This window comes from Delphinus delphis, chromosome 17, assembly GCF_949987515.2.
Source record: "Delphinus delphis chromosome 17, mDelDel1.2, whole genome shotgun sequence".
In the NCBI taxonomy this organism is placed as follows: Eukaryota; Metazoa; Chordata; class Mammalia; order Artiodactyla; family Delphinidae; genus Delphinus; species Delphinus delphis.
In genome coordinates, this window is record NC_082699.1 from 15,419,648 (window position 1) to 15,563,826 (window position 144,179).

A 144,179-nucleotide genomic window follows, 5' to 3' on the forward strand; every position below is an offset into this window, starting at 1 on the left:
TGGCCCAGCACCCACACAAGGCAGATACTTAGTGGACGCCATTGTTTTTGATAAAGCTCAGTTGCCTAGACTCATTCAAGAGCCAAGTTTCATAACCTTCCCTCATCACCCCTCTTTCAACAGATCCACTTGCAGCTTAAAGTGTGCCATGGTACCTTAGAAAGACAGCGATCCCACAGCTTTGTGTATGCGATTCCCCCAGTTCAGAATGCTCTTCTCATCCCTGTGTCCTAATTCGTTGTGGTTTTAATTTGCATTTCCCTCATGATTAGAGATGGTGAACATCTTTTCATGTGCTTATTGGCCATTTGCATATCTTCTTGGGACAAATGTCTTATCAAGTCCTTTGCCCATTTTTGAACTGGGTTGTTTGTTTTTTGTTGTTGAGTTCACAGTCATTTTGTAATATGGAATGGTTTCAGGAACACAACAGGTCTCCAGAGTTTAGAATGGTATGAAAATCCTAGGGGCCTTTGGAGAAGTGGCAGGAAGAGGTAAGGATGTTAAAGTTTTTAAAGAATTTTTAAAAAGTCTTTAGAAAAGAGAAAAGAAAGTATACTTTCAGGATTCTGAGCTCATTTTTGTATTGTCATTTGGCAACCTTATGGGTTAAATAAGCATTGGTGGGCTACCTTAGAACCTAACTACTATTTTTTTTTTAAAGACAACTCATTATATATTTTTATTTTATTTTAAATTTATCTATTTTATTTATTTACTTTTGGCTGTGTTGGGTCTTCATTGCTGCGCGCGGGCTTTCTCTAGTTGCAGCGAGCGGGGGCTACTCTTCGCTGCAGTGTGTGGGCTTCTCATTGCGGTGGCTTCTCTCGCTGTGGAGCGTGGGCTCTAGGTGTGCGGGCTTCAGTAGTTGCAGCACGCGGGCTCAGTAGTTGTGGTTCATGGGCTCTAGAGCACGGGCTCAGTAGTTGTGGCACATGGGCTTAGTTGCTCCGTGGCATGTGTGATCTTCCCGGACCAGGGATCGAACCCGTGTCCCCTGCATTGGCAGGCGGATTCTCAACCACTGTGCCACCAGGGAAGTCCCCCTAACTACTATTTACTTTAAATAGATATGCTTGTTGCTTATCTATTTTTTAAAAAATTATTTATTTTTGGCTGCACTGGGTCTTCATTGCTGTGCGCGGGTTTTCTCTAGTTGTGGCGAGCGGGGACTGCTCTTCGTTGTGGTGCGTGGTTTTCTCATCGTGGTGGCTTCTCTTGTTGCAGAGCACGGGCTCTAGGCACGTGGGCTTCAGTAGTTGTGGTGCACGGGCTCAGCAGTTGTGGCTCATGGGCTCTAAGAGTGCAGGCTCAGTAGTCATGGTGCACGGGCTTAGTTGCTCCGTGGCATGTAGGATCTTCCTGGACCAGAGCTCGAACTCATGTCCCCTGCACTGGCAGGTGGACTCAACCACTGCGCCACCAGGGAAGTCCCCTAACCACTATTTATAAACACTTCTTATAAAAAATTCTGTCTTATAATATTCTAATTTTAAAAACTTTGGTATATAATTCATATATATGTTGATGACTATATATGAAAACCTAAATTTGGAAAGTAAGTTGGTTGTACTAATGGATTACAGAAATAATTATTTATATACAATGACTTTAATTGGGAATTTAATATTTTTCTATTACCAGAAGTTGATTTACATGAATCATTTGTAGGATGCCACTATGAGAAAGTATACGTGATACAGAGGTATAGAACTGATATATAAACATGATATAATTGATAGAAACATGAAAACAAGCCTGTAATCTACAGATATAGACAAAGGTTGCAGAAAAGGAAGGATTACACTGAAATCTGCGCTGTTAATTGAAGCAGCTAGAAAAAAACAGTATTACTGACCACTGGTAATAGATAAATAACCTCTAAGAATAATATCCAGTTTAAATGACATAAATTATTTTAAATGACATAAATTATTTTAAAAGAAACTTATTTTATGTATTGAAAATGGATAAACTATTGGATTTTGAATTTTTGGTAAAATGTTATAAGACCTAGGTGAGACAAATAGCTAATATTATAGGTGTAAAATGTAATTTACATACTTTAGAATAAGTATGATGTTAAAGTATATTTAGGATTATTTTCAATGTTCCACATGCTATATTCTCTGTAAATAATTAATAGTTAACAAAACATACCATTCTCTAAAAACAAAACAACAAAATCTTTCTTTAAGCTGAAACTAAAGATGAGCTTTCCATTTCTCCTCAGGATCCATGATGCTAACTGTGGAAGGAAATTACAGAGTAAACATTTAACAAAAGATGAGCAAATCACTAGATTTTAAGTTAGCTTGTAACTAGAAAAACCATTAATTCCTAAAATAATTTTGTTGCTCAATATAAAGCTGGGGTTTTTCTTGGGGGGGTACATATAAAGATGTTGCTGAAGCTTCTACACAAAGTCCAACTTTGCACCTCTTGCTTTTTTTTTTTTTTTTTTTTTTTTGCAGTACACGGGCCTCTCACTGTTGTGGCCTCTCCCGTTGCGGAGCACAGACCGGGGCACGAACCCGTGTCCCCTGCATCGGCAGGCGGACTCTCAACCACTGCGCCACCAGGGAAGCCCACCTCTTGCTTTCTAAGGATCAAACTTCTAAGATTATTAACTTGACAAATTAACTTAACACTAGGGAACAATTATAGAATTACTGCTTTAATATCTTTGAGTTTGCTACCTTTACTGCTGCTAGACCTTTGGATGTTCCCACATCTTCTAATCGATACATGTAAAATCCTTCATGGTCGTGTGGTCTGGGAGAGGAGAAGCTCTCTTCCTGCTACATGCCCGTGGCTGTCATTCTGGTGGGTGAGGACTGAAACCCCCATGCGAGATTCTCATTCCTGTGGAAGCTTTTGTTCTAACTTGTGATCCCCTGGCCTTTTGCTGCTGACCTTTCCTAGTGACTGTCTCTCCAACTTACAGTGACATTCAAGGGAGAACTCTGGTGGGTGGTGTTTTTCCTCAAAGGAAACTAGTTCATTTGTTAACAAATATTTTAAGTGCTGGTAATAAAAGAACTAAAATTTGGAAGAATACTTACATATCTTTCCTTCCTTTTCTAATTTTTTCAAATGAAGTAAGAGGTTATGTTCGGCCATTTTATGTAAATGCTCAGGAGTATCCTAAAAGAAAAATGAGAGTGAAAGTAAAGCATTTCTTTTTTAAAAAAGAACAGAGTTAATCTTTTTGAAACTTTGAAAGAAAAAAGGCAAAATAATACAGTCTTAATTCAAATACAGTTTTATAGAGTAATAATCAACACTGTTTCATCTTATGTATGTCTTGCTTTGAGTCACTTTATTATTAGAAATATACTTATAGGCAAACAGACTGTAAGCGCCATAAAGACAGTACAGTAGCAGCATCTGTTCACTACTGAATACCCAGTGCTTAGCAAAATGGCACATAGTGGGAACTCAGTATTTTATAAATGAATGAATAAATAAACATAAAAATTATTCTAGGTAGTTTTGATGATTCTACAGACAGTTGGCCCTATGGTCTATTTATTAGGTTACATGATAATGTCTTTGCACATTTTTATTAAAAGTATGTATGTTTCCACCTTAAAACTTACAATTTTTCGTTTATTTTTGCCAAGCTAGTAATACTGACAACTATTATCTGAATGGTAAACAAAATAAATATTCCTTTTATTCTTTTTTCTAAATATATATTTTTAATTTTATTGGAGTATACCTGATATACAATATTAATGTTAAGTACAATATGGTGCTTCACAATTCTTAAAGGTTATATTCCATTTAGTTATTATAAAATATTGGCTTTATTCCCTGTGCTGTACAATATGTTTATCTTTGTAGCTTATTTTATACATAACAGTTTATACTCCCCTACCCTTTTATTGCCCCTCCCCCTTCCCTCTCCCCACCGGTAACCACTAATTTGTTCTCTATAGCTGTGAGTCTGTTTCTTTTTTTGTTATATTCACTAGTTTGTTGTATTTTTTAGGTTCCACATTACAAGTGGTAACATACAGTATCTGTGTCCTTATATTCTTTTTTTTTTTTTTTTTGCGATACGCGGGCCTCACTGTTGTGGCCTCTCCCATTGCGGAGCACAGGCTCCGGACGTGCAGGCTCAGCGGCCATGGCTCATGGGCCCAGCCGCTCCGCGGCATGTGGGATCTTCCTGGACCGGGGCACGAACCCGTGTCGCCTGCATTGGCAGGCGGACTCTCAACCACTGTGCCACCAGGGAAGCCCCCTTATATTCTTTAAGTAAGAATTTTCCTGAAGTCAAGCTTCTTGACTAAATTTACTATGTCCATTTCTCAGCTCCCTGAAAATGTTTTGCAAAAATCATTGAATTATATTTTAATCAAAATTCAAAGAATTCTTTTCAGTCCTCATTTTACCTGAAATCAACTGGCTAGTCTCTCCGTTTGGAAGAACTCCTCTCTTTTCCCTTGGTTATTCTACCTCTTATGATTTCATCTTCATCCTGGATATTCTTCCCCGATTTCTCTTCAATACTGATGTTCATGATGAATTGTATCATTGACTCTCTTCTCTTTTTACTTGATCAACTTGTCACCACAACATCATGTGTTAATGATTCCCAAGCAGAAACCTCCAACCCCAAACTCCCTGACGCTCCAGTACCATATATTATATCCACCAGTGTGATTTTCTAGGTCTAATTATGTGACTCCCTGCCTAAGATCCTTGGGTGGTCATTCCCAGCTTATTGGCTGGAGCCCAAATTTTTTTAGCATGGCAACCAAGGGCTTCCCCTGACCTGCCATGCCTGCCTTTCTTGCCTCATTTCCTGGGACCCCCTCCCTGCCCATCTACAATATACATTCTGGGCTCCGGTCAGATGCATTTTCTTTGTGGGTTTTCAAACACACACGATGCTTTTGTGACTCCCAGTGTTTGAACACATCTTTCCTTCTGTCTAGAATGACTTCTCTTCTCCTGTACTCTGACCTCACTCCTTCTTCAAGATCCGATTCAATAATTAAGTTTCTGAAGCTTTTCTGGACAAGCCTCATCACCCTGCATCTTCACCAGGCAGAAATGACTCATCTTTCCTTTATGCCCTGACGTACTGTGTATGGGCCTTGCAGGGAGCTTGGTGTGATAGAAAAACAAAAGATTTGAGTATCTGACTTCTGACATTTGAGCGTGTGACATCTGCTAGTTTTGTGCCCTTGGAAAACTTACTTAACTCACACTTTTTGAGTTTGTTTTTAATCTGTTAAGTTGGAATAACAGTATCTTTATGCAGTGAAAATTCAAGGTACTTGAAATTAAGTACTTCAAATTACAACGGTAAATGTGAAGCATTTAGTACAGTGTCTAACACATAGTAATGTGCTCAGAAATGGGAGCTATTATGATACAGCCAGAACTACAAGAATCTGTTTAACATGTCTGTCTTTGCTAAACCATGAGTCCTTTGAGGGCAGGGATCTGTAGTCATCTTTGTGCCTCTGCACCTAGTCCAGTGTGTGGTACATGAAGGCATTCAGTAAACATCTGTGGAATGGATAAATGTCTCTGCAATACCTAATGCTGTTCTATATGTGACAGGTGCTTCACACATGTGTACAGTGAACACATCTCTGAATGCAGAACAAGCATTTCTGAGGCCTGCATAGTCACTGGATGACCCATCTGTGAGGGTTATCAGAGAGTTCTGCTGTCTGTACTTGGGTTAGAAAAAACTACCCATGTTTCAATGTATAGTCTAGAGTGGCTAAACTTTAGTATTGTGAGGAAATGAACTCTTTTGCAGAATTTAAACGTTTACATTGCCCTTTGGCTCCTGGCACTTATTATTGTCAGCCCTTTTAATCATTCATTCCTCCCTTTTAAAACAAAGCACACTGAGATACCTGGTTTTTGATAAATTAGGCCCATGGGACATTATGGTCCTTACTAATTGAAACTGGCCCAGGTTCCTTTTCAAGCTCATCTTTAGTTATACTCTCAGGTATCTTATGGCCATACAGGTTATGGTAGTGGGAGTTTTAAAACCCAGATAATCTTATTCCATTCTTAACCCCAAAGCAGGTATCTAATAAACATTTGCTGAAAAACTGAATTATACTGATGGATTGCCACACAGTGCTGTCATGCAGTGATGTGCTCAGAGGCCACTGAGTGAGGGGCCCTTTCTCTCTACACTAAGTGACTCTACTCATGCTCTTCTTCATGGCCTTCCTCCTTTTAATCTATTGTTAGCATTGCTACTACTTCTCACTGCTATTATCCCAGTAGCTGTCTCTAGCAGATCGCCCCTTACTTGCTGCCGGTCAGGACACCAGATCATCAAGATGGCTAGAATAATACACAAATCATAACAAAGATTAACCGCCAGGCTGTTGGCAATGGTCTCCCCTACAGAGTGGAGTATAAAAGGCTTAATAATGGCTCAGGATGGTTATTTTTGCTCTGCGGGCCAGTGTTTGTCCAACTTCTGTGTTCTAGAAAGTTGAGATTGATGGTCTCAAATCCATACGAGTGACATTACTTAAAAAATTAACAGACTCATTCTGCTCTGGGACGTGATGAATTTACTACATCTATAGTCTACTGAATGGATTATTCTATTAAAATTGTGGCTTTGAACAAATAAGATAAATGAAAATTACCTTGTAAATAACTTTTACAAGATCCATTGCTGTGAAGGACTTTTCAAAGTTCTCATGAAATAATGTAAGAATTTGCTGTTCTCGGATATTTCTGTGAGAAATGTATTGTAGAATTTTAGCTTCGGCATTATGGATTACTGGGCCATGTCCTGCATCAGAATAATTACAAAAATGATTTCAACCAGATAAAAAATTTTAAGTACAACTGAAGTTAATTTACTCTATTTAAAAATATTTCATATAGTATATTGAAAAGGCATACTAAATACACGACAAATAAGAATTATCTGGAAAACTATACAGGTAATAAGAGATTTAAAAATTACATATAATGCCAAAAAACATTAGAGAATTATATCAAAATCTACATAAGATATTATTGTGTTCATTAAAAGTTAGAAAATAAAAATTTAACAATAAAAATAGTGACCACAACAGTATCAATAGGTAACATTTACAGAGTGTTCATTATTTGCCAGACATTACTCTAAATGCTTAATATACATTAGCCTTACAAGAATCCCATGAAGTAGGTACTGATACTTTAATTATTCTCTTTGTACAGCAGAAACTGAGGCATAGGGAGGGTCAATAATCTGCCTACAGTTACACAGCTAAGAAGGGGTGGAGCTGGGATTCTGATTCAGGAGCTTCTAACCACTCTGTGCTCTTAACCACTATGCTTATCAAAGATTGAAAAGGGGAATGTAAAAGGTAGCTTCATGTAAGTGACCAAGAGCTATTAAAAATTCACAAGAACCACAGGAGAACTGTAAGAATCTTATGTATAGGCTAGCAATTCAGAAATGTTGATAACCCGGATAAAGTTATATTGGAATTTACTCACTCTTTAAGACAGTGAAAATGAATATATTACACAAATCTGCAAGAGGGCTGAGAACAAAATACCAGAAGCAGACAAACCCGTTAGGTAAAGAGCATGGGCTTTAGGATACCGACTATCATTTACTAGCTGTGTGGCTGGGATAGTCTATGAATCTCCGAGTTTATTTCTTCAGCTACCTGCTTCTCTGGGTTTTTGTGAGGACAGCTCTGTGAAGGTCCCTGCACAGTACCTGGCGGGTAGGGTAGCAGGCTTTAATATATGGTAGCTATGGCTACAGACCGTCATTGACATATGAGGTCCTGCTGTGCCAATAAGCCAGTTCACTGGATTTACTAAAGCCAACACTCCAAGAACCTGCACCGGGCAGGCTCTCATTAGCTTTGCTCCAATGTGGGTGCATCAAATGTCTACTGTCTTCTCTTTCAAAGTAGCTGTCATCCTCCACTCCTTTTATGTCACAATATTAATCCAAATGCCCAGCCTCACTGTATGTTTCCTAACCCCTCAGCAGTGGGAACTCATGAGAGAATATGAAGGTACTGAAGACACTGTATTTACAGATCTTTCCATGGCCCTTTGGTTAGGAACAAGTTGGAAGGACTTAAAAAATTAAGTAATCGAGTCTCTTTTTCCTTCTGGGGGCCTTTGTTGGGTACTGTATCTTTCTTAGCTTTCAGGATGGAGGAGAGATTCGTATTGTAAAGCAGGGCAGTGATAGCTAATATACTAACAACAGGTTTCTTTTTCTGGAGAAAGGAAATAAATACACAATTTTACAGTTGATATAGAAGCTATTGATATTTCCATATAGTGAGTTAAAAAACTAAAGCTCAGACATCAAATGTTACCCAGGGTTGGTTACATGGCTAAAATGTAGTCCACAACAGAAATCAAGTTAACAAAACTGAAGATAGCTTACGGAATGAAAAAAATTTTCTTGTTCCAGTAAGTTTATTTCATTTGTTTAACAGTTCTATTAACAGCTGTGCAGATGTTAAAAAATAACCCTCATATATTTAAAAAAAGTTATTAAAACAACTCTCGGTCTTTTAAATTGTATTGCTAGACAAGACTTAGGGGTGTAATTTAGAAAGAAGCAATTTAAATGTATCTCTTCAAGGCTGAAACCACAAAGAACACGCACAGACAAACCAAAATGAATCTTCCTCATCATTTGACACAAATGGTTTGCTAGATTAATAATATTACCCACCTGGATATATAACTTTAGCTTTGATTTTTAATAACTCTTTTAGGGAGCGCATATAATCATAGAGGTCTTCAAATACGGTTGTTCCTTCCCCTAGGATGCAATCTCCAGAAAAGAGAGCATTTTCCTCTTCTAAAAGTAGGGTCATATGATCATCAGTGTGGCCAGGTGTGTATATAACTCTGGTGGAAAGAAGAAAGAGGAAATAGTAACAGTTATGAACTCTTAGGCTTAGAAGAAATTTTGAGAAGTAAATTATTTTCTGTCTTTATCTCTGGACAAGACACGAATAAATGATGTCAGTAAGTTTCTTAAATAGCTCCTTTTTCTCTTGTGGCCCACTGCAAATTATCATCAGAAAATTCTCTCCTTTAGCTAAATCAAATTTCTCACTCTGAAGTGCAAATTTAATACTTTTGCCCAGGGATCAAACCTGGGCCCCCTACACTGGGAGCACAGAGTCTTACCCACTGGACCACCATTCATCTGTCAATAGACACTGAGGTTGTTTCCATGTCTTGGCTATTATAAATAGTACTGTGATGAACACGGGGTACAGATATCCCTTCAACATAATGATTTCGTTTCCTTTGGATATGTACCCTAAAGTGGAGTTGCTGGATCATATGCTTTTAAGGATATATATTTTTGGATTCTTTGCATATTTATATCTTAAAAACAAAACTGTCATGTTGCTTTAATACCTGATTTTTGAATTTTTTGTTTACTATACTGTATTTTCCTACATCATTAAATCTTTTTCTAAAACATGATTTTTAATGCTTACATAGTATTTCACTATATGCGTGAATCACAATTCATTTAGTTTCCTATTGTGGGCAGTTTTCCTCCAACAGTAACACTGAATGAGCATCCTTAAAAATGGTGCTTTTGTTATTTTTTGATTTGGTCTCAGAGTTTTTTTTTTTAACAGAATAGTTTTCCTATTTACATTGCCCTTCTCTCCTCCTTCCCCCATAATGAATATGTCTTACTCACTTCAGTCATTAACTTTCAAGATTTCTGGTTTTTCGACTTCCTTGCTGTCACTTTAGGTTATATGGACTGCATTTTCTTTCGTCTTTTTTTTTTTCCTAGTGATTTGTAAGCTACATACACTTAAGTAGATGTAAGAAAACTGGGCAAATTAACTTCTCTTAATGTCAGTTTTTCATTGAAATGTGAATAGCATGTGTCTTAAAGGACTGCTGGGAGATTCAAGATGAGCATTTAAGTGCTTAGCATAGTATACGGCACAAAGTTACATGCTTAATAAATGGTAAATATTTTAGTAGTGGTAATCTAAAAGTTTAAAAGAAACATTATATTTTCTTTCTTGTTAAAAATTTTAAGAACAAAGCAGGGGCTTCCCTGGGAGCACAGTGGTTAAGAATCCACCTGCCAATGCACGGGACATGGGTTTGAGCCCTGGTCCGGGAAGATCCCACATGCCGCGGAGCAACTAAGCCCGTGCACCACAACTACTGAGCCTGTACTCTAGAGCCCGCGAGCCACAACAACTGAAGCCTGTGCGCCTAGAGCCCGTGCTCCACAACAAGAGAAGCCACCGCAATGAGAAGCCCGCGCACCGCGACGAAGAGTAGCCACGGCTCGCCACAACTAGAGAAAGCCTGTGCACAGCAATGAAGACCCAATGCAGCCAAAAATAAATAAATGAAATAAATTTATATATAAAAAAAGAACAAAGCAGTTTTCATTGATTTCACCCTATATAAGATAAAAAAATTAACATACTTTTATTTCCTTTGTCCTCTTCTCCGACTTTGTTTTTGTTGATAAATAAAACTATGATAATACTTTTAATGCATGACAAATATTTTTATTTCAATAATTCCTATTTATATTTACATGAAGTTTTTCTTTTGCTTTTTTTCCTTCGCCCACGCCGTGCAGCATGTGGGATCTTAGTCCCCCAAGCAGGGATCGAACCTGTGCCGCTGCAGTGGAAGCCCAGAGTCTTAACTACTGGACCGCCAGGGAATTTCCTACATGAAGGTTTATGACTATACCAATAATAAGCCAGATAAAGAACTAAGTCTAGGGGGCTTCCCTGGTGGCACAGTGGTTAAGAATCTGCCTGCCAATGCAGGGGACACGGGTTCAAGCCTTGGTCTGGGAAGATCCCACATGCCACGGAGCAACTAAGCCCATGTGCCACAACTACTGAGCCCGCGTGCCACAACTACTGAAGCCCTCATGCCTAGAGCCCGTACTCTGAAACAAGAGAAGCCACCGCAATGACAAGTCGACGCACCGCAACGAAGAGTAGCCCCTGCTCTCCGCAACTAGAGAAAGCCGGCGCGCAGCAACGAGGACCCAACACAGCCAACAAACAAACAAACAAACAAAACAAAACTAAGTCTAAGTAATTTGTTCTCCAGAGCTCTTGATTTCTCAGCCACATACAGACAACCCTCTGTACTGGTCACTTTTTTCTGTTATTACTCCTATACTTTGAATTTTACTTCTATTATGGCAGTTTTCACATTGTTTTCTTGTTTGTTTACCATTCTACCTCATAAGGCTATGAACTCCTAAAAGGCAGGACTCCTGTCGTATTCTCATCTTTATATTCCCAGTGCTTAGTACTTAGTGGTAGCTAATATTAATATATTGCTTTCCACGTGCCAAGCATTGACTTCAGGGATTTACAGGCATTACACACTTAATCCTTCTCCTAGTATGGGGTGGGTAGCATTAATCTCTCCATTTCACATTCTTTTTACATTCTAGATAATTGAATCACAGGAGATAGCAATAAATGTCTGATGGAATAAGGTTTAAATTATATTTTATTTAGCTTGAGAGGTTAATTATCCTTCTCTTTGCCTATTCTAAATAGTATTGGATTTTTATGTGCTTGGAATACTTTAAATAAATTTTCTCAATGATGGGTTTTTTGGGGGGAAGACAGGGCAAATATAATTGCATGTTTGGATTTACTATTTAGGAATTGAAAGTGTGTTTCTGGTTAAAGACTGGATTGCACACCTGCATCTTTTGTTTCCTCCTAAAACATCAATAAAATTACCATAAAGGGATATTTGAAAAATGGCATAAATCCACAGGGGTGAGGAGAATGGACCATATCAATAAAATTTTAGAAGCTAGAAAGAAGACAGGTGAGTGAGAAGTGACTTATCAGACATGAAAATACTGAAGTCTACACTGGCAGTGGTGAAAGCTGAGACCCAACCAGATTTACACTGCAGAATTCTCCAGTCTCAGGACGTGGGGCACCAGGAAAGCAGAAGCAGAGGGTGAAGTGAGGAGCGGAGGCCAAACAAGGATTTGCTGAGAGTGTATGTAACAAACATTGAGATCTTCAGATTCTCTTCCCGTTTTGAGCGGTTTGACAAGCACCCCAACCCCGCTAAGGGAAAAAACGGGAGATTTAATTTTTGAAGAGGGTAAAACACAGGCACAGATAGAGGTAGTGACATAATCCTGAAAACAGGAAGACTGTTGTGAATATATGCATTTCCCCAAGCCTTCTTTCCACACTCAGCTCCTGTAATGCTGGCAGCCAGGCCTTTATCCAACATGAAGCTTAGAAGAGTCTCTTCTGGGAATTTTACCAGCTCAGGAAGAAAGACTCTAAGATTCCAATGTTGGAGGTTCCCCAACTAAACAATTCATCCAGATGACCCTGCAGTGAGGCTCACAACCTACAGGGCTCCCAATAGCTCTGAGGTCTCCCTTAGAAGACATCAGTAAATACCACATCACTATGCATCTGAAGAAAGCCTTTCACACTGAGGAGAGAAAATAAAAACAAACTAGTTTGTAGGCCACACATTATGAAGAAGGAAATTTCCAAACCCTCCCACAAACCTCCCCTCGATAGCCCCAAGAAAAACTGCCCCACAAAAAACTGCAATGTCCTCAGAGAGATAAGAAGTTGCAACTATGGAACAAGAAAGGATAGTATGAAAGGAGCCTTTAGGGGCAAAAAGAGCTCCTGAAAGTTAAAAATGTGAGAAGAGGAATGAAAAAAATAGGATTAAGAGATAAAGCTGATAAAAACCTCCCAGAAAGTACAGCAAACAGGCAAAAAGATAGAAAATAGGAGAAAAAAAAGTTAAAGGACGAGTCTAAGAGTTCTAACAGAATAATAGGGGTTTCAGTAAATGAAACAGAACAAAACTGGTGAGAGAAGATATCAACGAGCAACTGTATTTTTCTGCCCAACAAAGCCATACCATCAAAGGTAATTCTGTGTGCCTCTCTTCCTCAAGACCTTGAAAAGCCTACCTAATGATCCAAATGTATTTTCAAGTTTGGTTTTTATTTAAAAAAATTTTTTTTGGCTGTGCCATGTGGCATGTGGGATCCTAGTTCCCCGACCAGGGATTGAACCTGCGTCCCCTGCACTGGCAGTGAAGAGTGTTAACCACTGGACCGCCAGGGAAGTCCCTCAAATTTGGTTTTTAGATTCTGGAAGTCATAATGATAAGTAAACCTTTAACGAAGTAAGTTAGATTACATAAATTTTTAAAGCCTACTCTTGTATTAAAAAGAGAATCCATAAAAAGTACACAAAGAAGCTTAAATTATATGCATTAAGCTTAACTCACAGGACCATATTACTAGTAAGTGACAATAAAGCGTCACTAAAAAGATGTGTAATTATCATTAGCAACTAAAGGCTCAGTACTTTCACGGGCTAACTCTAACAAACATTTAAAAGTCAGATAATTTCACTACAATCTATCCCAGAGCATAGAAAAAGAAGGAAAATTTATGACTCCCAAACCTGATAAAGGCTGCACAAAAAAACTACCACCCAATCTCACTAATGAATATTGTTATAAAAATATTAACTAAAATATTAACAAATAGAATTCAAAAGCAAATTTAAAAATAACATCATGACCAAATAAAGTTTATTCAAAAAAATGCAAGGGTGTTTCACTATTATAAGATCCCTGAAAATAATAATAAAGCTATGGAGAAAGCTGGTAAGATCATCTTCCTAGACATTGCAAAGACATATGACAAAATTCAACTCTGAAATAACAGCATGTAAGAAAACTGAGGGCTTCCCTGGTGGTGCAGTGGTTAAGACTCCGCCTGCCAACGCAGGGGACACGGGTTTGAGCCCTGGTCCGGGAATATCCCACATGCCGCAGATCAACTAAGCCCGTGCGCTACAACTAGTGAGCCCACGTGCCACAACTACTGAAGCCCAAGCGCCTAGAGTCTGTGCTCCGCAGTAAGAGAAGCCACCGCGATGAGGAGCCCACATACCACAACGAAGAGTAGCCCCCGCTCGCCGCAACTAGAGAAAAGCCTGTGCGCAGCAATGAAGACCCAACACAGCCAGAAATAAAATTTAAAAAAATCTATTAAAAAAATTGAAATGACTATAACTTAGAAGAGTTTCTCCTTTGCCAAAAAAATCAAATCCTTTAATATTAAATATTGACATGTAAAGTCTTTAAAAATCTGCTAAAAATGTAACAGATATAAGGTACAAAAACATGAGACACTAGTGTAATGGGAGCAATTATTTTTGAAAGGCATTAAGAACTGACATTAAGAACTATTATGCTTTTGTGGTTTCTAAGTGTATGCTTTATATATTGCAAACAATTACGATTTTATAGTTGCTCCAAGGGCAAATATTAAAGAGATGTTAGAAATCATCTCTTGTCTGATTTAACCTGCTGCAACCTGTTAATGAAAGTATTTGATGTTATACAAAAATGATTCCAGGAAGTATATTTCCAGCAACTATAAAAATATGTGAAGACAATCTACAGAATGGGAAAAATTTTTGCAAACCATGTCTCTGATAAGGAGTTAAGATCCAAAATATATAAAGAACTCATACAACTCAATAGCAAAAAAAAACCCCAATTTAAAAAATGACCAAAGACCTGAACATTTTTCCGACGAAGATACATGAAAGACCAACAGGGACATGAAAAGATGCTCAAGATTACTAGCCACCAGGCAAATGCAAATTACTGGGTTGGGCAAAAAGTTCGTTAGTTTTTTCCATAAGATAGCACTTGTTGTCTTTAGCTTCATTCAAAACAGTTTTGTTAGATTGTATTGTGATAGCTGTCATATCAGCGTGCATTAAGAATAAACTTATCAAAATTGAATTTTTGTGTAGCCATTTTATTATTGAAGATGGAAGAAAAAAAGCAACATTTTCGGCATATTACGCTTTACCATTTCAAGAAAGGTAAAAATGCAACTGAAATGCAAATAAAGATTTGTGCAGTGTATGGAGAAGGTGCCGTGACTGATCGAATGTGTCAAAAGTGGCTTGCGAAGTTTCGTGCTGGAGATTTCTCACTGGACGATGCTCCACAGTCGGGTAGACCAGTTGAAGTTGATAGCGATCAAATAGAGACATTAATTGAGAACAATGAACATTATACCAAGCGGAAGATAGCCGACATCCTCAAAATATCCAAATCAATCACTGAAAATCATTTGCACCAGCTTGGTTATGTTCATTGCTTTGATGTTTGGGTTCCACATACATGAAGCGAAAAAAATTTCTTGACCGTATTTCTGCACATGATTCTCTACTGAAACGTAACGAAAACGTTCTGTTTTTAAAACAAATTGTGACGGGCAATGAAAAGCGGATACTGTACAATAATGTGGAATGGAAGAGATTGTGGGGCAAGTGAAATTAACCACCACGAATCACACCAAAGGCAGGTCTTCATCCAAAGAAGGTGATGTTGTGTATGTGGTGGGATTGGAAAGGAGTCCTCTGTTATGAGCTCCTTCTGGAAAACCAAACGATTAATTCCAACAAGTACTGCTCCCAATTAGACCAACTGAAAGCAGCACTCGATAAAAAGCATCCGGAATTAGTCAAGAGAAAATGCATAATCTTCCTTCAGGATAACGCAAGACTGCATGTTTCTTTGATGACCAGGCAAAAACTGTTACAGATTGGCTGGGAAGTTCTGATTCATCTGCTGTATTCACCAGACATTGCACCTTCAGATTTCCATTTATTTCAGTCTTTATAAAATTGTCTTAATGGAAAAAATTTCAATTCCCTGGAAGACTATAAACGGTACCTGGTACAATTCTTTGCTCAAAAAAATAAAAAGTTTTGGGAAGATGGAATTATGAAGTTGCCTGAAAAGTGGCAGAAGGTAGTGGAACAAAATGGTGAATACGTTGTTCAATAAAGTTCTTGGTGAGGGGAGAAGGAACTGGAGGAAAGTACTCAAAAGGTACAAATTTCCAATTATAATGTAAGTACCAGGCATATAATGTACAACATGATGACTATAATTAACACAGCTGTATGATACGTAAAAAAGTTAAGAGGATAAATCCTGAGTTCTCATCACAAGGAGAAAATTTTTCTTTTCTTCTTCTTTCTTTTTATTGTATCTATATGATATGACAGATATTAGCTGAATCATATTACACGTAAATCAAACCATCATGGAAAAAAATATGTAGGTGTGGGTGTGTATCCTATCTTATAGCCAATCCTACGAACAATCATACATAGAATGCATTTATGGGCAGAACCCAATCTTTTTTTTTTTTTTATATATAATCTACAAAAACTCATTTGGAGAACCATTCTTTTTCAGGGTCTGCAAATTGCCTTATCTGTCAATGTGCCTGCAACGCCTCCTTTATTATTCCCCTCCCACTCTCCACGCCAGAGCTCAGTTATGGCTTTCTTTGATATTTTCCAGGCTGAAGGCAATTAAGATTTCTTAAATCAGGGGATCAGAAATTCCAATTCTTCAGTCACCTGCGTGGCTAATGCTTTAACTTGCATAAAAACTGTGTTAAAATTCTCTTCACATAGGCAGGAGGGGAAAAGGAAATGACATCAGAGGAGCTTTAGGAAAGATCCGAGGAACTGCAGCGGTGGCCTTCCCATGCATCAGGTAGAGCACTGATCTAGTTCTGCCACTTCTGTGACAGACAGACTTTGTAACGATGGCTGTCTTAGAAAATGTAGAGCAGTCAACAAAAGCTGTTGGAATGATTTTTCTCTGAGAAATTAAACTTAGTTCACTAGAAAATTCCTGAAAGTTACATCCAGAATCAAATCCTTACTGAAAAACCTTGCTAACTTTCTACTATTTACTAAAGGGTTCTTGGTGGATATTATCTCTCTGTTGTATTTTTTTTTTTTCAAAACTGGCAAGCAGAAAAGATCAACTAGTCATCAAATACTTGGAGACTTAGTAAATTTTAACCTTCTTCTTATAGAACTTTTGCTTCACAATGAGTCTTGTTAATATTTAAAATAATTGGGTTTTACTGACTTGATAAAAATGGAAATTGGAAGCCACGGTCATCAGTAAATTAAATATTTTATTCAGATTTTAGTGTAATTAGAATTCATATTTTGGGGCTTCCCTGGTGGTGCAGTGGTTGAGAGTCCGCCTGCCGATGCAGGGGACGCGGGTTCGTGCCCCGGTCGGGGGGGAACCCACATGCCGTGGAGCGGCTGGGCCCGTGAGCCATGGCCGCTGAGCCTGCGCGTCCAGAGCCTGTGCTCCGCAACGGGAGAGGCCACAACAGTGAGAGGCCCGGGTACCGCCAAAAAAAAAAAAAAAAAAAAAAAAAGAATTCATATTCTGGGAAAATATTTACAAAGTCTTAAAAAACTGAGTTTACTTTTTTGATTCTCTGTATTAGTTTTCCTCCCAAATCTTAAAGTAGATAGGTCCTCATACTTTATCTTAATCAGAAGGCAGTGAAACAAAACTTAAATAGAATTCAGATAATATGGAGCTCCTTGGCATCAATTCGCTCCATGAATCTGAGACAGTATTCCACTGAGAGGGGGTGGTGACGGGAAGCAAGATGTGGGAGGCTTTGGGGCACTGATACTGTTTCCTACATTTTTTTTAGGTTAAAAAAATCTTTTTTTTCTTTAATTGAGGTAACATTGATTTATAACATTACATACGTTTCGTGTGTACAACATTATATTTGTACTTCAATATACCCTACAATATGCTCCCCACCACCAATTTATTTTCCATCGTCACGGTACGGTTGATCGCCTTTACCCATTTCACGCCCCCACCTCCCCTCTGGTAGCCACTACTCTCTGTTCTCTGCATCTACACCATATTGTTGTTTCTTGACCTGCGTGCTGCTCATAGGGTTTGTTCAGTTTGTAACAACTCACCGTTGCACACGGATGATAGGTACGCTTTTCTGTTTGAATACTCTAATAAAAAGCTTAAAGTATGTGGTCTGTTCATGGCAGATGGGTGGCAGTAACTTCCAAGCACTGAATATTCTTAATCTGCAATTAGGTATAGATCTAATATCCATAATTCTGTGATAACCGATAAACCAGTACTGTGATACCCACGCCTTTGAGACAGAAGACTCAAGGAACCACCTACTGTCTCGACCCCTTTCATTTTCACTAGGTCTGGTGTGTGATGGCGAAATTCTGTATTGTCCGAGAATACCAAATACTTTTTGAAGTAGCAGCTATATGATGTTTGTTTTCCTTTGGTACCATGAGCAAATTATACGAGATACTATCATATTTTCAACAAGAGCATTTAAAGAACATTCCCAGAAATTAGTTGGTTTATAAATTAAATTCTGTCAATCACTGCATACTGAAGAAAAGGGAACACTGGTTTGAAAGGTGGCATGGATACCCATGACTTCATTTTCTCTTTCTCATTCTTCTGTTCATTTACTCGCCTCTTTGGAGCTAGTAAATTTACTATGTGTAGGAGAAGTACCCATTACCTCCTAAGTGCCAGGGACTGAGGATCTAAAGATGAATCTGGGACCTGCCTGTGTCAGAGTGGCTAGCTTGTCATCAAACCTATTCCCCCTTTTTCCTGGGCACGAAGTTAAGCTCTATTTCCCTGTCTCTGCACTGTCAGGAGTGGCGCCGCATGACTGAATTTATAGCCAATGCAAGAGATGGCCGGGTCTGTGAAAACCTTCCAGGTAAGATCCCTTTCATGCTCTTTCTCCACCCGCTGGGTTGATGGAGGTGAGCACGGCGACCTCAGAAGCCAAGGAGTGAGGTTAATGGAATCACAAGACGCACGGAGCCTGAAACCTCACTTACAGGAGGGTCACTCACTAGTCAGCACCCCGTTTTGGACTTTATGTGACTGAGAAGTAAACTTCTTTCATGTTTGAGCCATTATGCATTTCTGGGTTGGTTGACCATAGCGACTAGAATTAACTAATATTGTGAAGCTAAGGAGTTGATTACCTTTTCAGGTACTTACATACAAAAAAAACTTACAATACAATTTAATACAAAATAATAAAGGTTATAGGAAAGTTAGTGGAGGGAATAGTGAATTATGCCTGGAAAGGGTTCTTGAAGTAACATGTGGATTAGGTCTGAAGCATGAACAGATAAGAGTCTGTCAGGGAGACAAGTTGCGGGGAAGGGGCAATGCCTAGTACACGAAGGCACGAGCAAAGGCACGGCCGCACAGAGCGTCCTTGCTAACTATGCCTGTGAGGGGAGTGATGGGAGCGAAGACCAGAGAAGTCTGGGGCCAGACTGTGACACGGTCAGGAGAACAAACATTACCTTGTGTGCAGTGAGGGCTGTTTCAGGTTTCAACTGAGACGGAGAATGAAGGTCAGATTGGAAAGGGGGGAGCCTGCAGACAGGAAGACTGAGCAAGAAGAAGTGGTCATGGACATGGAGAAAGAGAGGCGCCATTGCCAAATATTTCTGAGGTTAAGAACTAACCTGATTAGATGGGGAGGGCCGCGGGGAGGGATGCAGGGGAGTACGCGGGTGAAGAGGAGTCAGCTTCTATCTTAGAAGGAAAAAAAAATCTTAAGTACTGAGAGAGTAGATGTTCTGAAGTCAAAACACAAGTACAGATTGTGGGGGAGAGAGAACGAGAATTAGTTCAGCTTCAAAGTTGACGAGTTTGAAACACCCTTTTGAATCCCTCAGATAGGTCACGGGGGATTATGGGTCTGGCCGGCAACGTGTTTACTTTAGGGATGGGTCACCTTTTGGGAGTGAGAGCACAAGAGAACCCTGAATTTAACTGATGGGTAGAAATCCCTAAATCACCCTAGCAGGAAATGCTAATCTATTTTTTTTAATTTAAATTTTATTTATTAAAAGAAGGTAATCAACTAATTCAAACAAATAATTTTAAAAAGGCAGATGGAGTGAAAACTTCTCTTTTCCCGTTTCTCAAGCAACCCAATTTCTCTTCCCAGAGAAACCAACGTTAGCAGATCTTCTGGATCTGCTGAGGTATTTTCACTCAGATAAGCAAATATGTCTGGTCTTTTTACAACACATATACACAGACCCCTCCCCCCAGCCCCGCCTTCCCCGTCTCAAGGACGTTCACGTACCTTAGTGTGGCGCCTTCAGTCTTAATCACATCTCCATCTTTCACATAAACATACTGCTGCTCTCCATCTCCTACAGTTTCTTTTCTCTCGGGATTCCGTGGGAGTTTTTTAACGCAGTATGTACTGTCTAGTCACAAAACACGTAAAATATATTAAGTCACACTTTAAATGATAATTTAGCCATTTAAGAGATCAACTTCCATACGGCGAACACTTGAGATTGGCTGCAAAAAATCTTAACGGTAAGAGGCAACAGAAAATGGGATGAATTGTAGCAGCATATCTCTGGGATGGTAACTATTTCCTCCACCTTAACAAAAGAGTTTTTTATTCTCTCATGTCCTTCCAGGTCTACATAAAAGCCTTTTTTTTTTGTAGTCACTCCTCTTTTTTTTTTTTTCCCCCCCGGTACGCGGGCCTCTCACTGCCATGGCCTCTCCCGTTGCAGAGCAACAGGCTCCGGACGCGCAGGCCCAGCAGCCATGGCTCATGGGCCCAGCCGCTCTGCAGCATGTGGGATCCTCCCGGACCGGGGCACGAACCCGTGTCCCCTGCATAGGCAGGCAGACTCCCAACCACTGCGCCACCAGGGAAGCCCGTCACTCCTCTTTTATATAAAAATTTGGAAGTAGCACTTCACAGTCTCAGCTAGGTTTGAGATCAAGATGGGTGTTGAATACTGTATAGCACTGGGAACTTTACTCAATACTCTGTAATAATCTATATAGGAAAAGAATCTGAAAAAGAACAGATACACGTATATCTATAAGTGAATTACTTTGCTGTACACCTGAAACTAATACAACATTGTAAATCAACTAGACTCCAGTAAAAAATACAGATTAAAAAAAAAAAAGATGGGTGTTGAAGAGGCAGTAATACCAAAACTGGGAACTTTTCCCTATCTAGGTGCCTAACACAGAATAAAAGAGATTATGGCATCACGGCAGTACTTAATAATAAAAGGATAATAGTATAAAGTTCTTTCTGTGAAAGCTGAAAGGAAGTCCCAAACCCGGGGCTAAGATATGAAACCATTAAAATAAATGTAACCCATAGTACCCTCACTGACACAAAGAAAATCAATGACTTAACCAACCAATAGCTGAGTGGCAGTCATCTAACCAGTATACCATGTACAGTGAATACAAGGACCATGACACCAAAATGCTTAAAAACTGTCATAGTTGGGGGAAATAAAACACAAACAGGCAATAATTAGAGAACTATACTCAGTCCCACTTAAGGGATACTAAATGGACAATTCAGCTAATAAAAGCAGCAGGTGTTTAGAGAAAGGAGAAACAATTAGAAAGATGGCAAAGGGTTCAGAGAAAGACCTGTAGGTAAGGGAAACAGCGTTAGGAAAGGCACAGAAAGGAGGATGAGCGTGGCATGTGTGCCAAACAACGCTACCAACTTGCCTAAAGCAAAACCCTGGCTGGAAAGAGTGGGACAGTAAGGTGAGCTCAGATCATGGAGGGCCTTAAAGTGCCTTTCAGAGAACAGGGGGATTTAAACGTTACAGTATGTGGCTACCATACACTCTTTAGGAAGAAACTGAAATAGTGTTAATAGGTGGATTAGTATGGCAGCTGTAGGTGGGGAGACTGGAGAGGGAGAGATCAGAAAGACCAGGACGGGGTGACTGCAATTACCCTGCTGGAAGGTAATGAGCATTAGGGCTACAGTGGTGTCAATGGAAATGCGGAGGGAGAAAAACACATGCAAAGGAAAACTGACAAGGCATAGAAATCTGGCTAGTAGGAAGGATAAGGGATAGAAATATCGCAAAAATAATAAAAATAAAACAACAGCAACTAGACCTTCCCTCTCCAGCGCCAAATTCCATCGCTTTGTATCTTGAGAGGCTGAAGCAAAAAGTAATATGCTATTCTGGGAGCTGACGTTACACAGTAAGGCTGTCTTCCATTTAGAGCGAGACAGCAAGGTGTTTTTGTTTGTTTTTATTTGTGATCTGCATACTTTTGTTTTTCAGTAAGGAAGTGGAGATACTACATCTCTAGTTGTGAGGCAGATGATCCTTCCAAAAAACTCACAACTACCTCAAAATTACAAAACAAATGTCACACTATAAAATAACTCCGTGCCAGTTTTTAAAATTAGGGGCCAATTTGAAAACACATATCTTATTCACAATAGCAATCTACACAGGCAAGATGGAGAAGGGCATGCTGAAATCAATCATATGATAGTAATTATTATTTCAAATAAAAGCTTATTGAGATGTAATTCGCATACTATAAAATTCACCCTTTCGAAATGTACAATTCACTGTTTTTTTTTTTTTTTAGCGTATTCAAAGAATTGTACAACCATAACCACTATAAAATTTTAGAACATTCCGAAACCCTTTACCCAATGGTACTCACTCCCTATTCCCTCCTTCACCCAGCCCTTGGCAACCACTTATCTACTTTCTGTCTCTGTCAGGTAATTATTTTAACAGGAGGAAACCCTCAGTCATTTGCTAAGGTTTATGGATTATAATATCATTGCCAATGCTAATTATTTAAGCTGATACATGTGATATTGCTCATGTATAATACTTTCTAACATTCTAATTGAATAGCAAGAAGCAAACATTTGACTCCTAGGACTCGGATGTTAAATACATGGCAAAGGCCCAACTTCAGCTGCAAAATAATAATAATTAGATAACAAAATATATTTTACAAGATTTACCCCAAACCAAGCAAAACAAAAAACTTGAGCACCCTGGGGCTATACAGTTCTCATGTCTGGTAAAATTCTGGCTCCCTGTAAGCCACTAGGAGTTCCCAAATCACACACTGATCATATTTTAAATTTTTGCAGGCAGATTACTTCAGAGTTACCGTAACTTCCCATAGAAATCTTATAAATGGCATTCATAATTTTGGTGTGGCCTGTAAAAACACAGGAAGTGGGCTTCCCTCGTGGCACAGTGGTCGAGGGTCCGCCTGCCGATGCAGGGGACGCAGGTTCGAGCCCCAGTCCGGGAAGATCCCACATGCCACGGAGCAGCTGGGCCCGTGAGCCATGGCCGCTGATCCTGCGTGTCCGGAGCCTGTGCTCCGCAACGGGAGAGGCCACGACAGTGAGAGGCCCGTGTACCGCAAAAAACAAAACAAAACAAAACACAGGAAGTTAGCATTGTAAAGTACTTGAAAAATTCTGCCATACTAATAGTTAAACAAAATTATAAAAAATTTAAACTATTAAAATATGGAATAAAAAGAAATTATAAAGCAAAATGGAACAAGAATGCTAGTGATTAAGGATTTAGAGAATGAAGAAATACATGGAACTTTTGGGGAGAGATCCTGAAAGGTACACCCAAACAATTTCAGTGCTGAGGAACTCAAGGTCTGCATGTAGCTGGTCTAGCTTCAATAAAGTTCAGAACGAAACACAACAAGCCACTTCTCAAACAAGTATTAAAGTTTTCATGGCTATAAAGCAGTGTCAAATTTCTTTTTGATTTTCTTTAAATCAACATAATAGGTAATCTATCACATAAATATTCATTATTTGTAGGGAACCCCAAACTATTTTAATTTTTAATTTAAAGAAAGTGGGTCAGCTGTCCAGTAACAGGTGAATGGATACACAAATGGTGGTATATTCCTACCATGGATTACTACTTGGCAATAAGAAAGGAACAAACTACTGATGCATGAAACGGATGAATCTCAAAAACAAGATGCTAATGTGCAAGAAGCCAAAGAGTGATGTCGTATCCTTCCATTCTAGAAAACTTTAGAACACAGGCAAAACTAATCTATGGTGCTATAAAGCAGATGAGTGGTTGCTGGAGCTGGAGGGGGAATCACTGCAGAGAGGCATGAGGGGACCTTTCTTTGGGGTAGTGGAAGCGTTCTTTATCTTGACTGGAGTGGTCACATAGGTGTTTGCCAAACTATACATTTTATGGGTACATTTTATGTATGTAAATTCAAGCTCAATAAAGCTGATTTATGAAGGAGAGAAATGGGGCCATAAACATTTCAATTTTTCAAGCTGACCTGCATGCTAAAAGAGCTGCCCAAAGCTAATTAAGGATCCTTGGCATAGTTTTTTAATGCACAAAATTTAATGATGGACAAGAGAAAGAAAGGTGAGGACAGGTCAGACTAAGACAGAGTGATTTCCTACGGAGGGCAGTCCCTTTGGATTGGAAGAAAGGAGGTTAGAGGGTAAGAGACTGAGGGGAGACAGGTCTTTACAATGGGCCGCCTGGTGATATTGGGAGCTGTGCCTGAGAATATCTTGGTGTCCCAATTATAGTCTCAAGGCCTAAAAAGATAATTACAAACATTAAAAAACACTAGTCGAATGTCTACATGCATCCCTTTTGTGAATGAACGTTCTTGACCTCCTTGTCTTTCCTGTGCCTTGGACACACACAAAGTCCCACTCCAGTGTCTCTGCCCCGGCAATGCCCTCTGCTGGGTGTGCCCTCCTCTCAGACACTGTACAGCTCACCCCCTCTCCCTCCACCCCAGACACCACTGCTACCACCCTCCTCCGCTTTACTCTCTCCCCCCTTGCCTTCATGTAGCTTCATTTTTCTTCATAGCACCTGTCACCACCTGACCTAAGATTCATTTACCATTTACCTTCTCAACTAGAACGAAGCTCCATGAAGGCGGTCTTTGTTTTGCTCACTGCTAGGTCCCGTGTGCCAAGCACGGCACCTGGATTTAGCAGTGCCTCCAGTATTCACTAAAGGAAAGAATGGATGGATGGATGGATGGATGGATGAATCTATGTGTGTGACGGTGGGATGAGGGAATAAGGGAGATGATAAGGTGTCAGTACTGAATAGGTTTCAGGGACAGAGAATTATCAATACAATGATCTTTCCCCAGTATTTCAGTTTATTGTGGTAATTGCCTTATGTTATGGAAGACGTGAGGTCACATTTAGAATGTGGACAAGAACATACCGCCTCACAGTCCTCAGGCCAAACGTTCAGCACAGTGCCTGGCACACAGTAAGTGCTCAACAGTAGTTAGTTATTAAATCTGAAATAGTAATTGTCATGCAAACTAAATTAAAAGTGATCTTCATCACTGGGCAAAGGGGAAAAATAAGAGGGCAAAGAGATCTGAAATAGAAAATAGGACCTTTCCTTGCCTCCTCTGTTAAAACCGGGGATAGTGTTCAAGTTACAGTAATTTCTGTAAAATATGTAAGTAAGCTAGTAAATGGTTTATTAGCTTACTTAGCTCTGTTAACCAAAGTAAATTATTCCGAAGACACAGTTTTCTTCAATGAGCTTAATGAATGTTTTCTGTTTACCATTACTGATGTTTTTACAAATATCTCCTATGCCTCCGGTATGATCACGGTGCCAGTGGGTCACTATGATTTCCTGGATGGCTGTGTTAAATTCTGTCAGAGCCTGCTTTAAACAGATGATATATTCTGGGATTGCTGGTTCTCCAGTGTCAATGAGAATTCTCCTGAAAATTAAATGGAAAATAATCATACAGTCGGAACACAGAGTTTGTATCAGCATGTTTCTCACACAGATAATTTACATTACATTTAAGAAACTGCACAAATTGCCTTGCTTCCAACGTGCTTGAAAAGCAGCTGCATGTTATTTCAGCTTAACTATAATCATCTCACCTTCAGAAAGTTCTCTGAAAAAAACTTATAAATGTGAGTCTGAACAAGGAATAATAGCAATGGTATTCAACACTTACATAGCACTTAAAATAAATAAGGCACTGTTCCAAGGACCTGACATATTTTAACAATTGCATTTCTCGTAACACCGTTTTGAAGTAGGCATTTCATTATTATATCCAGAAATTAAGTAACTTGCCCAAGGTTACTCTGCAAAGATAGGGCAGAAGCAGCATTTGCACCCAGGTATTCTGGTGCCAGAAGAGGCACTTTTATCCACCCTGCCTTTGAGATCTTTTACAACATCCTCAAATATCTCGGAGATATGAAAGAATCTGATTCGATGGTATCCCTAAGGAAACCCAGTCTTCTGCACTATACACACAACCGATCCCCGAAGTTTTACACGGGCTGCCTTACGTGAAAGTGCAGGCAGCAGGGAAGTTTCGGGGAGTGTCTGAGCTGCTTCCTTTCTCTACTCAGACCACCTCATTAGTTATCTTTTTCTGCTTGTGGTTCTGAACCCACCTTCTACTTTGTTTGCCCTTTCTCACTATTTTATGGGATGATGGTCTTTCTCTCTGAAGTTTTCTGGAAGAAATCAGGGTGACATTTTCCTCCTCCAGAACCAATTCACTGACTTCTTAAATTCACGCTGTTTCACAGGAATCCCTCCCGAATTCAGGCTGGGGGAGAGATGATTCATCTTGATGCAAAGTTTCAGTCATTCTATTTGTGTATTAATTCATCAATAACTGTTATGATCTGCTATGTGCCATGCCTTTCTTGCAAGACAAAAACCCATCTTGCCCTGGAGAAACCACCTTTGTATGTTAATGATGACATCTGTAACAGCAATTTTAGTACATGAACGATGTTGTTGACTACAGCAATTTTAGTCATCTGACTCTGGTGGATGAATATTTAGGTAGCAGAGGACTGAGGGCAGAGGGGACAAGAAAGGGAGTAAAGTTTCGGATAGAGAGATTAGTCATAAACTCGGTAAGGAAACGTGGCTTTAGGGGGACTTGGTTTCACAGTCACTTGTCCATTCAAGACACACTGTGGGTCTCTGGAGGAAGTGGACTACATGGGAAGCGCCTAGAATCATTCTTCATGTGGCGTAAGTACAACCTCAGCTGTAAACTGGAAAAAGTTCCCTCCTTAACAAACAGCAAGTCTATCAATGAAGTCTGTGAAGAATTAGTGCAGAGGATCAGACACTGTCATCTCTAGGTGGGCTGTGTCCTTCACAGCCCAGACAATACCCTATCTTAGGATGTCATTTTGCAAATGTGAGTTATGCTAATCCAGGGGACAAGAGAAGAGTGCAGAAGAACCTGTACAGGTCTGTGACCAATTTATTCACCAGAGCACAGGGCCTGGCATGCAGTAACAATCTGCTACGTGAACGGAGAAAAAAATTCTTCAACTAATGGGAGTTAGTGTCATCAACTTCCTCAATTAGGTATTTTCTATCAACATTGAGATAGCTATTAAATGGTCTCTGTCAATTTGCTGTCCCTCTCACAAAATCATTAAGTACTTTCTGAGCACCTACTATAAACCCAGTATTGTCTGGATGTTATAAGGGAGGAAAAAGTGAGTAAAGTAATAGCAGACGTGCTTTCCCCGTTCTAGAATTTAAATCCTTTAGGTATGAATTTTCACTTAAATTTCACTGAATCCTCATAACATCCGTCTGAGGTGAGTACGATACAACCCTCACTGTATAGATAAGGAATCTGACGCTTAGCGAATCAACTGTCTTGTCCACAGCTATGAGCCAGGTACTGGGACCTGATAATCAGAGCCCAGCGTCTTAACCCCAACTAGTCCAGTAGACTGCCTTTTCCTATTAAGAAGAAATAGTATACTCACCCTCAAGGTATTTACAATTTTAATAGTAAAGATTAAAACTCCATCTTTTAGAGGTTCTAGGCAGAGGAGGAATGTGGAAATACTCTTTGGAAGACCTAGCTATTATTGGTCCATTCAAATGTTTACTGAATACCTCTGTACTAGGCATCACGGTAAGTCTGAGTGCTTTAGGGAAATTCATTTGGCATCTATGGGCTGATCAGAAAGAGGAAGGAAGACTGGTTAAAACTGCAGTTATCCAGCAGTAATAGAATCCTAACAGAGCAAATGAAGGGAAAAAGAGAATGCTCATTCATTCAGCAAATATTTACTGTACTATGTACAAGGCTCTGTGCTAGGTGCCAGAGATACAGTAATAAATAAGCCTTCATTGAATTTATATGCTAGTGGGGAGTGGAGTTGGGGAAATACATTAAGCTTCTTCCTACACACAAAAAATCATTTTATTATTGACATAAGGGCCATGACAGGCATGGAATGCTAAGGCAGTGTACTACATTAACCTATCACAGTGTAAGGCGTCAGGGAAGGCTTTATTGAGGAAATGTTATTTTAACAGAGCTCTAAAGGATGAGTGAGGTTGGCTGGGTGAAGAGAAGGGTAAATGGGAGACAGAGAGGAAAGTAGGCATGAAAGCTCTGAGGCGGAGTGGATAGAGCCCATGTGGCCGGGATGGGAGAGAAGCTTGACTCAGGGTGATGACAGGTCGGAGATCAGCATATCACAAGGCCTTCTGGTTTCCATCTTCCAAGAAATCCAACTCTGTTATGTTGGTGAATCACGAAGTTTTAAATGCAGCCAGACACACCTCTTCTGTGACTTCTGATGCCAACTGAATCGCCACACCCTTACGAAACCTCTCCAGTGACTAGATTAAAACCTTTAATTGTACGGTTCCAGAACTCCAGACTGACTCTTCATCAGCCTCATTAAATTATATATCCATTTTGGGGGCTATATGTTTTTTGGGTTTTTTTTGGGCCACACTGAGGCTAGTGGGATCTTAGTTCCCCAACCGGGGATTGAACCCAGACCCTCGGGAGTGAGAGCACGAAGTCCTAACCACTGGACCACCAGGGAATTCCCTGGGGGCTATTTGATTTATGGTATCTACAATTCGCCAAGCCAAGTGAAAGCAAAACTACTGTTATGTGTGTATTTTTTCTACCAAGTCCATAGGAGACTCCTAGTATATTGCCTGAGACACAGTAGGCACTTAGAAATGTTTCTACTATGAATGAAGGTTTTCTTTTTTATCAAATAACATTTAAAAGAGTCTGTAAGAAATATTATGTCTCCCAAAACTTTAAAAAAATACCAGAGGTGTTTTATTAAAGGGCAACTTAATCAAGACCAAGTTGTATTACTACTTTACAAACAGACCTCATTTTAAGCATACGGCAAGGAAAAAAGTTTCACGTTTCACCTACGTATAATAATGTCCCTTGAAATGTCACTTGGAAGCTCCTCCCATCAAGGATGGCAGTCTGTTTCCGCATCCTTTGAGTATGGACTTACACTGGGTTTTCCTACTGAAAACAGAGTGACATGAGAGTGATGGCTTGCCATTCGTAAGCCTCAGCCTCCAGGTCTTTCAGCGCTTCCCCTCACTCCACTGGAACCCTGAAACTAGCCAGTGAATAAGCTAGGCTACCCTGCTGCAGGATAAGAGACCAGAACACAAAACACAAGAACCCCACAATACTCCTTTGGCTACGTGGGGGAGAATGGATTGAACAGGGACAAAAGTAGATGCAGAGAAGCCTATTTTAAAAGTGTAAGCAAGAGTTGTACTGGCTTGGACTGGGTGACAGCAGTGAAAATGCTGAGATCTTCTTAATGGCTTGGATACGAGCGTGCAGGAAGCAAAGAAAAATGTCAAGGAGGGTACGTAAGTATTTGCCTTGATCAAATGTGGGGATGGTTCTCTTTACCAAGATTTGGATGACTAGAAGAAGACCAGTGGGAAACAATGAGTTTCAAGTGGCTGTGAGGCTCCAACTAGAGATTTAAGAAACCAGTTGGCTATCCTAGTCTGACGACGAAGCGTGGATTTGTCTATACTGGAGCTATAAATTTGGAGTTACTAATGAATAAAACAGGTGAAGCCAAGGAAGTAGACAAGATCCCCTAGGTAAAGAACATAACAATGGGAACAGAAGAAAGAGTAGGATTGCCTTGTGAAGGGCTCATACACTTAAAATACTTGGTGAAGAGGATGATTCTAGAAAGGAAATTGTATAAGAGTAGCTAGAGAGGTGAGAGGAAACCAGGAGAATGCGGTGTTAAGCAAATCAAGGAGGGAGTGGTCAATAGCATTAAAAGATATTGAAGTTCAAGTAAGATGGGAATGGAAAAATGCCATTGGGTTTAGTGATACAGGAGGCACCTGTGATCTTAGTAGAAGAGATGGATACCATTATCAGAACCACTTACTTGGACCCAACTAATATTCATTCCTAGCCACCTAACATCTACTTTATACAGCAGAGCAGCAGCATCTGTACATCAACGTATTCTAGTTCAACTGCATGGGTTCACCATCACCTCTCTCTCATCTATCAGTGATTCCACTGGCCGTTCCACTCCCTAAGCTTATGTGGGTAGAAGTCTAAGCAGTGTAAGATGGAAGGCCATGAATCTGCTCTTCCCTCAATCAGTTTCAGATTCCTCATGTCTTTTAGCACCAGCACCTTGCCACGCAGAGTGTGATTCTAGTGTTTAAAGACACAGTATGGATTTTTCATACAACACGGCCCCTAAACCTAAGCCAACTTCTTCATCTGGTTTTCAAACAGAACCAGCCATCTGTTTCACCGCTGGAAGAAAAGCAGGCTGTGTTGAACTTACAGAGAGTACACTGATCTCCAACATAGTGTTTTCCTGAGAGACTTTCTAGGATAATTTTGACTACATGCAATTTTCATGTTAGGTACTGTCTTTTAGAGCTCGTTTAAGATGACACACTGAAAAGTGAAGAGCATATCTATGTACTTCCTAGGGTGAGGGAGTCTCAGCTAACCCAGACTCTACGCCAGATATCAGGTATTTTTGCTGCTTAATTTTCTGTTCTCCTCGATTCCGGAAGCAGCTCAAAGCTCTGACCCTGCCTTGTTTACCCTGGACTCAACTTGTTGCTTTCTGCTTGATGTGCAGTACTTCCAGACCCTCCATCCTGTTGCTTCTAAAATGGTGATTTACTGGAAAAAGGCAAATACAGTGGATACTTCAAATGAAAGCCCAATAAACTATACTTATTAAACCGTTTTTCGTAATCAACTATATTTTACTAATTGTAACACGTCCGGGCTGAACAATTAAATTCTGGGCTCAAGCGGAACTATATCTTATTTTCATTTTCTATTATCTAGAGTATACTAAAGACTAAGTACCATACAAAAATTGCTCAGTGCACTTATTGTGCAGTAAATCACATGTTCCCATGTCTGCATAATTCCACTAAAATAGAATGCATCTGAACAAGAGAAAAATCTTAGAAATACAGACAGGCTATTCCCTCCGCAGAGTAATTTACATAAGGCCACACAACAGCAACAAAAACAAAGTTAGCTTCTCTTTCCCAAGAGCTAGGGGGCTCTTCAACAGACTCGAGCAATTTGAAGCAAGAAAATCCTGCCCTCTGCTGCCGAGTTAAGAAAAAGGCCTCAGCACAACGAATCGCTTTTGCGAAGCGAAGTTAAACTCCGGGCCAAACACCAGTGAAAGTCAGGTGTGGAAAGTAAACGCTTTCCTGGATTAACTCCAGGCGATTTCTAGTTTCTCAACAGCTTAAACACGCTCATCCTGGCATTTAATATCATGCAAAGTAAATTAGGTCTCAAAATCACGAAGTGGTTTTTTTCATTAGCCAGCTGTAAGCTAGAGAGTTGACCACCCAGGGTGGCCGTGATCTGGGGGTGGTCCCGCCCGCTTGGGGCGGGACGCCGTGGTGCCGGCTGCGGGCGCACAGCCCCCGCGGCGAGCAGCCATCGCAGCCCCAGCTCCGTACGTCCCGCGGGTCGGTGTGTAGGATGCGAGGTTGGGGGGGAAACGTTTACCTGGGGCCCGTCCCCACCAGGTAGGTGTTGGTGCCCTGCAAGGTCATGGGGCCCGGGTTACAGCCCAGGACGCGAATCACCCGACTGGACAGCCGTTCCACGCGCTGCAGGGCGGCTGCCATCTCCCCCTCTGCCGCTCGCCCGCGCTGAACTAGAAGAGTCGCCGGACCGCGGAACAAGCAACCAGGCCGTTGGCGGGGGTGAGTCGTGGGTGGAGGACCAGCTGTCACGTGATGCCGCGCGTGCGGAGCGGGGTGTGGCTCGGCTACTGGGCCAGGGGCAGAGGTCACGTGAGGCGCAGGGAAGGGCAGGGGGAAATCAGCCGCTGTGCCGCGGGCGGGGCCCGCGAGCACGTGACGACGCGCGAGCGGCGCGGGAAGGGAGGGGAGTCGGTTGCTGCGCGAGGGGCGGGGCCAGCGGCCACGTGACGCTGCCCAGGTTTCGCGGGCCGCAGCGCGAGGGAGTTCGTGGGCGTGTGGTGTGAGGCGCCCCGAGGCTAGGCTGGGTTCCCGGCCTGTGGGCGCTGCCGCCTGTCGTAGAAAGCGGTGCCTTCGCAGTAGTTTGTGTCCAGGCAGGCGAGTTCATTCAAGTGCACGAGAGACCTTTTAACCGGGGAAGTTTTGTGATGGAGCAAGGGGTTTGGGGTTAGTTACTGAGGACGAAATCCCGGGAAGGATCGCTCGTCGGGTTCTCAGGCGAGGGTGAGGGGTGTGTGTGTGTGTGTGTGTGTGTGTGTGTGTGTGTGTGTGTGTGTGTGTGTGTGTGTGTGTGTGTGTGTGTGTGTGTGTGTGTGTCCTGTGTGTGCTGTGTGTGTCGTTTGTGTGTCCTGTGTGTCGTGTGTGTGTTGTGTGTGTCCTGTGTCCTGTGTGTCCTGTGTCCTGTGTGTGCTGTGTCCTGTGTGTCCTGTGTGTCCTGTGTGGTGTGTGTCCTGTGTGTGTCCTGTGTGTGTGTGTCATGTGTCTTGTGTGTGTCCTGTGTGTGTATGTCCTGTGTGTGTCCTGTGTGTCCTGTGTGTTGTGTGTCCTGTGTGTGTGTCCTGTGTCGTGAGTGTGTGTCATGTGTATCGTGTGTGTGTCCTGTGTCGTGTGTGTGTCCTGTGTGTCGTGTCCTATGTGCGCTGTCCTGTGTGTGTGTCCTGTGTCGTGTGTGTGTGTTGTGTGTCGTGTGTGTGTCCTGTGTGTGTGTGGTGTGTCCTGTGTGTGTCCTGTGTTCTGTGTGTCCTGTGTGTGTGTGTGTCCTTTTACAATAAACAGCAGTAACGAAGGTTTATTTAGCGCTTACTGCTGTGCTGAGTGCCACTCTCTCATTTAAGCTTCCCAACGTGAAGAGGGAAGGCACTATTTTTATGCCCACTTTACAAACGCAAGACGGAGACTTGGGAACTTGCCCAGGTGAGCGTTCTGTGAGCCCAGCCCTGCGTCTGAAGCCTTGTTCGTCTCGCTGCCTTGCGCCAGCACCTGCCCCGGGCCCGCAGATTCAGGGAGCTCCTCTCCTGCCTCGTGCCGCTCGCCTACCCAGAGAAGCAGGGTGGCCTGCGTGTTGGGGGCTTGGGTCCAGGACGTGAAGTACTTATCTTCGTAAGGAGTCCTTTTCTAATCCGTTGAGCGTTAACTACCCCAGTGTTAACTAACCCTCCCCATTAAAAAAAAAAAATCGAGTTACAGTGTCCTTAACAGGAAACGCACGGATCCCACGGTCACTTGTGTCCAGTTATGGCAATTATGTAACCGGCACCCCGACCCCTTTTTCAAAACAAGTGAGAACTTGACACATGAGATGCCTGTGGTTCTACAATTTGGACGTGCACTTTTTTTAATATACAAAGATTAATTTTGTTTTTATTTACTAGCAATAAACATGGACATGCATTTTTAACATCCTTTTTGGTCAGGAATTCCTGAAGAAAGAACTCTTGCTATTTATACAGTATTTATTTTACAAATCATCAGTTTAATACTCCAGATTTCTTGAAAACACACCTGGATTATGTGTGACAGATTTCTTTGCCTGTGTCTCAAAGGTCTATTCTTCATGTGTTTCAAAAACCTTCATTGAAATAATCATGTAAATTATCCCCTTTGCAACGGGAAGGCAAGCAATTAAAAATTGCTTGGAATAACCATCAAAATTCCCTACATCAGGTATTTTCAGCTTACCAATATTTAGTTATTTGTCTGCTATCTGTTAATAGCTCTTCAGGCAAGAAGCTATTTTCCCTTTTTAAAAATTCTCTGCTGGAAAGTCAGCAAACCTTTGAAAAGAGGGTGGAACTGATTACATGGGCAGCTCCATTCTCTTGTCCCTTAGCTTTTTTTTTTTTTTTAATTAAAATTTCCCTTGTGCCTTCCATCAAGATTTCATTGAATTCATTGTCAAGCTCTTCACTGGGTAGATGAAGAAATGGGCCCAACAAATAATTTAAAAGTTAAGTGACTTGAGTAGAGTCATAGAAGGAGACATTAGACACTAGCAGAAGAGGAGGAACAGAGGGTAGGTAATGAAGTTGGTTTAGACTAGTTTAAATTGAGGCGGTTGTGGGATATCCTCATAAAGGAATCTACAGACAGATATATGGGTTGAGCTCAGAAGAAAGATATAGGCTACAGAGAGAAAATTGAGTCTTTGTGAATATGTTTAGCAGTGAGACTTGAAGTTTAAGTTCCTCCCCAACAAATAAGACCAATGATTTTTACATTCTGTTCAGTTACATTTACAATAATTGATCCTCTACCTATAACATGTAAAGTATTGTTGTGGACGTGTGGGTGTGTGTTAAAATGAATAAGATAGTTAGCTTTCTAGAGGTGTATTACCAGGAAGGAGATGTATATGATCTTATTTTAAAGCATATGTGGGTAAATCCTAGAGAAGTATAGCTGAAGTGATGGGATTGCAAGGAGGAAGGAGAGAATCAAATTGATTGGGAAGATCTCGGAAAACTTAGAGGGGGTGGGTTTTGAGCTGATTCTTAAAGACTGATAGAACTTCAGGAAGATGGAGGTAGAAGTAAATAGTAAATAACTTGAGCAAAGGCTTGGAAATAGAAGAACTGTAGTGTTTATTTTCGAAATAGAAACCAACAATCATATATTCTTAGGGCATAGGGTTTGAGAAGGTATATACAGTTTGAAAAAATAAGTAGGCTCTGTTAATGATAAATTCTTTATTAGAGTATTTCAGATTCAAGAATCTCTCTCTCCCTTTCAAACATGAATTGTCCACTTAGATATACTGTGAGGCAAATTGTGTCTTCTTAAAACTTAATTGATAATACAGTAAAGGCTTGTAACCTAGTCAACCTGTAAAAGGAGCCATGTAATTCCTTCCCCCAATGTGATGGTTAAAAAGGAGTGTACTGTGGTCACAATGATACAGACTCTGTTATCACTGGATTAGAAAATCCCACATATGACTAACAGGTGATTTCAGTTTCATTTTAGTTTCGATGTTCAAGGTTTACACATCCCTTAATTATGCTTATTTTCAGAGAAGAAGAAATGAAAGATTCCCAGGATGAAGATTTTCCAGAAGGGACTTTGAGTTAAAGAAGGCTTCTTATATGTAACAAGTAAGCCCGTATTTTACATGTTAAGTTTGATTGATAAATGAAAGTCTGCTCGTTTGTATTTCTTTCAGGTATCTTTTTTATTGTGAAGAGATCATCTACAGTGGGCAAAGGTTATGTATTTTGGCTGGCAGCCAGGTAGCCACATAGCTGGGTTGACCTCTGAATGAAATTGTATTGAAACTGTCCTATTACGTCAGTAAGTGTCCTGAATTCTCTAACTGAAGTCAAATTTTGTAGGTGGCATTATTTCTGCTAAGGTGGTATTGGAACAATGATCAAGTGTAGGGATAAAGATGAGCTATCCTTCATGCAAGTTATACAACTATGTGGTTACTGAAGGAGCTGCAGGCCCTTTTTTATGAGAGCTGCTATGTTTATTATGTACTTTGCTGTGTAGTTTTCCTTCTAGTTGGCGTTATGTTCTGTTTCACTAAATTAGGAATTTAGAAGTTGCCAGATCAGATTAGTTTATTGAGTCTGATGTTCTGCCAGTAATGCAATTTCTAAGTTTCTTAGAAATTATTTTTTCCCATCTTGTAAATCTTGTCTCAAAATGGCTAGTGTTTTCCTCATGCATGCCAGGTAAAGGAAGCTCTCTTTGTGGGGAGAGTGATTAAGAAACGCACACATGGAGGTCTACCTCGTTTTATTGCCCTTTGCCCTTTATTGTGCTTCTCAGATATTGTGGTTTTTACAAATTGGAGATTTTGGCAACCCTGCATTGAGCAAGTCGACCAGCACCATTTTTCGAACAGCATTTGCTCCCTTTGTGTCACTGTCACATTTTGGTAATTCCCGCAATATTTCAAACTTTTTCATTATTGTTATATTTGTTATATATTGTTATGGTGTTCTGTGATTAGGAATCTTTTACTCTTCTTTTTTTTTTAAAAAATATTTATTTATTTATTTGGCTGCACTGGGTCTTAGTTGCGGCGCGTGGGATCTTTTAGTCGCAGCGTGCAAACTCTTAGTTGTGGCATGTGGGATCCAGTTCCCCGACCAGGGATTGAACCCAGGTCCCTGCATTGGGAGCACGGGGTTTCACCCACTGGACCACCAGGGAAGTCCCAGTGAACTTTTACTCTTGCAAAAAGATTTTGACTTGCTGAAGGCTCAGATCATGGTTAGCATTTTTTAGCAATAAAGTCTTTTTAAATTAATGTATACACATTTTTTTGCACACTTAATGCACAGGCTTTTAGACAGAATTGCACACTTAATAGACTGCAGTATAGTGTAAACATAACTTTTATATGCAACCAAAAAATGTGTGTGGCTCACTTATTGCGATATTTGCTATATTGTGGTGGCCTGGAATCAAACCCGCAGTATCTCCAAGGTGTGCCTGTATATTGAAATCAGTTTACTCATTAGAGATAACTCACCTAAATACCAACATCTCTAAGCCTCAGTTCCATGATCTGTAAAATGGGACCAATGATACCCTTCTTATAGAAATTTGTGAGAATTAAATAAAATAAAGTTTGTAAAACACTTCACACATAGTAAATACTCAGCAGTGGTAGCTACTAGTCTTACTATCTATTCTTCCACTATATATGGCAATATTTTTTTTCCTAGATAGTAAAGCTTAGGAAAGTACGTTTTTTTAAATGATGTTAAAACAGGACCTGGGTACACATTAAACACATCCAGTATAACCATGTTAAGGCATCTGCCAATATTCTGTGGAATTTTGTTCCACATGCTCAAAATCTAGTACATTAGACTTCCGAACTCACTATTCCTTCCACCTGGCAATCTTTTTCATATGACAGCCACATGGCTAATTTCATTACTCAAATGCCACCTTCTTAGTGAGGCCTGCTCTGACCATTCTAATTAAAATTGCAACCTGTGGTGCACCTGCCTCTACTCCAACTCCTGATTTCCCTTAACATTGCTCTGTTCTTTCTATAGTGCTTATCACCTTCTAATATGATACCTAATTTACTTATTATTTTTATCGTTGATTGACTGTCTTTCTCTGCTAGGATGTAAGTTCCATAATGGCAGGGATTTTTGTCTCTTTTGTCACATGATCTATCTCAAGAGCTTAAAATAGCACATGGTAGGTTTAAGTAAATATTCAATTAAACAGAACCTTTTGATTAAATCTCATTCTCCTAAGCTCCATGCTTATACTGGGCATGATGTCTTTCATTTTAAGATTAGAAACTTATTGCAGGGAAATTCGTGGCCTGCTAGATTGGAAATACTCAGATTTTAAAATTATTTTTCCATCCTGTTTGGCCACGACATTCTTGACAGGAAAAGTAGTGATAATGAGCTTTCGTTTTTTTCTGTAAGAAGAGTGAAATATCTTTTAATATTATTCTGAAGACTTGTAAACAAAATACTTAAAAGTGCTAAAATGACAAGAACACTGTTAAGTATTAGGTTGTGTGTTTTTTTTAAGTAACACTTTCTCCTCCTAGTTTTTAAAGTAATAAATGTTCTTTATAGAACACAGGGTGTTAGTCTACTCAGGCTGCCTTAAGAGAATACACCAGACTGGGTTGCTTACATGACAGAAATTAATTTTTCTCACAGTTCTGGAGACTGGAAGTCCAGCCTCGAGGTGCCAGCAAGATTGGTTTCTGGTGAGGCCTCTTTCTTTGGGTTGCAGATGGCTCCTTTCTTGCTGTGTCCTTTCTTATAAGGACACCAGTCCTATTGGATTAGGGACCCATTCTTGTGACTTCTTTCAACCTTTTTACCTCCGTAAAGACCTATCTCTAGATAGAGTCACATTGAGGGTTAGCATTTCAACATATGAGTTTTGGGGGGGAAACTATTCAGCCCATAAATATAGAAAAGAATGAAGAAGAAAAAAATCATCTATAATACCATTAATTCCCCAGATAAAATCACTGCTAACATGTTTTGTATTTCTCCAGTCATATTTCCTTTGCATTTTCAAAGCTTTGGGATTATAACATAGTATTTTTTCACTTAACATTCTTTAAAATGAAGTCAAAGATTGCAAATGCAGATGCTTACAGATGTCAGGCAGACAGGCAAGATAATAATGATAACTAACATTTATTAAGCCCTGACTATGCCAGGTACTTTTCTAGAGGTTTGTATGTATTATATATATTATCTTTCTTAACCTTCACAGTAACCCTCTGTGGTATATACCATTATTATCTCCATATTTCAGAGGAAGAAAATAAGACAAAGGGAGGTAAAGGAGCATATTTAAGGCCACACAGCTATTAGGTAGGTGAATTGGCATTGAGACCCAGCTGAAATGACTGAAATGACTGAAGTGTGGTGGCTGGCTACTGTGGTGAACTTGAGAGAGCCTATGCCATTAGGGGGGTGCCCACTGCTGATGAAGGAATGATAGTCTACTGTAGCAGATCTTTGAGTTTTTCAGTAGCAGGGAGAATTCTAGATTTTTGTATGAAATGTTAGCAATTAATTAGGGACTTCCCTGGCGGTCCAGTGGTTAGGACTCTGCAATTCCACTGCAGGGGGCATGGGTTCGATCCCTGGCTACACAGCATGGCCAAAAAAAAAAAAAAAAAAGACACCACTGTTGAGTCACACAAATCTCATCTGCAGATTGCTTTCAGCTTACGTTTATAAAATAGGGTTCACAATAGTAATATCTACCTCCTAAGTTTGATGTAAGAATTAAATGAGGACATTTTATGTACAGCATTTAGCTCAATGCCTGGCACATAGTGGTAAGTAAACGTTAGCTATTATTAGTAGAATAAATACTTTCTCCAGTCATCAAAATTCTTTATAAATATCATTTACTATTGTTTTTATTTTAAGAAATTATATAATACCTTAGTACATGTCTGTTGTAAAAAACTCAAACAATATGAAAGAATATTTAAAGGATTAAAATTGCATTTGCTTCCTACTCCCAACTCCTTTCTCCTCTCCGTGTATAATTAGGAAGCATATATTACAATATGCTATATTTATCCTTTTGGTACTTGCTTTTTTCACTTAATGTGTCTTTAGATCTTCCAAAGTAGGTTATACAAAGCTACTTCATTCTTTTTAAAGGTTGCATGGTGTATTCTTTAGTACGGATGTACCATAATTTATTGAATTAGGCTTCTCAATTGTCATTTGGGTTGTTTTCAATTTTTTGCTATTTTAAAGAAGGTTCTGCGAAGAGCATATATCTTTGTGCACATCTGCAAGCATTTCTCTATGCTTGATTCTTAGATGGAATTGCTGTATCAAAGCATATTAAGAATTTTCGGGACTTCCCTGGTGGCGCAGTGGTTAAGAATCCGGCTGCCAATGCAGGGGATATGGGTTTGAGCCCCGGTCCAGGAAGATCCCACATGCCGCGGAGCAACTAAGCCCGTGTGTCACAACTACTGAGCCTGTGCCCTAGAGCCCGCGTGCCACAACTACCGAAGCCCATGTGCGTAGAGCCCGTGCTCCACAACAAGAGAAGCCACCGCAATGAGAAGCCCGTGCACTGCAACGGAGAGTAGCCCCCGCTCGGTGCAACTAGAGAAAGCCCCGCGCAGCAACGAAGACCCAATGCAGCCAAAACTAACTAACTAAATAAATTTTTAAAAATGCTTTAAAAAAAGCATATTAAGAATTTTCACAGCTACTGTACCTTTGTTAAATATATTTTTAGTAGCTTTGTAATATTCCATTTTATGACTCTACCATTATTTATTAACTCCTTTTGTTGACACATTTAGATGATTTCCAGGTTTTTGCCACTATAAATGGTGCTGTGGTAAATGTCTTTGTGAGCAGGTTATGTGTTTTAAAAGGTAAGTAGTCTGAGAGGAAGTTGTCAACTATTAAGTATATCTCTGACACTTTACTTTCCCAAAGCTATATATTATAAAAAGTATATTTAGTGGTAATATATTATTTTTAGAAAAAGTAGGACTTTGATAAAGTCATGGCCTAGGGTTTTTAATACTATACTCAAGATTTTTAGCATCTTTTATGATGTTTCATTTTAGGTGTTGTCAGCTGTAATGAAGAACACTGTGAGACAGAAGATTGAATAAAGCCTTGTAACAACTGGATTAGAGGTTTAGAAAAGAAAGTTAAAATTAGTCACTTTGGTTTTAGTGTTCCAATTTCATAATATTTATTCTTTCTTTTAAATAGATTTAGGGAGTAGAAATTAAAATTCAGTGCTACACGAAAGGATGCACTAATATTTGTTCTTTTTTTTTTCTTTTTGTATGAGAGAAGGAGGTAGATAACCAAGAGATATAGTGATTCATAATGAAATATACTAAGTTAAATTTTATGATGTCGGTTCTTGGCATTATAATCTATGTAACTGATTTAATTGTGGATATCTGGGTGTCTGTCAGGTTTTTCTATGAGGGACAGTATGTTTTCGGTATTTTAACAGTAAGCTTTATGCTCTTTGGAACACTTGTGGTCCAGTGTTTTAGTTATTCTTGGTTCAAGGACGATTTAAAGGAATCAGGCCAAGAAAGTCAGCATTGTTTTCTTCTACTTCATTGCTTGCAAGGAGGAGTTTTTACAAGGTGAGCATATACTTTTGATCATTAACACTATTATTCTTTGTTTCAGACAGAAGCTACCTTTCTGTATCTGGGTAGTCAGATGTACAAAGGTTCTCTATTTGCATGTAGCACAAGGGTTACTTGCTTCTCACTAGCAGTGCTTGTATGAGTCATTGAACTCTCAGAATTTTCCAGGTTCATTAACATAATGTTTTAATTTACCTAATTAAGTTACTTTTTCTAATATGTTATCACTTTTTTATGAGAAGGAAAAGGACTCATTTCTATGTCTTGTGAATCTTTTCTCATCTATTTTATATTTTAAGACTGATTATGTAAATATAGCCTTTCACTTGCAACTCTGATAGAGCACTTAATTTTTTAAGTTAATTGTACCATTGATTTAATGAAGTGAAATTTTTACTGCAATAACGCAGTAACCATGTGGTTAGCTTGGTACAGAATCATTCACAGAACTAAAAACAACCTTAAGAATCATGTTGTTTAAAGCCTGTTTTCTGGTTAAAGAAAATAAAATCTAAATAAGCCCTGAGAATTCTGTGATTTTCCATGTACCTAATTTCATATGACCTTTTCTTCATTATCTTAAGAGATTTAATTCTGTTCAAAGCGATATATATATTAAAGGTAAAGAGAAGAATTAAAGACAGATATAAAATCATTGTTTTTCATAGTAAATTTTATCTGTATAAACAGTTGAATTGAAGCCTAGCTGTTATGGCAACATGGTAATTCAGCTTTTGAAAATGGACATTTACAATGTATAAATGTAAAATTGCAGCTTATAGCTGTTGTCACTTTTTAATGTTATAATTGACCTTGCATGGTGTGAAATAAAAGTTTAAACACTGGTGTAAAAAAAAATAAAGACATATTAAGAGGATAACGTATTATTTTGCTACAGTTAGGTTTTGAAGTTGGGCCATTTTTTTTTTTTTTTTTTTGCGGTACGCGGGCCTCTCACTGTTGTGGCCTCTCCCGTTGCGGAGCACAGGCTCCGGACGTGCAGCTCAGTGGCCATGGCTCATGGGCCCAGCCGCTCTGCGGCATGTGGGATCTTCCCAGACCAGGGCACAAACCCGTGTCCCCTGCATCGGCAGGCGGACTCTCAACCACTGCGCCACCAGGGAAGCCCTGAAGTTGGGCCATTTTAATAGCCATCTTTCCTGAGAAAGATTTTAGTGGCAGTAGAATTCTAGACGAATAGTTATTTTCTCTCTGTATATTATATTCTCTCATCTTTTTGTTTCCATTGTCACTATTGAAGAGTTAAATGTCAATCTTACTGTTGCTCTTTAAAAGTATTTTGTCTTCTTTTTTTCCCTCTGGCTACTCTTATGATTTTTCTCTTTATCTTTGGGTTTCTAAAGTTTATGAAATATCTAGGTATATATTTACTTTTATTTCTCCTGCTGGGGATTTGCTGGTTCTCTTGATACTATAGATTATTATCTTCCATGAATTCTGCAGAATTCTCAGCTATTATCTTTTGTAACATTTTCTTTACCATATTTCTGTCTCTTTTCCTTCTGGGACTCCAAACAAATTTAAGGTAGACCTTCTTGCTGTATCTAACATGACTGTTACATGTTAGATTGTTGATTTGGGATTTTTCTTGTTTCCTGAGGTAAGCTTGTATCACTATAAACTTACCTCATAGAACTGCTTTTGCTGTGTTCCACAGATCATTGTGTTCTCATGTTTATTTGTCTCCAGGTATTTTTTGTTCCTCTTTGATTTTGTCAGTGGTCCATTGATTGTTTAGTAGCATATTGTTTTTGTTTTTTGCATTCTTTTCTCATAGTTGATTTCTAGTCTCATGCCATTGTGGTCAGAACAGATGCTTGATATAATTTCAATATTCGTAAATTTATTGAGACTTGTTTTGTGGCTTGTCATGTGATCTTTCCTGGAGAATGTTCCATGTGCACTTGAAAAGAATGTATATCTTGCTGCTTTTGGATGGCATGTTCTATATATAATCTGTTAAGTCCATCAGGTTTAATGTCATTTAAGCCCAGTGTTTCCTTACTGATTTTCTGTCTGGATCTTATGTCTCTCCACCGATGTAAGTGGGTTGTTAAAGTCTCCTACTATTGTTGTGTTACTGTCAATTTCTCTCTTTATGTTTGTTAATATTTGCTTTATGTATTTAGGTGCTCCTATGTTGGGTACATATGTATACCTATATTGTTATATCTTCTTCTTTGATTGATCCCCATATCATTATGTAAGTCCTTTTTTGCCTCTTGTTACAGTCTTTGTTTTAAAGTCTATCTTGTCTGATATAAGTATTGCTACCCCAGCTTTCTTATGATTTACATTTGCATGGAATACCTTTTCCTATACTCTCTCTTTCAGTCTGTATGTCTTTAGATCTGAAGTGAGTGTCGTGTAGGCAGCATATATACAGGTCTTGTTTTTGTGTCCTTTCAGCCAGTCTATGTCTTTTGACTGGAGCATTCAGTCCATTTACAGTTAAAGTAATTATTGTTAGATATGTCTTATTGCCATTTTGTTAACTGTTTTGGGGTTGTTTTGTAGTTCTTTTTGGCTTCTTTCTTCTTCTTTTGCTCTCTTCCCTTGTGATTTGATGACTATTTTTAGTGTTACGTTTGGGTTTCTTTCTCTTCTTTTGTGTGTATGTCTATTATAGATATTTGGTTAGTTATTACCATGAGGTTCATGTATAACAATCCGATCATTGTACTGATAAGTGATTATTTTAAGGTGATGATGGTTTAAATTCAAACACTTTCTAACAACCATGCATTTTTGCTTCCTACCAGCCATGTTTACTGTTTTGACATCATATTTTACATCTTTCTGTTTTGTGTATCCCTTAACTACTTATTGTGAATATAGATGATTTTACTACTTTTGTCTTTTAAGCTTCCTACTAGCTTTATGAGTGATTGATCTACTACCTTTACTGTATATTTGCCTTTACCAATGAGATTTTTCCTTTCATAATTTTCATATTTCTAGTTGTGGTCTCTTTTCCTTAGAGAAGTTCCTTTAACGTTTCTTGTAAAGCTGGTTTAGTGGTTCTGAACTCTTTTAGCTTTTGCTTGTCTGTAAAACTTTATATTTCTCCTTCAAATCTGAATGATATCCTTGCTGGGTAGAGTATTCTTGCTTGTAGGTTTTTTCCTTTCATCACTTTGACTGTATGGTGCCACTCCCTCTGGCCTGTAAAATTTCTATGGAAAAGTCAGCTGATAGTCTTATGGGAGTTCCCTTGTACATACAGAGATTCTTCATTCTTACTGATTTCTTTGCTTAGTAGTTAGGGATGTGGGGACAAGCAGGTAGCCATTTGGAAAAAAATATATGAATTATAACTGGACCTTCACACAAAGTTCAGGGTTAGCCCATGCTCTAACATGGCACGTGATCTTGAAAAGAGTTTAGCCTGTTCTGTGATGAAGGTGAAATCTTTAGAAGTATATTGATAGAAACATAGAGATGAGTACCGTATTGGGAGAGATTTAAAAGGTTGTAGTTTATGTCTTCAGCTTCCCAGTCTTTGATATGACAGAACATGTGCTCTAACTCCTCCTAACCAGAAGAAAATCTGAAAGGATAAACTGGCAGAGTTTTGTTTCTGGAGTAGCACTAGGCACCCCACCCCTCCCCAACCCCCAACACTAAATCCCAAACCACAAGGACAAGAAAATAGTTTTTTCCCCTGTTTGCCATTCAAATGGACAGACCACAGATTGTAGAAATTGACCAGAATGGAAGTAAGAGGAAGCAATAGCCAGTATATGCAGCATAAGAACAGTAACGGTTTTGATTCACTTTAGAGTTGGGATAATTTCAGATTGCATGTTATGGACTATACATCTAGGTAAACTACCAGACACCAGGATAAATTTCAAATGAATCAAATATTTAATGTAAAAATACTTATATTATAAGAAAACATGGGAAAATTCCTTTATAGCCTTGAAATGGGGAAAGTCTTTCTAACCATAACTTAAAATCCCTAAGCTATAAAAATTATAGATTTGATAATAAAAAATGCATGCTAATTAAAAAAAGCAAAAATCTCCCAAACAAACAAAAGCAAAGCAAAAAGTAAAACAGCTTTAACAGGAGAAAATATTTGCAATTTTGAATAGAAAAAGGGCTAGTCTTTTAGTATTTAAAGAGCTTCTGAAGTCAAAAAGAAAAAGGTCATCCACCCAATTGAAACATGGGAAAACAGTGAGGATAGTTCAGAGAAGAGGAAATGCAAATGGCTCTTAAGTTGTCTGAAGGATGCTAAGCCTTGTTCATAATTTTAAAATTGCCAATTAAAACTTCGCTGAGATATTCTTCACCTACCAGCCTTGCAAAAATCCAAATGATAATACGCTCTCTTGGTAAGGCATGGGAAAACAGGTATTCTCATACTTTGTTGATGGGAGTATGGATTGGTTATGGGAGTATGGATTGCCCACCATCCCTGTGGAGGGCAGTTTGACCATATTTCAAATACACATACATACCTTTAGGCCAGAGGTTCCTCTTCTGGGAATTTATCGTACTTGCAGACATGTAAAATGACATATGCACAGCTTTTCAACTGTATTCTTTGTAACAGCAAAATATTAGAAACAATTGAAATGTCTGTTGGTAGAGTTTATGGTATACCTATGCAATGGCACACTACATAGCTATTACAAAGAATGATAAAGTACTTTATGTACTGAAATGGAAAGATCTCCAATATGTACTTTTAAGTGAAAAGACAAGGTGCATACAGCAGATATGATATGCTACAGTCTGTGTAAAACAAAGTGGTGAAAAGCCATATATACTTATGCTTGCTTGTATATGCATAAAGAAACTCTAGAAGGGTACACATGAAAGTAGTAACCATGAATTCTCATGGTCATAGGGGAGGGTGAAAACTGGGTAGTTAGGTCATAGGAGTGGCATGGAGTTTTTTCAGCGAATAACTTTTAAAAAAATGTTTGAATTATTTAAATATTTTGCCTATTCAAACAAAAAAAGAAGAAAAGGAAAAATTGAATTAGGTTTGCTATTAGTGATAAACAGATACTTGATAAACAGACACTTCCCTCTTTTTGTTTTTCTTTTTCTTTGTATTTTCTTAGTGCAGGAAGTGGCAGAATACTGAGATGAATAGTGAGGAATGAGCAAAAATTAAAACATAATTAATTTAAAACATAAGTTCATAAAAATGGGAAAATTATCCAAGGGTCTGTCTAAACTAAGTAAGGAAAAACCTGAGATTTACTGAACTACAGATTCACTTCCCTACAGAATAGATAAATTGAGTTTGTGTTGGTAGATGAAAGACAAGGAATGTCAACATGAATTATTTATTAGGTGTAAGTGCCTGTTGCTACTAAGTATGTTCTCACTGCTCAGGTGTCTGTGGAGTAGAACATTTCATTTTCCAGAATATAAATTAGATGACACTTCTTTATTTCCATTTTATGTACTATTTGTGATAAAACCTTTCTCCTTGCCAAAGGAGACTTTTCCTTTGATGGGTATATGAAAGGCATTTGTATTATTTAAAATATGGAAGTTATTGTTGCTCTTTTAAAATAACTGGTAAAAAAAGTTCAAATCGTGTGAAAGAAAGTACAATGGAGATGAGTCTCCTTCCTTCCGCAGGTCCCTGGGCCCTTCTTTATGGAGTTTCTTAAATGGGCATTAAATAGTTGAACATTTTTTCTTACCTATTCTTCTATTTAAAATGCTTTAGAGAGAGGTCATCTGGTAATGTTCAAATTTCCTAGGGTGCAATATTTATGAAACTTGAGGATCTGGGCCCTTTACTTAAATCTCTAAATATTTGAGGATTTTCCGAGGTATCTTATTGTTGTTGATTTCTCATTAAATATTGTTTTGATCAGACAACATAATTTGTGCGATTATAGTCTTTTTACATTTATTGGCTTGTTTTATGGCCCAACATATAGTCTAACTTGGTGAATATTCCATGTGCATTTGAAAAGAATTTGTAAATTGCTCTTGTTGAGTGTAGTGTTCTATAAATGTATAAATTAGGGCAATATGTATCAACATATTATTAAACATATTATTATAAAACATATTATTATTAAACATATTATTAAAATCTGCTATATTCTTACTGATTTTTTTCTTTTGGCCTACCTTTTCTTTCAATTACTGAGAGATGAGTGTTAAAACACTCTAATATTGTGGACTTATCTTTTTCTCCTTGTACTTTGAAAATTTTTGCTTTGTGTATCTTCAAATGGTATTATCAGGTACATTCAGATGTCTTCTTGAAAAATTGATTCTTATATCATTATGACATGACTCTTTATCTCTGTTAATACTCCTTGATTTGAAATCTATTTTGTCTGGGATACTAATATAGCCATACTATTTTTTTGTGATTTCCTTTCAAACTATTTGTGTCTTTTTTGTTTTTTAATTTTATTTTATTATTTATTTTTGGCTGCGTTGGGTCTTCGTTGCTGCGCGCAGGCTTTCTCTAGTTGCGGTAAGTGGGGGCTACTCTTTGTTGCAGTGCGTGGGCTCCTCATTGCTGTGGCTTGTCTTTGTTGTGGAGCATGGGCTCTGGGTGTGTGAGCTTCAGTAGTTGTGGCATGTGGGCTCAGTAGTTGCAGCTCGCAGGCTCTAAAGTGTAGTCTCAGTAGTTGTGGCACATGGGCTTAGTTGCTCCGCGGCATGTGGGATCTTCCCCTACCAGGCCTTGAACCCGTGGCCCTTGCATTGTCAGGCAGGTTCTTAACTACTGCGCCACCAGGGAAGTCCCTCAAACTATCCGTGTCTTTATGTTTAAAGAGAGTCTCTTCCAAATCATATAGAGTTGAATCTTGATTTTTTTATCCAGTTTGACAATCTTTTATTGAAACTTTCAATCCATTTACATTTCATATATTACTGTAATTATTGATACAGTTGTCTTCTGGGCCTGCATATTGTTTTGTTTTTATTTTTTCTGTTTGGGTTCGTTGAGCTTTATGTTGTTTTTGATCAGATTTGGAAAATATTTTTCGCCAGTATGTTGTCAAGTTTTTTTTTTTCCTGCCCCATTCTCTCTCTCTATTTCTTTTGGGACTTCAATTACACCTTTGTTATTGAGGTTCTGTTAATTTTTTTCACTAATTTTTTCTCTCTGTGTTTTGTTTGCTAATTTCAATATCTGGGTCATCTGTGGGTATGTTCCTATTAACTGATATGTTTCTATTAACTGATTATGCTCTTTAGCATAAGTTACATTTTCCTCTAAATTTGCATATCATTTAATTTTTTATTGTGTAGTGGACATTGTGATTGATACCTTGTAGAGACTCTGGTTTCTGTTATCTTCCATTGAAGAGAAAGGAGATAGTTAAATTATTGGCAAATTACCTTGACGTGATACAGAGGCTTGGTTTAGGCTTTGCTAGGGAAGGTCTATTTTGCTTTTGTTCTTAGTCCTAGGGGAAGTCTTACAGACCTGAAGTATGGTCTTTACTCCTAACGTATCACCCTTTTAGCGTTTCAATGGGATGCTTGAAGTATTTACCAAGCCCCTCCAGTTTGGTGGAACTTAAACTCCAGACTCTTCCCTGTGGTAGACAGCTGCCAAAATCTCTGCTCATTCTTGCCATTTTTCCTCAGTTCTTGGAGCCTCACCCTAGATATACATAGTAAGGGGTTGGCCAAGGATTTAAGGAGGGTATATGCAGATTTGGGAGGTTTTTTACTCTGTGGCTCCCTCTTTTCTAGGATCCCTCTTAATTTCTAACCACTCTGGCAGATTCAACCTTAGTTCTCTCACTCTTTGAGCCAGTAATAATTTGACTTTCTGCTTGAGCTGTATCTACTTTTTGCCATTTGGACTGTGGGATGCTGGTAGAGGAAAAGCCAGATAAATGCATCTCATGCAGTATGGTTCCCTTCTTTCAAGGGTTAAGTGCCCTCATCCTTCTTCCTACTTTTGGTTGCTCTTTAGTGCCTTGTTTTCTTTAATATTTTGTCTGTAATTTATCATTGTCATCAGTAGGAAGGTGAGCTTGATACAAGGGAATCTCTCATCACTGGAAGCTGTTTCCTCTTTATCTCAAATAAAAGAATACATTGTGATAAAATATGCTAAGAAAGCTCCTTCTGTTTCTTTTTCTTTGGCCTCTTCATCATTTCTCCCATAAAACTGAAACAATATCCTATTGATTAAAAAATTATATTCATACTCCCCTTCTCATGAAATTATCCTCAGATAAGCAGAACTTTGCATAGGTTTGCTATTAATTGCTACAAAATTGGAAAATATTCCTCTCTAAAGTCACTGGAAATATTAATGTGCTCATCTGTAAACAGCTCCATCTTTTTTTGTTGTTGTTGTTGTTTGTTTAACAGGCACTGATATACCACTTAACATGTGCCAGTTACTGGTCTAAACATTTTACATGTATTAACTCCTTTAATCCTCATATCAACCCAATGAGGTAGATATGATGATTACCCCCTTTTTCAGATGAGGAAACTGAGGCATCACTAGGAAGTGATGGAGCAAGGATTTGAATCCAAGCGTCCTGGCTTTTTTAGAGTCTGTACACTTAATCACTGTACTCTGCTGGCTTTCTCACTCTATGCTGTCTGTACTGATTTTGTTCTAGGTATGTACTTGTTAATATTTGTGAATTTTTCAAGTTTTTCAATTAGCAGTATCTATCCTCCTGCTTTAAAAGGATAGATACCTTTAAGAACATACTGTATTACATATCAGTCTTACATAATATACATACAGGAACTCCCTATTGTGCCAGATACCCAGAAAAGGCTCAAACGTAAATTCACTTATAAATCTCACCTATAAATCCTAGACAGTGTTAATCATTTTTTTTCCTATACTTTTACAATATAGTATTTACATTTCTGTTGAGTGGTTATTTCTTTTGCCTTGTATTGCAGCTAGAAGTTTATAGGCTTGACCTTCCTATTAGGTTGTAAGGTCATTGAAAGTGGAGGTCATGTCTTCATCATTTTTGTAGACATTCTACCCTGGAATCTAGTCCACATTGAATATAATGGACCATGTTATTCTAAAACTGTGATGGTAAAAATATACTTTTATTTGCTAGGTGAAGAATCTTTGCGTATCCATATATGTATACATCTTGTTTAAAATGAGACTATCTTATATTTGTGTTTTACTTTCAACTTTCCAAAGTCCTTTCATATCTACTGTCTCTTTATCTTTATGGAAAGATTGTCATGAGCTCTCATTTATTCATTCATTCAGTAAATATTTTCTTAGAGCGGCTATGTACCGGTACTATTTTAGTTTCTCAGGATATAGCAGTGAACAAAACAAAGTCCCGGCTTTCATGCAGATTTCATTCTTGTGAGAAGGTACAGATAAGCAAAAATGTGTCAAGTGATGATAAAGAAAAATGATGTAGGATAAAGAGAATGCGATGGATGGTGTGATCTGGAAAGACCTCTGTGAGGAACTGGTATTTGAATAGAGACCTGAATGAAGTTAAGGAGTAAACTTGCAAAATCTCTGGGGTTTAGGAGAGTTCCAGGAAGAGGGAGTAGCAAAGACAAAGGCCTTTCACTTGGGAAAAACAGTAAGAAAGGTACACTGAAATTGTGGGAGAAATGAGAGGGAAAGGCAGATTATGGAGGGCCTTGTAAGATGGGGTAAAGACTTTGTGTTTTATTCTAAGTATGATGGAAATCATTGGAACATTTCGAGTGGAGGGGTAACATCTAAATTATGGTTAACAGGTTCAATCTAGATGCTGTGTAGAGAATAGGATGTATAGGAAGCAGGAGTAGAATCAGAGAGACCAATTATGAGGCTATCAAAGTAATCCAGGCCAGAGATGTTGGCTGCTGAAACTAGGATGGAGGCAGTGGAAGTGATAAGATGTGTTTAGATCTGGATATATTTGAAGTTAGAGCTAAGAACCAACAGAACCTGCTGAGGAAGTTTTATAGGGTATGAGAAAAAGAAAGAAGTTGGAAATTATTCCCACATTTTTGGTCTGAGCAACATGGTGCATGTTAGTGCCATTTACTGAAATGGGAAACATTGACAGAAGGAGCAAGTTGAAACAGGATATATATCACTGCCCTCATTTTATATATGGGGAAACTGAGGTGTAGATAAAGAGTTTTGATAAGCTTTGGGCTAGAATCCTGGTTGTCTTATTGCCAGCCTCAGATATTTTTGAAATAAGTGTTTCAGTTATTTTTGTTATTAATTTTACTTGGATGATGATAAGTCATGTTCATTTAAAAATTCTTTGTAAAGAAGAGCCTGAGCAAGGATGTTTTAGGAGTCTTTGAAATTTTATGTTTTCCAGGGTGGTAATGGTCACAGAGCCTAGCACCTTGTAGACTATGGAGTACAGCTGACCCTTGAACAACATGGGTTTGAGCTGTGTGGGTCCACTTATATGCAGATTTTTTTCAGTAGTAAAGACTACAGTACTACACGATCTGAGGTTGGTTGAATCCACGGATGTGGAACTGAGGATACAAAGGGCCAGCTATCAATTATGCGTGGATTTTTTGACTGCACAGAGGGTTGGCATCCCTAACTCCACGTGTTCAAGGGTCAACAGTAATTATTTGCTAGATTAAACTGAAAGAAGATTCAATCTCATCTTCAACCTTGACATTATCATAAGGGCATGTATTTGTCTTTTAGTTAAGATAAATCGCATGAAGTGGAAATTGCAGTTTGTCTTTCAGAAAATAGTGGTTAAGACTAGGAATGATAAGATATAGGTTTGGACTTTAGGTCTGCCCCTTACTCTCTGCGTAACTTTCAGCAAATCACTCTACTGTTCTCAGCCTAACTTTTCCTGTCTGTGATTTGGGAATAATACCTACTCATCTCTCATAATAACTGTGAAGATGAAAGAAGATCATGTATGCTTAACGGTGCTAGCACACACTGGCACATCAGACATGCAATAAAAATTGTGGAGTCTTAAACCTCAATAAAGCTACAATGAAATATTTACATAGTTGAGAGAAATTTGTAGTAGAGAAAGTTTGTGGGAAAATTCTATTCTTAAACACATGTTGCTTTTTTTCCAAAATTATTATGTAAATTAACACACATGTTATAAAGAATCTATTACTGAAGATAAATATTCATGTTTACTTTACAGGTATTGGTTTGCCTTGAAAAAGGGTTATCATGTGGCTTTCAAGTACACCAGCAAAACGGATAACTTCGTGGAAGAACAAATCGATCCTCATAAAGAAGTTATAGATAGGGTGACAGATTTGAGCATGCTCAGGCTATTTGAGACCTACCTGGAAGGCTGCCCACAACTTGCTCTTCAGCTCTACATCCTTCTGGAACATGGTCAAGAAAATTTCACTCAGTGTAGGTCTTTCTTAATAGCCTGTGTTAGATGGATGCCACTGATATTTTATGTCAACTGTGTAACTCTTTGGCAGGTTTTAGAATTATTTTTATTGTTTTTCTTTTTAGAATTATGTATTTTTTTTTGAAAAAGAAGTACATGGTTCAAAGGTACTTTGAGGTATATAAAGGTATACTGTCTCCCTCTCCCTTCTTCCTTTCCCTTCCTTTGTCTGCCCAGAAAACAAACTATTTTTTTGAACATTTTTTATTTATTTTTTAATAGATCTTTATTGGAGTATAATTGCTTCACAATACTGTGTTAGTTTCTGTTGCACAACGAAGTGAATCAGCCATATGCATACACATGTCCCCATATCCCCTCCCTCTTGAGCCTCCCTCCCATCCTCCTTATCCCACCCCCTGTAGGTCATCGCAAAGCACCCAGCCGATCTCCCTGTGTTATGCTGCTGCTTCCCACCAGCCAACTATTTTACATTCAGTAGTAAAACAAACTATTATTGTCAGCTTTCTGATGATTCTTTCAGAAAAAAAAATGTAAAAGCCTATCTTTCTCTTTCCTTCTCTCTCTCTCTTTTTTTTATAGAAATGGTAGCATAAAAGCCATCTTTGTTTTTTGCACTTAACATATCTTGGAGATCTAAACGTATCAGTACAGAAAAAGCACCCTCATTTATTTTTCTTATCAGCATAGTATTACAAATTATGGATGTATCATGAATTATTTAACAGACTCCCTTTTTATGTTAATTTAGGTTGTTTCTAATATTTTACTGTTGCAAAAAAGCTGCAGTGAATAGTCTTATGCATGCATTCTTTTGCATGTGTGAAGTTTAGCCATAGGGTAAATTCCCAGAATCGCAATCATTGGGTGAAAGTGCAAGTGCTACAAAACTAATGAAAGTTTTGCAAATCGGTTGATACGTTGCTCTTTTATAGCAGATTTCCTCATTAGGGTTAAATGTACATTTTTAAAGGACAATTTGGTATTTCCATTAAGAAAATCTTTTAATAGGTGTTTAATTTGAGATGTTAAAAGAACTATTTATTTGCTAAAAATAGTCCCAGTTTTCATTAGTGACTAGGATTCCATGCAGACTTGGATTCACCTCAGAGTAACAGATTGTCCTCTCCCCTGGAGTTCCCTCTATGCTAGACTCACCTGTGAGAACACTTCATTTCCCCAAACAGTCTTCTTGGTCCCAGTTTCCCACAAACCTCTAGATTGTAGTCCCTTCTAATATTTTTACCTTTACTTTGATTGTTAGTGCACCACTGAAATGAACCTACTGTGTATGAGACCTCTTTTTCCTTGTGATGCAAAGAATTTGTGGGCTGGGATTTATTAGTCCCTGAAGCTAAAGTTCAGCATATAGAGTTTACAACCTGTATAATGGTAGATCTACTGATGTTAGCTGTGGCTGCTTCTGTGTGGTGGGATTGTGAATGATTTTATCTATTTCATCTTCCTTATACTTTTCTGAATTTCCAAATTTTCTACAGTAACCATGTATTGTTTTGATAATCAGGAAGAATAATTCAAAATGTAAAAAAAAATCAGTTTATATATAGAACTACTTCAGAAGACTGAACAAATTCTTTTATCTTTGTTCCTTCTGAAATCATGCTAAAGAGGAGAGTAACAAGTAAAAACAGTATAAACCCATAAGGACAAAGAGAATGCAGAGTAGAATAGCAGATTAGAAATGTCAACAAATATTTAGGAGATGGAAAGCAGTTAGAAAACTTGGGTTATTCAAATCAGTTCCACCACCCCTAAAAGGCTAGATTATTTGAATCAACTCTCCCCCTGAAATTATCTAAAACAATTGGTTAAGTATTTTCAAAAGTCTTCATAAAAGCTTAAAACAATCTGATACAACAGGCAAAAATATGCATGAAAGTGGGAATGCAGCAGGGTTGAGTAGGACTGTGAAGGCTTTATACCCTGAGGGTTTTTACTGAACCTTATAAACAAGCAGATTCAGTTTTGATGGCTTCCCAGGGTGTGGAGGACTGGAGACAAAACTCAGGGTCTTCACAAGGGAGGGACATCTGGTAGAAAATCCTAATCCGTAAAACTGGCACTCCAAAAGTCACCCTCCTCAGGGTAAAAGAGAAGTTACCTACCTCTAAATGAAACTTGACTGCATAAACAGAAATAATACTATGTGGCTAAGAAAAAGATAGAATGAAGACAAGCAGTAGCATGAAAGTCAGGTGGAAGATGGATGGAGTTAAACTGTTTTAAATTCCTTGTATAGTTCAGGAGAAAGGTAAAGCAAAAGTGGATCCGCGTGTAAAACAAAAACAATTAGAGAGACCCTATTTTTGAAAAGAAGAATGTAATATTAGGAAAACAGAATTATGTTAGTGTACTTGGGCTGCTGTAACAGAATACTATAGACTGGGCAGCTTAACCAACAGAAATATATTTTCTTACAGTTCTGGAGACTAGAAATCCAAAATCAAGGTGCCAGTAGGGTTGGTTTCTCGTGAGGACTCTCTTTGGGTTGCAGATGGCCACCTTCTTGCTGTGTCCTCACATGTCTTTCCTCTGTGTATGGAGAGAAAGAGAGATCTCTGGTATCTCTTTCTATTCTTACAAGGATACCGGTCCTATTAGATTTGGGCCCCACCTTTACGAACTTGCTTAACCTTAATTGTCTCCCTAAAGGCCCTATCTCAAAGTATAGTCACATTGGGGGTTAGGGCTTTAACATATGAATTTTGGAAGAATACAGTTCAATTCATAAAAGACATGAAAGTAAGCATTTTTTAAAAAATAAAATAAAGAACAGTAAATTACAGGGATAAGAAAGGTGACCAATACCACAAATTTCACAAGAGAAAGAAAAGTAATATATTTTTATTATTTTAATACTCTTTTATCTAATTTTTTTGGCTGTGTACTCTGATCGGGTTTTGATTTGATAATGATTTTATGATATAATTTCCACAGAGAGAAAAGAAAAATTCAATCTTTTTTTCTAGCATAGTTAATAGAAATTAGGTTTTTGTTTATTTTTAATTTAGAGAAGTTTCAACTTCACAAAGTATTGATAATATTATAAGTATATTTTTTGATTGTTGTCACATTTGGGGACAACTCTACCAATGTCTTCAATAATGTGGTATAAGATCAGAGTATATCAAGATTTTTTTGATGAAGTAACTAATTTTAAATACTGTTTGAATTGACAACACTTGTTTATTGTCAATGTCTCCTTTAGTGAATAGTGGGAGTCTTGTTTTCTTTACTGGTGTCAATAATGTCAAATCAGAAGAAATTAATAAGAATCTGTATAGATGTGATTGGGCAAGGTCATTTCATATCGGGAGAAACGCATAAGCAAAGGCGTGGTTTGGCAAAGACAAGGAATTCCTTTTGGATAGAGTATAATGTACAGATTAGATTAGCAAAATGAGGAGAAAAAATATTGGAAACAGGTAGGTAAGTGGGAAATGGGAAATAACGTCAAACTAATAGTGCCAACTGGATGAGGATAGACCATCATGCCTTAATATTAAGGAATCAAAGGCCTGTTGACAGCAAGATAGTGAAGTGTTAAGATCAGGCAAACTACTTGAGAATCCTAGATCTGTTACTTACTAATCAGAATTATTCAAGCAAATCTTGTAAACATATCCCCCTAAACCTAAACTATTCTCAACTCAATTTCCCTTTAGCCAGATCCCCAAAATGACCACAGCTTGCTTCAATGCACCTAGGGAAAATGTGAGAGAGGAAAAGTAAGAGACAGGGAATTTTAGTAACTGCAATGAAAATACCTTATTTTTCCAACTTTTATAAAATATATATGACAAAGTAAACACATTGCCAGGGCTTTGCCAGGCTTGGAAGGAGTCTGGGCAAGTGTAGGTCCCTGAAATTTAAGCTTCACTACCTTCATGATAAATCTACCTGTGAGGTAAAAATACTGATTAACTTTAAATTTTGATATGTTTAATATGCATGTTGTGATTTCTAGGGAAGCCATCAAAGAATAAAAACAGCATATCTCTGAAAGATGTGGGTTACTAGATTGAAAGGTTGATAAAAACGGCCCATACCAAGCCCATCATTATAACATTTCAGAGACGCAAAGATGAAGATAAGATTCTAGAAGATTTGAGAGAAAATAAAGATCATTTAAGGATGGGGAAATTGAATGGCTTTGAAATTCTTAACCATAACACTTGAGATTAGAATTTAATAGATCAATGACTTCAAAGTTTCAATGGAAAACATTTTTAAACTTTGAATTCTATTTCTGTTGAAACTGTGTATCAAACATGAGGGTAGAATAAAGACATTTTGAGACATACATGGTCTCAAAAGTTTAGCTTAGGTACAACTTTTCTCAGGAATGTCTGGAGAATGCTTGATCAAACCATGAGAACGAAGCAAGAAGGAAATATTGGAACAGGAAACAGGAAGTCAGCACTGAAGAGAGGTGAAGGGAAGTTCTGGGAAGACAGGAAGCAAACCTTGACAGCAGCCACCTTTAAGCAGAAGGATCATATTATTAAAAAACAAAAAACAAACAAAAAAACCCTAATAGATGTATATAGGGGAGTTTAATTAATTAATTTGAAGAATTTGCTGAGAAATACTGATGAGTCATGAAAAACTAAGCAAAGTAAGTAACAATGAAAAGTTTTAAAAGAAAGGAAATATGATCAGAATGTAGTACTTGGCTGAGCAGTCAAAGAGGCTGTACTTATGTAGTCATAATAAGGTAAACACTGGATATTGATTTTACCAAAAATTGTGATGTTACTCTTTTGGGTAGAAGGAGAGAGAGGAAAATGGAAGGAGGGTGTGTATATATGTGTGCATGTGCAAAAATTTCCCCTTCCCACGTAGGAAATTAATAATCAGAGTCTAAAGTAGATAAGAAATAGCACAGTATGTGTTTTATTTAGAAATATGGCAATACATGTCAGAAGTAAAGGTAGAAGAGTTGATAGTAATTTTTTCTGAGGGTCATGGCTAAGAGGTGAGAAGGGGTAGAGCAGTCTACTGCTATTTTCTTATAAGTTCTTTAGCACTTACCAACTTTTAAAAACAATGTATATGTACTGGTTTGGTAGAAATTAAAACCAATTATAAAAAAGATATCACAGGGAAATTTAGGGGAAAGTGATGTTTTAATTCAAATATTTTTGAATTAAAGAAGAAAGAAAAGAAGCCCAACTAATTGTGCAGTTCAGAGTGGTATATGCTAAAACCAGGAGAGTTGACAAAGACATTTATAATCGTCTTCACTAGAGGATCTATCTTAAGTCTGCCTTCCTATCCTAATATATAGCCCTCCAGTGAGGCTGAATGGGAATGATGAGCATTCTCTATTTTACTCCAAATTATTTCCTTCTAATTCTCTAATATCTTTGCTTTCAGTTTTATAAGTCCCCAGCTTTGAGTTCACATCCTTCTACTCTACCATCTTGAGCTAATCTCAGTCTCCAGCTTTGAGAGTGGGGCTAATGACATGCCTTTCCAAAGTAGTAATGAACTTACTTTTCTGTTATTTGTTGGGGAAAAAATGGGATAAAGGTGCCAAGCCTACAGAAATTTGTAAGTTTTAGATCATGTTTGTTCATTTGATCCATCATCTTAAAGATGTGGGAAATTGAGCTGTTGATACCTCATACTTACATTAAATTTTCTGTTTAACCTCTCTCCCTTCCTTTCTTCCTGCCCTCTTCTCTCTCATGATGTCATTTCCTAGTGAATTAGATATATGCCCAAGGTCAAAGCCAAAAAGACTGGAAAAGCTAGGACTATAACTGTAGTCTCTTAGAGAACTTCCAGAGTATGCAGTTTCCATTGTACCAGTTGCTCAATAAAATTTGTCCAGTGAATTTATTCACCATCTTATAAAGCAGTCTAATGTAGTGGTTAAGCACACCAACTTTGGAATCAGGCAAATTTCAGTTCAAATCTCATCTCTCTGAAACTTGGTGGCTGTGTGACTTGGGTCAAGAAATGTATATATATTCTCTAAGCATTAATTCCCTCATATGTAATATAGGACTATTAATATCTATTTCAAAGGATTAAATGCGATGAGTATATAAAGTACCTGATGTGTTTATGGGTGTGTATATACAGATGAAGCATGTATGGCATATAGTAATTTAATATTGCTATTATTATTCCTATAACTATATCTTAAAAAACTTTTTGTTTTGTAGATGCAGCCATCATGGTCTCTTGCTGTGCTATTTCTTGGTCGACTGTTGATTATCAAGTAGCTTTAAGAAAATCCTTACCTGATAAAAACCTCCTTAATGGACCCTGTCCTAAACTCGTATATCTCTTTTACAAGTTGTTTACATTATTATCTTGGATGTTGAGTGTTGTGCTTCTTTTGTTCTTAAATGTTAAGATTGCTTTATTCCTGTTGTTATTTCTTTGGTTTTTAGGTATATTGTGGGCATTTAAAGAACAAACTGATTTTTGTGCTTCCATAGGTATGGAATTCATATACAGGATTGTTGTTGGATTCATTCTTGTCTTTACATTTTTTAATATTAAGGGACAGAATACCAAATGTCCAATGTCTTGTTATTATATTGTAAGGGTATTGGCCACATTGGGGATATTGATTGTGTTCTGGTCTTACCCACTCTCTATTTTTAATTCAGACTATTTTATACCTGTCAGCATCACTATAGCTCTTACTCTTCTCCTTGGAATTATTTTTCTTATTGTTTATTACGGGACTTTACACCCAAACAGAAGTGAAGAAACAAAACTGGATGAAGCTGATGGAAAACCAGTTCAAAGAGATTGTAGAATGAAGTATTTCCTAATGGAATAAGGTATTCACTTAAGAGATATGTTTTCTTATTTTTTGTTTCATTGGTTAGTAAAGAAAAAGTTTGTGTATATGTGTGTTATGTCTTATTTTTGCCTTCTCTAATTTGAGGGCAGTTCTAGTACATTAATTATGTATGTTAGAGAGTATAATAATGTTCTTATTATCTAAGTTAATTTCTCACTTGGTTTTGAAGATCTTGGGTACTTAGATATATTTGCCTATGGCCTGGTAGAGTTGCCATCTTGAGCCTGAACTGAAAGAAATGGTCTCATTCCCATAATTAGAAGGCTGGAATTGAACTTCCCTCCAACTTTTCCCTCATTGTTTCTGAGCTAAAACTGATGTACTCGCAGTGGGGAAATAAAAGGAAGAGAAGAGCAGGATACTCATTCTTCTTTCCTCTATTTTCTTGATTCAGTGAATATATTTTGAGTTGGGGACAGATTGAGTAGAGGAAAAGGGAAAGGAGGGAAGAGGAAGAAAAAACAGAAAATTGACCGTTTTAACCCAGCTTAACCATTTTTTTTTTTTTTTTTTTTTTTTTTGCGGTACGCGTGCCTCCCACCGCCGCGGCCCGTTTGGCTGCGGAGCACAGGCTCCGGACGCGCAGGCTCAGCGGCCATGGCTCACGGGCTCAGCCGCGCCGTGGCACGTGGGATCCTCCCAGACCGGGGCACGAACCCGTGTCCCCTGCATCGGCAGGCGGACTCTCAACCACTGCGCCACCAGGGAAGCCCTCCTTCTTTTTAAAGGATGGATAATATTCCATTGTATATATATATGCCACATTTTCTTTCTTTATCCATCATTGGGTTGCTTCCACCTCTTGGCTTTTGTGAATAATGCTATAATGAACATGGATTTGCAAATGTTTCTCCAACAACCTGCATTCAGCTCTTTGGGATATATACCCAGAAGTGGGATTGGTGGATCATATGGTTTTCCTATTTTTAATCCTTTGAGGAATCTCCGTACCGTTTTAGTATAATGTCTGCACCATTTTACAATCCCACTAACAGTGCACAAAGATGACAATTTCTCCACATCCTCACCATCACTTATTTTCTGTTGTTGTTTTTTGTTTTTGTGGCGATAGTGGCTATCCTAATGGGTATGAAGTGATACCTCATTGTAGTTTTGAATTGCATTTCTCTAATTATTAGTGATATTGAGCAACTTTTCATATACCTGTTAGCCATTTGTGTATCTTCCTTGGGGAAATGTCTATATTTGATAAGGGGTTAATATCCAGAATATAGAAATAACTGCAACTCAACAACAAAACACCCAAAAACTTGACTAAAAAATGGGGAAACCACTTGAAGTAACCAAATCATATTTAAATAGTTTTATGTATTATTCCTTCTAGTAAGAACTAAATTTTGGTCCTAGGAGTAATACGTAAACCAGTTATGTTAGGTTGAACTCCTGGAAATAATGACACATTTTCCATCGAATTATCCTTTCTTTTTCAGTTCTTTACCCTTTCTTTTCCTTGGGTCAGCTCTTAATGAGTGAGTCCCCAAACAATAGCCTTCTCTATCACCAAGATAAAAAAATGTCCATTTCTATATTTAGTCTTGTAACTTAATATAAAATTGCTGTATAGCTTTTGGGAAGAAGGGTTCAACTACCAAAGCTATTAGAAAATAATAAGTATGTTAAGCATTAACTCTGTGCCTAGCATTCTGTTAGGTACTGTTGTGGATACAAAACAAATGTAGAATAGAGTTATGTTCCTTGAGAAGGTTATGTACTGAGCATTTATAGAAACTGACTTTCTGAATGTTTACTGTTTTCAATTTTGATTTTACAGTAAATGAAACAAATAAATACTGAATAACAGAAGTGGTTATATTTATATACCTACATAGAGTATATAAAACTCAATCAGATGTCCCCTGCACTACTCTTTGAGAAAGTTAGGCAATGTGGAAGAACCATTTATTCTTGCAGGAGCTAGAGAATCTAGAGTTTACTTTGGGCACATGATCCTGATATGTGTGAACCGCACTTACCGTATTTCTCCCTCTCTCTGCATGTTTTAGTGTGTATGAATACATGTATATTTGAGACAGTGAAGATGGGAAAAGTTAGGCTCATTTAGCAGCACTTGAGTCAGAACCTTTGAGTCATAAAAGACCAAAAGACTTTGAGTCATAAAATGAAAGTGCTCTTTATTCCTTCCTAAAGATTTAGATGTCCATGTGTTATTTCCCTTCAGCCACTAGAAATTCTTTTAGCATTTTCTGTTTAGGTTTGTTGATGATGAATTCTTTTTTCTTTTTCCTTTATCTGAACATCTTTATTTCTCCTTCATTCTTACAGGATTATTTTTGCTGGATATAGGGTTCTGGGTTGACAGTACTTTTTTCCTTTAAGCATTTTAAAAAATACATTTATTTATTTTATTTATTTTTGGCTGTGTTGGGTCTTTGTTGCTGCACACAGGCTTTCTCTGGTTGCAGTGAGCGGGGGCTACTCTTTGTTGTGGTGTGCGCACTTCTCATTGCAGTGGCTTCTCTTGTTGTGGAGCACGGGCTCTAGGCAGGCTTCAGTAGTTGTGGCACGCAGGCTCAGTAGTTGTGGCTCGCAGGCTCTAGAGCACAGGCTCAGTAGTTGTGGCACACGGGATTAGTTGCTCCGCAGCGTGTGGGATCTTCCCGGACCAGGGCTCAAACCTGTGTGTCCCCTGCGTTGGCAGGTGGATTCTTAACCACTGTGCCACCAGGGAAGCCCCTTTTCCTTTAAGCATTTTAAAGATAATTCAACTAATTTCTAGTATTCATTGTTTTTGTTGAGAAGTTAGTAATAATTCAAATCATTGTCACTTGATATGTAATTTGTTATTTTTCTCTGGCTGTTTTGAGATTTTACCTTAGTTTTTGGTTTGCAGTAGTTTCACTACTATGTTTATGGGTATAGCTTGTATTTATCCTACTTGGGGTTCTCTGAGATTCTTGAAGCTGTCATTTTACCATATTTAATGTTTCTGGTATTCTTCACATATTCTTTCTATCACTTTATCTCTCTTCTTGGACTTCACTAACATGCGGTAGACCTACTGATATTATCCCATAGACCCCGAAGGCTCTGTTCATTTTTTTCCAATTTATTTTCTCAGTCCTTCATACTAGATTTGTCTTCAAGTTCACTGACTTTTTCATTCATTCATTTAATCTGTTAAGCTCATCCAATGAATTTTTTTAAAAAAATTCAGATATTTTTATGTTCTAGAATTTTCATTTGGTTCTTTTTTATGGCTTCTATTTCTCTGCTAAGATTTTATATTTTTCCTTATTAAGAGCATGCTTTCCTTTATATCTTTGATAATACTTATAATAGATGCTTAAAATCCCTGTGTGTTGATTCCAATATCTGGATCATCTCAGGATTGGTCTCCATTAATCACCTTTTCTCTTGAGTATGGGTTACATTTTCCTGTTCCCTCTTATGTCCACTAATTTTGAATTGTGTCCTGGATGCTATGAGTGGTGCACTTTAAATCCTCTTGATTGTTTGTTTTATAGAGGAGTATTTTTTTTTTTTTAGCAGGCATTTAACTTGAACTTTAAACTCTGAACTCTAAACAACCTTTATTTGTTTAACCTTCAGTGTACTACTTGGAGCCTACTCCTCATGTATATATAGTTCAAAGTCAGTCAGAGATTGGGGAAGAGTTAATATATGGAATGAGGCTGTCTCTGTGTTGGCTGTCTCCTTTCTAGGATTTTCACCATCACTTTTCAGTTGCTGTGGTCACTCCATACTCTGTCCTCTGGGACGTTAAACCATTAAGACTGCAGCTTTTCTATCTGGGTTTGTGTACACAGTGTACTGACTGGGGTCTATCTTCACTCAGTGCCATTCCTTCTCCCCAATGTTGACCGCTTTCCAATGTCTGCCTGCTTTTTTGCTGTCAAGTGTTTTCAGGTAGTTTTTTTTCATATTTTGTCCAGAGTTTACAATGGTTGTTTGTGAGAGAGTTTAAACAGTGGGAGTTATACCCATCTTTTTTATTAATCAGTAACATTTTCAGCAATCTTTCTGTAATGTTTGTATTCTTTCTGTGATATTTGCTTAAAATGATGTGTAAATTCCTTTTGTTTAACATTTAATCTTCTCATATCCTTACTTATTTGACCCTCACAAAAAACTGGGCAATATAGTTATTATTATTATCACTACCCTTTAGCTGGGAAAAGCAAGCCTCAAAGAATTTAAGTAACTTACCAAAGTTCATACAGATCAAATCTCATAACTTTTGACGTCAAGTCTAGTTTACTTTCATTCTGTTCTTTATCTGATAAATAGATGAACTGACCATCAGCAGCCTAGAGCTGTACTAAATTAAACATGATTTTAAAACTATTATTAAATTACTTATTTGCCCACAAAACAGTTTTTTAAAAGTCTGGCCCCAATATTTTTTGGCCTTAGTTCAGCATGGGGCTGAGGTTGTGTCACTGATAGTTTGAATAATTCAACTAACAATATATGTAATGGGAAGTAGCAATTTATGTAATGGAAAAATGGGTAGAAATAATATACATCTACTAAAGAGTCTGAATATTAAATGCCCCATCCAAACCTGGCTTGAATATTCATTCCATTCAACAAACATTTTTCCATTGATTTTATATCAAAGAAACAATGTAGTGGTTAAGCACACCAACATCGATCCTGGATCCTGGTCAGATGTTTTGGCTAGTTAGCAGGCTCTTAAAGTGAACTTTTAATATCGAATTAATTTACCTTTATTCATTTTATCCTATTTTCTATATCATTCAGTTATAGATTTATAGCACTTTTAAATCCCCCACCAACTAAGTGTCAGCTTTTTCTAGATTATTCTGCACATATGAAGGGCCTAGGAATAATTATGAATAATTATGAGCAATAGTCTCATAAATGAGCACTCATATGCACTGCCCTAGTCAGGGTTCTCCAGAGAAACAGAAACAATAGGATATATATGGATGCCTGTAAGAGAGGATTTATTATAAGAAGTAGCTCACGTGGTTATGGAGGCTGAAAAGCCCCACCATCTGCTCTCTGCAAGCTGGTGAAAGCCTGTGGTGTAATTCTGTCCAAGTCTGAAGGCCTAAGAATCATGGGGCTAATGATGTAAACAATGATCTGACTCCAAAAGCTTGAGAACCTGGAGAACCAATGTCTGAGGACAAGCGAAGATAGATGTTGTAGTTTGAGCAGAGAGAGCGAATTTGCCCTTCTTCTGACTTTTTGTTCTATTTAGGCCCTCAACAGATTGGATGACACCCACGCACACTGGGCAAATGCTTTACTCAGTTCACCAAATCAAATGCTGATCTCTTCAAGAAACACCCTGACAGACACTCCCAGGAACAATGTTTTACCATCTATCTGGGCATCCCTTAGCCCAGTCAAGTTAACCCATAACATTAACCATTACATGCACCTATATACTTCCACATTTACTTCAAATACAAATAGAATGCTTCCCTTAGACTAGTGGTTCTCAAATGTTAGTGTGCATCAGAATCACATGGCAGGGCCATTAAAACAGGTTACTGTACACCATCCACAGAGTTTCTTTTCAGTAGGTCTTAGGTGGGGCTTGAACTTTGTTATGTCTAAGAAGTTCCTGGATGTTGCTAATGCTGCTTATCTGCCCATCCGGCTTTGAGAACTGTTGCTGACTTTTGAAGGCAACAGTTATATATCACTGTTAATAACTAGTTCTAAAATAGCCACTAGGGGGCAATGGAACCACAGACAAATTGGATGTGCAGCTTCATAGGTTCCCTGGTTTATGCTATCAGTTACAGTATTGGCGCAAGCCGTAAGAAAACCGAAGCCAAACATTAATTTCCTGTACAATATCTTGAGGCTCATTCTCAACTGTAATATAAATCAAAGCTTGTCTTTATGATTGCGGGGGTCATAGAAGTATAATGCAATTCTAACTCTGGCTGATGCCTGTTTTGTGATCACAATAAATTAAAAGTTGGACTTTTCTAAGTGGGCATTTGCATATATACCTAGTAGTTTTGGGGGTTAACATGAACAATTTGTGGTTTCCCAAAGAGACTACATTTTGATAATAGGTTTAGTTTGTTATGGAGATAATTCTATACTTAAGTGGTATTTATTGTTTTAAGACATGCACTTTTTATTGTGTGAAAATGAGACCTAAGTACTTTTTAAAAAATGTTAAACCTAGTATACACTAACCTCAATTCACAGAACATAAAGATTCACAGAGTATAGGGAATTTGTAATTATTTTCTCCTAGATATATTGTTTGATGGTACAAAAGGACTAGAGAAAAATCAAAAGATGTAGTTTGCATGGTGTTGTTATGTTTTCTTTTTCCTTTTTGCTTTGAAAGCCCAAAGACCTGAGTTATTCCGTGCCTTGACATTATTACCTGGATGACCTTGATGATTTAATCTCTCTAAGTCTCAATCTCTATATATGTAGGGCGAGAATTATATAATACAACTATCTCTCTGGGCTGCTGTGAAAAATCAGTGAGATACTATATATGATAGTATTTTATAGATTGTAACTATCTCTGAAATTTTCTATTTTTGACATACTTCCACCAGCATGCAGTATATTTTGAACTTGGTTTTGATGCCATTGTTATACCTTTGTAAAATTGCTTCCACACGTATAAAATAGTAATACTCATATAAAAAGTTTGGAATTATATGGCAAAGAAGTTTAATTTTTTTGCATGTAACATCTTAGTTTTTCATTAGTTTTTTCTTGTGTGGTAAGTATTGTTCCTGATATGTAGAAAATATAATCTACAGGGACTGCTAAATACAACTAATTAGTACTGAAATCAGGATGAAGCTTAAATTGCAAATCATTTTCTGGCCTTTGGAAGTATGCATGAATATGTGTGTGTGGGGTGTAGATGTGTGCATGCACTTAATGAATGGTAGGATTTCATTAAGTATTTGTTGGTAAGTATTATTTCTCTTATTTTTCTGGACCACAGAACCCCTTAGTTACGGTTGCTTTACGATTAAACATTAGTTTTACTTATAGTTTTTGTTAAGTGTCTAACAGTATGCTTGCTAACTAGACTATAAGCTTGTATGGATCGGGGATTGTATTTCTGTGCCCGCTTGGAGGTCTTTGCATAGAGTTTTCAGGAGTTTCCAATAGCAACAAAGTACTGTTACTTTTTGTGAACCCCTGGAAAAGTGAATATATCTCATTCAATAGACTACTAGGAAAGTCATCGTATTCCTCTTCGGAGCAATTAATCAATCCAGCAGTTTGTACTTCTGAGCGCTGTCTATGTATTCAGCACGGTGGTAGGATAAGGCTTAGTAAATACCTGTTGCTTAATTGATTGGTCACCACTCCAGAGAGTGATTTGTGTGTTTTGGTGGTCTATGGATAAAAAGCACTTTTTAAAAAATTGTGGGAAAATTACTGTGGTAGTCTGTTCTTTTTTTTTTTTTAACAGCTTTATTGAGATATGTCACATACAACTCACCTACTTAAAGTGTACAGTTCAGTGTTTTTTAGTATATTTACAGACATGTTCAACCATTACCACAGTCAATTTTAGAACATTTTCAGCACCTCAAAAAGAACTTCAGTACCTTTATCACACCTGTGATGGTTAATTGGTGTGTAGATTTGGCTGTGCCAGAGTACCCTGATATGTGGTCAAACATTATTTTGGGTTTTCTATGAAGATGTTTTTAGATAAGATTAACATTTAAATAGGTAGACTTTGAGTAAAGCAGATTGTTCTCCATGACATGGGTGGGCCTCGTCCAACCAGTTGAAGGCCCGAATAGAGCAAAGGACTGACCTCTTCCGGAGCAAAAGGGAATTCTGGCCTTTGGACTTGAACTACAGCATGAGCTCATCTTGCTTCTCCAGCCTGTTGGCCACCCTTCAGATTTTGGACTTATCAGCTTCTATAATTGCATGAGTAAATCCCTTAAATCTTTTTCCATATATACACATCCTATTGGTTTCATTTCTCTGGAGAACACTAACTAATAACCCACCCTCCCCAATCCCGGCCTCCCCATCTTCCCTTCCACTGCTCCCAGCCCTAGGCAACCACTAATCTACTTTCTATAGATTTTCCTATTCTGGAATTCCATGTGAATGGAATCATATGTGGTCTTTTGTGATTGGCTTCTTTCATTTAACGTAACATTTTCCAGGGTCATTTATGTTGTAGCATGTATCAGTGCTTCATTCCTTTCTATGTATAATAATATTCCATTGTATGAATATACCACATTTTGTTTATCTGGTTGTCCGTTAATAGATGTTTAGATTGTTTCCACTATTTGGCTATTATGAATAATGCTTCTATAAACATTTGGTACAAGTTTCTGTGTAGATGTATGTTTTCATTTCTCTTGGGTATATACCTAGAAGTGGAATTGCTGGGTCATATGTTTGATTCTTTGAAGAATTGCCAGACTGTTTTTCAAAGCAGCTGCACCATTTTACATTTTACTGTCAGTAGTGTATGAGGGTTCCAGTCCCTCCACGTATTTGCCGACAATTGTTATCTGACTTTTTGATTTTAGCTATCCTAGTGGGTAGAAATGGTATCTCATTGAGGTTTTGATTTGTATTTCCCTGATGATGAATAATGTCAGGCATCTTTTCATACAGGTATTATTGGCCATTTGTATATCTTCTTTGGGGAAATGTCTATTCAGATCTTTGCTCAATCTTTAACTGGGTTATTTGTCCTTTTATTATTGATGTGTGAGGTTTATTTATATGTTCTAGATTCAAGTCTCTTATCAAATATATGATTTGAAAGTATTTGCTCCAGTTCCTTGATGGTGTCTTTTGAAGCACAAAAGTTTTGAATTTTGATAATGTGCAATTCATCAATGTTTCCTTTTGCTACTCATATTTTTGGCGTCATACCTAAGAATCCTTTGCCAAATCCAAGGTTGTGAATATTTGCCGTTATGTTTTCTCCTAAGAGTTTTATAGTTTTTGTTCTTACCTTTATGTCTTCAATCTATTTGAGTTATTTTTTGTATATGGTGTGAAGTAAGAATCCAATGCCATTCTTTTGCATGTGGCTATCCACTTGTCTCAGCACCATTTATTAAGAAGACTAGTCTTTCCCCATTGACTGGTCTTGGCACCCTTGTTGAAAATTAGTTGGCCAAAGAGGTATCGGATTATTTCTGGACTCTCAATTCTATTCTGTTGGTCTGTATGTCTGTCCTTGTGCTAGTACCACACTGTTGTGATTACTGTTGCTTTGTAGTAAGTTTTAAAATTGGGAAGTGTGAGTCTTTCTAGTTATTTCTTCTTTTTCAGGGTTGTTTTGGCTATTCTGGGTGCTTTGCAATTCCATATGAATTTTAGAATCAACTTGTCAAAGAAGTCAGCTGGCACTCTGATAGGGATTGTGTTGAATCTATAGATTAGTTTGGGAAGTATTGCCATCTTAACAATGTTAAATCTTCCAGTCCTTGAATGTAGGATGTTTTCCCACTTATTTAGATCTTTAATTTCTTTGAACAATTTTTTTATAGTTTTCAGAGTGTAAATTTTACGCGTTTGTTAAATTTACTCCTAAGTATTTTATTCTTTTTGACGCTATTGTGAATGGAATTGTTTTCTTGATTTCATTTTCAGATTGTTCATTGCCAATGTATGGAAATACAACTGATTTTTGTGTATTGATCTGGAATCCTGCAACCTTTTTAAACTCATTTATTAGTTCTAATAGCTTTTTAGTGGTAGGATTTTTTAGGATTTTCTATATACAAGAGCATGTCAGCTACAAATAGAGATAGTTTTACTCCTTCCCTTCAAGTTTGGTTGCCTTTTCTTTTTCATGCTTAATTCCCTTGGCTAGAACTTCCCATACAGTGTTGAATAGAAGTGGTAAGAGCAGACGTCCTTGTCTTGCTCCTCATTTTAGAGGGTAAGAGTTCAGTCTTTCACCATTAATTATGATATTAGCTGTGGGTTTTTCATAGATGCTCTTTATCAGGTTGAAGAAGTTCCCTTCTATGCCTGGTGTGTTTAATGTTTTTATCATGAAGGGGTGACGTATTATTTTCAAATTCTTTTGAGATGATTATGTGGTTGAGATGATTATGTGATTTTTGTTTTTTGTTCTATTGATATGATGTACTACCTTAATTGATTTCAAATGCTAAACCAACCTTGAATCCTTGGAATAAATCCTAGTTGGTCATGGATCTTCTTTCACCTCTCCTTCTGGTATTGCCTGTATCTGTATGTTGGCGTGCTTGGTGGTTTCTCACATTTCTCTGAAGCTCTGTTTATTTTTCTTCCTTCTCTTTCCTCTCTGTTCTTTAGCTTACATAATCTCTATCAATCTGTCTTCAAGTTTACCATTTTTTTCTTCTGGTAGTTCAAATCTATCGTTGATCCCTTCTAGCACATTTTTATTTCAGTTATTGTACTTTTAACTCCAGAATTCCATTTGGTTCTTTTTAAAAAAATTTCTCTCTTTATTGGCATTCTCCATTTGGTACAACACTGTCAGTATTCTTTCCTTTATTTCTCTAAATATGGTTTCCTTTAGTTCTGTGAACATATTTATAATTGTTACTTTGAAAAGTTTTTACGTTGAATCAGGCATCTGGTTGCTCTCATAGGAAGTTTCTGTTGCCTTTTATCTTTTTTGGAGTAGGGGGTTATAATTTCTTGTTTCTTTGCATGCCTCATAATTTTTATTGGTAATTAGACATTTTAGATAATATTGTTGTAGCAACTCTGGGCACTGGTCCCTTCATTCTGAGGCTTGTTATTGGCTTGCTTATTTGTTTAGTGATTGGCTGGATCATTTTAGTGACGTCATCCTTCCCCCACCCTCCACCCGCAGTATTAAGCCTCTGATGCTGCTAGGCACAGCTTTAGGTTTGCCCACAGTCACTTTGGGACGACTGCAGCACTCGTAGGGGTCTTTTCCCCTCTGTCCCTGACCACACTCAGCTGTTAAAACTCTACTAAGTGTTGGCTGGTTGCTCTACTTTTTACAAAACTGCCCTGGAGCATAAATTGCTCTACAAATGAATCCAATCAAATTATGGCTTTTTGGACAGAAAAGTTTCTGAGATCAGTGTTTGATATTTGTCTGACCCCAGAAAGACTCCTCCTAGCTGTCTTATTGCCCAGTTCTCTCCTGCAAATTAGCCAGCCTACTCTACGCTTTTTCTTTATTACACACAGAAATCTCCTCCCAGGTGCCTTTCATCACAGCCTCCACTGTTCTTGAGAGTGCTCTTAGGTTAATTTCTCCAAGCTCTGTTGCAAATGAAGTCAGTTTCTATGGGAAGAGATCAGGAGCTATCTGTTGATGACTGCTTCTCCCCCAGGTAAAATCTCTGAGCCAGGGCCCTGGAGCTGAGTGGGGAGGGACAATGGCAAGCTTCTCTCTGTGTGATAGCCCCACTGCCTCAGTTCCATAAGTGGGAGTGGGGTGAAAGTAGGGAGACCCCACCTCTTGACTGCGCTTGCCTGAGACTTATCCCCAGCAACAGGCAGCTGGGTGCAAGATGAGGAACACTGAAGTCTTGCTAACTCTCAGGAAGAAAGCGCTAAGAGGGAGCCCTGTGTTTCTGGCTGCAGGAGTCTTGAGTGGAGTGTCTGCTTCATTGTGCCGGTGTGGAGTGGGGAGAGTGGTCTTGATTCAAATACCACAGATTCTCACCTTTCTTCTAGAAACTTTCTTAGGTTTTCTTGAATAGATGTTTCTTCATTTGCTGTTTACACTTAGGACCACTTCCAGAGGCTTTAATTGCTTGCTTTTTAATAATTCTCACAGTTTCACTAGGGAGTGATTCGGTGGAGCTCTTCATGCCGACATGCCACTATTCCCAGCAGTGTGTTGTTCTTGACAACTGTCCACTAGCCTGACATTATGAAGATTCATAAAACTCAAGACAATAAGACAGTTCCTTGATCCATTGTGGGAATTCAGGGCCCTTCAGGCACCCATTTAAACATAACTCTTCTTCATAATGGAGCTGCTCAGATAACTTGAATCTAGGATGCTCTAGGAGACCCAGCTCCCACTTCAGTTCTTTCTGTCTTTCTAAACACTTTTCTATGATACAATGGTAACATTTTTTGTCTTTCACAAGTAACAGCTGTATTTAGACAGTGTCCTTTTGAAGTCAGTCAGTCTTGATGACATAATTTCTTGGGGTTGAGATTAGAGTAGTTCAACAGTTAGCATTTTAAGTTGTCGCTCAGCCTCTTGTTTATATTATCAGCAGTAGCCAAGCCAGCAGGCTTGGGCCGTGCAGTTAGAGTAATAGCAGAGCACTGCATGTGTGGCCTTACCCTACTGGCACTTCACATGGAGCTGCCTGGCTAGTCAAGAGGCAAATCCCTGATGTTCTGGCCTGTGTTACTTGTGATGGTTAGGGATGAATTGTGTAGAGGTCTGTCTAGCAGTTTGTGACAGGCAGAGATCTCTGAGTTTCCACTGCTAAATAGTGATGTGTAAACAAAAAGGGCAGAAGCCCTTTTTGACTGTATTGTATAGGGAAACATAAAATTTCTATTTCCGTCACGGAATATACTCAAATATCTTAAATCATATGTATCATTCTCTCTATAAAGGAAAAGATACTTTGCCTACCTAGAAAGCAAAACTGAGTCAGTTAAGGACTTATATAACAAGGAAAAATTTAAAATAGTTAGAGATAATTTTAACAAATTTGGCAATATTGGTAAGAGACAGAATTCTTAGGTTTATGCTAATCACTCAGGTCTGATTTTTCTACATCTTTCACTGGGATTTGAAAATCAAACGTCAAGAAAATTTCCCACGCTTGGTTATAATATGCAAATGCCTGCTTTCATTAAATACTTCATCCCCTCCCTTTTCATGATTAGTACATTTGGGCTATATAGGGACTTCCAAAAGTCTTTAGAATTAAAAGTCTTTCCAATTTTCAGTTGAAATGGGTTTGTTGTTCTGCCAGAATTGTCTTGCCAACTGTTTTCTTTCTGGTAATGAAGAATATAAGCTTTTATCAGGGAATTTTTCATCCAGCTCAGGTCCATGCAATGATACAGCTGAATGTGTATTGGCCCAGGTACACTAAGCGTTGTTAACAGGACTCACTTCTTCAGGAAATAACAGCTATTTTAAAAGGGGAGTGGAGGACAAGGAAGGGAAGGAAAAAAAGCAAAAGGAATCACTTTTCTAAGGACATAGTTCAGTCATGGGATATATGCAGATGAGATTTTTTTCCCTTTTTATTGTGAGGAATGTTTGAAAATCATCTGTCTGACAGATCGTACATCATTCTTAACCTTGTCCTTTTAATCCAACAGTAAATAGAAAACAAATGTTTTTTTTCCCCTGGAAGGTATGATCATGACATCTTGCAACTTACATTTTTAGTAAGTTAAATTAAAGATAATAAGCTATTTTTCCTTCTGTCATTGTGTAGGAGCGGGACAGCATTCCAAGGAGTTGTTTTAATTACCCTATTGGTATGTACTGTGACATCTGGTGGCATTGGTGAGCTTACCTGATGGACCACAAAGAACCCTGATTTATGAACCCATAATTGGGTTTCCAATAAACATTTGTCAAAATAATGTATTAGTTCAAACCAAAGCCTTCTCTATTTATTCATATAAAAGAGCACTTAACTTTCAACAAAGAATTGCCTATCATCAAAAACACTCTATAAAGGAATCAGATTTAGGAAGACACGATTCTAGAGGGTGACTGCTCAGAGAACACAGCTTATTTTAACTCCTTAGAGGACTCAGTGTTCTAACTTGCTTGTTTTCACCATATTCCTTCATGTTTTTAAGTTCAAATAAAGATTTTAGTATTCACTTGTTAAGGTACTTGTTACAAAATGAATCTAGTGACTTAAAAATACTTATTCAGTTATGAATCTTTAGCAGGTATCATAGCTATTTCAAATTCTGTGATGACAACATATATCCATTCTTATTCAATTTATTTCTAAGTAAGAGCAAAACATACACTGCCCACATACTAGTTTGTAAATTGCTAAGGCTTCTGATAAGGGAATCGTCATTGATCTTTATTTTAAATTTTACTTGTTTACTCTTTAACAGATTAGTCTTTGTTCCTGTTGGAGTTTCACATCAATAAGTAAGATATGTTATTTACACAGCATGTGTACCTTGGAGCCTTCACTCTGTACATTATTTTTTATTTTTTGTGGCATGCGGGCCTCTCACCGTTGCGGCCTCTCCTGCTGTGGAGCACGGGCCCCGGACACGCAGGCCCAGCGGCCATGGCCCACGGGCCCAGCCACTCCGCGGCATGCGGGACCCTCCCAGACCGGGGCACGAACCCGCGTCCCCTGCACTGGAAGGCGGACTCTCAACCACTGCGCCACCAGGGAAGCCCGCTTTGTACATTATTATAAAGCACCTTATGAAGCATTATTCTAGTATTTAAAAGTTGTTATCCTCTTTTTTGTTATGGTATACATAACATAAAATTTACCATTGTAACTAGTTTTGAGTATCCAATTCAGTGGCATTAAATACTTCACAATGTTGTGCAACCATCATCACTATCTACTTCCAGAACTTTCTCATCATCTCTAACAGAAACTCTGTACCCATTAAACAGTAATTCTTCATTCCTCCCTCACCCTGCCCTGGTGACCTCTATTCTATTTTCTTTATGAATTTGACCATTCTAGGTATCCCATGTAGTTGAATCATACAATATTTGTTCTCTTGTATCTGGCTTCACTTGTAATGTTTTCAGGGTTCATTCATATTGTAGCATACATCAGAATTTTATTTCTTTTCATGGCTGAATAATATCCCATCATATGTATAGACCACATTTTGTTTATCCATTCATCTGTCAATGGACACTTGGGTTGTTTCCACCTTTTGACTATTGTGAATAATGCTACTATGAACATTCATGTACAAATATCTGTTCGAGTCCCTGCCTTCACCTTTTTTGGAGTGGAATTCCTGCATCATATGATAATTCTGTGTTTAAGTTTTTGAGGAACCTCACTATCCCCTTTAAAAATTTATTAAAAGTGTCATTCCTTATGCTAAGTATTGGAGTCATCCTAAGTCATGATATTATTTGAAAAAGTTAATTTATAAACAGGTTGAGTTCAGCTGTTCACATCAATAAGTATTTAAAGAACATTGATCATGTTCCAAGTAGAGTTCTAGCCATTGAGGTCACAAAAATAAATAAGATAAGGTCCCTGATCTTAAGGGGTCTTTGTAGTCCCCGAGTCTTAGGAAATTCAGTCACTAGTAATATTCTCAAGTCTGCTGTACTTTATTTATTTGAGTTATGAACCAGAAATAAATCTTTCATACTCTTGTTATCCTTTTAAGAAAAAATATAGAGGCACTACTGAAATTATGCACCATATGTGGTAGATTTTGGGTAAAGAAAGGTTGATCCTGAATAACCTTGTGATCAGATCCGGAATAATTTTGTGATTGGAGGATGTAAAAAGGGATTTACATGAAGGAATCTCAGCTTGGGGTCTGTGAGAAAAAGATTAGAGAGGGAAAACTGTGGGATGTAAGGTAAATTAAGGGGTTCCCACTGGTATATTCTCTACCTATAATTTTGGGGAAAGCTTAAGACATGTAGGGGTAGAACATGGTTCACCACTGCTTCAGAAGAATGGTGATTAATTTTGAAAAATGTCCTGAGGCAGTGGTCTTGCTTACTTATACTTGGTCATGGGACCTTCTGGGCCTTTGTAGGATAGAGCAGGGATCATTCAGCTGAAGTTCTTTAAGAACCTATGGGTATCCTGTCAGTTTGTGCTCTGCTACTTTTCAGCATTTCTAGAGATTTGGGTTTGAGGTCAGAATCCCCCTGTAGGCTTCACCTGAAATAGAATTTATGATTGGCTGCTCTGGCCCTTGGGAGGTCCCAGTAATGTTTTCCTTCTATTTATAATAAATAATTTTCATAAACAGTGCATGCATTCAATTTATAGGTGTTTGAACTTTTTAGCCTACATGGAAATTTCAGATTAGAAATTAGGAAAAAGCAGATCTAGAACTTACTGAAAAAAAATAAAAAGAAATTCTTTTTCTCCTGCCATCTTATAGTATCAGTAAGTATAAGGCCAGTGAGCTGTCTCCGTCTCCTATTTGAAGTACAAATGCAAACAGTGGTGTTGCTGCCGTTCAAATTAGTCTTCAAGTGTGTTGGGGGAGGGGAACTTATGCCCTAGTCTTGTGTTGATCTTGAGTATACACTGGCTGATAACTGGCGAGCTGGATTTAGTGGACTCCATTTCTGGGTAGTATATTGGCATTTGCTTCCGAAGTCTGCAGTGGATACAACTCCTGTAAATTTAGACTCAGCTTTGTCAGGACCTGTTGGTTCATCGTATGGGTCGTGGCTTTACCTCAGCTCTCACTGATGCTGCCTTTGTCTCAAGTCTCTTGCCATGAACTGCAGAGAACACTGACTGCCTCCTTGAGCTGCTTCTGTGGGTCTCTTGGCTCCACAGCATAGAAAGCCCTGTCATAACTGCTATCCTGTTAACTTCTCCTTCTTTCCTCAGGCGCATGTGGAAATCTTTGAGTTTACTCTGCTAAATGAGAGATTAGGAATGATAATTAGGCTTCTTTCTGCCTGACTATCCTTTTCTGCCTTCTTTACTCTGCTGGGGCTGTGCCGTGTTAGCATAGTGTTGCGTTTTGCGCAGTGGTTTTGTTCCTGAGACCCAAAGGGCAAAGAACCCCTTTGCCTTCAACTTTCCCTTTATCTCACCTAAAGGTTCTTTTCCCCCCTCTGAGACTTCAGCTTGGAGAGGGTGGGTCAGGAGATACTTTTCTTTTGCTGCTTCCCTTCCCTCTGTCTTCCTTCCTCTTCCCAAAAGCCACTTGCAAAAGAAGGAATAGGCTTTCACACTTCTTGCTGTCTTATCTGGACTTCTGTTATGTAAAAATCTCTGATCAAGTCAGCCAGATCTGCCTCTTCACCCATAAAAGAACCTTAAAAATCCTTTTCTCTCATACAAAGCCTAATTTGCCAGATTATTTCCTATCTTTGTTGACTTGAAAATTCTATTCGGTGGCCCAAGTGATTACAAACTTTTATTTCTCTTTATATTAATGCTGCAATAATTCTGATCTCCTCACCTCATTTCTCAAGGAAGATGAATACTTTAGGATGTCTAAATGGTATGTAAAAGAAGAAAGCCTGGTAATATATTTCAAAAAATATTATGTGTGCTATCTATGGATCAAGTGACTGTTTTAGTTCATCTGCCTTGCATGTGACATTAGCCTGTAAGTAAAGATAGGGTTAGACTAGCTCAGAAGAAAATGTGGCCTGTACTGATTGATTCGTAGGCTGGTAGTACCTATAATGTCCCTCGACTGTATCCACTAATGACAGCTTATACATTGACCTTCAGATGTTCCATTCTCACTTGTCAAGCCCCATTTCCTAAGATTTGGGTAAAGCAAATGGCCCAATCCTGCTGTAGAATGAATCTTTTAGGACCTGGCAAAAAGAGAATTTTGAATATTGACAAATCTTTGCAAGATAACTTTTTTAAAATAAATATAAATTGGCTTATGAAAAAAAAACCTAAGAAAATACTCTAAATAGGTTTTAAATAAACAAAATAAAATATACAAAATAAAAATGTTTTGTTTCCCATGTGTAATGTTGAACACTTTTTTTTGAAGGAATTTTAATTTTATTTTTTAGAAGTTATTAGGATATTGTGTAAGAGGTGAGAATGACATTTTAAAAGTCTTTATTCTTGATGGGATTGAACTTCCATTATTTTCGGCCTTATGACTTCTCAAAATTTGAACAGTTTGCCTATAGCAGGTATTTCTTTTGTAAATCTCTTGGATAATAAGGTTCTTCCTACAGGAGAATAAAGAAATTCCAAGTTCTCCAAATATGTATATGTATATGAGAATATGGAAATTGTATAAGATAATGATAATTTTGTCAGAACTACCTTCAGTATGCATCCAATTATGTTTTTTTAAATTTAATTTTATTTATATTTTTACACAATAGGTTGTTATTAGTTATCCATTTTATACATATTAGTGTATACATGTCAATCCCAATCTCCCAGTTCATCCCACCACCACCCCCTCCCCCGCCACTTTCCCCCCTTGGATCTAGAGACTGTCATACAGAATGAAGTAAGTCAGAAAGAGAAAAACAAATATTGTATATTAACGCATATATGTGGAACCTAGAAAAATGGTACAGATGAACCGCTTTGCAGGGCAGAAATAGAGACACAGATGTAGAGAACAAACGTACGGACACCAGTGTTGAACACTTTTATAGTTAGACTTTATTTAAGATGGTCCAGCCAAGCACCAAACTTATATTATACATGGCAAGTTAATGCCATAATACCAAGAGAATACCTCTTTCTTTGCATCATTACAGTATGTTTTCTCTACCAGACTATAAGCAACTTGAGACCAAGACTGTGTCTTATTCACTTTTGTAATCCCAGACTCTAAGGTGATAACTGGAACAATGTAAATATTAGCACGTATTTGCTGTCTGTTTAGATCTTTGCTGATCTCTGAACAAAAGGCATGTGAAAGAGAACCGAAAGGAAATGATGTATATCTCTTTTTAATGTTGTATGCTTGGGACAATACTCCATGACAAAGGAACCTAATAATTTGAGTTTTAACTTGTGTTGACCCCAAAATGAATTTGAATGGCCCAACTTAATAACAGGCAGGGCTTTGGGTGAAAAACAGATTTCTTGGCAATCTAATCTAGTTTATAACAGCATGAAATGCCTTGGTTAGCACAGTCTTCACAAGCTAACAAAGCCAGGAGTTCTATAACATTTATGATACTGATAGGAGCGTAAAAATGTATACGGTTTCATTTGATGTACTACAAGTACTCTGGATTGTGATATCTCCTGGTCATAACATCATACTGAAATACCATGGCAACTTAAAAAAAATATTTATACAAATGTTAAAAAAATAAAATTAAAAAAACCTTGTGAGATGAACAGCAAAATCAGTCCTTTGATTTTTAATTTATGAGTTGCAAGTCTTTGCTTTTTAGGACTTGAAAATGTTTCAAATTTCCCCATTTCTAAGGGGAATATTTTGGTATTGAAAGTTTAAAGAATTTTAATGGCAAGAATAAAGCATTGTTAGTTCCAATTGAATAAGTGTTTTGAGAATTGTTATTATTATTGTTTTATATAAAAAGGTTATTTGTGCATGTAAGGGGAACATATTTTTGTGATAAACCTGTCACATAGTCATTGTGCTATAACAGAAGTCTTGTTACTTTGTAAAAAGCCCGAATATTATGATTACTGAGTGCTCAGAAATGTTCCTTGAGTGGTTATAAACAGATCTGACCAATAGATATGGTGAGGTAAGCAGTTCATAACTGTCTTTGAGGGATTCTTAGTTTGGGTTGCCCAACTGAAAAAGGAGTATTATTTGACATGTCTATGGATATAATGGTATGCTGGGCAGCAGGTCTGTGGCCTAATTCAGCCAGAGAACGTGCATTAACAAATTGGCTCTGTCAATGATGGATTATGCCTGAAAGAAGCTAACTGAATACAGTCTACTGGTGTAGTCATAGAGCAACTCAGCTTTTTTTCTTCTTCCCATCAGGCTGACTTTTGGCTCAGCACTTAACAAGCTCCACATGCAAAACTGGATGATCCTGGTTGCCGTAAAGCGCCCTCAACGTGTGCGTTTGGGGAAAGTGAAGAAATACTTGGATTAAATTTTGTGTGTTAATCTTTTGGAATGCGTGTGGATCAGACTCTGGGAAGGAAATTGCTAGCTTCATGGTGAAATGTTGGTATACAATTTCTAACTTCCATTTGTCAGCTAAAACGGGAAGTGTTCAGGGTCAAAAACATTTATTTGCTACGTACAAAGATAATGAATGGACAAAAATGAGTGTGTTACTGTAATATTTGGAATTAAAGCCCAGCATAAAGTCAAGCCATTTAGTTAGTCCTTAAGCCAGTTGGTTGCAATGGACTCTTCATTTCTTTGTAATTTTTGTTAGATTTAGTAAGAAGGCAGAGCATGGCTGTTTGTGTGGGGTTGCCTTTATGCAGAATAAAAACATGGAGCTTTAAAATTTAGAGCAGTGCTTCATTAGAAATAACTCCATGCCATTCTTTTGGACTCTTTAATAGCACTTTTCAGTTTTTCTTTGCACTGCCCAGGAGATGAACACATGTCACCTTTAATAGCACATTTCTTCATTGAGGTTATACTTCTAATTTCATGCTTGATGGAAGTTCTCAACTGATGATATGCCAGCTTTCTGTATGAGAAGTGTCAGTAAGTCTTTACATTTCTAAGAAAAATAGCACTTGAATTGTGTAACCAATCCATTTATTACTGATCAGGCTAGAATATGCTTTAGTAACAAAGAATGCTTAAATCTCAGTGGCTTAACAAAACAAAGGTTTAACCCTCAGTCATGCTACATGTCCACAATTGATTGGCAGGATCTCTGACAGAGGTTCCATTTGGACAGACGCTTTCATGATTACATGGCAAAGGGAGCATGTTAAATCATATCCTGGCTCTTAAAGCTTCCTCCTCATATCCATTCACATTTTATTGGCCAAAGCAAATCAGTATTTGCCTACCCCAAAGTCTCAAAGATTTTTCTCCTATGTTTTCTTCTAGAAGCTCTGTAATTTTTACATTTAGTTTAGTGAGCCATTTTGGGTTATTTTTGTGTGTGATATGAGGTAAGGATTGAATTTCATTTCTTCCCATATGGATTTCCAGTTGTTCCAGAATAATTTGTTGAAAAGATTGTCCTTTCCCCATATAATTATCTTAGCACATTTGTAAATAGCAAATTAACTATCTATCTATCTGTGTGCCTATCTATCATCTATCTATCATCCATCTGTCTACCTATCTACCTATCTATCTATCTATCTATCTATCTATCTATCTATCTATCTATCTATCATCTTTATATATCCATTACTGGGCTGTCTGTCCTGGTCCATTGCTATATATGTTTATCCTTAGGCCAGTGCATACTGTTCTGATTACTGTAGCTCTAAGTTTGAAATAAGTAGTGTAATTCCTATAACTTTGTTCTTTTTCAAAATTGTTTTCACTGTTCTAGGTCTTTTACAGTTCCATGTAAATATTGTAATTAACTTGTCAGCCTTTGCAAAGAAGCCTCCTGAGCTTTTGATTAGGATTGCTTTGAATCTTTGGGCCAATTTAGGGAGGGAGAATTTATATCTTAACCCAGTTGAGTTTTCCAATATGTCCTTATCTATCTAGGTCTTTAATTTTTTCTCAACAATATTTTATAATTTTCAGTGTATACTATTAAATTTATCCCTAAGTATTTCATTTTTCAAACTAATGCAAATGGAATTATTTTCTAAATTTCATCTTCTAATTTTCATGCTAGGATATATAAATACAACTGATTTGTGTATATTGGCCTTGCATCCCATAAACTTGCTAAATTCACTTATTAAATTTTAGTAGCTTTTGGGGGCAGATTTCTCAGTATCTTCTATGTATATAATAATTTCTTTTGCATGGTAAGATAATTTACCTCTTCGTTTTCAAATAGTATGCCTTTTATTTCTTTTCTTGCATTATTTCACTAGTAGGACCTCAAGCACAATGTTGAACAGAAGTTGTTAGAGCAGATATCTTTGCCTTGTTTCTGATCTTTGGGGGAAAGATACTGTCTTCACTATTAAGCGTGATGTTAGCTGTAGGTTTTTAGTAGCTGTAGGTTTTTAGTAGATGCTTTTTATCAAGTTGAGGAAGTTTTCTTCTAGTCCCAGGTTTCTGAGATTTAAAAGTTAAGGATGGGTATTGAAGTTTGTCAAATGTTTTTATGCATTTATTGAGGTGCTCAGATGTCTTTTCTCCTTCATTCTGCTAATATGGTGAATTACATTGATTTATTTTCAAATGTTATACCAATCTTGTATTCTTGGGAAAAACCCACTTGGTCATAATGTATTAGACTTTTTATGTATTACTGGATTTAATTTGTTTATATTTTGTTAAGATTTTTGCTTCTGTGTATATGAGACATATTAGTCTTAAATTTTCTTTTCTTGTAATGTTTTTGCCTCTTATTGTTTTTTTTCCTTTTACAATAGACATTCGAAAAACTTTACTTGTATGAAATAGACATTTCAATAGACATTGTGTAGTGTTCAAAGTATATACAATGACTCAGACTTACCACTCAAATAGGATTTGATCAGCCTGCTCTATGGACTATGTAAGGTATACTCAAGTTTAGTACAATTGTTGAAGTCCTCAGTATTTTCCTTTTTTTTCTTTAATATTTTCTTTTTTTTTAATTAAAAAGAAAAAATTTTTTTGGCTGCTTTGGGTCTTCGTTGCTGCATGCGGGCTTTCGCTAGTTGAGGCGAGCAGGGGCTACTCTTCATAACGGTGCACGGGCTTCTTATTGTGGTGGCATCTCTTATTGTGCAGTATGGGCTCTAGGCACGTGGGCTTCAGTATTTCTGGCACGTGGACTCAGTAGTTGTGGCTCCTGGGCTCTAGAGTGCAGGCTCAGTAGTTGTGGCGCACAGGCTTAGTTGCTCCACAGCATGTGGGGTCTTCCTGGACCGGGGCTTGAACCCGTGTCCCCGGCATTGGCAGGCGGATTCCCAACCGCTGTGCAACCAGGGAAGTCCCAGCCCTCAGTATTTTCTTCCAGTTTAAAGATTTTTTTTTTTTAAGATCTTTATTGGAGTATAATTTCTTTACAATGGTGTGTTAGTTTCTGCTGTATAACAAAGTGAATCAGCTATACATATACATACAACCCCATATCCCCTCCCTCTTGCATCTCCCTCCTACCAAATACGACCCCCTAGGTGGTCACAAAGCACCGAGCTGATCTCCCTGTGCTATGCGGCTGCTTCCCACTAGCTATCTATTTTACGTTTGGTAGTGTATATATGTCCATGCCTCTCTCTCATTTTGTCCCAGCTTACCCTTCCCCCTCCCTGTATCCTCAAGTCCATACTCTAGTAGGTCTGCATCTTTATTCCCATCTTGCCCCTAGGTTCTTCTGACCATTTTCTTTTTCTTTTTCTTTTTTTTTTAGATTCCATATATATGTGTTAGCATACGGTATTTATTTTTCTCTTTCTGACTTACTTCACTCTGTATGACAGTCTCTAGGTCCATCCACCTCACTACAAATAACTCAATTTCGTTTCTTTTTATGGCTGAGTAATATTTCATTGTATATATGTGCCACATCTTCTTTATCCATTCATCTGTCGATGTACACTTAGGTTGCTTCCATGTTCTGGCTATTGTAAATAGTGCTGCAATGAATATTGTGGTACATGACTCTTACTGAATTACAGTTTTCTGAGGGTTTATTCCCATTAGTGGGATTGCTGGGTCATATGGTTGTTCTATTTTTAGTTTTTTGAGGAACCTCCATACTATTCTCCATAGTGGCTGTATCAATTTACATTTCCCACCAACAGTGCAAGAGGCTTCCCTTTTCTCCACACCCTCTCCAGCGTTATATTGTTTATTTTTTGATGATGGCCATTCTGACCGGTGTGAGGTGATACCTCATAGTAGTTTTGATTTGCATTTCTCTAATGATTAGTGACGTTGAGCATCCTTTCATGTGTTTGTTGGCAATCTGTATATCTTCTTTGGAAAAATGTCTGTTTAGCTCTTCTGCCCATTTTTGGATTGGGTTTTTTTTTTGATATTGAGCTGCATGAGCTGCTTGTATGTTTTCGAGGTTAATCCTTTGTCAGTTGCTTCGTTTGCAAATATTTTCTCCCATTCTGAGGGTTGTCTTTTCATCTTGTTTATGGTTTCCTTTGCTGTGCAAAAGCTTTTAAGTTTCATTAGGTCCCATTTGTTTATTTTTGTTTTTATTTCCATTTCTCTAGGAAGTGGGTCAAAAAGGATCTTGCTGTGATTTATGTCATGGAGTGTTCTGCCTATGTTTTCTTCCAAGAATTTTATAGTGTCTGGCCTTACATTTAGGTTTTTAATCCATTTTGAGTTTGTTTTTGTGTATGATGTTAGGGAGTGTTCTAAGTTCATTCTTTTACGTGTAGCTTTTATGTGTCTAGTGTTCCCAGCACCACTTGTTGAAGAGGCTGTCTTTTCTCCATTGTATATTCTTGCCTCCTTTATCAAAGATAAGGTGACCATATGTGTGTGGGTTTATCTCTGGGCTTTCTATCCTATTCCATTGATCTATATTTCTGTTTTTGTGCCAGTACCATACTGTCTTGATTACTGTAGCTTTGTAGTATAGTCTGAAGTCAGGGAGCCTGATTCCCCAGCTCTGTTTTTCTTTCTCAAGATTGCTTTGGCTATTCGGGGTCTTTTGTGTTTCCATAGAAATTGTGAAATTTTCCGTTCTAGTTCTGTGAAAAATGACATTGGTAGTTTGATAGGGATTGCACTGAATCTGTAGATTGCTTTGGGTAGAATAGTCATTTTCACAATGTTGATTCTTCCAATCCAAGAACATGGTATATCTCTCCATCTGTTTGTATCATCTTTAATTTCTTTCATCAGTGTCTTATAGTTTTCTGCATACAGGTCTTTTGTCTCCTTAGGTAGGTTTATTCCTAGGTATTTTATTCTTTTTGTTGCAATGGTGAGTGGGAGTGTTTCCTTAATTTCTCTTTCAGATTTTTCATCATTAGTGTATAGGAATGAAAGAGATTTCTGTGCATTAATTTTGTATCCTGCTACTTTGTCAAATTCATTGATTAGCTCTAGTAGTTTTCTGGTAGCATCTTTAGGATTCTCTATGTATAGTATCATGTCATCTGCAGTGACAGTTTTACTTCTTATTTTCCAATTTGGATTCCTTTTATTTCTTTTTCTTCTCTGATTGCTGTGGCTAAAACTTCCAAAACTATGTTGAATAATAGTGGTGAGATTGGGCAACCTTGTCTTGTTCCTGATCTTCGAGGAAATGGTTTCAGTTTTTCACCATTGAGACTGGTGTTTATGCCTCTTACTGTTATTGGGGAAAGACTTGTGTCATAAAATCAGCTGATAAAATGTCCTTCCTCTTCTATTTTCTAAGAATTCTTTTTAAAGAACTAATATTTCTTTCTCTAGTATTTAAAATATTTCACCAGTGAAGTCATCTGGGCCTGGAATTTTATTTATGAGAAGAGTTTATTCTAATTCAGTTTCTGTAATTGATATGAGGGCTATTCAGATTATCTGTTTATTCTAGAATCAGTTTTTGTAATTTGTGTCTTTAAGGAATTTGTCTATTTCATCTAATTGATCAAAAATATTTTGCTAAAATTATTTTACAATAGTCTCTTCTTTTAAGTATCTGTAGGATCTTAGTGATTTTCCTTTTTTAATCCTAGCATTAGTAACTGAGTTTTCTTTTTTTTTTAAACTAGAGATTCTTTTCAATTTTATCAGACTTTTCAAATAACTGGCTTATATTTCATTGATTTTTCTCTTTTGTTTGTCTTCTGTTTTATTGTGTTTCACTCTTACCTTTATTATGTTATATCTTTTTACATGTTTTAAATTTGAATCTATCAGTGTTTTTAATTTTATGTGAATTTATTGTAGATAGCATATAGTTGGGTCTTGGTATTTATTCAGTCTGACAATCCCTGCCTTTTAATTGGAGTGCTTAGACCATTTACATTTAATGTATTTATCAATATATTTGTGCTTAATTCTAACAATATAGTTTGTTTTCTATTTGTTCTATCTGTTCTTTGTTTCTTTATTGTTTATTTATTCATAAATAATTAATAAACTTTATTGTTTTTGTACAGTTTTAAATTTACAGAATAATTGAACTCATACATAGAGTTCTATATACTCACTACCTCTGTCCCCACAGTTTCCCTTATTATTAACATCTTACATTAGTGTGGAACATTTGTTACAATTAATGAGCCAATATTATTATGAACAATAGTTTATAGTTTACATTAAGGTTTATTTTTTGCATTGTATGGTTCTGTGGGTTTTAACAAATGCATAATGAAATGTATTATTATTACAGTTTCATGTATAATAGTTTTGTTATCCTAAAGGTACCCTGCATTTCACCCATTCATCCCTTTCTTCGTTCCTCCAGAACCCTTGGCAACTATTGATATTTTTCTGTTCCTTTTAAAAAATGTCATGTAAGTGATGCAGGATCCAATCAAGGTATATGCATTACATTTTTTTATTATGTCTCTCTAGCCTATTTAAATCAGAAGAGAACTTCTGCTTTCCCCCACCCCTGCCCCACCATGACATTGACATTTCAAAAGAGTTTGAGCCACAGATATAGAAAACAAACCAGTGGGGAGGGGGAAGGGGTAACATAGGGGTTGGGGAGTGGGAGATACAAACTATTGGGTGTAAGATAGGCTACAGGGATGTATTGTACAACATGGGGATATAGCCAATATTTTGTAATAATTGTAAATGGAGTGTAACCTTTAAAAATTGTATAAAATATTAAAACTTGTATAAAATATTAAAACAATTAATAAAAGGGAATCTCAAAAAGAAAAACGTCCTAGAAGAAAACATAGGTAGTATGGTCTTTGACATTGTTCTTAGCAATGTTTTTTTGGATCTGTATTCTCAGGCAAGGCAACAAAATTGAAAATAAGCAAATTGGACCTATTCAAACTAAAAAGTTTTTGCACAGTGAAGGAAACTATCAACAAAAGGAATCTACTGAATGGGAGAAACTATTTGCAAATGATATGACTGAGAAGGGTTTAATTCCAAAATGTATGAAGAACTCATACAACTCAAAATCAAAAAATAAACAACCCAATTAAAAAATGAGCATAGGACGTGGATAAGCATTTTCCCAAAGAAGACATACAGATGGCCAACAGGCATATGTAAAGATACTCAACATCACTAATCATCAGGCAAATGCAAATCAAAACCACAATGAGATATCACCTCACACCTTTCAGAATGGCTATTGTCAAGACAACAAATAAAAACTGTTGGCGAGGATGTGGAGAAAAGGGAACCTTAGTACACCATTGGTAAGAATGTAAATTGGTGCAGCCACTATGGAAAACAGTGTAGAGGTTCCTCAAAAAATTAAAAATAGAACTACCATTCAGTCCAGCAATCCCACTCCTGGGTTTTCATCTGAAGAAAATGAAGACAGTAATTTGAAATGATATATGCACCCCAATGTTCATAGCAGCATTATTTACAATAGCCAAGATATGAAAGCAACGTAAGTGCCTATTGACGAATGGATAAAGAAGATGTAGTATACATATGTACAATGGAATATTACTTAAAAGATTGTATCATAATATTATAATATATACTTTAAAAGACATTATAATATAATACTATATAATATTATATATAATATTCTAAAAAAGAATGAAATCTTGGCCATTTGTGACAACATGGATGGACCTGGAGGGTATTAAGCTTAGTGAAATATGTCAGACAGAGAAAGACAAATACAGTATGTTTTCACTTATATGTGGAATCTAAAAATAAAAGAAATGAATAAATATAACAAATCAGAAACAGATTCATATATAAAGAACAAACTAATGGTTACCACATAGGGAGGAGTAAGGGGAGGGGGAAATGGAAAGGGATTAAGAGGTACAAACTACCAGTTATAAAATAAATAAGTCACAGGAAATGTAATGTACAGCACAAGAAATACAGTCAACATTTTATAATGACTGTATGGTGTGTAATCTGTAAGCATATTGAATCACTATGTTGTAAACCTGAAACTAATATAGTGTAGCAAGTCAACTATATTTCAAAAAACTGTCTTCTTTCACTCATAATCATTTGAGTCTTGTTCATGTATCAGTAATTTATTATTTTTAATGCAGAGTAGTATTTTATTGCATAGATATACCACACTATGCTTATCCATTTGTGCACTGATGGACATTTGAGTTGTGTCCAGTTTTTGGCTTTTCAAATAAAGCTGTTTTGAACATTTGTGTACAAGTCTTTGTATAAACATATATTTCGTTTCTCTTCAGTAAATACCTATGGGTGAAATGGCTGGTTATATGTTTAAAATTTTAAGAAACTGACAAACTGTTTTCCAAAATGATTGTATCATTTTATATTTCTAACAGCAGTGCATAAGATTTTCAGTTGTTCCATATCTTTACGAACACTTAGTATGTTCATTTTGTTAATATTAGACATTCTAATTGATGTACAGTGATCTCTCAGTGTGATTTAGATTTGGGTTTTACTAGTGATGAATGATGATAAGCCACTTTTTTTTTTTTTTTTTTTTTTTTTTTGCGCTATGCGGGCCTCTCAGTGTTGTGGCCTCTCCCGTTGCAGAGCCCAGGCTCCGGATGCGCAGGCTCAGCGGCCATGGCTCACAGGCCTAACCACTCTGCAGCATGTGGGATCTTCCTGGACTGGGGCACGAACCCATGTACCCTGCATCGGCAGGCAGACTCTCAACCACCGCACCACCAGGGAAGCCCTAAGCCACTTTTTATATGCTTATTTGCCATCTATATATCTTCTTTGTTGATGTGTTTGTTCAAATCTTCTGTCCATTTAAAATATAGATCTTTTTCTTTAAATTTATTTTTATTTTTACTTTTTTTGCAGTATGCGGGCCTCTCACTGTTGTGGCCTCTCCCGTTGTGGAGCACAGGCTCCGGACGCGCAGGCTCAGTGGCCATGGCTCACGGGCCCAGCCGCTCCGCGGCATGTGGGATCTTCCTGGACCCAGGCAAAAACCCATGTCCCCTGCATTGGCAGGCGGACTCTCAACCACTGCGCCACCAGGGAAGCCCTAGATATTTTTTTTTTTATGTTGAATTTTGAGAGCCCTTTATGTCTTCTGGATACGAGTCCCTTATCAGATATGTGCTTTGTAAAGATTTTTTTTCCCAGTCTATGTCTTGTTTTGTTATTCTCTTAACAGGGTCATTTGAAGAGTAGAAGTTTTTAATTTTGTTGAAGTCCAATTAATCAATTTATTCTTTTATGGATTATTCTTTTTGTTTCATATCTGAGAAATCTTAGCCTAATCCAGAGGTCAGCAAACTATGACCTGTAGTCCAAATCTGCCCTGCTGATTGTTTTACATGATCTGTGGGCTAAGAATTTTTTTTTTAAAGTTGTTTATTTTGTTTATTTGTTTTTGGCTGCATGGGGCCTTCGTTGCTGCATGCGGGCTTTCTCTGGTTGCGGCGAGCAGGGGCAACTCTTTGCTTCGGTGCGTGGGCTTCTCATTGCAGTGGCCTCTCCTGTTGTGGAGCACAGGCTCTAGGCATGCAGGCTTCAGTAGTTGTGGCTCGCAGGCTCTAGAGCACAAGATTCGCAGTTGTGGTGCACAGGCTTAGCTGCTCCGCGGCATGTGGGATCTTCCCGGATCAGGGCTCAAACCCGTGTCCCCTGCATTGGCAGGCAGATACTCAACTGCTGCGCCACCAAGGAAACCCCTAAGAATTTTTTAATGGAAATTTTTATTGAGATAACTATAGGTTCATGTGAAGTTATAACAAACAATAGGAAGGCATCGATGTAAACTTTCTCTAGTTTCTCCCAATGGTAGAAGTTTGCAAAACTGTATAGTTCAATATCATAACCAAGCTATCAATACAATCCACAAACCTTATTCAGATTTCCACAGTCTTACTTTTACTCGTTTGCGGGGGTAAATATGTTTTTTACACTTGTAAATGGTTGAAAAAATCAAAAGAATAATATTTCTTGATGTCTGAGTATTATATGAAATTCACATGTCAGTGTCCACAAGTAAAGTTTCATTGGAGCGTGGCTACATTCATTCATTTTCGTATTATCTGTGACTCTATGATAGCAGAATGGAGTAGTTGTGACAGAAACCATATGTGGTGATCCCATTGCCTTCCACTGCTGCTCAGTGCACTATAAATTGCAGTGATACAGTTATAGCTTGATATCATTTTGTGTATCTATCACATATCCCTGTCACATGACATTATTTTTACTTTTTAATTACCAGGGCATTCCCATTATGTCACAACAAGAAAAGAAGAGAAAAGTAGAATTTGAATATCATACTTTTAAGGCACAGTGGAGTATAACAATTTAAATTAATAATTTCATAACAAATTAGGTGGCAAAGCATTTATTTATTTAAAAAATTTTAATATCTTTATTGGAGTATAATTGTTTTACAATGGTGTGTTAGTTTCTGCTTTATAACAAGTGAATCAGCCATACATATACATATATCCCCATATCTCCTCCCTCTTGCATCTCCCTCCCGCCCTCCCTATCCTACCCCTCTAGGTGGTCACAAAGCACCGAGCTGATCTCCCTGTGCTATGTGGCTGGTTCCCACTAGCTATCTATTTTATATTTGGTAGTGTATATAGGTCCATGCCACTCTGTCACTTCGTCCCAGCTTACCCTTCCCCATTCCCATGTCCTCAAGTCCATTCTCTATGTCTGTGTCTTTATTCCTGTCCTGCCCCTAGGTTTACTAGAACCATTTTTTTTTTAAGATTCCATATATATGAGTTAGCATATGGTATTTGTTTTTCTCTTTCTGACTTACTTCACTCTGTATGACTGTCTCTAGGTCCATCCACCTCACTACAAATAGCTCAGTTTTGTTTTGTTTTATGGCTGAGTAATATTCCATTGTATATATTTGCCACATCTTATTTATCCATTCATCTGTCAACAGACACTTAGGTTGCTTCCATGTCCTGGCTATTGTAGATAGTGCTGCAATGAACATTGTAGTACATAACTCTTTTTGAATTATGGTTTTCTCAAGGTATATGCCCAGTAGTGGGATTGCTGGGTCATATGGTTGTTCTATTTTTAGTTTTTTGAGGAACCTCCATACTGTTCTCCATAGTGGCTGTATCAATTTACATTTCCCACCAACAGTGCAAGAGGCTTCCCTTTTCTCCACACCCTCTCCAGAATTTATTGTTTATAGATTTTTTTGATGATGACCATTCTGACCAGTGTGAGGTGATACCTCATAGTAGTTTTGATTTGCATTTCTCTAATGATTAGTGATGCTGAGCATCCTTTCATGTGTTTGCTGGCAATCTGTATATCTTCTTTCGAGAAATATCTACTTAGGTCCTCTGCCCATTTTTGGATTCAGTGCTTTTTTGATATTGAGCTGCATGAGCTGCTTGTATATTTTGGAGATTAATCCTTTGTCAGTTGCTTCGTTTGCAAATATTTTCTCCCATTCTGAGGGTTGTCTTTTCATCTTGTTTATGGTTTCCTTTGCTGTGCAAAAGCTTTTAAGTTTCATTAGGTCCCATTTGTTTATTTTTGTTTTTATTTCCATTTCTCTAGGAAGTGGGTCAAAAAGGATCTTGCTGTGATTTATGTCATGGAGTGTTCTGCCTATGTTTTCCTCTAAGAGTTTTATAGTGTCTGGCCTTATATTTAGGTTTTTAATCCATTTTGAATTTGTTTTTGTGTATGGTGTTAGGGAGTGTTCTAAGTTCATTCTTTTACGTGTAGCTTTTACATGTCCAGTTTTTCCAGCACCACTTGTTGAAGAGGCTGTCTTTTCTCCATTGTATATTCTTGCCTCCTTTATCAAAGATAAGGTGACCATATGTGTGTGGGTTTATCTCTGGGCTTTCTATCCTGTTCCATTGATCTATATTTCTGTTTTTGTGCCAGTACTATACTGTCTTGATTACTGTAGCTTTGTAGTATAGTCTGAAGTCAGGGAGCCTGATTCCCCCAGCTCTGTTTTTCTTTCTCAAGATTACTTTGGCTATTCGGGGTCTTTTATGTTTCCATAGAAATTTTCTATAGAAAATTTTGTGAAATTTTCCGTTCTAGTTCTGTGAAAAATAACATTGGTAATTTGGTAGGGATTGCATTGAATCTGTAGATTGCTTTGGGTAGTATAGTTATTTTCACAATATTGATTCTTCCAATGCAGGATCATGGTATATCTATCCGTCTGTTTGTATCATCTTTAATTTCTTTCATCAGTGTCTTATAGTTTTCTGCATACAGGTCTTTTGTCTCCTTAGGTAGGTTTATTCCTAGGTATTTTATTCTTTTTGTTGCAATGGTGAGTGGGAGTGTTTCCTTAATTTCTCTTTCAGATTTTTCATTGTTAGTATATAGGAATGCAAGAGAATTCTGTGCATTAATTTTGTATCCTCCTACTTTACCAACTTCATTGATTCGCTGTTGTAGTTTTCTGGTAGCATCTTTAGGATTCTCTATGTATAGTATCATGTCATCTGCAAACAGTGACAGTTTTACCTCTTATTTTCCAATTTGTATTCCTTTTATTTCTTTATCTTCTCTGATTGCTGTGGCTAAATCTTCCAAAACTATGTTGAATAATAGGGTGAGAGTGGACAACCTTATCTTGTTCCTGATCTTAGAGGAAATGGCTAGAGTTCTTCACCACTGTGAACCATGTTGGCTGTGGGTTTGTCATATATGGCCTTTATTATGTTGAGGTAAGTTCCCTCTATGCCTACTTTCTGGAGGGTTTTTTTATAAATGTGTGTTGAATTTTGTTGAAAGCTTTTTCTGCATCTATTGAGATTATCATATGGTTTTTCTCCTTCAGTTTGTTAATATGGTGTATCACATTGATTAAAATCTGTGTTTTGAGGAATCCTTGCATTCCTGGGATAAACCCCACTTGATCATGTTGTATGATCCTTTTAATTTGCTGTTGGATTCTGTTTGCTCGTAGTTTGTTGAGAATTTTTGCATCTGTGTTCACCAGTGATATTGGCCTGTAGTTTTCTTTCCTTGTGACATCTTTGTCTGTTTTGGTATCAGTATGATCGTGGCCTCATAGAATGAGTTTGGGAGTGTTCCTCCCTCTGCTATATGTTGGAAGAGTTTGAGAAGGATTGGTGTTAGCTCTTCTCTAAATGTTTGATAGAATTCTCCTGTGAAGCCATCTGGTCTTGGGCTTTTGTGTGTTGGAAGATTTTTAATCACAGTATCAATTTCAGTGCTTGTGATTGGTCTGTTTATATTTTCTATTTCTTCCTGGTTCAGTCTTGGAAGATTGTGCTTTTCTAAGAATTTGTCCATTTCTTCCAGGTTGTCCATTTTATTGGCATATAGTTGCTTGTAGTAATCTCTCATGATCCTTTGTATTTCTGCAATGGTAGTTGTTACTTCTTTTTCATTTCTAATACTATTGATTTGAGTCTTCTCCCTTTTTTTCTTGATAAGTCTGGCTAATGGTTTATCAATTTTTTCATCTTCTCAAAGAATCAGGTTTTAGTTTTATTGATCTTGGCTATTGTTTCCTTCATTTCTTTTTCTTTTATTTCTGATCTGATCTTTATATTTTTTTCCTTCTGCTAACTTTGGGGTGTTTTTGTTCTTCTTTCTCTAATTGCTTTAGGTGTACGGTTAGATTGTTTATTTGAGGTGTTTCTTGTTTCCTGAGGTAGGATTGTATTGCTGTAAACTTCCTTCTTAGAACTGCTTTTTGCTGCATCCCATAGGTTTTGGGTTGTCATGTTTTCATTATCATTTGTTTCTAGGTATTTTTTTGTTTCCTTTTTGATTTCTTCAGTGATCTCTTGGTTATTTAGTAGTGTATTATTTAGCTTCTATGTGTTTGTAGTTTTTGCAGATTTTTCCCTGTAATTGATATCTAGTCTCATAGTGTTGTGGTCAGAAAAGATACTTGATACGATTTCAATTTTCTTAAATTTACCAAGGCTTGATTTGTGACCCAAGCTATGATCTATCCTGGGGAATGTTCCATGATCACTTGAGAAGAAAGTGTATTCTGTTGTTTTGGGATGGAATGTCCTGTAAATATCAATTAAGTCCATTTTGTTTAATGCATCTTTTAAACTTGTGTTTCCTTATTTATTTTCATTTTGGATGATCTGTCCATTGATGCACGTGGGGTGTTAAAGTCCCCTAATGTGATTGTGTTACTGTTGATTTCCCCTTTTATGGCTGTTAGTGCTTGCCTTATGTATTGAGGTGCTCCTATGTTGGGTGCATAAATAGTTACAATTGTTATATCTTCTTGGATTGATTTCTTGATCATTATGTAGTGTCCTTCTTTGTCTCTTGAAATAGTCTTAATTTTAAAGTCTATTTGGTCTGATATGAGAATTGCTACTCCAGCTTTCTTTTGATTTCCATTTGCATGCAATATCTTTTTCCATCCCCTCACTTTCAGTCTGTATGTGTCCCTTGGTCTGAAGTGGATCTCCTGTTGACAGCATATATACAGGTCTTGTTTTTGTTTCCATTCAGCCGGTCTGTGTCTTTTGGTTGGAGCATTTAATCCATTTACATTTAAGGGAGTTATTGATATGTATGTTCCTATTACCATTTTCTTAATTGTTTTGGGTTTTTTATTGTAGGTCTTCTCCTCCTCTTGTGTTTCTTGCCTAGAGAAATTCCTTTAGCAATTGGAAAAATGCTGGTTTGGTGGTGCTGAATTCTCTTAGCTTTTGCTTGTCTGTAAAGCTTTTAATTTCTCTGTCAATTCTGAATGAGATCCTCGCTGGGTAGAGTAATCTTGGTTGTAGGTTTTTCCCTTTCATTACTTTAATTATGTCCTGCCACTCCCTTCTGGCTTGCAGTGTTTCTGCTGAAAGATCAGCTGTTAACCTTATGGGAATTCCCTTGTATGTTATTTGTTTTTTTTTTTCCTTTACTGATTTTAGTATTTTTTCTTCATATTTAATTTTTGATAGTTTGATTAATATGTTTCTTGGCATGTTTCTCCTTGGATTTATCCTGTATGGGACTCTCTGCACTTCCTGGACTTGATTAAATATTTCCTTTCCCATATTAGGGAAGTTTTCAACTATAATCTCTTCAAATATTTTCTCAGTCCCTTTGTTTTTCTCTTCTTCTCCTGGGATCCCTATAATTCCAATGTTAGTGCATTTAATGTTGTCCCAGAAGTCTCTGAGACTCCTCATTATTACCCCTGAGGGTAATAATGAAATTATTTTCATTATTTTTTCTTTATTCTGCTCTGCAGTAGTTATTTCCACTATTTTATCTTCCAGGTCACTTATCTGTTCTTCTGCCTCTGTTATTCTGCTTTTGATTCCTTCTAGAGAATTTTAAATTTCATTTGTTGTTTTGTTCATCATTCTTTGTTTGGTCTTTAGTTCTTGTAGGTCCTTGTTAAATGTTTCTTGTATCTTCTCCATTCTATTTCCAAGATTTTGTATCATCTTTACTATCATTACTCTGAATTCTTCTTCAGGTAGACTGCCTATTTCCTCTTCATTTGTTTGGTCTGATGGGTTTTTACCTTGCTCCTTCATCTGCTGCGTATTTCTCTGTCTTCTCATTTTGCTTACCTCACTGTGTTTGGGGTCTCCTTTTCGCAGCCTGCAGGTTCATAGTTCCCATTGTTTTTGGTGTCTGTCCCCAGTGGCTAAAGTTGGTTCAGTGCGTTGTGTAGCCTCCTGTTGGAGTGGATTTGTGTCTGTGTTCTGGTGGATGAGGCTGGATCTTGTCTTTCTGGTGGGCAGGACTGCCTTCGGTGGTGTGTTTTGGGGTGTCTGTGACCTTATTATGATTTTAGGCAGCCTCTCTGCTAATTGGTGGGGTTATGTTCCTGTCTTGCTAGTTGTTTGGTGTAGGATGTCCAGCACTGCTGCTTGCTGGTCATTGAGTGGAGCTGGGTCTTAGCATTGAGATGGAGATCTCTGGGAGAGCTTTCACCGTTTGATATTACGTGGACCAATGTCCTGAACTCGGCTCTCCCACCTCAGAGGCACAGGCCTGACAACCAGCTGGAGCACAAAGACCCTGTCAGCCACATGGCTCAGAAGAAAAGGGAGGAAAAAAAGAAAGAAGGAAAATAAAATAAAATACAGAAGTCATTAAAACAAAAAGTAGAAAATTTAGAAAGTAATAAAAAAACAAAGAAAGAAAGAAAGAAGAGAGCAACCAAACCAAAAAACAATTCTACCAATGGTAACAAGTGCTAAAAACTATACAAAAAAGAAAAACAAAAACGGACAGACCGAACACTAGGACAAATGGTAAAAGCAAAGCTATACAGACAAACTCACACAAAGAAGCATAAACATACACAAAAAAAGAGAAAAAGGAACAAATATATATATATGTGTGTGTGTATATAAAAAAAGAAGGAAGAGAGCAACCAAATCAATAAACAAATCTACCAATTATAATAAACTCTAAATACTAAACTAAGATAAACGTAAAACCAGAAACAAATTAGATGCAGAAAGCAAACCCCAAGTCTACAGTTGCTCCCAAAGTCCGCCTCCTCAATTTTGGGATGATTTGTTGTCTATTCAGGTATTCCGCAGATGCAGGTACATCAGGTAGATTGTGGAGATTTAATCTGCTGCTCCTGAGGCTGCTGGGAGAGATTTCCCTTTCTCTTCTTTGTTTGCACAGCTCCTGGGGTTCAGCTTTGGATTTGTCCCTGCCTCTGCATGTAGGTCCCCTGAGGGCCTCTGTTCTTTGCTCAGACAGGAGGGGGTTAAAGGAGCAGCTGATTAGGGGGCTCTGGCTCACTCAGACCGGGGGGGGGCGGGGGGAGGGAGAGGTATGGATGTGGGGCAAGCCTGCGGCGACAGAGGCCGGCGGGACATTGCACCAGCCTGAGGTACGCAGTGAGTTCTCCTGGGGAAGTTGTCCCTGGATCCTGGGACCCTGTCAGTGGCGGGCTGCACAGGCTCCCAGGAGGGGAGATGTGGATAGTGACCTGTGCTCGCACACAGGCTTCTTGGTGGCTGTAGCAGCAGCCTTAGTGTCTCATGCCCGTGTCTTGGGTCTGTGCTGATAGCCACGGCTCGTGCCCATCTCTGGAGCTCGTTTAGGTGGTGCTCCGAATCCCCTTTCCTTGCGCACCCTAAAACAATGGTCTCTTGCCCCTTAGGCAAGACTTTTTCCAGACCTTTTCCAGGACTCTGGAAAAAGCTGTGGCGCACTAGCCCTCTTCAGGCTGTGTTCCTGCAGCCAACCCCAGTCCTCTCCCTGGGGTCTGACCTCCAAAGCCTGAGCCTCAGCTCCCAGCCCCAACCCGTCCCGGCAGGTGAGCAGACAAGCCTCTCAGGTTGGTGAGTGCTGGTTGGCACCAATCCTCTGTGCGGGAATCTCTCCTCTTTAGCCTCTGAACCCCTGTTGCTGCGCTGTCCTCCGTGGTTCCGAAGCTCCCTCCCCGCCACCCCCTGCCTCTGCCGGTGAAGGCACTTCCTAGCGTGTGGAAACTTTTCCTCCTTCACAGCTCCCTCCCAGAGGTGCACATCCTGTCCCTATTCTTTCGTCTCTGTTTTTTTCTTTTTTCTTTTGCCCTACCCGGTGCGTGGGGAGTCTCTTGCCTTTCGGGAAGTCTGAGGTCTTCTGCCAGCATTCAGTAGGTGTTCTGTAGGAGTTGTTCCACATGTAGATGTATTTTTGATGTATTTGTGGGGAGGAAGGTGATCTCCACATCTTACTCCTCCGCCACCTTGAAGGTCTCCCTGCATTTATCTATTGTGGAATGAGTCAATAGCTGTGCTGAAAGAATGCAATATACATTGATTATACATTACCAGACTATTCACCACAGTATTCTCAACTCATAGGAGAGAATAGTCAGGAAAAATTAGACATTTTGATATGAAATATCTCATCATGGCAAAATTTCTTTCCAAAGATAAAAAAATGAGGCTGCAACCAAAGTAAGTTTTCAAGTGGTCCATCTGTTAGCCAAGCAGAGATTTCTGATGGTGAGTTAATTAAATCTTGTTTGTAGCAGCTGAAGAAGAAATGTGTCCAGAGAAAACATTTGTTTAAAACAATTAGTTGTTTGGCAAAATCGGTTGCTCAAAGAGTTGAGGACATTAGGAGGAACATCAGTAGTTAAAAAAGAAGGCAAATGATGTCAAGCAGGTTCCCTTGGCTCTTGACGAGTTGAAAAATGTTACTGATATTCCTTAATTGTTATTGTTTTTTTCAAAGAATCAATACCAAGTTTGAAAGTGATAAAGTTTTAGCCCTATGGAGAGTCTGCATGGAACAACTACAGGTGAGAATATTTTCAAATAAGTTATGAAAACACTAATTTAGTTCAATCTTAAGGGTGGTACTTGCTAAAATGTGTTACATCTGATGGTGGTAAAAACATGAGTGAAGCAGGAAAGGTTTGGTTGAACAAATTAACAAAGCTTTTAAAAATAAAAGTTGTTTAAAGCCTTTGGTTATTCAGCGGTACTTTCCAGAAAATATTTGAACCTGTTATTTGTTTTTGAAACAGTAGTGTTAACAGTGAACTTCATTCACTCTCATGGGCTTAATGTTTTTTTTTTTTTTTTTTTGCGGTACGCGGGCCTCTCACTGTTGTGGCCTCTCCCGTTGTGGAGCCCAGGCTCCGGATGCGCAGGCTCAGTGGCCATGGCTCACGAGCCCAGCTGCTCCGTGGCATGTGGGATCTTCCCGGACCGGGGCACGAACCTGTGTCCCCTGCATCGGCAGGCGGACTCTCAACCACTGCGCCACCAGGGAAGCCCTGCTTAATGGTTTTGAGTTCTGTGAATTTTTGTCAGAAACAGAAGCAGAATATCCTAGCTTGGCCTTCCACACGATGGTTCAATAATTTAGCAGTGGTAGAGTTCTATTGTGATTTTTCTGAGTTCAGGGCTAAGATTGCAATTTTTCTGAAAGCGAAGAACCTCTTTGAATTGTTATTATCAAACACTGAATGGCTTTGGAAATTAGCTTTTGCTGCAGCTTAACAAAGTTTATTAATGAATTTAATTCAAAATTACAAGGAAAACAGTGCTTACATGAGTAACTTATAATGAGGCAAAGTCATTTTGATTTTTGTTGTTGAAATCTCAAGTAATGTCAAACTGCTTTATCCACTTCCTATACTGTCCAATGTTAAAACAAGAAATGAGACCTTCATTCCTACAGAGATCTGTAGCAGGTATCTTTACCAGAAGCATTTTAAGACTATAATGCAAATACAAGAGAACTTCCATGTTTCAAAATCCATTTAACTGTGCAACTGAGGAGCTTCCACCTAACCTTCATTTGGAAGTAATTAATCTGCAATGTAATGACATGCTGAAAGGAAAATACCAAGAAAAGAATCTAACAGAATTCTGTAAATGCCTTTCAAGTGATGAATATACTCAAAATCACATGATTTTGGATCGCTATCAGTATTTGGTAGTACCTATCAGTGTGAAAGACACTTTCAAAGATAAAAATGTGTAAAATCTCATTACAGATTAGCATTAAAAATGTACTATTGCAATTAATTTTTTAAATTTATTTTTTATATTGAGATAGAATTCACATATCATAAAATTCATCATTTTAAAATGTATATTTTAGTAGTTTTTAGTATTTTCACAAGGTTGTACAATTACTATCTGTTCCAGAACATTTACATCAGCACCAAAAGAAACCCCATACCCATCAGCAGTTACTAATTCCCCCTTCCTCTAACTGCTATTTACTTTCTCTCTCTATGGATTTGCTTATTCTGAACACTTAATATAAATTAAATTGTTTATGTGGCCATTTGTCTGGCTTCTTTCCCCTAGCATATGTTTTCAAGGTTCTTCCAGTTGTAGCATATTTCAGGACTTCATTCATTTTATGGCTGAATAACATTCTATTATATGGATATATCACATTTGTTTATCCACTTATTAATTGATAGAAACTTGGGCTATTTCTACTCTTTTTGCTGTTATGAATAATGCTCCTATGAGCATTCATGTACAAAATTTTGTTTGTACACCTATTTTCAATTCTCCTGGGTATATACCTAGTAGTGGAATTGCTGGTTGTCATGGGTTGAATTGTATCCCCCCAAAGGACGTGTTGTAGTTCTAATGTTTGGTGCCTTTGCTGTGGTCTTGTTTGGAAATATGATTTTTGCAGATGTATTAAAATTAAGATGAGATCATACTGGGTTAAGGTGGATGCTAATCCTGTGATGGATGGCCTTATAAGAAGAGGGGAATTAGGCCACATGGAGACAGACATACACAGAGGGAAAACAGAAGCAGAAATTGGAGTGATACAGCGACAAGCCGAGGAATGCTAAGGATGCTGGTAACCACCAGAAGCTAGAAGAACCAAGGAAGAATTCTTCCCTAAAGTCTTCAGAGGGAGCATGGCCTGAAGTCACAGCCTGATTTTGGATTTATAGCTTCCAGAACTGTGAGAGAATAAATTTCTATTGTTTTACGTCATTCTGTTTATGTTAATTTGTTATGGAAGCCCTAGAAAACTAATATACTGGATCATATGATAATTCTATGTTTAACTTTTTAAGGAAATGTCAAACTGATTCAACAGCAGCTGTGCCATTTTACAATCTCACCAGCAGGATATGAGGACCCCAGTTTCTCCACATTTTCCCCAACAATTTTTTTTTTTTAATTGAAGCCATCCCAGTGGGTGTGAAGTGGTAGCTCATGGTTTTGATTTGCATTTTCCTGATGACCAGCGATGTTGAGCATCTTTTCATGTGCTTGTTGGCCACTTGTATATCTTCTTTGGAAAGATAGCTATTGAAATATCTATTGAAATTCTTTGCCCATTTTAAATTGGGCTATTTGTCTTTTTATTGTTGAGGTGGAAGTGTTCTTTATATAATCTGGATATTAGATCCTAATCAGATATATAATTTGCAGTATTTTCTCCCGTTCTGTGTATTGTCTCTGCACTTTTTTTTTTTTTTTTTTTTTCGGTACGTGGGCCTCTCACTGCTGGGCCCCTCCTGTTGCGGAGCACAGGCTCCGGACGCGCAGCCTCAGCGGCCATGGCTCACGGGCCCAGCCGCTCCGCGCCATGTGGGATCTTCCCGGACCGGGGCACGAACTCGTGTCCCCTGCATCGGCAGGCGGACTCTCAACCACTGCGCCACCAGGGAAGCCCTCTTCACTTTCTTGATAGTGTCCTTTGATGTACAAAAGTGTTAAGTTTTTTTTTTTTTTTTTTTGCGGTACGCGGGCCTCTCACTGTTGTGGCCTCTCCCGTTGCGGAGCACAGGCTCCGGACGCTCAGGCCCAGCGGCCACGGCTCACGGGCCCAGCCACTCCGCGGCATGTGGGATCTTCCCGGACCGGGGCACGAACCCGCGTCCCCTGCATCGGCAGGCGGACTCTCAACTACTGCGCCACCAGGGAAGCCCAAAAGAGTTAAGTTTTGATGAAGTCAATGTAGCAATTTTTTGTGTGATTGCTTTTCCTTCTGTTGTCATATCTGAGAAAACCATGCCTAATACAATGTCGTGATGACTTACACCTATGTTTTTTCCTAAGAGTTTTATAGTTTCAGCTCTATGTTTAGGTCTTTGAATCATTTTTTAGCTAATTTTTGTTTATGGTGTGAGGTATGGATCCAAATTCATTCTTCTGCCTGTGGATAAGCAGCTGTCTCAGCACCATTTGTTGAAAAATTATTTTTTCCCCTTTGAATGGTCTTGGCATCCTCATCTAAAACCAGTTGACCATAGACGTACGGGTTTACTTTTTTTTTTCTTTTTTTTTTTTTTTGCTGTACGTGGGTCTCTCACTGTTGTGGCCTCTCCCATTGCGGAGCACAGGCTCCGGACGTGCAGGCTCAGTGGCCATGGCTCACGGGCCCAGCCGCTCCGCAGCATGTGGGATCTTCCCAGACTGGGGCACGAACCCGTATCCCCTGCATCGGCAGGCGGACTCTCAACCACCGTGCCACCAGGGAAGCCCTACTTTTTTTTTTTTAATTGAAGTATAGTTGATTTACAATGTTGTGTTAGTTTTCAGGTGTAGAGCAAAGTGATTCAGTTATACATGATCTATCTCTCTATCTATCTATCTATCTCTTTTTCAGCTTCTTCTCCATTATAGGTAATTACAAGATATTGAATATAGTTCCCTGTGCTATACAGTAGGTCCTTGTTGTTTGTCTATTTTATTTATAGTGGTGTATATCTGTTAATTGCAAATTCTTTATTTAACCCCCCCACCCCGCTTTCCCCTTTGATAACCATAAGTTTGTTTTCTATGTTTGTGAGTCTGTTTCTGTTTTGTAAATAAGCTCATTTGTATCATTTTTTTTTAGATCCCACTTGTAAGTGATATCCTTGATATTTGTCTTTCTCTGTCTGCCTTACTTCACATAATATGATAGGGTTTACTTCTTGAATCTCACTTCTATCTCATTGATCTATATGTCTATCATTATGCCAAGACTACATTATTGTAGCTTTGTAGTAGAATTTGAAATCAGGAAGTGTGAATCCCCAAACTTTGCTCTTCTTTTTCTAGATTGTCTTATCTTTTCTGGATCCCTTGTAATTCCATATTAACTTTAGGATAAGCTTTCCATTTTTGTGAAATAAGGCAGTTGGAATTTTAAAAGGGATTTTGTTACATCTCTGGATCAATTTGGGGGATATTGCTATCTTAATAATATTAAGTCTTCCAATCAATGAACACAGAATATCTGTATCCACCATTGATATATTTAATTTCTTTCAATGAGACTTTGTAGTTGTCAGTGTACAATTCTTATACTTCTTATGTTAAGTGATACCTAAGTATTTTATTTTTGTTTGATGCTTTTTTTAGATTAATTTGCTTTATAAATTTCATTTTCAGATTGTTCATTGCCAGGGTATAACTAATTTTTGCATATTGATTTTGTATCTTGCAACCGTGCTGAACTCATTTATTAGTTCCAATAGTTTTTTAGTGGTACCTTAGGATTTTCTGTATACAAGTTAATGCCATTTGCAAATAGAGATAGTTTTACTCCTTCCCTTCCTATCTGATGCCTTTTATTCCTTTTTTTCTGTCTGATTGCTTTGGCTAGAACTTCGAGTACATTTTGAATAGAAGTCTTCTATTGTCTTGTTCTTCATCTTAGGGGAGAAGCTTTCAGTCTTTCACCATTAATTATTATGTTAGCTGTGGATTTTTCACAGATACCCTTGATTAAGTTGAATAAGTTCCCTTCTATTCCTAGTTTGTTGAATGTTTTTATCATGAGAGGTGATAAATTTTGTTAAATGCTTTTTCTTTTTGTACTGTCTTTTAAAAACCTGTATTCTATTATATGGTGTATTATATTGATTGATTTTTGTATATTGAACCAACCCTCATTCCCAGGATAAATCCCTCTTGGTTGTGGTGTCTAATCTACTTCTGTTAAATGTTTTTGTGTATATATTCATAAGAGATAGTGGTCTGTAGTTTTCTTTCTCTTTCCTTATATTTTTGCAATGTTTTTGTCTAATTTTGGTATCAATCAGGGTAATACTGGCCTCATAGAATGAATTAGGAAGTGTACCCTTCTTTTTTGTTTTCTAGAAGAGTTTATAAAGAATTTGTATTAATTCTTCATTAAATGTTTAATAGAATTTACCAGTGAAGCCATTTGATCTGGGTATTCCTTTGTGAGAAGGTTTTTGATTACTAACTCTATCTCTTTACTTGTTATAGGTCTATACAGCTTTTGAATTTCTTCTTGAATTAGTTTTGGTAATTTGTGTCTTTTTAGGAAAATTTCTACTTTATTTATCTAATTAGTTAACATACAATTGTTCATTGTTCATTGTATTCTGTTATAATCCTTTATATTTGTGTATGGTTAGTAGTAATGTTTCCCCTTTCATTCATGATTTTAGTATTTGAATCTTCTCTATTTTTTCCTTTGTTAAAGTTCTGTCAATATTGTTTATCTTTTCAAAGAACCAACTTTCCTTTTCAACTCTAGAATCTCTATTTGATTCCTTTTTATAGTTTGTATTTCTTTATTGATAATCCTCTATTTAATGAAACATCATTTTAATACTTTCCTTTATTTCTTTAGGCATGATTTCCTTACTCTTTGAACATTTTCAGAATAACTGATTTAAAGCCTTTTTCTAGTTTGTCCAATGTCTGACTTCCTCAGGGACAGAATGTATTGATTACTTTATTCCTGAGTTTGTATAAATCTTTCTTGTTATTTGCCTGTCTTGTAATTTTTTTTGTTGAAACTGGACATTTCAAGTACTATATGTGGCACTCTGGAAATTAGATTCTGTCACATTTTCAGGATTTGATATAACTGCTACTTGTTGTAGTAGTTTTTTGTTTGTTTCGTGGCTTTTCTGAGACCTAATTTTGTAAAGTTTCTATCTTTTCTTTTGTGTGTGGCCACTGAACTATCCATTGGTTAGCTTAGTGGTCAGCTAGTGATTAAACACAGATTCCTTAAATGTCTGGAATCATTAAGTCTCCCAGTATTTTTCAAGAGACGATGGGTGCTTTTTGAGGCATGCCTTCAATACTCAGCCAAGAAGTTTACAACTCTACTCTATACTTTGCTTCTTTTCTTAGCATATTTACAGCCCTGGGTATTCATATGGCCTTCTGTATTCTCAGGAATATGCCAGATCTTTTTTTCAAAGCACATATGGACAACTTAATCAAGCTTTCCTCCAGGTTTTCCTTTTAAACCTTTTTGTTAGTCTGTTGTTTGCCCTGACTGTTATCCATTGCCTCAGGCATCTATGATGTTAAACATTTGACAAATACTCCTCAGGGTGAGGCATTTAGTACTGGGTCAGTTCAAGTGGGATTAAACACAGCTGTCCTTTGGTATACCCAGGGATTGGTTCCAGGAGCTGCTGCAGATAGCAAAATCCATGGATGCTCAGGTCCCACAGTTGGTCCTCTATATCTGTGAATTCTGTATATGTGGATTCAACCAACTGGGGATTGTAAACCTGTTAGTATATGTATTGAAATATATCCACGGGGGCTTCCCTGGTGGCACAGTGGTTGAGGATCCACCTGCCAATGCAAGGGACACGGCTTTGAGCCTTGCAGGAAGATCCCACATGCTGCAGAGCAACTAAGCCCATGTGCCACAACTACTGAACCTGTGTGCTGCAACTACTGAAGCCCACACGCCTAGAGCCCATGCTCCGCAACAAGAGAAGCCACCGCAGTGAGAAGCTCGCGCACTGCATCGAAGAGTAGCCCCCGCTCACCGCAACTAGAGAAAGCCCACGCGCAGTAACGAAGATCCAACTCAGCCAAAAATAAATAAATAAATTTATATAAATATATATATATGTATATCCACGTATAAGTGCAGTTCAAAGCTGTGTTTGAGGGTCAACTATAAATATAAGCATTTTGAATGGGGAGCTACCAGACGTCAAATAATAATTCTTTGAGAATGTAATCTGTTCTGCTCCCTCTGGTACTGGGAATGTGAGCTGTGATTTTTCAAGACTGCTGCTGGGCTGGGTATGGGACGTGTGCAAGTTAAGACAAAGCTTAATTTCTTACAGAGATTTAGATTTTTTTTTTTTGATTAAATGCTTCCTGGATTGCTGCAAGCCTTTGGTTAATTTCCAGAGTTAAGAAAAAGCTTATTTTGACATTTTTTGCTACTTTTTTTGCTGCTTTTCTGGAGGGGCAAACTTTTGGAGGTCCTTACTCTGCCAGTTTTCCTGATGTTGCTCTGCAATTAATTTTGTTTTTAGGAAACACTAACTTTGACCTCCAATTAAGTGAAATATTATCCTCCTCAAAGAATTCCATTATTCATATTCTTATCAATATTGTGGACCTGTATTACAAACAAGTTGCACTTCGTTATTTAGTTCCACTAAATTTGTGGAAATATTTTTCTTTCTTATTATGTATGTACCTATAGACTATCCTCATTTTTTCTTCTTGGTCCAAAGCTTAAAATATTTACTCTCTGACCCTTTACAGAAAAATTTTGCTGACCTCTGGTCTAATCCAAGGTACAGAGATTTTCTCCTATGTTTCTTTGAGAATTTTATAGTTTTAGGTTTTAAATTTAGGTCTATGATCCATTTTGAGTTAATTTTTGTATACATTGCAAAGTATGGATCCAAATACATTTTTTCCTGTATTGATATGCAATCATTCTATCACAATTTGTTGTAAAGGCTGCTTTTCTCCACTACTTTGCCTTTGAACATTTGTCAAAAATCAGTTGTCTGTACATGTGTGGGTTTACTTCTGGAATTTTACTCTTTTCCATTAATCTATTTGTCTTGTCTTTATGCCAATACCATGCTGTTTTGATTACTATAGATTTATATTAATTCTTGAAGTCAAGCAGTGTAAGTTCTTCAACTTTACTATCAGTTTTTTCAGAATTGTTTGGCTATTATAGGTCTTTAACATTTTTATACATAATTTAGAATTAGCTTGTCAATTTCTACAAGAAAGTCTTGCTGAGATTTTGATTGGGAAGAATTGACATCTTAACAATATTGCACTTTTGGAACTATGAACAAGGCATATCTCTTCATTTATTTAGGTCTTCTTTGATTCTCTCATAAGTATATTGTTTCTAATCCCGGGGCCTTGGAATTTAAGGACTGCACCTATTGCAGTGCTAAGTGAGAGCATACGAGCTCTTTTTTTTTTGCGGTATGCGGGCCTCTCACTGTTGTGGCCTCTCCCATTGCGGAGCACAGGCTCTGGACGCGCAGGCTCAGCGGCCATGGCTCACGGGCCCAGCCGCTCTGCGGCATGTGGGATCTTCCCGGACCGGGGCACGAACCCATCTCCCCTGCATCGGCAGGCGGACTCTCAGCCACTGTGCCACCAGGGAAGCCCCACATACGACCTCTTGACTCTTAGGCCAGGTTGCCTGCTTTTTCATTCTAGCTAGCTGTGTGATCTTGGGGAACTCACTGACCCCACTTTGCTTCAGCTTACCATTTATAAAACAGGAAGGGGGACGATAGTACTTATTCATAGGATTAATATGAGTTAATATATATAAATTGTTTAGAAGACTTTCTGGCAGTACTATGTAAAGGTCAGCTTTCGAATGCTGTGATAAGAAACTCATGAATACATAATTTAACTAATACTCTTAATACTGAGGGATGAGTATGCCTAAAACCTTCTTACCGTATAAGGGTAAGTAAAAATGAAATATATATAGCAAGTGGCAATAACTGCAAAAACTTTTTTTGTGTCAGCACAATCTTTAAATTCACAGGGTGGTAATGAGTCTAAGTGACAGTAAAGTCCTTTGAAGCTTGTGAATAAAAACAGTTTTATAATAATAATAGTTTACATTTGTAAAGAGCTTTTAGCCTTTAACTACTTTCATGTGTATTATTTGAGCACATGATGACTGTGAACAGCTTTTAAACTACAGAAGAGAAACTCTAAGATTGCTAGCCAAAAAACATGAGTTAGACTATTTCTTATTTTGATTTTAAAATAAGCACACAAAAATCCTTAACTTTAATGAATGAATGCTTTGTATATAACAATAGACAAACAGACTGTGATTTATAGTATATGTAGCATGATGGTTAAGAGTATAGGACTCTGAAGCCTGACTGACTGGGTTCAAATATCTGCCTCATCACTTTCTAGATGTATATGTACAGGCAAGTTACTTAACTGCTTCATGTCTTGGTTTCCTCATCTGAAACTAAGGATGAATAAATAGTACTAACTTCATAAGGTTGTATTATGATTAAATGAATTAATATATGTAAGATATGTTTATATACTCATAGTTACATACTGTTATTTATTGTTAGTATAATAGTAGCAATCATAGTAGCATTTTGTTGTTATTGCTGTTTATTAATTTTTTATTAATTTTTTTTGCCCAACCCTATCCGCACTGGTTACAGATTTTGCTGTTTCAGTTGTATAGGATCCTATGAAGTTGTCATCTTTGTAAATGAGAAATGGTTGAATATCAGAAATTTCAAAAGGTTCAACCTCATACATAATAGCATCTAACACTGTAGGACAGCTACAATTGTAGAGAGGGTTGTGTGTGTGTGTGTGTGTGTGTGTGTGTGTGTGTGAGAAAGGTGGGAGAGAGAAAATGGAAAATTGTGAGCATTTTATACTCCTTGGGGAACCCCAGCTGAGAACCTTTATTCTAGCTTGTGGTTTTAGGCATTCAAAATCAAATACAATTGCCCTAGTGTGCTTTCCTACTTCCAGTTAATACAGAAAACAACACTTTTTTCTGATTATAAAAGTGATGCCTGTTACTGATGGAAAACAGGAACAGTTCTCAAAAAGGAAAAGAAAATCATTTATAGTCCTACCTTCTGAGATAATTGCAACTAACCCATTAGTATATATGCATCCAAACTTTTTTCATTATTATAGTAGGGTTTACTTTCTTAAAAATAAAATATGTGGGATCGCACTATATATTTTCATTTTGTATTATTTTTTTATTCAGGTTTAAACTTTTGGGAGAAAATAAATTTTGGTCTCCTGAGGTTCTCAGCTTCATATGTTAGTAATTACATGGCCAAAAGCAAGTTTACTACCTTTCTATGCCTCAGTTTCCACATGTGCAAAATAGGGTAATCATTAAAAGAAATTAAATGATATTGTACATGTAAAGTCTTAGCATACACCTGGCATAGCATACACCTGGTATATTGCTGATATCATTAGATAAAAACTGGGAAATAACTTGGAAATATAAGGTGTAGTAAAGGCTGGTGGTAGATACGTTTTCCATGGATAACAAACAGGGCCAAGGAATTACAAAACATATCCTTTTCTCTAAAAATGAGAGTTTTACCCTAAATGGGAAAGGAATTTGAGAAAGAATAGTTACTTGTATATGTATAACTGAATCACTTTGCTGTACACCTGAAACTAACACAACATTGTTAATCAACTATACTCCATTATAAAATAAAAATTTAAAATAGAAATAAATAAATTGGAAACATAAAAAATCAATAAAATGAGAGTTTTTATATAGTAGCTGAACCTAACATGTAATTACCTAGCAAATTATACCGGTATAGAAGCTAAGTCCATTGGTTAGTCAAATAACAGGCATTAGTTTTTTCAATTTGAGCAACTAGAGAATAGTGACAGAGATACTCCTTTAAAAACGTTTGGTGAAGGAAAAGTATAGGAGCAAAGTCTATTGGGACACCCTTGAAATGGAATTGAAAATGTGACTGGGAGGTCTGTACCAGGTGATCACAGTGGTGAGGGAAGGCTGCATGTTGAGAGGAAGGAAGGAGGCGTGTGGATGGGACAGATCTTTCTCAAGATATCAATAGATTCAGAGGCCTTTGTTTCTCTCAACGGGTGGATACAAGTCTGGTTCTATGCAAGGTTATCTTCTGTACATTCAAATCCCAGGCCAGATATTTGGGTAGAGGAGAGGTGTTTGTGATAGAAAGGTAGATGGTTAATAGATATCCACCCTAGAAACCAGTTGGTCTTAAAAAACATGAAGAATTTCTAAGAGAATAATAATGACCAATATTTACTGAGTGCTTCCTTTGTATAATGCTCCATTCTAACTCATTAGAATATGCTTAAGAAGTATTAATTTATTTAATCTTCGCTTCAATCCTATGAGATAGCTATTATTGTTGTCCTTATTTTCAGAAGAAACTAAAGCACATATAGGTTAATCCACTTGCCCAAAGACACACAGAAATTTTAAAATCTTCAGTAGAAACCATGTAGTTTGGCTCCTTAACACATTCCTTCTATTTTCAGGGTCACCTCATAGTGCAAGATATCTGCTGGAGCTCCAGCCATCTCATGTATTTCAAGAGAGCAGTAAGAGGAAAGAAAGAAAGACACTAAGAGCATCATACACCCTCCCTTTTAATGACTCTTCTCACAAGTCTCATACAAGACTTCCACTTGTATTTATTTGGCTTAGAAGCTAGTCAATATGGCCTAGCTTCAAGGTAAGGATTTTTCATTTAGTTCTGTTTTTTACATCTGGGCAGAAATAGGCTCAGTTAATAATGGCTTACTATTACTGAGGAAAAAGGGAAGGGCTGGGCAACTAGTAGAGTCTGTAATACCCATCATCCTCAAACCGTATCGAAACATATCTTCCCTATACCCTCCTTTAGAGGACCCCTGAAACTCTTGAAAGGCAGTGTGCACAATAGTTAGGAGTGTGGCTCTGGAGCCAAACTACAACAGTGGCATCAGACTGGTGTTTTTCTTCTTGTCTCATTCCTTCCAATCCATTTCCACATACCAATGAGGAGAGCAAGTGGTCTTTTAAAAAAATGTAAATAGATTTATGTTAGTCTTCAGTTTAAAATACTTGACCGATTTCCCATTGGGTTTATAAATAAAATCAAAACTTTGTGTTGTGGATTATGAGGTCTAACATGTTCTACTTACCTTTCTAATCTCAATGTTCTTCTCTTTGCTTATTATACTCCATCCACAGTGGTCTCCTCTCAGGTCTTTATTACCATTCTGTTTTATGCTTTGGCACTTTTATTCAGGTCATCTGCTTGGAATGTTTTTAATGTAATTTTTACATGATTCTCTCTTTTTCAGCTTAAATCCTCAGAAAGTCCTTCCATGGTCAACCTAAAAATCATTCCCCATCCAGGCACTGTTACTTCTTGTTACAGTGCCTTATTTATTTATTTATCTTTTGGAGCACTTTTCTTACCTTATAATTACATTCTTTTAATTTAACAAAGTACCTGTTTATTGACTATCTCTTACCTAGACCATAACCTTCATGAGTGTAGAGATTATGACTTTTATTTATTGTGATAAACCAACACAAACTATGACTGTTTACCACAGTATAACTAGTGTCTGGCACTGTTTGTTAAATGAATGAATGAATCTATCTGAAGATCCTCAGAGATTCTGGAGAAATCTATGAAATCTGGGGGCAAATGGCCATATGTATTGGTAGCATTAGACAACATTTGTGCTGGGTCGTGCAGAATACATTTGATGGTCTGGGACCTCTGTGTGCACTAAATTGCTATAGGGAAATGTAAATGGGGCTTGAGTGGTCTTAGAGACTGTGCCATTTTGACATACCTCTGCTAAGTCATTAAGAGAGAATTGAGTTACACACTGGTGTATTGACAGTGTGGTTGCAGTTTGGCAAGGCCAAGTCCATGGCCGGCCATCTGTGTCTTAGGTCCTTCTTTAGCTCTGGAATGGTGAGACAAAAACACTCCTGTCTTTCTGAAGCTGATGAAGAACAGACTTCTTCCCTGGCATGGGGCCGAATGGTAATGTGCCTCTAAGGACTGCACTGAGTAAACCTTTAGAGCAAGGTACAGTCAAAACTGATTAAAATCACACTATTTCATAACACTGCTCACAGGCAAAGACATACACCAGGAAGCTGTGAAGAAAGAGAGCTGACTGCCCAATCAACAGCAGCCTGGATCTGTTCTCTCACCACTTGAGCAGTTTGTTTAGCGCTGCATGGAAACAGATTTCCTGGTTTGTCTATTACACCTCCAGCTTCCCTCCCTGTCTGACTTATTGATAAGATGCCTGTAGATGTCTAAGAGTTTTCTACCTTGAGATTGAAAGTTGAGATAACACTCTTCTTTCTCTGTTGCTTCCTTGAAAGAAAATATTTAGTGATATCTTAGGAAAATTGAGAAAAAGAATCATACCTCTTAGAAGTCTTCAGTATGTTACTAATATATAAAAAGTTGCCATTCTTTCTTTGAGAAACTGGACTGTGTTTCCAGGAAGCCATCCACTGGTTTTCTAGTATTCCGTCTTTTTCTGAGTGGTGATGAAAAGAGTGTTGTTCCTGGAATTTAAAGAAGGGTTCAAATTATGACTCTGTCACTTAACAATTTGAGGACTTTAGGAAAGTCTCTTAACATCTCTGAGCCTTAATTTCCTTTAGGTAAAATAGAAATAACAGCTGCTCTACCTAGCTCATAGAGTTGTTTTAAGAATCAAAATAATGGATGTGAAGGTACTTTGTATCCTGTAAAGCTCTTTGCAAATGTAAAGTACCATTGTCCTTGTCAAGGCTTTTTTTCTCTCCGTTCATTAAAGAGAATGTTGACATTCTCCAACCATTAGTTAATCATTCCTCTAGGGCCCCACTTTTTTGCAGACAGAACAGGTGTCAGGCTCTATGATGAGATTTGGAGGAAAGTAGAGAAGAAACCCCAGAGTCTTTTAAGTGACCTTCCAGCCTTCAAAGAAAGGAAGGCTGGTTCGTATAAAACCCTTTTCCTTGTCATGTCTCTTCTACCGAGGCCCCTAAGGAAATACAAATTCCAATAGAAACCATACACTTGGAAGAATATCGTTAGTATGTATTTATTAAAGCGGGATTATAAATGCATTAATTTAATTGACTTAACCCATGACTTCATTGTAAAGGAAAACATATATCAACCTGATTAAAAATCAGTTTAATTCACTGTATTGTGTAACATTTTAATGTTTTTTTTCCCCCAAGCAACAGTATGTTGATTAAAAGCAATCTTATTTTCCTTCTCTAAATTTCATCAGGACAGTTTTAATGGTTTAATTATAAGTCTTGTCCCTTTATCATAACTGTCATAGAAGATCTTGTCAAAATTATTTCATATAGTTTGGGAAGAACAGGAATAATTGTGGCCATGAGTAATACAAGTAGGAGATGAAGGACTCTTTTCTTTATATTTGAATCTGCTAGTTTCCCCCAAGCTATTACACTATTTAAATTTGCCTCAAAAGTTAGGAACATAATTTAGTGATTATATTTTTATAATAATTAATTTAGTAATAAATAATATAATAATTTATATTAAGAAAAGAAAAGAGGAATAGATTAAAATTCTGGCAGCAGGAATATAGGTTAGATAATCGCTTTAACTTAAGGACCGCCCAGGACAGTGAAATGAGCACTTTCAGTACTTAGTGGTTGGTTCTGAGTAGGAAGTTTAGCTTTAGCAGCAAACATGACTTGTTTCCATTCATCCCTGCTCCCCACCCCAGACTTGAGATTTTACCTACTCTTAAAATGCAAACAGAGTAGACCCCCCCATCCACCCCACAGTCCCAAAACACACGCACTCCCACACACACGCACCCCCCCAATACACACATTGAGAGGGCCAAGTTCCTGAAAATCTCTTTGACAGGAAAATTCACACTTAAAGAACATAAGACATTACCAGATAAATTGAATTAGAAAGATTGAAGTTTTTAGTACATGAAATAAAGAGAACAGTCAGCGTTTCAACCCTTTGATATGAATAATGGATGCTTTACAATTAATTCCATCAGTCACTGCTTGCTGCTGGAACATTTTCAGGATCTCTATCTGCTAGAGTTTCAACGAGAGGTAAAAGAATATTCAATTTGCCTTATAGGAGATAACACATATACTAAAGGGCTGTTTCTTTTGTGTCTGATGCCCTGTCTGGATCCAGAATTGTTGACTCCAGTTTCCCAGACAGTGGTCCCAGAAATGCAGCATAACGTAGAGACTTGACATTTATCAAACTTTGGGTAGCCTTTATCTTACATATTTGACCTAACTAAATAGATATTTCCTAAATTATGGATCAAATTAAAGATTCTATACCTTGGCTCTAATCACTGCAATTTGCATGAAAACACACCACCAGCTCTTATGTGTAACTCAAATTCCTCCCTCCTGACAGAAGTAGAGTGCAGTTTCAAAGCTCAAGGGTACTTTTCCTCAGCTGCCTTTATCTCTGGAGAGGGGTCAGTGCAAAAAGTTCTATACCTGCTCTGCCATCCACTCAATCTTTTCTATTCCTAATCACTGGTTCCTTCTTTTTCTACTTATCACTGATGGGAATGATTCATAATCTAAGTATTCGGGAAATCCAATTCTAAAAAATGGTTGCTAATAAAAAGTGTACAGGAGACTAGAATTTCTTGTAAGAGAAGATTGCTGCTGGGAAAAGATTCTTGTGCTTGGGTGAGATATTTTTATTTAGTATTTTAAAATATTTTCGTAGCTCAGTGAGGTAGGTTTATGAGATTGTCCCTTGAAAGAAGTTTTGGACGGCGATGGGGAGAAAGGTTGAGTCCTTGGCCAAGTGGACAGGGGTTTATATGAAGGACTTGGGGTGATGCTGAAGGAAGGGCACTAGCAATGCTGAAAATCAACTTTGCCCATCTCACTACTTTGCCTAAAATAGAAATAAAGTCTCCATTCTCCAAGAACTTGAAATCCAGTTTCTATAGCAAGAATTTCTTGCCGTGGAATTGTGAATTACTAGAATATATTATCAAAATAATTCGTAGTCGTTTGAAAATTTTTTTAATGAAAAAATTTAGAGCACAATATTTTTAGAGGTAGATTGGATTAAATATAATACTGCAGAGAATACTGGAAAAAATGAGCTTATATACACTATGACTCTGAGATAGTGACTAAAGAAATACAAAAGATCATTTTCATTTAGGAAAAAAGAGACCATTTCCAGCCATGGTGTATTTTAGAGAAGGAATATCTGAATACTTCGTTAATTTTATCCCCTATTTTTTTCCTGTTTTAAATGTCAGCATGGTGTCTGGCACATAGCAAGTACACAACACTTATATGTTGTTTTTAGCACAACTATAAGGACAAGATTTTTGTTTTCAGTCTAGAATCTGGAGAAGTTAAGGCCTATGCCTGCTTTTCTCTTTTTTTCATTAGGTTTTATAGCTCTGTCCTTTATTTAGGGCTAACCCTTCTTATTTGGCTCTCTGTTTCCTAGCTTAATAATTTTATTCTCAAATTTTTTCATTAGCATTGTCTTAGTTTGTTAAGGCTGCCATAACAAAATACCACAAACTGAGTGCTTTAAACAACAGAAATTTATTTTCTCACAGCCCTGGAGGCTAGAAATCCATGATTCAGGTGTCGGCATATTTGGTTTCTTCTGAAGCTTGTCTCCTTACCTTGCAGATGGCCGCCTTCTGGCTGTGTCCTCACATGGTCCTCCCTTGGTGTGCATGTATGTTGTTTGTATGCTAATCTTTCCTTCTTATAAGGACACCAGTCATATTGGATTAGTGCCCACTCCTATGATCTCATTTTACCTTAGCTACCTCTTTAAAGGCCCAATACAGTTTGGGGTATGGGGGATGAGGACTTTAACATATGAATTTTGGGAGGACACAATTTGGTTCATAACAACCACCTTGAGCAATGCCTTTTATTGCTTCAGGAGTTCAGATAGATGCCCCCCCCCGCCCCCAAATCGGCCTATGTAAAAGACCAAGATGAGGACTATGTAGATTTGAAAATCTTCTGTTAAGATGATCATATCCTCTTGCCAACTACATACCAAGAACCAAAAGAAATTGAGCACCAAGTCTAAATAAAGTTATATATTCTCATTCTCTCTCTCATTCTATATAGTAGCCATGGGCAGACATTTATACCTTAGAATATTAGGAAGGACAAAAAATGGTGTCTGGTGAATATCTATGATTACATGAAGAAAGCTATTTTATAGTCTTGAATTGTGGTGTGTGGTCTTAGATTTTGGCGGGCTTGATTTAAATGAAAGAAGCACTTCTTGAGAGACGTAACTCTCAGGTACGAGGACTCATTAGGGCAACAAATACTAACTAGTATTAATAGAGATGTTAATCATAATTACAGAGGTCCTGCAAGATATCACTGCTTTCTCAACCCTCAAAGGAAGATTAAAATGTTCAGTATGCATGGTTTCAGTGGCAAGAAGATTTAATTTTGAGTTGAATCAAGTTCCACATTCATCATGATTCTCTGAGTTCTTCTTTTTGTGGCTCTCTGAAACATGGAGTTCTGATCTTTGAAGTTTTTCTAAGTTCTCTTTCCTCTGAGTTATCTGGTGAATGAGAAATTGTTACTCTATAGCTCTTCCCGTGTACCCCTCCCACCTTGACCCACTCCATTACTGATCATAACCTCAGGCTTTTTCCTGCTGGAGTTCTCAGCTGGACTTGGTCGACTATCTTATCCTTACCTTATTGAGTGGCCTGCTCAGATACCTTGAAAATTTGTTAGCTGGCATTCTTCTCTGAGTCCCTTGCCTGGGAGATTTATTTCTTCCTTTTATGCCTTCCCTCAAAGTTTTCCTGGAATAGAATGTTTTAAATTCATAGAAGTCTCTCACAGAATCCTGACAAGATATCTTACCTTGAAAAAATTATCTTCAGGTTCTAGTAAAAAGCACATTTCCTTGAAGACTGACTTACTGGTTCTGTCTTCAGCTTCTGAAAATACCAAGTTTCTATAGTTCTTTCATGGGACCACCCTGAAGAGCTTCTTTTGTTGAAGATTCAGTCACTTCTGTGTCTCCCAAAGAAATTGCACTGCCATGTCTGTGAATGTCATTGCTGTCCTCTAGAATTTTAATAGATAAGCCATGGGGAAATCTACTAGACACCTGGAAAGTTAAGGATCCTTTGAAAATTGATCATTCATTTGTGGGATCTATGGACACGCTCTATTAACTACCCACTTCCTTCCTCTTTCCTCCTCTCCTGCAATGACCATGCTAGAAAATGGAATTTGCTGCAAAAAGACTTAAAAATGAATTATACTTCCTTCAGAAAGGTCCAGTTTGTTCTTTTGGAGATATATATATATATATATATATATATATATATATATAATTTATCTTGTAATTGACTTTTAAATTAGAGGATGTAGTAGAATAAATAATTCATCAGGAAAAAATTGACCTCAGAATGGTAGATAAATGTATGTTGATAAAAGTGAGTTTCTATCACAGCTTGTTTTGGTCTTTGTTTTCTAAGGGAAGACTATTAGCTGTGTGTTGGGCTCAGGCATTTGTATAATAAATGCTCAGATGTTAAATTTTATTCTCATTTCCCAAGTTTTGACTGAGTCTTGAGTCAAAACTGAGTGTGGACTGCAGAAATCAGATGAAATTTGGACTCATCAGTTTTGTGTTGTATCAGAGCTTTGTAAAAGGTCTATTTGTCTTCTATTATTAACAGAATCAAACACTGACTTCTTCTGGTTTGTTTACTATTTTTTTTCATTGTTGAGCATTCTTCATCCAACAATAAGATAACAAAAATTTTGCCTTTTTGTTTTTTTGGTTAGAAGATATCAGTTTAGCCTAATTTAAGTCAGACAAAATGGCTTAAATCGTTCTTATATTTAAATTATGAGAAATTTAGCGGCATGGAAACCTGCTTTCTTCTACCCATATAAAGTCTTTTATATTGATTTATGTTATTTCCTTTAAGAATTATGATAGCTCAGGCTGGTTGATTTTGCAGGCTTTCTATTGCCCATACATATAGAGAAGATCTTTTTCTGTTATAGCTAATTTGATAAACTCTTCAGGTAACGTTGCTGTTCTAGTCTCAAATATTTTATAAGTAGAAATGGAACTTAGCTGTTTAATATGTTGATATAAGTAAAGGATTATTAATTTCTTTTAAAATAAAAGTGCTCATGTTGTAACACTAAAATGAATAAGTTTGTAGTGATACATTTGTATCCTATTCTAAGTGTAGTTTAAGAAGAAAAATAATTCCTTGAAGCTTTTTTTTGAGACCATTAAAAAAAAAGAGGTTAACAAGTAAAACACAATGCAGTCTACAGGCTCATAATATGTAGCTTCTCTAATGATCCCTCAACTTTTAAAATTTGTTGGACATAAAAGCGGTGCTAATCTGATTAGTAACTGTGATTGAGTAAATCTACTGTAAAAATGGACCGTGTTCTGGTTTTTAACATGATACCATGAAAGTCATTTGAGAACTGCCTCTGTGGAACATAAAAGTCTCTTTGATGGAATATTTATTCCATGATTAAAAACTATATTTATACATACATATACACATAAATACATATATGTGTGTATATATATGATTTGTGTTGTTTGTGTGCATAAATAGTTATAAAATTTAGTTCTTAGAAACTGATAGGCAGAAAAGAAAAATAGTATGACACAAACAAACATCAGTCAAGTCTGGATGTGAATGTGGTTACCAAAAATTAAGACCCAAGATTATCCAGATTATCCAGTACTCTTTTTAACTTCCATCCTGCCCTTCTCCAGACGTATGTAGAGAGAAGAGAACTAATATCTGAGAGACAGTTGTGCGTAGGCATTTTACATATGGTAACTCATTTAATTAGAAGAGTAAGAAGGACATTTGGAGATCCTGTGATGTTGAAAAAAATCTGTTAGCTATATTGTGAGACATTGGAAATATTCCTCAGGCCATCTATCTAGTTTGTAGCATATTTTCACATGTCACTTTAGCAGTCACGGATACTTCTTTTAAAGCAAAGAAGTTCATTCCTTGGCCTCCACATACACTACAATTAGACCTTTTGCAAATGCCAAAAATCTCTGACAGTTTAAGCAAAGTCCACAGAAATGTCAGCACTGCTTATTAATGTATTTATTGGAAAAAAAGGAGTTCATTTTCAAATTGTTAATATGTATGAATATATACCAAGAGAGGAAGGTTTTAAGGAAGTAAAATAAAATTGCTTAATTCATAGTTAATCTGGAATTTAAACTGAACCTTCCATTTTTGTCACAGTAGATTATCTATTAAAATGTCAAATTCTGTGATCCCATTTTAATATTTTTTATAAATCCAGTGAATACCTTATTTATAAATAAAATCACTTTATGCTTTTATAAGGCTTTTTGCACAGGAATTTTTTTATTAACAATGTTATAAAGCATGAGTGCAGACATCATGAAAGACACTTTATAATATGTGAGATGGGAGCAATTGGCTGAACAAAGTTAGGGTTTTGTTTCAACTTGGCCATTTGGCATTTTTCCTTAGTTGTGTGGCAATTTTTGAAAGAATTGATCAAGTTTGCTCCTATTTTAAGGATTGCAAACAGCACCCTTTGTTTTGTGCTGGAGTCTTCCATCTTCAAAGAAGATGAAGATTAATGAAAAGTTTTCTGAGAATAAAAAAGTAAATTCCAAGAAGATTTGCATTTTTAGATGCATTTTACTGTGAAATCAGCAATTTCTATATCCCTTAGTTCACAGCTATACGAACACACGAATTGTCTCCCTTCTGTAGCTTATGTATATATAAGGAAGAATGGAGTAGTGGGGACACTGTATGGAGATTGGGACAAGAGCTTTCAGTTTGGGTGGGGCCTTTGGGTTGACTACCTAAACATTTGATTTAATGTGTTGGGAGGACTGGTGGCCGCTGGGGATAGTGGTTAGGAGAATAGAGTATATAACAACCATCATGGTTAAATTATCCTTAATTATATTACCCATTGGGTCACTAAAGAGTCCTGAGCGTGAAGTCCAAGTTCCTATTCTAAGATCTTTACATGCATTAATTTTTCCATCTCTACCTGTTACTTCCCCGAGGAAGGATAATTTTCAGTTATCACCTTTTAGAAGAAATAAACTGTTTTCATTGCCAATGAAATTCAATCTGTTTCTATCCAAGAAGGAGAAATTCTCCTATTGAAGACCACCATAACTTTTACCAACAAAATAAATGGCACATATGATATTTCTTTGGCATTTATTGTCACGAATTCTTGAGTTGTGGTTTGGCTTTTAAATAAAAAGAGAGGAATTTATTGTCCAAGTGTGAACTAAATCCTAGCTCTTCTACTTACCAAATGTGTGACGTTTCGTAAATTACTTAATCTTACTCTGCCTCAATATCTTATTTGGGATAAGAAAATAATAGGGCTTCTGTATAGATTAAACAAGAAAATAAAAGTAAGTCACTTCAAACAATGAAAACTAGTTAAGTGCTGGCTACAACTACTATTGTTGTTTGTTATTGCATACTTTAATTTCCAGGAATTTCTGGGGGTCCTTAGGACTGATCTCTGGGTTAGGAAGTAGAATTTTTGGACCAAGGAGTTTATTTCTAAGCCTCTTCATAGGTATTACTGAACTGCTTTTCTAAAAAGATTCTACTAATTTATGTTCCCTACGTACCTGTGCAAGTTTCCATTTCACCTGTACCAACACACCATTATATGTAATTTTGAATCTTTGCTAAGTAATGTTCAAACATGATACCACATTATGGCTTTAATTTTCATTTCCTTGATGATTGAATAGGTTGAATTTAAAATGAGTTTATTTATTTGTAAAAGGTCGTTGTTCTGTTTTTCTTTGCAGTCTGATTGTTTTGCTCATCTATTTTTATGAGGCCTTTGTTTAAGGATATTAGCCCTGTGTCATATTTGTTGTAAATATTTCTTCCTTTTAATTTAATGTTTCATGTATATGGAAATTTTGTGCTTCTATTGTGAAATCTGTTGATCTTTTTCGTTTGTGATTTCTTCCACTGAAAATCTACCATTCTTAAGATTTATGAAACCTGCTGGTTCAGACTAAGTCCTGATTAGAGTAGTATAGAGAATTGTTTGCTCATCAGTTTCAAGGACTTGGAGTCATTTATTTCTGTGAGCTTAGGAAGTCACTTACTCTTACTGTAATTAAAACTTATCATCAGTCATCATAGCAAACATTTCCTACTAAATATAAATTTATATTTATATAAACCAATTAGATACCCAGTTTATGTTGATATAGCACATTATAGTTTACAAAACACTTCTAACATGCATTTTGTAATTTTATTTCACTCTTCATGACAACTTTATGAAATAGAATAAGATGGGTATTATTACATTATTATATTTCCATATCTCAGAAATGGTTGGCTTTTCTAAGGTTATGCAACTAATAAATGGCAGAGTCTGGACTTGAATAATCTACCGAGTAACTTTTTAAGGACTTAACTTCTTTGGATTTTAAAATTCCAAATTTTTACTGTTCCAGATACCTTGCTAGAGAAGAGGAAAGGAAACATTTGTTGAGCTAATATTTATATTTAAAATATTTACCTTTGAGCCTCTACCTTGATTAAAGTAACCTTTAATTTGTTTTAATATTCCCTTTGGCAGGAACTATATAATTTCCTATTAGTAAAGACTTCTTTTCATTAATCTCATTTCCATGTTAGAAACTGTCATTTTTTTCTTTTAAATCATCTTTCGGTAAGGCTCTGCCTTTTTACTTCTGTAGCAATTAGTGCTCATTTTTGCCAAATTAATCAGACTTCTTTTCCTTTCTTTCCAAAAATGAAGCTGATTTTTGGCTCTTATAAATGTTTAGTCACAGGATGCTTTACATAATCATTATCTCCTTTAATTTTCAAAATAGTATATAAGGTTGATATTATGATTAAGTTTTCCACTTTACTGGTAACGAACAAACTTAGACAGATTACCTAGCTTGCCCAAGGCCTCACACCTAGGAAATATCCATGCTTGAAACCCGGGTATTTCCCTGCTGCATCCTACCACCTCCCTGGCAGGGATGACTGAAATTCTTTTCACCTGTTATGATCCTAGAAGCAGTTTTTCTTATGTGAATGAGCAGCTGTAAATGCACTTCTTGGTTCCCATCCCATAAACCTAATTCCATCTCAGGGTCATTCTGCACAGCTTGACTTACACATAAAAGTTAACTTTTAAGAGGTTTACTTTAGCTTGATAGCCATCTATTCACTGATCTAGAAAGCAGGTATCCTGAGTGCAATTTCCTTTCTATAAATGAATACATTGCCCCACTCTTCTGTGAGCTCATTCTTATAGAGTATCACATTTGCATTATTGTTCCAGACTAGATGAGGGCATACAGACCTACAGTTCTCAAACCCTCTTGGTCTTCAAATTTCCACAAACAACTGGGCCTGGACATTCCTGGGACCCGGACATTGAATTTTTTTCTCTTTTGGAGAAAAGTAAAAGAAAAGAGAAATGGAAAGTACTTGGCAAAAACAGCCACAAATTGATCTTGGAGTGGGAGAAAAGATTTATAAAAAAGGTGAAAAGGGCTGAATTCCCACAACACAGACAAAAGATGATTGAGCGGGGAAGTCTTTACTTACATGGTTGACATTAAAAAGGAATTCTGCTGAGGAAGTTTAGTTGTAGCAGCGTGTTTAATGTGAAACATACATATTTATATATATGTATATAAACTTGGAATGCTGTGTAATCACTGGATTATTCATATTAATATTACTAGATAACCCCTATACAGTGTTCCTGTGTGCTAGACAGTTAACTTATTTCATCCTCAAAATCATCTTGTGAGTAAGGTATACTTTTATCTCTGCTTTATAAATGAGATTTAGAGAGGTTAATAACTTGCTCAAGGTCACAGAACTGGCAAGTTGTAGAACTGCTGAACAAACCCTTAGTAGCACTTACCATGCTCTGTAATTATTTATGTGCTTACTCTTCATCTCCTCCACTAGAATGTAAGCCCCGTGAGGGGAATCCAATGTTTATCTTTTCACTGCTTCTCAAAGTGCAATCTAAATATAAGAAAAAAATCATATAATACTTAAGACATACAAACGCTTTAAAGAATAATGCAATGGGTATCCGCAGACTCACCACCAGATTAAAAATATGGCGTATCACCAAATTACAGTTGAAACTCTCTGCATAGTTCCCCCAAATGAGCTCACTTCCCCCAAAGTAATCATGTATTTCTGTCTTTTTAAAAATTATATACTTATGTATTTCTAAGCAATATATAATATCATTTTGCATTAAAAATTTTGAACTTTTATAAAAATGTTCATATGTATATATTGTTCTGCAACTCACTGTTACGTTTGTGAGATTCAATTAGGTTGATATATGACACTTTAGTTCATTCATTTGCATTGTTACATTGTATTCTATTATAATAACTATAACTGTTTATCATTTCTCTGCTGGTGGACATTTAGGTTGCTTCCATTTATTTTAATGTAGTCCAAATTCATATTAGCTTTTGAATAACCAACTCATAATGTTAATTTTTATTTGTGCTGTCGCTAATCTATGATTTTCCTATCTTGTTTCAGTTTATTTTCTGAAAAATTTTAATGCAAGGCTTTGTATTTTGCCCCATTATATTTTACATTTAAATTTTTGAGGTAAATTTTTCACTTAAAAATCGATCTTGTTAGCTTCACATAATTTTTCGGCTTGTTAATTTTGGGGGGATTGTGGTTTGATCACCTAGTTATTTTAACTCTCCTTCCATCTGAATGTTATTCACAAATTTGATAAGAAATCCTTCTATATGTTCATTCAAGCCATTGATAAGAATTATGTTGAGTAGGATAGGAACTGTTACAAAATGAAGCAGAGTCTATAATTTACCATGCTATTGTCTGGATTTAGCACAGACCAAAGCAAAGCAAAACTGGTGAATTTATTGTTTAGGACTCAATTTGAGGAAGTAAAACGTATGCTACTTTAAACTACCACAGATTCAAGAAAGATCCTGAGACAATATTGTGCTCTGGATTCTCTCCCAAGTATGATCGTTGAGTTGGATTAATTGATCAGATGAATGAGTGAGAATACAGGGAAATGGAGTTAAACAAAGTCAGGCTGTTGCTTTTCACCTAAGAGCTAATCCTAATATGATCACATCATTTTGTTTCTTCTTTTTTAACCGTTTCTGCGGTTTGAATTTAAGGCTCTTACAGCTGTCAACCACGAGGAGGAGCTATGGTCTAATAAGGAAGACGCTTGCTTCTTCAGTTTGGGAGGGGCAGCTCAAAAGATGATTTTTCAGAAAAGAGGCCATAGCTTGGAAAATTATCTTTATCAAAAATGACGTTTATATAAGAAAATCTAAATGTGTAATCTAGTCTTTATTTTCAAAAGGAAAAGAAACAAGACAATTATATATGATTAAAATAAAGCCCCTTCCACTAAGAAATAAGTGTTTTCTTTTCTTTTTCAATTCGTTAGATATATGGGCAGATCAATTGGCTCATTCTTTGATTCTTCACCCAGAACCGTAGGCTTTAGAGTGGACAGGGATCTCAGCGTCACCTGGTTCAATTCTTTGCTTTCAGGCATTCAGGTACTAAGGTTTTAAGAAATATAGTATGGGCTCAATAATCGTTTATTGAATGAATGAATGACCATTCATTAATGTAGACCAGGTAGGTTAATTAAGTTGACCATGCGCAAACAAGTAGTAGTCAGCCAACGGGGATAAGGATTTAGGAAGAGGAGAGATATCACACCAAATCCCAGGTTTCTAATTCCTTGGATTATACTTCATATTCAAAATCATGCTATCCCTTCTGCATCCCCTGCTTAAGTATAGTCTAAATGTAAGTTAACAAACTATTTTTAGCCATGTTCAAAGATGCAGTAGTCTGCCTTGGGATATAGTGATCTTCCAGCCACTGTGCATAAACAAATGGAGGCTGGCACAATCTACTTGTTTTGGGAGCTTGTAGAGGAGATTCTTGCATTAGATGTAACTTTAGAATAGCTGACCTCAAAGATTCTTTTCACTTCTAATATTTTATTTTATTTTATTCTATTTTATCCATTAATTTAAAGAAAACATTTTATTATGGATAATTTAAACATACAGAAAAGTAGAAAGAATTTTACAGTGAATACCCATGTACTTACCACGCAGATTCTACTATTAACATTTTGGTACAGTTGTCCTGTATCTATTCATTTCTTTATCCATCTTATTTTTTGGTACATTTCAAAGTAAATTGTCGACATCAGTATACTTCTCCTTCACCACTTCAGCATGTATAATTTATAAGTAGAGTTCAATATTTGTTTCATGTTTTTAGGTAAAATTTTCACCAAAAAAGGCAGAAATCTTAATTGAACATTTGCTGAATTTTGATAAGTGAATACACCAGTGTAACCTAAATTCCCCTCAGATATAGAGCATTACTGTCACTCTAGAAGTTTCTGTCCTGTCCCTTCCCAGTGAATCCCTGTTCCTCACCAAGAGGTAACCACTGTTCCTTTTTTTTTTAAGATTAGTTTTCCTGTGGTAGAACTTCATATAAATGGAAGTACACTATGTACTTCTTTGTGACTGGTGTCTTTTACTCAGCACACTATTTTGAGATTCATCAGTCTTGTTGCCTGTATCAGTAGTTTTTTCCTTTTATTTCTGACCAGTATTCCATTGTATACATACACTACAGGTTTTTTTTTTTACATGCATTCTCCTATTGATGGATACTTGGTTTTTTCCAGCCCTTAGTTATTACAAATAAAGTTGCTATAAACTTTTTTTGTACCAGTATTTTTTATTCAGGAAACAAGCACTTACTGAATACCTTGTATCAGTCATTCTGTTAAATGTATTCCCATCATTTTTTCATTTCATAGCCTCATGACAACCTGCCAGATAGTTATGATTATCCCTACATTACAAATGAGAACACTGACGTTCAGGGACTTTAAGTAATTGGTTCAAATTCATGCATTCAGTGAACAAAACCAAACAACCCAGGAGTCAAAAGCAGTCACATCTTTCCTTGAAGCCCATGTGACCTCAAAGATATGGTGTTCCCTCTCTGATATTAATTTGTCCAGGTCACATAGTTAGAAGTAGAGTGAAGTTTCTGACTCTAAGTTTGGCTGTTCTTTCTGCTACATCCTGCTGCTGCCGCTGTGTGGTTTTAGTTTCTCTTCATTATGTCCTCTGCAAAGGTAGGGAAAACAGCTGAAGGGTTTGCTCTTTATGAGACATTTTCAAATCCATGTGATTAAGTGACCTTGTATACTCCTTGCTGCTAGACTAAATACCGTGACAGCAAATCCTTTAACCTTCACCTTATAGATCATATTTTCAGCCTCTAATATTTTTGCTTATCCTTTTTTATTGCGATAAAACATATGACATAAAATTTACCATCTTAACCATTTTAAGTGTACAGTTCAGTAATATTAAGTATATTCACATTGTTGTGAAAAAGATCTCCAGAACATTTTCATCTTGCAAAAAGGAAAGTCTATACCCATTAAATTCTAATTCCCCCTGCCCCCAAGCTCTTGGCCACCACCTTTCTACTTTCTGTTTCTATGAATTTGACTGTACATTTGAAACCTCATATAAGTGGAATCATACAGTATTTGCATTGTTATAACTGGCTTATTTCACTTACCATAATGCCCTTAAGGTTTATCCACGTTGTAGCATGTGTCAGGAGTTCCTCCCTTTTAAAGGCTGCTTATTATTTAATTTTTTCCCCTCCTGCTACTGTACATTAAAGAAAAAAGCACAAACTGCTATATTCTGAAAGGCTATTTCCTGATATAGAGGTCCTGCAATATTCTCAAAGAGAAGAGTGTTGCTCTGAAGAATGAAATGTGGGTGAAAAAATATGACCTAATTCCATATTCATTAAATCCTATGACTTGAAGATACACTGGGCAGATAGTGAGAGAAATTTCATAGTCTAAAACCCATATTCTGTGTCCTGAAGGACTAAATTTTGCCTGCACAGCTCTACCTACAATATAAAGAAGTATGCTTCCAAGGAATGTCACTAAAAAAGGGAATTTTAACCTCTGTTTTGAAGGCTAAATTTACAGCTTTGTGCTTGGAAGCTAGTGTTGCTTTCTCTTTTCTTTTTATATACCACATGGAAAATATATTCCCTGAGAGATTAGGGCTCGCAGGAGATTTTAGGACTTGGTCTTTAAATATATGCTCAGATGAACCAATGTACTGCATTTATGTCTACTTTTCCCAGGAATAGGAGTCATCATCCCTTTTATAAAATTTTGTTAGTACTTGCTTAAACATGAAGACTATTTTATCTGTAGGATTTTAGTGTGACCACTTGGACAAAAACTGATATTCCTGCAAAATGTGTTTGTCATCTATTTTGTTTCTTTTCTATTTGTATTTTGAGATACCCTGTTCAGCTTCCTCTGGAGAATTTTTTATCCGTCTAATCCACAGAGAAGACAGTCTATTTTTAATCATGAAAAAGAAACTACCACTGGCTAAATAATTGCCTGTGGGTGGGGGGTAAGGCACAGTCCCTGAATTTCAAGGGTCTCTGTCCCTAAGGAGAGAGCCACCAGCAGATGGCAATCCCCCTACATGGAATCTCCTTCCAGACAAATGGCAAGTACCTAAGTAATTTGATACTCCAGTGAAGTCACATGCCATTTCAGAGAAACCTGATAGCTTTGGCTGGGTTGGAACCCATTTAAAATTTTCTCTCAGCTATTATCTCATCTCTTCCTTCCTTCTGACAGTTCTCCAACTCAGCATTTTGTGTATACCATCCGAAAGGTCAAGCATGGCTACTAGGATGGGTGCTTTGAACGTGGTCCCTGGGTTTCATACTTGGAGCAGACATTTTTAATAGGCATCTTATGTTGAGTGCTCTCCACTGCGACCTTGATGGGGCTATTTGCTGTACTCACTTCTGTGATCTCCTGGGCTTGGCTAACCCATGTTTGGGGTTGCTAAGCATTGAAATACAGGAACTTAGGAGCAAACCCTGAGGCAGAGAATGTTGACGTTTTATTTAAATAAGAAATGTGGAGCTTCCCCGGCTCCCCACAAGAAAAGCTGTGCTTTTGAATTTGATTGGTTGGTTTAGCTCTTTCTATGCCCCTCCTTTCCTCTGTGGATTGGGTCTGCTGGTGGGCTTCTACAATAATTCCCCACTCTTTCGCTTACAAAAATCCACCTGCATCATACTGTAACCTTCCAGAAACTGGTTGAGATCTGGAAACTCTTAAGAAATTTGAGGCCTATGGCTGATACTTTATTTTATTTTTATGCATATTTTAAGATTTATTCTATTTGCAGGAAATTTTCTCTGCTCTTATACCTTTTCATTGGTGTATATGTAAGAAGATGCTTTTGGCTGCAACAGAAAACCCATCTTAAATTGATTTAAATATTAAGGATATTTGTTATTTTCTATAATAGAAACTCCTGAGATAAAGCAGTCTGCAGGGTTGGTTAATTCAGTGGATAAACAATGTTATTGGACACCGAGATTCTTCTGTATCTCCACTTTGTCATTCTTAGCTTTGGCTCCATCCTTAGGTTCCTTCTTATGAACATAATATGGTTCCTAGCAGTTCAGCATCATCCAGGAGAAAAAGACTCACTTTTTTTTTAATTTTTATTTTTTGTTGGGGTATAGTTGTTTTACAATGTTGTGTTAATTTCTAATGTACAGTGAAGTGGAGTTCCCTGTGCTATACAGCAGGTTCTCATTCGTTTCCTATTTTATACATATTAGTGTATATATGTCAATCCCAATCCATCCCATCCCTCCTTCCCCCTCTTGGTATCTATAGTTTGTTCTCTACATCTGTGTCTCTATTTCTGCCTTGCAAACCAATTCATCTGTACCATTTTTCTAGATTCCACATATATGTGTCAATATATGATATTTGTTTTTCTCTTTCTGAGTTACTTCACTCTGTATGACAGTCTCTAGGTCCAACCACATCTCTACAAAAATGACCCAATTTCGTTCCTTTTTATGGCTGAGTAATATTCCATTATATATATATATGTACCACATCTTCTTTATCCATTCGTCTATCGATGGACATTTAGGTTGCTTCCATGACCTGGCTATTGTAAACAGTGCTGCAATGAACAGTGGGGTGCAAGTGTCTTTTTGAATTATGGTTTTGTCTGTGTATATGCCCAGTAGTGGGATTGCTGGATCATATGGTAATTCTAGTTTTAGTTTTTTCAGGAACCTCCATACTGTTCTCCATAGTGTCTCTATCATCTATGACAAAGGAGGCAAGGATATACAATGGAGAAAAGACAGCCTCTTCAATAAGTGGTGCTGGGAAAACTGGACAGCTACATGTGAAAGAATGAAATTAGAACACACCCTAACACCATACACAAAAATAAACTCAAAATGGATTAAAGACCTAAGTGTAAGACCAGACACTATAAAACTCTTAGAGGAAAACATAGGAAGAACACTCTTTGACCTAAATCACAGCAAGATCTTTTTTGACCCACCTCCTAGAGAAATGGAAATAAAAACAAAAATAAACAAATGGGACCTAATGAAACTGAAAAAAGACTCACTTCTATACCCCAAACCCTGAGAGGCCTATGCATCTTTGAACCAACTACTGGCAAGGGTATAGGAATCAGTATACTTGACTGGAATCATTTAGACTGGAAGGAAGGTTAAGGAGAAATTCCCAATGTTTACTGTAGTATCTATGGAACCCATTTGTACCTCAAATCTGTTTTTAAGTTCATCTATAAGCTCTTTCAATCTCTGTGAAATTTGAGGAACAAAGTCTTAAAAGAACAGTCATTTCTAATGAAAGATTAATTAAAAGACTTTTTTTTTTTTTTTTTTTGCTGTATGCGGGCCTCTCACTGTTGTGGCCTCTCCTGTTGCGGAGCACAGGCTCCGGACGCGCAGGCTCAGTGGCCATGGCTCACGGGCCCAGCTGCTCCGTGGCATGTGGGATCTTCCCAGACCGGGGCACGAACCCGTGTCCCCTGCATCGGCAGGCGGACTCTGAACCACTGCGCCACCAGGGAAGCCCAAAAGACTTTTATATGAGTAAAAAAATTTGAGTCTAAATTCACAGAGTTTTGGGCAGGTCAGTAACTGAAAAATGTGTATCATTATGTCTATCCTTTACAAAAATTACTCAAGGTATTATTTGATCTGTGAAAAGCAGGCTTTTACTTTAATAATCTTAAGATATAAAAGAACAACCTCAGATTTTTTAAAAAGGAAATGTTATCTAGGTATAATATTCTGTAAGCCTGATAAAATCATATCATTCAGTCTTTATTTTCTGGGCCTTAGTTTCCAGCTGTGTAAGGAAGGACTGGGTGATTTTTCAACTTTTTATTGATTTATTTATTTATTTATTTATTATGTGAGAAAAGTGGCATTGCTTTACATTAAGTTCTTTTTACATAAATTTACATCACTTTTTTTTATTCAAACAGAAAGTCACAATAATTATAATCATTCTCATCAGTTCACTCACTCAATTTTTCAACTTTTAATAAGGATATAATTAAAAATAAATATTTTTGCATATTGAAGCATTTACTTAAAAAAAATGAAGTATAGTTGATTTGCAATATTTCAATATATGTATATTCTTTTTCAGATTCTTTTCCATTATAGGTTATTAAGCATTTACTTTAATAAAGAAATACTTCATCAGATTTCCATTAACTTTCTGGTTAAAGTACAAATCACAATATGGTTTTATGCTCTATCATATTCAACATTATTTCATCATCTATTTGAGATTTTTAAGAAACAATTTATTTGGTAATAATTTCAAACTTAAAGAAAAATTGCAAGAAAAGCACAAAAAGTCTCCTGTATACTCTTCACCTAGGGACCCCATTCAAGTGTCACCAACTGTCCCCTTGATGTCCTTTATAGCATAAGGATCCAGGATCACTCCCTGCAACCAGTGGTCACCTCTCTCTAGATTCTTTCAGTGTGAAACAGTTCCTCAGTCTTCCTTTGAGTTTCATATCCTTGACTATTTTATGGTCACAGATCAGTCACTTTGTAGACTGTCCCTGAATTTCAGTTTTTCAAAAGTTTCCTCATGGTCAGATTGTGCAGTTTTTGGCAATAATATTACAGAAGTGATGATGTGTTTTATCACTGCATTTCAATTGGATGGCACACGATGTTGATTTGCCCTCTTGCTGGTGGTGTAAACTCTGATCACTTGATTGTCATAGTATCTCCACTGTAAAGTTGTTTTGTTATCTTTGCAATTAAATGTCTTATGTGAAAATACTTCAAAACTATATAAATACCAGGACCTGCTGTATAGCACAGGGAACTATACTCAATATTTTGTAATAACCTATAAGGGAAAAGAATCTGAAAAAATATATATATATGTGTATATAACTGGATCACTTTGCTGTACAACTGAAACTAACACAACATTGTAAATCAACTATACTTCAATAAAACATAAATAAAAAAGATACTATATAAATACCCATTCCTCACCTCACCTTTACTCACTAGTTTTAGCATGCACTGATGTATTATGCTTGATATAATTATTACTATGATGGTTTCTAAGTGATGTTTTTTCTAATCCTGTCATTTTTCTACATTTATTAGTCAGTGGTATACTATAAGCAGAGCTTCCTTTCTCCCATTTTTTATTCATTTATTTATGTCAGTATAGACTCATTGATTCCTATTTTATTCAATGGTTTATAATCTGTTATTGTCATTATTATTATTATTATTTTTGGCCACACCACGTGGCTTGTGGGATCTTAGTTCCCCAACCAGGGATGGACCCCACACTCCCTGCAGTGGAAGCGTGGAGTCTTAACCACTAGACTGCCAGAGAGGTCCCTACAATTATTTTGATGTTCAAATTGCCCAGATTTGGCCTAAGGTGCCCCTTCAAGCTAACTTCCGTGTCTTTTTGAAGTGTCTTTTTTGCTGTTTTAGCATTTCCTTATCTCTTGGTGCCAAAATACGTTTCAGGCCCATCTTGTACTTTCCTTGCCCAGCCCTGGATTCCACCATTACTTCAAGAATCCCTAGTTCCTTTTCGTATACAGTAGAATTTAGAAACCAAGAACTGGGTGCTAGGTGTGCTCATTGCTATTGGGATACTGCTGATCCTAGGCCAGAACTAAAAAAAATATGCAGAAGTACACACATTCCTTTACATCTATATTTATGTATTCTGAAACTATATTTTCACACTGTTAACACCAATTCCAATCCAATACCATAGAGTTCTTCTCAATCATTGAGAAAAATGGCTCCCATTGTCATGAATATATTTACTCATTTGCTCAGTCTTTTGTATGTAGCCAGCTACTGACCTTGTAAGACTATCCCTGCTTCTCTTCCCCAATACCATCTTCACATGGGCTGTCATTACCAGGTGTAACCAGACTGCCCCTGCCACCTGGTTCTAACACCATCTTCAAGGGGCACCTTTTCTGAGCTGCTCAGGCTGCCTTTTCTCCCCAGCTCTGATATCATCCTTCTACAGGCCACTATTACTGTCCTCATGGGGTCTGCCCCATGAGTTTTGGACTAAAGAAGGAGAGCAAAAAGGAAGAAAGAAGGAAAGAAGAATGGAGAGCTAAGAAATTATGGGTTAAAATAAATAACAGGGATTTGAACTATCATTAGAGTTAGGATCTATGCCCATGGTTTGCTATTTATTCTTCACTAGTTTTTTAAAGTTTCATACTAAAATGTACTTTAACAAAAAATTAGCATAATCCCTTCTTCAAAAAGAAATATACAGATTTAAAATACTATTAAAAAAGCACAGGGAAAATGATTGCATATAACCTGAATTTGGCATATGGTGTCACAAATACCAGTCATACACACATCTAATACAACAGATAATTCAGGCTTACACTATGAATATAGTGGAATTATAGTAAGTATAGTAAGTATAGCATGGGTTCTGGCTTAAATTGCCTGAGTTGCTTCATATATGACTTTGGTTAAGTTACTTAAACATTTTGTTCCTTAGTTTCCTCACCTGTAATATGTGAATCATAACAATACTTATCTTTCAGAATGATTTTGAGGATTAAATGAGTTGATAAATGTAAAGTCCTTAGATTAGTATCTGATACTTAGCAAACAGTATCATAATCGGTGCTGCTATTATTTTATTATCATTATTTGTATTGCTATATCCCTTTTTTCCCACAAATATTTGTCATTTGAGTGTTTACTATCATATCTCTAACTTCTTTAAAAGTTGCCCTAACTAACCTTTTGTAGACTTTATTTACAATATTTCCCTTTTCCTATGAGCTGGTGATCAAAATGTTCTCCTCCTTTTCCTTTCTGCATAGGCATCCTCTTGGCAGTTACTCAATCTAGCCTCCTCACCTCTATAACTCTGCTTTGTTTTCACCTTTTTTTTTTCTCCTGCTTGTGAATAAATGCCTTACCCAAGGCATTCTGAGGGCTTTGCAGAACTTTAGAAGATTAAATTGTTCTTTTGTTGTGGGTCCTGGACTTGGCTGTGTGACCTTGTGAAAGTTGCTCAACTATCCTGAGCTCCAGGTTTCTTCAACTATAAAATGAAACTACACAGTTTTGCCTCATTTGGCTACTGTATGGTTCGTTGGTTGGTTGACTGATTGATTTAAAAAATTAGATCCAATTGATATATAACATTATATTAGTTTCAGGTATAAAACATAATGGTTCAATATTTGTGTATATTGTGAAATGATCACTACAATAAGTCTAGTTAACATCTACACCATACATTGTTACAAAGATTTTTCTTGTGATAAAAACTTTCAAGACTTATTCTCTTAGCAACTTTCAAAGGTGCAATACAGTATTATTAACTGTAGTCACCATGCTGTACATTATATCTCCATGACTTATTTATTTTATAACTGAAAGTTTGTACCTTTTGACCCCCTTCACCTATTTCACCCACCCCCCATCCCCACCTCTGGCTATCTTTTCTCTATGTCCATGAGCTCTGTTTCTGTTTGCTTGTTTGTTTTTAGATTCCATATAAGAGAGATCATATGGTATTTGTCTTCCTCTGTCTGACATTTCACTTAGCATAGTGCCCTCCAGTTCTAACCATGTTGTTGCAATAGCAATATTTCATTCTTTTTTATGGCTGAATAATATCCCATTGAAAATATATACCACATTTTCTTTATCCATTCATCCATCAATGGACATTTAGGTTGGCTCCATATCTTGGCTATTATAAATAATGCTGCAAATTAGTGTTTCATTTTCTTTGGATAAGTGGCCAGGAGTGGAATTGCTGGATTGTATGGTAGTTCTACTTTTAATTTTTTAAGAATCTCTATACTGTTTTCTACAGTTTATATTCCCACCAACAGTTCATATGGTTCGATTTTCTCCCAACACTTGCTATTTCTTGACTTTTTGATAATAGCCATTCTAACAGGTGTGAAGTGATATCTCATTGTGGTTTTGATTTGCACTTCTCTGATGATTAGTGCTGTTGAATACTTCTCATGTTGGCCATCTGTATGTCTTCTTTGCAAAAATGTCTACTCAGATTCTCTACCCATTTTTTAATTGGATTTTTCCTTTTGGCTATTGAGTTGTATGAGTTCTCTATGTACTTTGAATATTACCCCCTTATCAGATATATGATTTACACATATTTTCTCCCATTCAGTAGGTTGCATTTTTATTTGTTGATTGTTTCCTTTGCTGTGCATAAGCTTTTTAGTCTGATGTAGTCTCACTTATTAATTTTTGTTTTTTGTTGCCTTTGCTTCTGGTGTCAAATCCAAAAAATCATTGCTAAGTCTAATGTCAAGGAGCTTACTGCCTATGTTTTCTTCCAGGAGTTTTATGGCTTCACATCTTACATTCAAGTCTTTAATCCATTTTGAGTTACTTTTTGTGTATGGTGTAAGATAAGCGTCCAGTTTCATTCTTTGCATGTGGCTGTCTAGTTTTCCCAACGCCATTTATTGAAGAGATATACATTCCTGGTTTTTTTTGACAAATTATTCTTTATTGATTAGAAATGAATGAAACATGCAGCAAAGTACAAAGTCATAAAAAGGGGAGGATGGATGTCAAATGTTTTTACATCTTTCATAATCTAGCATATGTCGTAAGGAGGAACCTCCATTTATTGATATGCCATTATTCTGTCCTCCAGATTATTAGGGTATCAGCTGGCTGTAGGATCTGATTCAAAACTTAAGCAAAAACTCAAACAAATCCATTAGTCATTTAGAAACACCATACATTTCACAAATAGCCTTGGCACATATTGCCTTGTGCTAAGTTAGTCCTTACCTCAGGGACCAGAGGTATATCCCCATTATATATTCTTGGCTCCTTTGTCATAAATTAATTAACCATATGTACATGAGTTTGTTTCTGGGCTGAATATTCTGTTCTATTGATCTATGTGTGTTACTGTGTGGTTTAAATGGGACAATTTGATAAAGCACTTAGCACAGTGCTCAAAAAATGTTCACTATGATTATGATTATGATACTAAATTGGAGGAGTTAATTCTGGTCTTCTCCACTTTGGCTTTCTTCTCTTTTCTTAGATACCTTTCTTCCACATCTTAAATATTTGCTGTAATGCTGAAAAAAATGAATATGTGCAGCTTCAAACAGTTGTTGGTTAGTTGTATCTGAAAAAACCTGAAATTTTGGATGTTTTAGAGTGATATGATGAATTTAGGATTGTGGAATCCAAGATGAACAACTACTGAGAGGCAGTATAATGATTTTAAGGGCATAGACTCTGGAGCCAGGTGGCCTGGGTTTCAACCCTAGTTCTTCCACTCACTAGGTGTGTCATCTCGGGCAAGTTACTTAACCTCCCTGTGCATCAGCTTCTTCACCTGTAAAGCGGGGTTGATAATAAAATACTTATTTCATAAGACTGTTGAGAGAATTCGCCAAGTTAAAATATATGAAAGTACTTAGACTGGTGTCTAGCACTTAGTAAGCACTGTAAACACGTAAGCCATTCAACTACTGATGGATCTGTAATGGCCTTTCCAGGAGCATGGGTGGTTTCCTGGGGCCAAAACCAAATCATTCTTATTTCCCATTGTTTAGATGTTGTTTTCCTTTGTATGTAGGAAGTTGAATTTTTGTAGTAATCATAGTACATATATATTACAATTACATACAGATTACAACTATGGTAGGTATATAATTTAGTTTTCTTACTTATCCATTCTACTGATACGATATGATGGATTGATTGTGGTGTGGGAGAGAGATTTTCTCTTTAGCCTCTATCCACACGACCAAGTGAGAAGGGAGTGGAGGCAAAGCACATCAATGATGTGATTCACTGGAGGATGTCTGGATGGCTGAGAAGCAGTGACGGATGCCTCTCCTTTCTTCCATGAGACTCAGTTGCTTAAAGAGCCGTGCAGAACCGAGTCAGCCGAATGTTTTGGCTCAGTCCATCTTGTTTGTGGCGTAAAACCCCATAAAGTCTCTTAAATGCCTGGTGCTTCTTTTCCTGCCTCGCTGATTAGTGCACCTGAGGTTAAAGTTTTGTATTTTAGACTTGAAGTCACTAGCAAAAGAGATGTTTTTTTTGAAGGGGTATTGCAATATTTTGGTATAATACCTGTTTTTTGAAAAGTTTTTATTTTTTTCGGTTTATTTGTTTCAGATAAATTGGACAAGTACAGATTAGGCTTTGAATATGATTGTTCTTTAAAACATAGATTGTGATTAATATCTGTTTAGATTTTTCTTAAAGGCAGCCTATGATAAAAAGGACATTCATTCATTAAACAAATATCCATTAAGCTTCTAATAAATGCAGCCGACTGCTAACTGGTATTGTGAAACTGTTTTGTGTATGTTACAGGATAGAGCAAATAAGTTCAGTGTAAGAAGTAATAAAACTGTAAAATTAAATATGTTAAAAAAACAAATAAATGTAGCCAGCTGTGCTGGGTGAAGAGAAAATATGTGTACACATACACATTGCCTCCCCCACTCACCAGATGAAAAGATATTTCTTCTCTTACAACTTCTGTCTGGTGGGGAGACAGATATTAATCTAAGAATCATGTAAGTAAAAGAATAACTGTAACTGATGTAAGAACATGGTCTTGAGAGTATGTGTATTAGGAGAAATCTATCTACTAAGAGAAGCCATGGAAGCCTTCCTGGAGGCAGTGGCACTTGAGCTGTGATCTGAAGGATGAGCAGGAGATAACACTGCAGGGGCATTGGGGAGTGAAGGAAGGTGAATATTCCAGTCAGGGGCATAGGGGATGCAAAGGCAGGTAGCAGGAGGGAGCATGGATTGTCTGAAGAGCATAAGGAAGGTCAAAGTTGCCCGAATTCAGAGGCAAGGAGGAGTGTGGTTGGGTCTTGTGGGCCATGTTAAGTACTTGTGTTATCCCAAGTTTGTTGGAAAGGACCTCTCAGCTGTTGAGAGAAGCTTAAGCCAGGGCTTATGGTACATGAAAAAAAGAAGAAATGTGAAAAAAAGCTAATAATTAGGGATCTCATTTTAATTCTCTCAGTATATAAAAATACAATTTAGTATGAGTAGGCTGTTCACAAGATAATTACAGAACTTACAAAAGATCAGTTAAAAGCATACTGTAGGTGGTAGAGGGTGGTAATGGGACACCACTTTGAAGTGGTATGTTGAGCACCTTCTCCCAACCCTGGCAGTGTGTCTCTGTGACTGTATATACATATGTCCTCATTTGAAGGTAGCGTCACACTTGAAGTTTGTGGCTTTTCATGAATACGAGGCTGCGCGGCCTGCCTTTATTCAGGCATGGTCTGAATAAGGAACTATTGAAATGTTGCAAGCAGGGGAAAGTGACGTAGTCAGACCTGCATACTGGAAAAACAACAACAACACTCAATGTAAATTGAGCAGATTTTAAAGGGGACAGTGAGAATTTGGAAAGATCAGTTAGGAGACTACTGCAGGAGTCCTGACAGGAGATGCTAGGGGCAGGTACTAGGGTGATAGCTGTGGAGCTGGAAAAAAAAAAAAAAGGATTGTTTTAGTCTTTGTTTAGTTTGAAATGTATGGAACAACCATAATTTTGGACTTTATAGAATAATGTGCCCATACTGGTGCTAGAATTAGGTAACGAGTAAAAGTTAAACAGAAATCTCTAAATTACACCAATACAGTGATTCTTTTTTTTTCACATAATAATGTCTTTTCATGTTCATGGATCTAGATGTACTTTAAACTTTTCACTTTCCAAACAGCTATTTGCATCTATAAACAGTCACTTGGGTATGGAAATAACACAATTTGCCCATGTTAATACTTACACTTTGGCTTTGTTTTTAATGCAGAAATGCCAACCAACGTTTATTGAGCGCCTACTATGTTTCAGGTAATAAAGGATTTTCGTTTATGATCTGTAAATTTGTATTTTTCCCCTAAACTCTTATGACATTTTGATAATTAGGAAAAAATTTTAAACTAGTTCAGCTTAGTTTTAAATAGCTTGGAGGTTAATAGTATGAAAATGTAAAAGGAAAAAGAAGTTGAGTTCTTTACTTCTTGAATATTGTGTGGAAGATGCCCTGTTTTAAGAATCCTCTTAGCCTTTTCACCCCGCTTTCCCACTGTGTGCCCAGAATAATTGATTATCCATGAGTGATCCTACAAGCATTGCAGCAAAAAAGGGCAGAAAACAATGGACAAAGATAATGAAATTTCACATTTTGCCTTGCCTACCTTTTCTTTCCAACTAACCTAAGTTAATAAAACTTCACATAAAAGCCTTTGAAATTTCATCACGGGTTTTGTGAAAGAGGTGAAAGTTGACCTAGAAGCCTTGACCTATAACTTGGCGGCTACTGAAAGTCTAGCCTCATAATTCAGAGGTCCAGTGACAGCTTTGCCTATAAACTCCAGTCTTCATTTCACTGACATTTTCAGGTTTAGTCTCCTTGAAAATGCGGACAAAAGTGAAGCATATCATTCCTCTGCTTGGGATAGCAATGGTGATGTTTATGGAGCCATTTGCTGTCTCAGGGGTAATCTCCCGGATAATTTGGATTAACCTTATCGGGTCTCCAGATACCACATTACCCAGGGTGGATGATCTCCAGAATAACCTTTCCAGATCTTAAAGTTTTAACCCCAGCACCATGTTTGATCACAAAACTTTCAACAAACATGCATTGAAAACTATGCAAGTAGACTTAATTATTTCAACCCTTCTGGTCTGAAGTGGCCTTCATCCAGTCAAGAAAACTTAGCTCTGTGAATAATTCTAATTGGAAAGCGGGACACCCTGATTTCTTCTTCTGTAGTTTTTTTCCTAAGACAGTTGTTACGTATCAAAGTGTCTCACTCGTATTTGTTTAGGTTTTGAAACTGATTACCTGGAATAAAAGGAGGAGTGCTTTTGTTAGTCTATTTGCTGGTAGAAAGAGTTTGCTTAAAGGAGTGAAGAATTTTCCCCAAGGAAGAATTTGTCTTTTGGGCTGACAGCAGAAAGAATGTTTCATTTGTAGTGATCAAAAGTCCTTCTGTGTTTGTGTGTGTGTGTATCTGTTGTGTGTGTGTGTGTGTACGTGTGTGTGTTTGTAGGAAAGAGGGAAGTCAAATGCCCTCCCAATCTGGGATCAACCCTGAAATTCTGTCCCACTCAGGATGTCTACATCCTAATAAAGCTTGCTCTTTTTAGATCTAATTTTAATTAGATTAATAAATCTAATAATAAATTAATAATAATAAATTGTTAATAATAAATTACTTCTTAGTAGTATAAGGCTAGAGCTTACAGTTCAGTGTAAGGCTATGAATTTCACTGTCTCAAAACTAAAAAGTAGAAAAATGAAATAAATTAGCAGTTGTGATTGTAATGGGGTGAGAAGGTGAGCCCAGGTGGTTCACTGCAGTTTATGTGGAAAATCTTCATCCGATTTGAGTGAGTTTAAAGTGGTGGAGCAGCGTGGGGTGGTTGGCAAATCTAATGTCCTATCTGTAATGGTTGGGATACTTCATGGTGTCAATCAAAAAGGATAACAGAAGAAAAATTCACTTTGCATTCTTCATCTTGAAATCTGGCCTGTACTTCTGAAAGTGAGCTGTCTGTAAACTTTTACCCAACGTGCATCCATTTGTTTCTAAAAATGAGAGTCTGAAAGTAAGCACTTGAGATTGACCGTGAGAAAATGTTGGCTGCAGTTGAAGTTTTGTGAAGTCAGTGACGCTAGTTAGGGTATTTTTTACATGTATGGTCAAGTCAAAGAAAGTGTTGAGGTTGTCTTGTTCAAAAAACAAGATCCTATTGTTGATTTACTTTATAAAATAGCCTCAAAGTAGCTGTGTGGTTTTAGACAAGTCATGTAACTTCTCTGGCCTCCAATATTCATGTTTTTCTTATTTTATCCTCAGGTACTAGTGCAGTGCTTGGCAGATAATAGGAATGAAAATGATATATGATATAAATGAGGAAGCTCGGATTGCTAATTTTTAGAATTAGAATTTAGAGTTCTAATTTTTAGAATTTCTTTTCAGTTCTAAATTCTGTGATTCAGGCATAGTAATTTTGGTTTCTTTATTCTTTCAATGAGGAAAATCATGCCAATATCTTTGGCAAGGCTATCATGAGAATTAACTAATGTGACATTTTCCAAGATATGGAGGTCCTACAGAAAAAGATAACAAGACCACATCCTCTTTCCTTTCCAATAGTTATACTTTTTATTAATATTTTGCAAAGAAATAAGAAAAATATTTTGCATTGATCAAATGTCACAATTATGTCAGGTACCATAGAGAAAATAGACCCTTCTTAGCAAGTTCATAATCTGAATACAATTTCAAGGCACTAGTATTAGTCACTGAGCTTAGAAATGACTGCATGCCAATGTCTGAGAGAGTCTGGTCACAAATATCATAGCACAGGAAAGAATCAGACTGTCATGAGCCCAGACATGGCCAGAGGGTAGAGAGTTCTCTAAACACCTACTCTATTAGTGGGGCTTTTGCACTGCTTTTTATCTTTGTGGTTTGGAATGGCAGCCACCATTTTGCGGTCTCAAAAAATATGGAAGCCAGTTGCTTTGTGCTCCAGGCCATGAGTGGATTAATAATCCATCTTGGTTCTCGGTTAATCTACTTTTGAAAAGTTGATAGTAGCATTTACACCATCAGTTTATTATGGATTCATAATGAATGACTGTAGAATAATCTGAGAAAGTTCTATTTCTATGACAACTATGTGCATATGACCTATTTACCAAGTCTGTGAAAAGATCGAAATAATTTAGAAGCTCATATTTACTAAAATATTCCAAGTTGCACTTGGGCCCTGTGATTTTGTCACTCACTTTCCTTTGCTAAAAGCCTTACTAACAAAAGAAAAGAAAAGAAAAGGAAAATAAGGGGGAGACAGTCTGTTTATCTACTGGCAATGGGAAGTGTATCATTTGCAAAATCTCCCAAAATCATGGTATTTTCTTCAGCCATAAAAGGGGCTATCTGAAAAAGTGTTAGTGTATGTCCCAGATTTGTACTAATTACACATAGGGATTCCAAATAGCAATTTATACCTTACACTTTACTTATAGAGAAACTGAATCAACAAAGAAATAGTGTTATATGGGAAAAATCCAAGAGTCAGATGTTGGGTAATGGTTTACATTAATTTTTTTCCATTCATTTATTCATCTCCTTATTCATTCAACCAATATTATTAAGTTCCAGGTACTGAGCTGGGTGATGAGGATAAAAAGATAACTAGTCTCATGTTTTAAAATTTAATTTCTTCCTTATTAATATTTATAACTTTACTTCAGTAAATAACTTAGGAGGGTTTATAATGGGTTATTCTGATATTTCTGTTAATATGTACATTTCTCGTTATTTATGAAGAAGTTTATTCTCTACCAGAAATCCCTATGAATGGGGAAGGCCTTGAATACTCTAATATATCTATAACTAGTAGAACTATAAACACATTAAGAAATAAACATAAGATATTAACACAAAGCATGGTGCTTGCAGGAGACTCTCCCTGTTGCAAACAGAAGAATTTTTAAGATTGAAACAGAAGTTATGTGACTGTAGTACTGACTCTTTTCAAATATTTAAAAGTGTGAACCATGAGTGTACCTTAGACTAATCCTTTAGAGAGTATTTTCTTTTATTTGATAACTGGCCTAAGGGAAAAAAAAAAAAGGAATGTATTGATTCCATATCTGAAAAGCCTAGGGCTTCAGGCATTGTCTAATCCAGGGACTCAAATTATATCAATAAGGTTAAGTCTCTCTTGGCTCTGCTTTTCTCTGTATTGGCTCCATGTTTTGAGCAGGCTCTTACCTCGTAGTGATAAAATGACTGTTAGTAGTTCTAGAATTATGTGCTATTTTGCCAAGAATTCAAGTGGAAGAGCATGCCTTTTCCCCAATAGTTCCAACCAAAATATAAAATTGAGTTTCATTGACTCTGGTTGGTGTGCCTTGGATCACATACTCAGTCTTGGAGCTGTGTTGGTGACAGTCTTACCCAAACCACATGGACTGGGATTGAGGAAAATCAGCCTTCTATTAGAAAGAGAGGGTGTGAATACAGCTGTCCATTACATTACTTTTAGCAACATCTAATATCTAGAAAGGTCCTGTCTGTCCTCTGGCTTATATCATAGTGGAGGGCTCCATTTCGACCTCATCTCTCTTATCCCAGAGTACACATATTTTCCCCTATCTCACACATTTAATTTTGCTCATTAGTCTCTTTATGAGAGCATAGTTTACAACCAGGGATTTTTAGGACTGTGAAATCCTTAAGTGGAGAATGTTTCCATTTATAGCAGAAGAATTGGTCTGTGCTGTTTGGCCATATGGCCTGCCTTGGTGTGAAGACATGTATTCTTATGTCATCAAAATCTCTTGATATTAAAATAAAATCAAATTTTATAGAACAGGATATGTATTTCGTGTCCTGTTCACAGGAATTTTTAATAGTGCATGTCTCCTCAAAGAAAAAGCAGCGTGAATTTACATAAATTATATTAGAAATCCTTTTTCCTTTGAAAATTAAAGTTTGCATCCAACTGGATGGTTATACTTAATCTAACGGATTTCTGAGTGTTCAAAAATAGTTAACATCTGCTGATGAACCCATAAGGGAATCAGTACATCATAACAATCGGAAAAAGTATGAAACTTTTAAATATAACTTTCCATGAGGATGCAAGATCAGTATACTCCATTAAAAACATCTATGGGGTTATTTAGTAAAGTTTCATTGTACTGCTGCCCACCCTTCAGTAATTTATTTCTGTATGAGATTCTGCATTCCCAAAGACTAAAACTCTTTGGCTAAACTAGCCCTTGTCATAGTTTGAGATAATTAAGATAAAAAATTTATTATTTAATTTTAATTTAAAAACTCTTATTGGGGGGGTGATCAAAACTGAGCTAGATTTCTAGTATATCAGTAAACCATAAATGTAAGGGAAGAAAAACTCAGAAGGTCTTAAGTAGAACAAAACAGCCTCACAAATACCCAAAAATATTTAACACAAATAATTACAACACAGTATAAAAATAATACTCTTAGAGCTGTATGAATTCCATACTCTGAAACAAAGCATAAAGTATCAGAAGTGTTCATGCTATCTGGACTTTTAGAATCACTGAGAAGGCTATTAAGTCTTGGATGAAAGAAGTAGGAACCTCAGAAAGTTTACTTTTATTTATCAGAAGATTTATTCTTAGCATGTGGGTGTGTGGGCAAGCACCCCTTTTCTTCCTCAACTCTCACATAGATTTGGCTCTTGGTTTAATCTCTCCAGCATGAAAAATGGTCCTTAGTTTATATCAGTAAAAATCCTTGCTTTGAAAAAATCTGGACAATGTTACTATGTAAACTCCCTAAAGGAAATAAATCCATAAATGACACAAATTCCAAGACTGGTTGAAACTTTCATGAATGAGAACTCTGATTTGAGAAAAACCACAAGAGTAACACCTTCACTAGGAAACTCTGATTTTTTGAGTCTTTTTTTTTTTCTTTTTTTAAAGAAGATGTTGGGGTAGGAGTTTAGTAATTTATTTATTTATTTTTGCTGTGTTGGGTCTTCGTTTCTGTGCGAGGGCTTTCTCTGGTTGCGATGAGCAGGGGCCACTCTTCATCGCGGTGCACGGGCCTCTCACTATTGTGGCCTCTGTTGTTGCGGAGCACAGGCTCCAGACGCGCAGGCTCAGTAGTTGTGGCTCACGGGCCTAGATGATCCGCGGCATGTGGGATCCTCCCAGACCAGGGATCGAACCCGTGTCCTCTGCATTAGCAGGCAGATTCTCAACCACTGCACCACCAGGGAAACCCTGATTTTTTGAGTCTTAACCGTGAGTCGTGCATTGGATTCTCTTACAAGGACAACTGTGTGAGCAGGTTTCTTCTCAAATCCGTTGCAATGGTTTCCATTTTGTTTTTCAGTTGAGTCGATTTTAGGAAGTGACTGCTAATACTTTTTACTATAGGATATTATTTTCCTTTTCCATTTTCATTTCCTTTCTGTTTGATTTTTTTTTAAATCACTTTATGTTTTTTACAACTTGTGCTTTTTTTTTTGTGGTGTGTGGGACTCTCACTGTTGCGGCCTCTCCCATTGCGGAAAACAGGCTCCGGACGCGCAGGCTCAGCGGCCACGGCTCACAGGCCCAGCCGCTCCGCAGCATCTGGGATCTTCCCAGACTGGGGCACGAACCCGTGTCCCCTGCATCGGCAGGCAGACTCTCAAGCACTGCGCCACCAGGGAAGCCCACAACTTGTGCTTTTTTTTTGTAATAAATACTGGAAGCATTTTGAGATCTGGATTATGCAACATTCCAACTAATAATGCAGTACTGATGTGTGATTTACACAAATTTTATTATTATTGCATATATAATGAGTTACCATTTTCACCATTTTAATGTGCTAGGCATAGTGCTAACAACTTTATCTTTCCTAACAAGTCCAAGAGGCGAATAGTTCTATCCTCATTTTACAGATTAGATGACTAAGGTGTAGGTAATTTAACCATTTTGATGTTAGCTACAGATTTTTTGTAGATGCCCTTTATCAGGTTAAGGGAGTTCTCTTCTATTCTTACTTTGCAGAGATATTTTTATCATGAATGTTGAGATTTATCAAAGGCATTTTTCCTTCATCAATTGACATAATCTGTGATTTAAAAAAATTTCTTAATGGCACATTATACAAATATTTGATTTATTTTCAAATATTGAACCAGCTTTACATTCCTTGGATAAGCCCCAGTTTGCACATAGTGTTGTTCTCTATGTTTCTGGATACAAGTTGCTAATATTTTGTTGAGGATTTATGCATCTGTGGTCATAAGGGCACTGGTTTGTAGCTTCCTTATAATGTCTTATTTCTATTTTTGTTATCAGTGTTATCCTAACTCATAAAATGAATTGAGAAGTGTTATTTCAACTCATTTTCTGGAAGAGATGGTGTAGAATTGATATTATTTCTTCCTAAAATATTTGGTAGAAATCTCTAGTGGAACCATCGGGGCCTGGAGTTTTCTTTGTGGGAAGATTTTCAACTTCTTTCATAGACATTTTGTTAATTTCTGTCTTTCAAAGTACTGGCCCATTTGATCTCAGTTGTTCAATTTATGGGCATAGAATTATTTGTAGTAGTTCCTTATTATCCTTTTAACATCTGTAATCTCTCATTCCTGCTAGAGGTAATTTATGTCTTTTCTTTTTTCTTGATCGGTCTGTCTGGAGGTTTAGAAATATTATTGATCTTTTCAAAAAACCAGCTTTTGCTTTCACCAAATTTCTTTAAAAATTTTATGATTTCTTTTCTTAGATTTGTCTTTTCCTTCCTTCTGTTTGGTTTGGGTGTACTTTGCTCTTACTCTTCTACTTTCTTTCCTTATTTCTTTCTTTTCTAACATAAGCATTAACTGCTATGATTTACCCTTTAAGAACTCTTTTAGCTGCATTCTGCAAATTTTGATATCTTGTATTTTCATTTTCATTCAGTCAAAATATTTTCTACTTTTCCCTGAGACTTCCTCTTTGACCCATTTAGAAGTGTGTTGCCTATATTTCAAATATATGATGGATTTTCCAGATATATATATATATATTTTATATATATATATATATATATATGAAGGATATTTTCACTGGATGTAGAACTCAACAGTACTTTTCTTTCAACACTTTAAAG

General features: G+C 37.2%; 2 protein-coding genes across 6 annotated transcripts; one reads left to right on the top strand and one right to left on the bottom strand.

Moving 5' to 3' along the window:
• Positions 1–710: 710 nt before the first annotated feature.
• Positions 711–31,853, bottom strand: LACTB2 (lactamase beta 2). Its single transcript, XM_059994755.1, has 7 exons — positions 31,645–31,853; positions 25,373–25,536; positions 20,066–20,192; positions 8,708–8,886; positions 6,648–6,796; positions 3,066–3,147; positions 711–2,248 (listed from the first exon to the last, which is right to left on the bottom strand). The coding sequence occupies exons 1-7, from the start codon at positions 31,764–31,766 to the stop codon at positions 2,205–2,207; spliced, it is 867 nt and encodes a 288-aa protein (XP_059850738.1). The 5' UTR covers positions 31,767–31,853; the 3' UTR covers positions 711–2,204.
• XKR9 (XK related 9) lies at positions 31,764–86,349 on the top strand. Of its 5 annotated transcripts, XR_009516588.1 has the most exons (6): positions 35,100–35,212; positions 40,183–40,725; positions 51,861–52,081; positions 58,283–58,912; positions 85,037–85,110; positions 85,541–86,349. XR_009516588.1 is itself a non-coding variant. In XM_059994751.1 (5 exons), exons 3-5 carry the CDS (start codon positions 40,454–40,456, stop codon positions 58,909–58,911), a joined length of 1,122 nt encoding a protein of 373 aa, XP_059850734.1. In that variant the 5' UTR covers positions 31,764–31,844; positions 35,132–35,212; positions 40,183–40,453; the 3' UTR covers positions 58,912–59,752. The 5 variants fall into 5 exon arrangements, 4 of the variants coding, with proteins under 4 accessions (XP_059850734.1, XP_059850736.1, XP_059850733.1 ...); XM_059994751.1 differs by lacking the exons at positions 85,037–85,110; positions 85,541–86,349 and adding an exon at positions 31,764–31,844 and having other exon boundaries at positions 35,132–35,212; positions 58,283–59,752; XM_059994753.1 differs by lacking the exon at positions 85,541–86,349 and having other exon boundaries at positions 85,037–85,175.
• The last annotated feature ends 57,830 nt before the right edge of the window (positions 86,350–144,179 follow it).

What these genes read in the sequence shown, in the direction of transcription:
- LACTB2 (XM_059994755.1), bottom strand. Translation starts at nt 31,766, where the DNA reads ATGGCAGCCGCCCTGCAGCGCGTGGAACGGCTGTCCAGTCGGGTGATT. An exon ending in TTGTAAAAGTTATTTACAAG is followed by an intron (nt 3,148 to 6,647) that starts GTAATTTTCATT and finishes TTTTTCTTTTAG; the next exon opens with GATACTCCTGAGCATTTACA. An exon ending in AGAAAAGGAAGGAAAGATAT is followed by an intron (nt 2,249 to 3,065) that starts GTAAGTATTCTT and finishes TTCCTTCCACAG; the next exon opens with TTAGCATCATGGATCCTGAG.
- XKR9 (XM_059994751.1), top strand. Translation starts at nt 40,454, where the DNA reads ATGAAATATACTAAGTTAAATTTTATGATGTCGGTTCTTGGCATTATA. An exon ending in CAAGGAGGAGTTTTTACAAG is followed by an intron (nt 40,726 to 51,860) that starts GTGAGCATATAC and finishes TTTACTTTACAG; the next exon opens with GTATTGGTTTGCCTTGAAAA. An exon ending in TCAAGAAAATTTCACTCAGT is followed by an intron (nt 52,082 to 58,282) that starts GTAGGTCTTTCT and finishes TTTGTTTTGTAG; the next exon opens with ATGCAGCCATCATGGTCTCT.